At 41.0% G+C, this 121,896-nt stretch overlaps 3 protein-coding genes across 3 annotated transcripts; 2 read left to right on the top strand and 1 right to left on the bottom strand.

The window, feature by feature from the left end:
* The first annotated feature begins 2,131 nt into the window (after window positions 1-2,131).
* LOC149290622 (intraflagellar transport protein 54-like) lies at window positions 2,132-18,268 on the top strand. The gene is made up of 14 exons (XM_089488425.1): window positions 2,132-2,251; window positions 2,831-2,899; window positions 3,396-3,557; window positions 4,917-5,054; window positions 6,351-6,815; window positions 10,341-10,422; window positions 11,037-11,057; window positions 12,474-12,549; window positions 13,952-14,035; window positions 15,229-15,352; window positions 15,565-15,601; window positions 16,489-16,556; window positions 17,058-17,281; window positions 18,103-18,268. Exons 1-14 carry the CDS (start codon window positions 2,132-2,134, stop codon window positions 18,266-18,268), a joined length of 1,836 nt encoding a protein of 611 aa, XP_089344551.1.
* A 2,060-nt stretch (window positions 18,269-20,328) lies between these two features.
* Window positions 20,329-24,098, top strand: LOC149290621 (ankyrin repeat and SOCS box protein 1-like). Its single transcript, XM_089488424.1, has 5 exons — window positions 20,329-20,434; window positions 21,514-21,655; window positions 21,817-22,119; window positions 22,450-22,832; window positions 23,923-24,098. The coding sequence occupies exons 1-5, from the start codon at window positions 20,329-20,331 to the stop codon at window positions 24,096-24,098; spliced, it is 1,110 nt and encodes a 369-aa protein (XP_089344550.1).
* Window positions 24,099-37,630: 13,532 nt separating this feature from the next.
* Window positions 37,631-64,249, bottom strand: LOC149290620 (histone deacetylase 4-like). The gene is made up of 25 exons (XM_089488556.1): window positions 64,183-64,249; window positions 54,524-54,768; window positions 54,263-54,413; window positions 53,097-53,211; window positions 52,254-52,375; window positions 51,462-51,593; window positions 50,629-50,738; window positions 50,328-50,444; window positions 49,593-49,773; window positions 49,271-49,494; window positions 46,669-46,902; window positions 46,366-46,552; window positions 46,133-46,266; window positions 45,829-45,932; window positions 45,493-45,556; window positions 45,111-45,218; window positions 44,258-44,313; window positions 44,037-44,124; window positions 43,797-43,916; window positions 43,194-43,291; window positions 42,949-43,067; window positions 41,586-41,719; window positions 41,379-41,463; window positions 40,641-40,779; window positions 37,631-37,670 (listed from the first exon to the last, which is right to left on the bottom strand). Exons 1-25 carry the CDS (start codon window positions 64,193-64,195, stop codon window positions 37,631-37,633), a joined length of 3,120 nt encoding a protein of 1,039 aa, XP_089344682.1. The 5' UTR covers window positions 64,196-64,249.
* Between the last annotated feature and the right edge of the window lie 57,647 nt (window positions 64,250-121,896).

Below are 121,896 nucleotides of genomic sequence, written 5' to 3'. Positions count from 1 at the left end.
TATGATAAAGCAACACCACAAGAATATTTTTGTACAAAGCACATACTACAACACATCCGCAAAGCATACAAACATGTCTAGACTTTCTGGTATGTTAAAAATAAGGTCACATGCTTGGCACAAATTCACATCACAGTGGATTCTGAGGGGTTAAAATCCATTGGGCCACCCAGATAACAGCACCGATATAAAGGGTTCACCACCCTACACGAAACCTACATGTGTCCAGCCTGCTCAGAAAGGGTGCCCAATGTGCCACCCCTATGTAATCATGCATTTTAAATAACTGGGGATTTCAAGGGGTTAAAATCCATTGGGCCACCAAATCATAGCACGGATACGAAGGGTTCACCACCCTACATGAAATCTATATGTTTCCAGTCTGGCCAATAGTGTTTTTGCCCATAAAAAGGGTGCCCAATGCGGTTCACCGCCCTACATCAAACTGACATGCTTCTGGCCTGCCCCAAAAGTGGTTTTGACTATAAAATGGGTGCCCAACATGCCAACCCCATCGTATTAAACATTTTGAATAAGTAACTGAGGATTTTGAAGGGTAAAAGTCCACTGGGCCACCCCGATAACATTACCAATTTGAAGGGTCCACCTCCCTGTATGAAACCTTCATTTTTCCAGCGTGGCCCAAAAGTGTTTTTTTTGCCCATAAAAGGGTGTTCCAACCGTATGTAATTAAACACAAAGCCAACATGTTTCCAGCAGGACCCAAAAGTGTTTTGGATCGTATCACAGCAGAGATGGTGCACCTGTGTTCTGTTTGGGGCTGAAGGGTCTGGGTGGGGGGCAATCAAGTTGGCAATCTCGCAGGAAATTACAATTAATTATGTGATTATGAGGTGCAATGGTTTTATTCAAATCCATTGGTCTCCTTACATTACATTATAATACCTCTATATAAATCCCACGTTTCCTGCCAGCCTCCAAAGTGGGTTTCCCTACAAAATGGTGCCCATAAACAAGTGCTCCAGGTTGTAGGATCTCCAGGGGAGAAGGCCTAGTGGGCCATATGCACTCCAGCACCTATACTAAAGACCCAGTCCCCTATATAAAAACCGGCTCATTCCAGTCTGGTATGTACACATAAAGACACTTGTTTATTAATGGATATTATTATTATTTTATAGAGAGTTCTAGTTGATGCCAAAGTTCACTCAGCTTGGGAGGCTCAGGCATGAGGAGGCTGGTGTTTAATATCTATATCCCAGAAGTTACAATGTCACAATCGCTTATTTGGGAAAAAACTAAATAAACATTTCTATTTTGAAATAGCAATATGCTATATAACTTGCAAAAAAAAAAAATCATTTAAAAATTGGATGTTTTTAAACTCAGGACAAATATCAGAATTTAGTGGATCTTGTAAGTCTTTTGTAAAAGAGTGTTTCAAATAAAAGTCAGGACGTTCTTTTTTTTTTTTTTAATTTTTCACCATATTTTATTATTTTTGATATACAATATACAGAAAGGGGAGCACAACCTAGAAGAGCATAAAACGTATTCAGATTCCAGGGTTGCTGCTAAAATACTAACAGCGAATACCACATATTTATTTACATCACCACCGGTCGGCTCTACCCTAGATTGGCCCTAACGTGTTTATTATTTTGTCATCACTGTAATCTCTGTATAGTGTGTGTATATGTGTACATTATATATATATATATATATATATATATATATATATATATATATATATAATGAAATTGTCTCTGCCAGAACTATTCTCTAATTCTCGAACAACTACGGCACTGCGCTATATAACATAGAAGGGCTTTGGAAGGCTCAGACACGGCCTCTGGAGGCGGTAATCTCATTTACATATTACAGGAGGAGCTTATTGAACGGCCAGTAGCGTTACGGTAGCCTCAGCGACCCGCCCACTACAATGGAAGCATCGCCCCTCCCATGCTGTGGTACGGCTTGTTACTATGGCTACTAACAGTCGGTAACGGCGTAGAGGGTATTCTCAGAGAGCAAGGGACTTCGGGTAGGATTTGTCGGTGTTGTCAAAATCGGTCTCGAGTCTCTTAAGGGTTGTTATGGCGGGGAGAAGCGGCGCTCACTGAATAACTGATAACGTACTATTATTATTATTTTCAGGTCTTTTGCTGGGATGGAGTCAGTTATACGCCGCACTCAGGATACTCTGGGGAAGGTGATCAGAAAACCTCCACTCACCGACAAACTACTCGGAAAGCCTCCGTTTCGGTATTTGCACGATATTTTCACTGAGGTGAGGCCGACACGGGCATACCTTAACGGAACAGGAATGAGAGCTGAACTACAAATCCCATGATGCTTGACACCCACGGGTGCTGAGGTTCCACATTAGTCTTGATTGTTGTTGTACCTGGGAAGACGTCTATTACTCTGTTCCTGGGTGAAAGGAAAACTTTCTGTGTGTGTCTACACCTACTCTCTCTCTATTCTCTCTTTCAACACATAAGTAGGATCACCATTGATTGTCCTTTCTTCCCTTTGTACAGCGCTGCAGAATCTGATGGCGCTATAATGATCAATAAACAATAATAATATATATTAATTTACTATATTTTGTTTGGGTAGTGTGATTTTTGTGTGGTTTTTACAGTGTTTCCACCTGTTGCTGCTATGCTGTATTATGTATTTGTATCCTATTACAGCAGGTATATTATATATCAATATCGCTGCATGATTTTATTTCCTCTTAAAAACACACGCAGTATCTTGTGCGTATTCAGTGTGTTACTTTTGTTTATTTTTGTTGTAGCAGCCTGGTTGGTGACAAACTAACTGCTGACAAACACTTATTTCTTGTAAATGTAATTTGCAGGTGATCCGAACTACTGGGTTTTTGGAGGGTTTGTACCCAGAATCAGAACTGAAATCTGATAATGTAAAGGTAAGAATAATGCTGTTACATGTTCTATAACGAAGGGGGGAGGGGATACACTGTAAAAGTAGGCTGGATAAACGCCAATTGAATGAATCTGTTAAAACTTTGGGGTACATGTTGGGCATATTGTTTAGTCGTGTAAGCCATCTGACATCCACAGTAGTCATGCACTAACTTTTATGTGTCAAAGAAGAAAAATTGTAATGTGATAAGATTGTTTTTGATGTGTTTACACTCAGATAAGTGTATTTAAATTTGATGTCTGTACTATGCTTTCTTTGCTTGTAATCTACATATTTATCATTTCATGTTTGGAAGACAAAGTCGAAGGCACTTTTGAACATAAAATGTTACGTTTAATTTAATGTGAGTGAGTGTGTGTGTGTGTGTCCACATGCTGTCCTGTTTTCTATGTTGAGCCAGGGCTATCCAGATTGTAGTAGAGTTCTCTGCTTCCCTGAGGTCAGCTTCTTGCATAAATTCTGGTTGTGGTTCTCTTTAGGATAAGGATGCCAAGATCAGCTTCCTGCAGAAGGCCATCGATGTGGTTGTGCTGGTGACTGGGGAACCTCTAGCTGTGAAGCCTGCTAGAGTTGTAGCCGGACATGAACCTGAACGTACCAATGAGCTTCTGCAAGCAATCGGCAAATGCTGCTTGAACAAGGTAAGCCCGAGATTAACCTTTAATTAATACTTTTAATAACAACCTAGGCTATGTCACTAGGGTTATTCTACCAACCTTACCATCTCCCCACCAGCCTCTCCTTTTTAAACATCTTAAAGTGCAAATCTTTTAAATCAAGGTACAAATATAAACTTTGCTACCAGCCACCCGAAATGATAAAAATGTAAAAATAAAGAAGAAAAAAAAACTGTATGACCAAAAGTATGTTGACGCCCCTCCTCATTGAGTTTAGGTGTTTCAGCCTCACTCCGTGCTGGCAGGTGTATAAAATCAATCAAATAGACATGCCATCTCCATAGAGAAAAGACCCATTATCAGTAGAATGGGCTGTACTGAAAGCTCAGTGACTTTAAACGCTTTACTGACATAGGATGCCACTATTGTCAATTTGCGACATTTCTAGGAGTAAGAACAGCTCAGCCACGAAGTGGTAGACCACAAACAATCGCAGATCGGGGCTGCGGAGTGCCGAAGCGTGTAGCATGCAAAAATCATTACTCGCTACAGAGCTCCAAACTGCCTCTAGAAGCAACATCAGCAGAAACATTGAACATCAGGAACTTCACGAAACGTGTTTTCATGGCCGAGCATCTGCACACGTTTGGCATCCGCTAACTCTAGATAACATGCTGCTCCAGAGTCCAGTGGCGGTGTGCTTTACACCACTCCAGCCGATGCTTGGCGCTTCACATAGTGAAGTTCATCTTGAAGGAAGGGAGGACAGACTGCATTTAAGCATTAGGCCATTACATACTAATGAGGATGAACAACTGGGCACTGGGGTTATAGGTGACTGTCTTAATTGCATAACAACAAATACATTGAAGGGAAGTCTAAACAAAATTGACCCATTTACTGTTTTTGGATTTGCAGAATGTCTTGTATTGAATCAGATGTCCAGCATTTTAATAATAACAAATATTATATATTATAATAACAATATATAATAAATAATGATATTTTTCAGGCCACTCTGCAATTTTCAATGTGCCACAAAAATGGGTCAGTAGTCCTCCAGTTGATGGAAGTCCATTGTTAGGTCTTCTTGTCCCCAGTAGAGTAGCTCGTTTTCAAGATAAAACATTGTGGAGATGCATAGTAAAGTTTATACTTTGAAGTACATGTTTTTGTATGATATTCCCTGTCTTGAATTAACTGTGCCCATCACGGAACAAAAAAAAAAACCCAAAAAGTTTTCTTCCAAGACCAAGTGAAACAGAAGCTGCTGAACTACTAAGTACTAGCAAAAAATACTGATTCTTAGTGATGTATCTTATTTTTCCAAGATGGCATTGCTATAACCTGTCTGTTGTAATGACTTGGTAATTGTTTGTGCAGCTGTCCAGTGAAGATGCTGTCAGAAGAGTTCTGGCTGGTGAGAAACCAGAACTCAAAGGAAAGCCACCGTCAACGACCAAATCTCAGGACAAAAAACATGCCAAACCGGAAGAGCGGCGCACCCACAGGGAGACTGATGTGAGTTGGCCCTAATTGCAAAGACCTCACTACTAGGACTGTAAAGCAAAAAACATGTTTTCGGAGACGAGCCAATTTTGGCAATGAATTGGCCGTGTGCGACCTGTATGGTGCCCTGTGCATGAGACCTTACTTGATAGGGACAGCAAATCATAGAATAATAATTATATGGAGCACCCATTGTTCTGTATCACAATCAGTCTATGCAGAAGTCCCATGGAAAAATATTTTTCAACTTGAGCGTAAAATACAAGGCTATATACAGTAAGCTGGCATTGAGAATAGAACTAGGTTTGTCTCATTTCCTATAAACTTTCTTTGTCTGCAGACTAGTGGCTGCCAATATCAGCCATGTGATATTTTGGGTGAGTTCGCAACACAGACCCCACGCGGACTAATTTCTTTATGGCAATGCTAATGAAGTCCGTTCTCTATAGACTTTGATTACAGTGTCTGGCTGGGTGGTTTTGTATTGTTTACTGCAGGTAGTATGGCAAAAAAGTCAGAGTGTTTGTCTAGTAGACTGGACTCTCAAAACAGAACTAACTGTCTAAAAACAGTGTATTATACAAAAACTAAAGAAAAAGCTAAATATTATGAGATAACTGAGATAAACAGGTTTATTTTTTACTCAATGCTAACCTACATTACTGTATACAGCCAGGTATTTTAGACTTCAACTTTAGGTTTTTAATGCATCCTTTTGAATTACAAATCTTTAAAGAATATTGTCAATTTCAATACATAAATGAACCCTTTACCATAGATTGTTTATAATTACATTCTGCATAAAAGATCTTTCTCTACTAATCTCACCTTTTTCTGGTGTTTGTGGAAATTGTAAGGGCTACAGCTGTTCCACTTAATGTAACTTTCCCAGAAACTTCAAGTATGTTATGGCATTTGTCTCTAAGACCAGAATTAACCTCGAAGTGCAAATCCTTAAGTTGTTGAAACAAGGGAGATGGTGTAAGGATGATGGTGCACTGGATGCAGGGAGCATTGCTTTGGCAGTAGTGATTTCACAGTGCCCAATATGAAATTCAGTAACTCGGGATGATGATGTGTGGTCGGGTGCCCTTCTAACCCTCTATCTTCATAACACTGGGGTTGCTATGACAAATTCTAACTTGAGACCTTGCGTTTAATTATTATCTGTGATACTTCTGTTTCATTCATCCAGAAAAAGGAAAGCAATAATGTCTTTCTAATCAAACTACTGCCAGAAATGTTATTCTGCACAGGTAAATTAATTTGTAGATGTACCTGATTATACTACATTAATCCCTGTTTTAGGACAAAAGGGATCTTGATATTAGGGAGAGAAGCGGAAGTAGGGAGAGGAAAGAAAGACAGCGACAGCAAGAAGTGGAGCAGAAACATCCCGAAAGGGTCAAAGAACAAAGGAAGGAAAGAGATGGAGCAATGGAGAAAGATGGAATCCGGGAAAGGGAAAAAAATGACAAAGAAAAAAGAACAAGCGAGAGTCAACATGAAACCGAAAAAGACAGAACCAAAGAGAAATCTAGACGCGAGAAAGGCAAAGAGCGGAGAAGTGAAGGCAGCAGAGGAAAAGAGAGGGAGAAGGAGAAAAGCAAGGATCGAGAAAGAGGACGGGAAAGAGATAGAGACCATGAAAAGGAGAGGCACAGGGAGAAGGATCTTGAAAGGGAAAGGAGAAAAGAACGCACGAGAGATGAGGAAAGTCAAAGAGCAAGAGATGAAGAAACTCGTGATGACCCAGAGAGGCTGGAAAATAAGGTCAGTACCTGCTACGAGTTGCTTGCATTTGGTTCATATTATTTGTTCGCAATAGTTATAAAATATTACTTTTTTTTTTTTTTTTTTGATAAGTAACTTTTTAACATCCGGGTATAAATAAACACTGTAGAAAGATCTGTATTATACGAATGTAATAATCCATGGGAATCTCCAGATTTTATTGTATGCGTGTTTTTGCGTGTCTATGTTCCTTGGTCTTACCAATTTGACGAATCGCTAAGAGGATTTGGCCTATGCCTAATATTTATACCGCTGTGAAACAGGAAGTCAGGGTTGAACATCTTCCTGTTCCTAGTCACCCAGGTGTACTAACAATTGCAAAATACCAATGGGAATAAACTTCAAATATATTTTTGTTTTATATGAATTCATAGGGGTGCCAATAACTGAGCCACACAGATTTCACAATTCTTTTTTTAAAACATTTTTTTGGGGGGATACACCTGTATTGTGTTTGCAATTACTTGATATTATATATATATATATATATATATATATATATACACACACACACAGTATTTTTGTGTGTTTTTTTGTTTGTTTGTTTGTTTGTTTTTTGTTTGAAGAATGGACCAAAGTGTTAAACAATAAAGAAAACTTTCACAGCATTTTTCACTCATGTTTACCAAGGCTGCCAATATTAGCGGAGGTCACTGTGTGTGTGTGTGTGTATGCTAAAATCGATTAGTCGAATCGATTTTATCCTTATATAATCCAACCTCAAACAGAGATCGGATTATAACACTAGAATCCAGATCCCCCGCAACGCTGCAGGGGACCTGGATTCCCCTCACTATCGGCCGGTCTCTCACTTCCGTCTCTCTCCCCCCTCCTATGCACCGCTCTGACTCCCCCCCCCCCCCCCCCCCCCATACACTGCTCTGCCTCTCTCTCCCGACTCCCTGGTGTTTTGTGAACCTCCGTGGCTGACAGGCACTTTCACTGCAGCTTCATAGAAGCCTCAGCGTAAGTGAAGGTGAGTAACGGAGGCTGTCTGTGCGCAACGTGCAGACCCCCACCGGCTGACAGAGAATCGAGGTCTCCTGCAGAGGAACATCCTCTCTGTCAGCTGGTGGGGGTCTGCATCGCACAGACAGCCTCCGTTACTGCCCTTCACTTACGCTGAGGCTTCTATGTGAAACGCCACTCTGCCTCTCTACCCGGCTCCCTTGTGTCTTGTGAACCTCTGTTGCTGACAGGAGGCAGAGTGGAGTATGGGAGGGGGGAGGAGGCAGAGTGGAGTATGGGAGGGGGGAGGAGGCAAAGTGGAGTATGGGAGGGGGGAGGAGGCAGAGTGGAGTATGGGAGGGGGGGAGGAGGCAAAGTGGTGTATGGGAGGAGGCAAAGTGGTGTATGGGAGGAGGCAGAGTGGAGTATGGGAGGGGGGGAGGAGGCAGAGTGGTGTATGGGAGGGGGGGAGGAGGCAAAGTGGTGTATGGGAGGAGGCAGAGTGGTGTATGGGAGTGGGGGAGGAGGCAGAGTGGTGTATGGGAGGGGGGGAGGAGGCAGAGTGGCGTATGGGAGGGGGGAGGAGGCAAAGTGGTGGGGGGGAGGAGGCAGAGTGGAGTATGGGAGGGAGGGAGGAGGCAGAGTGGTGTATGGGAGGGGGGAGGAGGCAGAGTGGTGTATGGGAGGGGGGGAGGAGGCAGAGTGGAGTATGGGAGGGGGGGAGGAGGCAGAGTGGAGTATGGGAGGGGGGGAGGAGGCAGAGTGGTGTATGGGGGGTATAATGAATTTCAGGGAGGCAGAATGGCATATCTGGGGGAGTTAGAGGGGGGAGGAGGCAGAGTGGTGTATGGGAGGGGGGGAGGAGGCAGAGTGGAGTATGGGAGGGGGGAGGAGGCAGAGTGGAGTATGGGGGGGAGGCAGAGTGGTGTATGGGAGGGGGGGAGGAGGCAGAGTGGTGTATGGGAGGGGGGGAGGAGGCAGAGTGGTGTATGGGGGGTATAATTAATTTCAGAGTGGCGTATCTGGGGGAGGCAGAGTGGTGAATCAGGGAGAATTTCAGGGTGGTGCAGGGCATTTATGGGGACGGAGTGGCATATCAGGGTGCACAGTGGCATATAGGGATGTATAATGCATAAATGGGGGCGAGTGGCATATTGGAAGTTATAAGTCATATCAGGGGGGCATAAGACATATCTGGGGGTAAAAGGTATATCAGGGGGCTCAGTTGGATATCACTGGCATATAAGGAGTATAAGGCATATCGGGGGCACAGTGGAATCTCTGGCATATAAGAGGTATAAGGCATATATGGGGGCAGAGTGGCAAGCTGGGGGTCAGATGTGCATAACTGGGGGCAGTTTGGTAAATAAAAGAAAATATAAACAAGGCTTTTTTTCTCAGTTTTTATTAAATATGAAAAACAGTTAACATATGAATTAATATTTACCAATAACTTTATATTAAAACCTAGTTTGAGAAACACTGTGTTTGGGTTCTTGTAGCTTTTATTATGTCAGTAAAATAAGAAGGTGAATAGCGAGAGAGAGAGAGAGGCCATTACAATAAAGAGATGAAAGTGTAAATTGTACGTTTTTTTAATACATTGTTTTAAATAAAAAAAAATTGCATTTTTTTATCCGATTAATCGAAAAAACTAATCGATTATTAAAATAATCGTTAGTTGCAGCCCTAGTGTGTGTATATATGTGTGTGTGTGTGTGTGTGTGTGTGTGTGTATATATATATATATATATATATAACACTCGTTTTTCTGTTGATAGCATAAAAGACCAGAAGAACATACAAAGAAAGCTTCGGCTATCTCTGCGAAAGAGAGCAAGTCTGCAGCAGATAGAGAGGTAAGAGAATACTTGGATGTTGAGTGTAATTTCTGTATCGAAGCATTGGTGGGTCAACAGAACATTCTTCATACTTAATGAAATAACTTTATTTCAGTAAGCTTCTGTTTGATTAAACATAGCATTGTTTTGTTTAACATTACGGCAAAAGATATTTTGACTCCTACACCCCTTTGTGTAATGTAGGCCGTACAATGATTGTTAAGTCTTTAAAAAGTAAAAAAAATAACATCTAAACATACTTTGATAAGTTTTGACAGAACGTTTGAAAGCCAAGCTGGAGGTCAAGGAATAAAACCGCTGGTAACAGAACAGTTACAAAGCAAAAACCTCAATATATTCAAATTTTACCAGTTTTATAAAGATTGTAAATATTATTTAAAGTACTGTAATTGTCATCCATTTTTATTTTTTATCATTAATTGCAAAAAATCTCCATGCATTTGTGTCCAAATTACAATTTGTTTTCTTTTCACATTATTCTTAGGAGACTTTCTATTTAATGAAAAATAAAAAGTTTTATAATTCTGTTTATATAATACACCCCAAATCCACTTGGTATAATGTTAACCCCTTAATGACAAAGCCCGTACATGTACGGGCTCAAAATGCATTGTTTTCAATGGGTTTAGGGACCGCCCATTGTCCTTAAGGGGTTAAAAAGAGGACTCCAAGTTACATTATTTTTCTTACTAAGGTGCTTACCAGTTCCACAAAAATCACTCGGCCTTCTGCCTCAAAACTTCGAGAGAGACGACCAGCCAAAGGGGAAGGAGAAGGTAAGTTTCTTTTTCTTGGTAGAGAGTAAAAGTTTGAAGAAGACACAGCCTTTGGCTGTAAATAACCTCTACACCTTGCAATGTTTTGTGTCTAGGTGGAGAGAGAGAGGGTACATTCACGAGTTGAAATTTGGGTCCATGCGCAAGCTGTTATATCTCTAATTATCAGACAGTCGCTTTGCCTTAAGCTGCGTTTTGGAGGCAGTTTAAAATTCTGTCCTTTAAAAAGACAAATCTCTTTCCCCATTATATGGCTGTTCTGGTGTTGCTGGAGTGTTTAACCTCGTACTTCTGGTAAATGAGCAGAGACCCTAAAGTAACACTCCAGTTCCCAATGCCACCCCACCATTGCTTGTCAAGTACTTTAATATTCATTAGTTCAACTCCTCGGAAGTCGTGAGTGCAGGAGTTGGTTAGCTTCTAGTATGGTGTGCGTGTGCACTGGCAACCTAGAAGTGTGTCCAACTTAATGAAATGAATTAAAACACAGTTGCCTTTGCAGTGAATTTGATATAAAGGTTATAGACAGCGTGTGCTGGCAGTCTGCAGCAATCTCCTTCTAGTGTTGGTTTGTTACAAGATGCTGTCTGAAATGTCTTGTTTAATCTTTGCAGGGGACTCTGGCAGTGATCAAGGTAAGATTCTACAAATCCCATAGTCCCAATGTTTTTGGGCCTGGGTGCCCACATTTCTGTATGAAACCGAGTTGCAGACCTCAAAGTGCCAACACTACACAACAGACACACACTTGTACATCACACAGCTTTATTTTAGCAAGATGCTGAGGGCGCACTGAACAGAGGTCTTGTGCCCCCCACCACAGTAATTCAGTAAGGTTAGAATTGGGGAGCACGATATGGAGAGATAACAAGAAAGAAGAGGTAAAGTGCAAAGGAGGAGATAATGTGCAGGCAATCTCCACAAACGGCCCTGCTCCTCCAGCGGCCGGCAATACCGGCCACCTTTGGAAAGAGCAGACACGAGCAGTCGGCAGCCTGGCAGTGTGCCACAACAGAGGCCTTGGTGTGCTCATTGTGGCATGCGTGCCATGGGTTTGCCATCACTGCCTTAGTCGTACATCTTTTTAAATTTGTTTATGGAGCCTTAAGCTGAACTATGATCATTTGAGCATGAAAAACTTTATAGAATGCATCCATATTTTGTTTTTGTGACGGAGACCCGTACTCAGACCGAGTAGCTCCACCGTAGAGATCTTTCTTGCCGATGAAAGCTCAATTGCTCGAGGTATTAACCCTTCATATTTCCCCAAACATTATAGAATTAGGGGCATGGTCAGCTATTTTAGGGTGATCTCGAGGGAGCAACATAAATCCCGGGGCACCAATGGATAACTCGGGGTCTGAGGATGTTATAGTCTAATAAAGCAATGTGATCAGACAGTCCCTGGGAACAGTCCGCGCGGTAGCCAGGCCAGAGTTCCTTACCCGTGGGTGGGTAAACCTTGGTCGTAAAGATTGGTAATAAAGCCAGGGTTCTCATGGGAGTCTGGTTAGGGCAGACCAGATGGGGTTTTCCGTTCACCCTCCGCCCCACAATGAGCACAGGGTGACTTAGACATAAGAGGGGACTGGGCAGGCAGGTAAGGAGTCTCCCCAGGAATCCACAGTGCCCCCCCCCAAACTCAAACGTACCCTCGTGTCCTCAGCCTCAGGGTGTTTTTGTTTTTATGAATATTAAGTATATAATTAAATGCAAAAGGGTTTCTACCCATTTCAAAAGCATCCTTGTTTGTTTTTATACATCGATCAGCCATAACATTTTGACCACTGACAGGTGAAGTGAAGAACACTGAGAATGTTGTTATCATGGCACCTGTCTGTGGGTGGATACATTGGGCAAGTGAACCTTTTATCATCAAAGTCAATGTGTTAGAAGCAGGAAAAATGGGTAAGCGTAAGGATCTGAACGACTTCTATAAGGGCCAAATTGTGATGGCTAGACGACTGGGTCAGAGGTTGTAGTGTATATAATAATTTTAGTTGGTTTTTTTTTGGCATGTCATTTTAATCATGTGTGCATTCTGTTTGCAGAGGTCCCATCCACACAGACTCTCACTCCTGAAAATGCAGATGCTGTAGATGGTCAATCCAATATGATTGCACAAAGGTAATTCCAGTGTTTATAATCCCACCAGAAGTGATTACTTTTAGTATACATTTTTGGCAATTTCCTCCTGTGTGTTTGTTTTGGCACATCTAGTAATGTGCTCTCCCTAAGCTTAGCCTCTTTGAAAATAATAGAAATATATAAAACATAATTAATTATTAGTGATAATAGATAAAAAAAATTGTCTAAAAAGAAATAAAGCACATTTGTGCAATCTTTTTTTTTTTTTTTGCAAACCTTTTGTCTTCTATACTGTACGTACCACAGCTGTTAGCAATCACACTCCTATCATGCCAAGTCAGCCGGGACAGGATGGCTGTAAGTGATGTGCAGACCCCATACTGCTGGCAGCATCAATACACAAGGGGGACAGCTAGCTAGGTTTCAGCATGTACTGGCTGACTTGGCATGATAGGAGTGTGATTGCTAACAGCAATCACAGCCCCATCATGCCTAGGTTCCAGCACTTACACATCCATGCTATCACACACACACTCATTCATTCATTCACGGATAAATTCCCTCCGTCATGCATACTCATTCAAACACCCTCCCCACCCCCTTACCTGTACTGCAGCTCCTCGATGCCGCTCACAGACTTCAGCAGAGGGCGCGTGAACTCTGCTAGGTTCCGCTTCCTCTATGCAGTACAGGGCTCGAGGTGCGGTCCGCGTAAGATCGGTTGCCCTGGCTGGATGCCCCTGCCTTATCACTTTCTAACCCCTCTCCCTCCCTTATCACTTTTTAACCTTTCTCCCTACTCACTATCTACCCTCCCCCTTTGTAGTTCTCTCACCTTTAGGTCCAGCGACGGGAGCACGAGGCTTCTGTCTTCCTTCTCTGCTGCGGTGGCCGCTGCTTCACTGCTGAGCGCCGAAATATGACGTCATATTTCGGCGCTCAGCATAAAATGCCGGCACCGCGACGGAGGTAGAGGCCTCGTGGAGGAGAATGGGGGGGCGCCGAGCGGTTACTAGGCGCCCCTCTCTCTCCTCCGCATTAAAAAATAAAAAAATAATAAAAAAGACGGGATTTAAAGTCGCATTGCGACTTTATTCCAAATTCGGCAGGGGGGGGCAAGGATTAACCCCCTTGCCCCCCTGTAGCGACGCCACTGCCCAAGTGTAATAAACATCTAATATTTCATTTGGAATAAACTTCAAATATATTTTCCTCATATGAATTCATAGGGGTGCTAATAATTTGTTACACATATTAAACATTTTTGGGGGGTAAACCTGTGTTGAGTTTGCATTTTTTAGACTTAATCGTTTTGGGGGTAGTTTTTTATTTATATTGTAAGGGGCACTTTATTTCATCCACTATTGATGATAATGGACGAGCTGTTTTTGGAACATGCCACCTGTTTGACCTTTTATTAAAAGCATTTTCTTTGTTGCAGGCGTATCCCTCGTCCTGGAAGTGCACGGCCTGCTCCGCCAAGAATCAAACACCAGGGCAGCACAGACACTCCTGTTCCAGAAAGGTGAAATTATACTCTAACACCATGTATTTTATTTCTGTATTTTTTTTTTATTTTTTTTATTTTTAAGATGAGCTTGGTACTGAGAAGGTCCTTGAGTACCGTTTCATGATTTATATCTGTAGAACAAAACTGGGAGAATGTCTTGTATAGTGAATACACTACATAGTTATAACATACATACATGTATCAGACATAGAGTACATTAAATGGACAGTCTAGTGTCTTACACAGCCTCACCGGTGTAGAAGGCATGTTTAAGTACATAATATGCATACTTTAACTTCTCTTAACACATTTACTTACCTTTAGGAGTGGCTACAGCACATCATTAGTGTGACAATTAGCTTAAAGTAGCCAATAGGTGACTAAGGTGCTCTCATTGCGCATGTGCACATAGTGCTAGAGCTGGTCGGCTCTCGCACACATCTTCAGCAAACCAAAGAGCTTGAGGTGTGGGGTATGAGGCAAAAACATTGGGACGATTCTTTTGAGTTCCCCATGCATTTTTAGGGCCCAAACTTAAGCCACTTAGACCACTTTGGGGTACAAATTGCCCTGTAATGTTCATTTAGAAATCTATTTCTTTGTTCCTACCAAACTCTACCCTCTAAAATAAAACATTTTAGGCATTTATTATTTAAAAAATCTCCCCACCTAAGACTAAGCCTTATAAATTCCACCCACTAAACTGTATAGCCCCTAAGCCCACCAAACCTGAATTCCATTTCCGCCCGATCAGGCTATCCCTTCTGGTAGGCGTCAGTACTTACGTGATGACAGAGATGATTGCTCCCCCTGCTGGCTGATCGCATACATTGGGATCAGCAATGCAAGACTATGGAGTACTATGTGTGTGTATACATATATAGATAGATTATTTATATATATATATCTGTGTGTGTGTAAAGCATGGGTATGGCCCTCTTGAATGTTAAAATATATATGTGAGCTATTACTGTAATGAATTGATGTTGCAGAACATAAAACAAATATGCATTATGAGTGGCTTAAAACAGACCTGCATAGTTAGATTTGTGAGATCCGGTGCTTAAGCACTTTATTTCAAAGTCTACTGTTAAACGTTTTTCCTTGTATTTGTATTTTATAATAAATCTAGATGGAAGCTAATGATGTCCTTTAGGATCTAGATTTTGTTAGTGTTTTTTTAATTTGTGGTCTTTTGTCTGTGTCAGGGTCAGCAGTGGAAAGGCTGTTTCTGGTGTCATTGTAGACCAGCAAAAAAAGGAGGACGATGATGAGGAGTTTATAGTGGAAGAAGCTTCACCACAACCGCCAGATATGCCGGAAATGGAGCTGGTGAGTCTTGCTTAAGACTAGCTTATTTAGGCCTCGAGATTCTCCGAGCTGCTACAGATAACAATACTTTCACTACTACTGGTTCATAGGCACCACAGCTCACACTGTTACTGCTGCTCATCTTGGTGGTCTGTTATTTGCCAGAACTTTTATCCTGAGAAATCTGACCATTGGCGTTGACTCTTTTAGACAGTGTTTCTCTCTCTTTCCAGGACACGCAAATAAACCTGAATGGCGATGACAATCATGGTAAGATTCCACTGCCAGTCCTGTTAGTAAATGTGTAGTGTTTTGAGGGCTGACTCAGGTGGTCACAATGCCGGTACCTTTGGTTATACCAGAGATAATACAGACTAAAGGGATGCTCTAGCCATCATATGGACTTTAAAGTGTCATTCGCATGTGCACTAAGAACCGATTTCAGTGGGAGAGCTTTCCTGATGCTTGTTGATTGCTCCAAGCTGCTTAATCCCCCAAAAGAATCTCTGTTTACATGAAATTAGCCTAAGCCCTATTGTGTGTGTGTGTGTGTGTGTGTGTGTGTGTGTGTGTGTGTGTGTGTGTGTGTGTGTGTGTGTGTGTGTGTGTGTGTGTGTGTGAGACACACGTGGAAGACCAACTAAGACTGAGTTACAATCGTCAAGGCAGGAGATATTGAGGGCATGGACAAAAGCCTTAGTGGCATCTTGTGTTAGAAACGAATGTGGGCAATGTTTTTAAGATGGGGGGTTGAATGAGCGGTCTGAGTCGAGGGTAATACCAAGGCAGTGAGCATAAGGGGACAAGGAGATACACTATTGACATTGAGGGAGACTGATGAGGGCAAGTTAGCATTGGAGGGAAGATGAGCTCTCTGAAGCCACCAAAGTGCGTCCTGGGGTGGGTTTTCAGTGTCATTAACTGCTTAGGAGGACATCACAGGCAGCGTTTCCTCTTAAGTGTGTGTGGTTTTTATCCCTTTATATCACCTTTTCCCTTTCTAGAAATTTGAACCATAGATTTAAGGCAGAAGGACATTTAGATTTTGGAATAATGTTCTGGATTATTGATAGCCATTCAAAGCTTATTTCTACCAATAAAAATCCTTGAATGGCTAGTAATTATATACAATTCTTAACATGTTCTGACATTTACAGGCAGTCTCGTCAAGAAAATCTTAGAAACAAAGAAAGATTATGAAACGCAACCAGATGCCACAAATAAGGTAAGGGTTTTTTTTACCACTATATAAAAATTAAGTTCACACTTCATGCAAAAACAAAAATAAACCTAAACAGAAAAAAAGCTGGAGAGGTAGTAAGATAAACCTAGAACCTACCAGATTTGTTGTGATGGTAAAACCTCTCCACTTATAATGAAGGGGGGTAGAAGAGGAATTATTAAACGTTAGTCTACACCAACCAGACAAGCCAGAAGACAACTGCAGGGAATTCTGGGTATGCGTGTGCAAAAACGGTTAACAACGAACGCCTTTTGCCTCTATATCCACTTTATACATGAACCCCATGGAGCAAATGTATGCTGTATTAGACAGGACAGAGGTGCAGAAGCCAGATGATGAAAATGGATTTATAGTGTGCAGTGATGAACATTCAGTTCCAATCTTTGTACGCAGGTTTATTGGAGAATTTTTTTTTTTTTTATCTGTAAATCGCTGTAATTAAATGGTTTTATAGTGTGAAAAATAGAATTAATTTCTCTTCAGGATAAGATACTGCTGTCTGAAAATGGGAGGAAAAGGGAGAAGGATTTAGTGACGAGGGAAATTGAGAAGTTGCGGAGCTCCATCCAGATTTTATGCCGCAGTGCACTACCGCTAGGTAAAATCATGGACTACGTCCAGGAGGACGTGGACACCATGCAGAACGAGCTGCAGATGTGGAGACGAGAGAACCGCCAGCTTGCAGAAATGCTCCTGAGAGAGCAGAGGTAATGAAAAAACAGTGGGTGCATTTCAAATATTGTATAAATATCACACATTTAGCTGTACACACACACACCAACCAACCAAGCAAAGGGGACTATCACATTTTATGGAAGGGCACTGCACAGTGAATTAAGTCAACACAACAATAGAAATATGCTCTTTCTTTAAAGTTTTCAGCGGGTATACATATATTCATATGCCTCTTCTCTGTAAATGTTCTCTCTTTTCCATTGTCTTTTGTTTCTCCCCGTAGTGGTATACTTACCCTAGGTCACTAACCTTTGCACCGCCATCCTCTCTGCGCTCTGTGCTGTATATATTCACTATTACAAAGTTGTGTTTAAACTCGCATAAATAAATGTTGAACTCGTATACACCTCTTAAGAGTTGGGTTGACTTTGGTTGGGGGTTGATAAAGACCTGTGTTTTTTTTAATGTATTTATATTGATTCATACTTACCCTTCCATCACTTCGTATAAGTGTAACTATACTTTAATTCCTGATCTTTTTGGGCACAATATTGACTTTGTGCGTTCCATAGTTTGTTGTTTTTTTATTAAATATAATTTAATGTTATATGCGCTTTATACCCCCTCGTTGTTTTCTTCTTATCCTCCACACTCATCTACTAACAAGCAACTTGTATGAGTTGTATAGAAGGGCATGCAACCGCCATCAAATCAAACTCATCATCAACAGACAGTTTTATTTATTCTGCTGGAGATCAGGGCACATTTGGAATCAGTAATTTTTACATAATTATAGTTTCACTCGTGTATATAACTGTTTAAATGCAAGATGTCTTTCCGGTTCTTTATTTAGTAACACTGATGCAGCTCTGGAGCCTCTGAAGGCAGAACTCGTAGAACTTGACCAACAGATCAAAGAAAACCAGGACAAAATCTGCACAGTAAAAGGAAATATCCTGCGCAACGAAGAGAAAATCCAGAGAATGGTCCGGGGTATCAGCGTTTCATCCAAAGGGTGAATAGTACATATGCCTTTTCCCCCCACTTGTAGACTATATAATTTTGCTGGTGTGTAATATATCCTGTTTAAAAACTGAAACCTGAATTTGTATTCACACTTCTGTCACAAATATTTATACTGAGCTAAATCACACGTTAATAAAATATTTATAAATAAGAGGAATGGTCTCTCTGATGAATTCACTCCCCGCTGCGGCACGGTGGATTGTTTATGGTCTTTTTGTGCGTTGTGTGCCACGTGATCAGGATTGCATGTCTGAACAAGGAAGATAATTCCTCACTACACACTATTGTTCATATTGTTCAATCTTAAAACGGACCGGTAGTTTATTTCTTCAATAAGCCGATTGTGATCTGTTTTATTGGAACATTGCAACACCCAGCAGCCTGTTTGGTGTCTTAGCCTACTGTGGATGTATTTTGCAAATGCATTCCCACCATCCAGTCGAAGATCCTAGTTATTTTCATTGTAGTAGTAACTACACCTGCTGGTTGAGGACCCCAAAATTAGGGGACACTCTAAGGCATTTTTAAGGCTCGATATCCCCGCTGCCAGAACACCTTTATAAATGCGGCCAGACTTCCACAGCCAACACTGCACTCAACCCATTCTGTATTGGCCTTTTACGGGACTGGCGTCACTGATGAATAAAAAATCTTAATTACTGTATGTTCATTCGCATATTCAGAGCGCAGCAATCACTGACAGTTACAGGTTTCTAATGTTTTAAAGGGATTAAAAAATCTGCAGCTCTGCGTTCCTAATCACAGGAGGGGTCAGCATAGAAATCGGCAGTCTGTACAGACTTTGCAGGGACTCTATTAACAGGCGCACCGAAAAGTACATCAAGTAGATGGCCAATATACACCCCTGCTTAAACGACTGCCCCAAGCCTTATCCCACACAGGGCTCGAGTACCCCAGCAAACAATCCGAGATCCTAAGAAGAGAGCAATCAAAAGAAAAGGATATTAATTGGGAGTTGGCAGGACAGCGCATTTTAATCACACGATAGCGCCATGCATTATGAACAGCCAACCTGGACCAATTTCAGGAAGATCTGATTCTACGTAATGATTACTGTTGGGAGAGTTCTTTATATCTTACGCTTTTGACAATATTGTATGCGGGGCCACCTCAGCTCTTAATACATTGTGATATATCTTGGGGTTGACATGTTTAAGTCACTTGTAAACTCCTGTGTCACTAAAGTCATCAGCATACCTGGAACTCTTAGGGTTGGCCCTAATATCAGAGCGCAGGGGCAAATCCCCAGGGTCACCCAGTCTGAAGCTAACGCCTTCCATTTCTAGGCTAGTCTGACCATATCCAGCAGGTGCTTTTGTTACCGGTAAATTCTGGATGATACTTATGATTGAATGCAGGTGGCTCGATTAAGTGTGTCTTCAAATAATGAGAAGTCAAGGTTTCTATGAGGATCGCTGTTGGCTAGCTAGTATAGGGTTAATAATTCAAGCGTCTCGGGGGTCAGCTCTTTCAGAAAGTTCCCAGGATTCGCCAATCAGACCGCAGGCATTCTGGGCGGGGAATATTTACTGTTCTAGCCCTCCCCAGCGCCCTTACATCCGGCGTGCTGCTGAAATACGGAGGCGGCACGCGATATCTGTTGCCAGCTATGCCTTTGGTGACTAAATTGATCTGTGTGTATTTAAACGCCTTTACACTGTTAATTATTGAACTAGCCTAATGCAATACGTTTTAAGTGTCGGGAATAACGTAATCCACTGTTACAGCGTAAATAAATATTGATTTGTTTGGTAATCTCACATTCCTGAAACGCGGCCTGCGTTATTGATCCACAAATGTGAAGCAGGTGGGCGATTGACAAGCTAACTGTCCAATCGGGTGGTGTTATGGGGGCGGGTACATCGGCGAGGAAGCGCGTACTGTGATTATCCTGCAGCTCGTGGAAAAATCCTGATGGAAAAAAATCTCGCGGGAGCAACGGGGGGAGGCGCTGGTAGCTTTCCAAGGCCAGGTAATAGAGGGGGTCGAAGGTCCCTGGAAGTTATGCTGTGGTGCGGCCTTCCACCTGGAGATGTCTGTCACTGAGCAGCCACCCCGGGCTATTAGCGCCTTGGAATTCTTATGCCGGGGCCATTTAGGAGAGCTGCGCTTTCCGCCTCTAGTTACCCACCCTGTGGGTATAGGCGCCCGTCCTCGGTGTCCTTGAGAGCGGGATACTATAATAATAATAATAAGCGTCCCTCATGACACAGCTCGGGCCCAGGCAATGGCTTCATGTCACTGTATCCAAGCTACGCATTAGCTTCTCTGAGGGATGTTACGTGTCCTGTATCCGCCCCGCCTCCCTGACAGACTGGGTACCTGCATTACGCCCGTCATTGTAAATGCGTAGAATGTATTATATTATAAAGCAAAGGCAGCTGCTACACCATCACTTCAGGAAGAGACGCAGATTGAGGTAAAGTTAAATAAGGGAGGATTTTGAAGGGTTAAAGTCTATTGGGCCACGCATATTACGGTATTGAGAAAAAAGGGTCTACTCCTCTTTATGAGATCCCATAAGGGTTTTGCTCATAAAAAGTGTGTCCGGTGTAGCATGGGAGAGTCACGTAACAATAAAAGTGCATCTATCAAATGTACGAGCGAGTGGAGGGAGGGAGTGTATGCATGCTGGTGTCAGACCGCAGTGAGGGGCATACACTGGTGTGTATGTATGCTAGTGAGTGAGTGTGTGTATGTATGTATGTATGCTAGTGTGTGTATTGGCATGAGTGTGTTGATGTGAGTGTGTGTATTGGCATGAGTGTGTGTTGACGTGAGTGTGTGTGTATTGGCATGAGTGTGTGTTGACGTGAGTGTGTATGTATGCTGGTGAGTGTGTGTGTTGGTGTAAATATGTGTGCCAGTGCACATATTTACTAGAGGGAGTGTCAGTGGGACTACTTGGTATATAAAGGATTTAACCATTTGAAATATGTGAGGTTTGTAAGAGTCTCTCTTTTTACCATATTAGATACAAAAAATGATTTGCCCATAATCAAGTTGCCCGTTTTAACACCCTCAGTTTTAACCATTTTTGATAAGTAAAGATTTTAAGAGATTAGAACTGATTGGACCGCTTACTTCCCAATACGGATACGAAGGATCCATCTCCGCTCATAAAACCATGTTTCCATAATCTTTGTGTATTCAAGAGTCAAAGTACCTGCTTGATAAATCTTCTAATTCTCATTTGCTTGTAATTGTCTCTGTGCAGGACGTAATCTGAAGGCCTGGCTGCAGGACCAATACTGTGACGATCCTTCCGAGCAGTGCCAGGACACACAATTACACAACGCAGCCTGCGTCGGGGACATCGATACCCTGAAGACATTGTTACAAGACGAGAGGTTTCTGCGGTAATACCTAGAAAAGTAACGGCCAGACATACCTTCTTACATTTGATATCTTTTAACTTTTTACTCTTAATTCCTTCTTTTCTTTTGATTGTTTCATGTTTACCACTCCCGTAATGTCCCTTCCACCTGCCTCATAGTACAGCATATCATTTTATTTTTAGATGTATAGATAAGCGAGCAGTGTGGTGCAGTGGTTGGCTTCCATGCTCCCCTTTGCGGATAGCAGCTACAGCTGGCCATGCTGACTGCGTGGATCTTCTTATCCGCTTTGGGGCACAGCTGGAGCTCGTGGATGTGAAAGGACAAACACCTCTGTATGTGGCTACAGAAAACGGACATCTGGACTGTGTGGAAGTCCTACTGAAAGCCGGAGCTGATCCAAATGGCAGTCCGCATAATCGAAGCTCCCCGGTGTACCATGCTGCACGCGTAGGCCATGCCGATATACTACAGGAACTGATTCGGTAACTACTCCTATTCATCGTGTGTCAAAAGTGTCTTTGGGAAATTTGGCTCGATTGCCTTTGTGTCACATTTAGCATCTATTGTAAAAACGGTTGACATTACCAAATGTTAGCGGTATTCGCTTTGGCATTTGTGTATTTTAGAAATAAGCCAGTTTACCTTGATTTGAATAAGGATATCCTACCGTCTTTTTGTGTGTATGCAAGAGAGATAATGAAAGCTTGTTCTAAAGAGAGGATAAGCATGTTTTATAATTGTAACAATGTGGGGCATATTGAGGTTTATGTTGAAGAGACAGGTGTGCTTATCACTTTTTTTGTACTTTGCAGGCATGGTGCGGATGTTGACGTCGACCACCAACTTTCCTTCCGCAGCTCTGGGTGCTCCCCTCGACCTCTGACCTCGCTGGCCTCCAGTCCGTTGTACATTAGTGCGGCATATCACAATTTATCCTGCTTCCGCCTCCTCCTCCTAGCCGGTGCCAATCCCGATTATAACAGTTGGGGCGCAGTGTGTGAGGAGAGTTTCTCAAGGTCCTCTCCGTCTTGTCTGTTAGAGGCAGTCTTGCGTCATGGCTGTGACCAACAATTTGTGCAGCTTCTAATTGACTTTGGAGCAAATGTAAATTTGATGCGTGTTGACCCGGGGACAGAGGTGCCGACCAGAATGAATGTGAACCCCAGGGCTCTGCAACTCTACAGAGAAGCAAAACGTATGTGTGTTTATTGAGATGTGAGAATATAAGGGAGCTTCCCTAAGAGCATAAAATATATTGTAAGTTCAGGCTCTATCTAGATTTACAAACGTAATTCCAGTTTCCTCTTGAGGCCTGATTAGAAAAGTGACACCAGCCCCCGCTCCTAAATATATGTGCAGCAGACTCTGATTTGTACCCCTAAAACACAACCAAGAATTAAAATAAAGTAATATAAAGTGCTGCGCATAAATACATTTCTAAAGTAGTAGTTTTACAAGATTTATATCAAACGTTGCATTTATCTACATAAAGACAGATGAAACAAAAAACCGACATGCAAATGTAATCTATATGGAGTTAGAAAGCTCAACACCTCAGTCCTTCCCCTCCAGCAAGCAAAGGGGTCCTAACATGTAATTAACTATTTAAGGGCTAACCAGTAATTAATTACTTAAATATTAGAAGGGATTTCTACCCCATCAAGAGATGGGTTTTAAACCTTTAATTGCCGGCATCTACATATTAGTATCATTATTAGTAGAATTGTTTACATTTATTAAAAGATACTTTTCATATTTATCATTGATGTTCGGATTCCAATAGTTTTTTGTTGTTTTGATACTTATATGGGTTACCACCAGTTTGTCTCTGGTTGGACATTTTTTATATATTTAGTTTTCTTCCTTAAATAGACCCCAAGGGTCTGGTGCCATCATATACCATTTGGTACCAAGTGTTAGCATATACATACCACTCGTGGTGACAGCATCCAGTAAAGATTAAAGGAATGTTTTTAGCAGCCCGTCATCTGAAGGCTATTTATCATTATTATTATTTAATCAAATTCTGTAGCGCTGTAGTAAGGATTTGATTTCTCTTCTATATTTCTTCTCCAGGGCTGCACTGATGTTACAGAGATGTTCCCAACTGTTTGCCCCAACATATATTTTTGTAGATTCCCCCCCCCGATATATTTAACACCGTAGAAAGATATTTTATTTCTTGCTGCAACTACAATCAATACCATGGCTCTGCTTTTTTTGGTTGTTTTGTGCTTGTGTGATTCTATACATTTCTGATACGGTATGATATTCTCCTTTTGTAGGTAGTCCGCAGACACTATCCAGCCTATGCCGTATCACTGTGAGAAGAGCACTTGGAAAACACAGACTATCCATGGCGTGCCACCTACCACTTCCCCCCAGCGTCCTTCGCTTTCTCGCGTACGAAGAGTCCGGATTATTCCGTGCACGGCGTGAGAATCTCAAAAACATCTCGTGAGTGGGAATTTGCTTGTGGCGCACGTCGCGGGATGCATGCTTCCTTTGCTGCAGGAGGATTTCTCACTTTCTATAAGTGGGGTTTTTAAACTCATGGTAAGAAACATACAGAGTCACTTGGGCTATTAATGAATATAATGGAGTAGATGGAATGTCATCAGTTTAAGGCAAAAGGGCCCGATATTCATAAGTAACTTTATGCTCCAGTATAACTAGGCGCTCAGTGGGAAAAGGATCTAGCAATATATTGCTATATTTAGGAAAGACTGACCGGTGCCCACACTTCATAGATTTAGCTTTCAGATAGTCCACATGAAGATGCGACTCCTCTGTCATGCTCTATTACAAAATGTTAATGCCATGTTACTACTTATAGCTAAAAAGTGTTGCTGCTTTTTATTTAATGCAGTTATGTGAACCCCCTCTAGCCACAGTTTAAAGCTTTGTTCTGTCTGCAGATATGTTTAAATATCTTCTGATTACGACAATTCAGGCTATCCCAGCTAAGTCTAAGATCTTCACTCATACCATTTTGTCAGGTATTTTGCCGTTACCGTCTTTAATCACTATGCACTAAATAAAGATCATAAAAGCACTTATGATATACTATAGCTCAGACTTTTATCGTATTCCATTTAGGATATACTGTAGCTATGCATAACCTGGCACATTAGCCAACGTATTTGTGGCATCTTGAATGATTGAATGAGCATTAGATACGGGTTTATTGCATGCAAGAAAAGCCTGGACGAGATCCGCTTTAACTACAGTGGCTGTAGGCAGAGATCTATTCACAAAAGAGGGGTTTGTTGGAAAGATATAGTTTGAGCGCCCTCACTTCACTACTTTATGGCTTTATGGCTGGCATGCCAAAAAAGCCAAAATCTCACTGGATTGGAGTATTTGATCCCACGTATTACCAAAGTGGGAAATACATGTTAAAATATAAAAAGATAAAGACATCTGAAGTACAGTTCTGTATTAAAATCTATCCTGTTCCTGTGATGTGATGGCCCTTCACAGTGCATTAAGTATGTCAAAGGAAACCGCTCATTTTACAGACTATTTAGGGGAGGGGTGCAATTTAAATAAAATGTTGTAAACTGGCAATAAGCACTAAAGAAACATAATGTATTGCTGTTTTACTGAAATTCATATCTACATGACAAATGTCTCAGTCTGTATTAATAAAATAGTGCGTCTGTCGGTGACAGTTGTCTTCTGTTCCTTTGCTGAGGACTGTCAGCTGCTCCTGACATTGGGCAGCGGAGGCTTTTACCGGTTTGATTAATCTGTATTCAGGAATATTAATCCTTCGTTTCACTCTACACATGCAGTTCGGAAAAAAATAACTATAATAAGTATTAGAAACATTTGTAGCACTAATGATTGGTATTGCTGTTTCACCGTTTAGAACGTAATTTTATTGGAATGACTATTAAAAAGTCCTGGAAGGGGTTTATAACAATCATCGAGGGACTAGCTAGCATTACGACAGATAATGCAACAGTAGTTGAATGTCACTCCATTCCTAAAAAGATATAAAGTGTTGTCAGTTTGTTGTGCAAATAAAGCAAACAAGGTCTGGGGGAAATCGTGCACAATGTTTGTTACTCAGAGGCAAGCCTCATATGACTTAAAATTAGATATATAATATCGGGGTATAATATCAGGACCGGTGTAGTGTACAAAGGGTCTGCTATAGAAGACTAAAAATGTGGTTTGACACATTAGAAACAGACCTGGAGAACAGGATTAATCCTCTATCCTTTACACCAGCGATCCCCGAACTTTTTGGCGCCAGGGATCGGTTTTGTGGAAGACAATTTTTCCACGGACCGCTGGGGGGGTGTTTTGGGTTTGATTCTAGTGCATTACATTTATTGTGCATTTTACTTCTATTATTAATATATTTATGATTTATAATACTCAAACTTTCATTCTCTCACTCATTCTCACTCTTTATTTCAATATTCTTACTATCCCTTTCTCACTATCTACCCCCTCTCCCCCCTTTGAAGTTCACTTACCGTCCAGGAGTCCTACGTTGGGAGCGAGAGGCCTCTGTCTCCCTGCTCTGCCGCGGTGCGCACTGCTTCACTGCTGATCTCAGCATGAAATGCCGGCACCGTGACCGAGCAAGAGGCCTTGCGGAAGTGACTGAAGGGTGCCGAGTGGCTGCTGAAAACTTCATGAGTGACCACTCGGCGACCCTCTCCTCCAAGTAAAAAAAAAACAGCGTCTGAAGCCACTGATTCTGGGACATATGGTCACCCTATAGTCCAGACCAGTTTCTTACAGGTATTTGGGGACCCCTGCTCTGCACTATCCTTAAGGCCCTTAGCAAGCTGAGGATAAACAGCAGTCTTGGACTAAAACCAACGGTTTTTCCCAACTTTTTTAGATTCTTATATTTTTAAGTACTACATTTTTATGAATACACAGTAAATAAATATACATTTTTCCAAACCATTTTGCTGTATTTCCTTGTTGAAAATATTTTGGATGGGCCTGCTCAATCTGCTTTGCTATAGCTGCCATCACAGAAGGGACAGTAGGAAAAATCAAGACGTGGAATTTCCTGCAGAGTCTTTCATAAAAAAAATATTTGGTATGAAGCAAATACATAATTGCCAAATCCGCTGCAAAAAAATATAAAGCAATGCAATCTTTCTTTACTTGGCAAGGGAATTTCTACATGCTCATGATGGGCCAAAACTTAGAAAAGCCAATGTACGCAACAAGTAAAATGACGGACATGTCTAAGGCATTTGCCTGCTGCTTAGAGAAAGCATAGGGTCGGAACGTATTATGTTTCATCTACATAGAGCTGTTTCCTTCTCATTACTGATGTGAGGTTTCCTTCTTGCACGGATGTTATACGTGATAGGATATGATGTGATATCCTTTCATTGAAAAGAGCAGAGTCTGAAGTTTCTCTCTAGGATATCTCCAGAGGCAAAATATTAACACAATTATTGTCTGTGTCTTTAAATTGAAATTTTTTTAGGTCATACTTTTCAGTTTTTGAACAACGAATTCCGTTTCCTGCCAATACGTTTCTGATGAAAAATCGGGGACTATTTAAAATTCAGGAATTAAATTTGTTGTCCAACACCCACATTTACTCTCACTCTCTCCCTGACTCTCACTCACTCTTACACTCATTTGCGTTCAGTCTCTTCCTCATGCTTTCTGAATGTCTCGGGGGAAGGGGGGGTTGGTACGGACGGGGAGAGAGAACGTCACCAGAAGCTCCAGCATTGTATCATAGCACTAAATGGCAGAGTTCTAGGTGACGTCCTCTCCCTGATTCTCCAATCCCAGGAAAGAACGTCACCAGAGCCTCTGCCATTTTGGTGGAAGTTCTCACAGGGTTATCTGAGGGCAAAATGGTGGGGCTTCTGGTTACATACTCTACCCCCCTCCTCCATTTCGGCTGAAGTTTTCCCTTGGAAGATGAAGTACACAAAAACGCGAGACGTGGAAGTGGTCGGCAAAATATGCGTAAGTATGTATATGAGCGCGACAGTGTGTGTAACTGTGTGTGTCAGTGTGTTTTTAGTTACTGAAAGGAAAAGGCAAGAAGTTGATGAGGTCGCTTCTTTACTTAATTGGGTTAATGGAAGTTAAACACTTCATTTATAGGCAGGGTAATATGGGGTCAAGCTTTACAGCAGGCCCGTTATACAATGGGGATCTTCAGAAGGCTGCAGCACAAGTTGGGGCCCCTGTTGGTTTTTAACAGTGCGGTTGGCACCTGGAGGACAAGCTGGAACAAACCAAAGGAAGCCTGGAAAGGTATTTAGGGGAAGAATCCAGGCACACATATACTCATTTTGTTTCAATATATAAAGTCTGAATTACTTGAACCAGTTTAAAATTAGTGCCATGCTTCCCTGTTCCACCAAAATCCCTTTACATGCCCTCTCTTAGTATTTTTTTTCCTAAATACTCAAATGCATCAGAACTCATCTGACAATTACTGAAGCAACCACTAAAGAGGGCAGTACCCACTATAAAATGCATTTTATGCAAGCAGAGGTTGTGACCCTAATTACTGAGACACAGAACATCATATGTTTCTGACAGAGTCTACATGCTGGGAGCAATTAAACAAACACCCCCTCCTCGCTACCCAAAAACACTCCAGGTTATCACTTACATTCTGAGCACCCAGATCATTCTTTCAAAGCAGCCATAGAAAAGCAATGAATTAGCATTGAAGTGCCAGTTAAAAGAAGTTTCATCTTTTAATTAACTCAGATAGAATGACAAAGACCCCAAATGCCACAGTGAGAGGACGAAGGGTATTTAAAACCATCATTCGGGAGATTCTCTCAGACTGGTCTTGTCAGTTCTGGATTACGCAACCTGAACAAACAGATTACTTCAGATATAATGGATGAAATAGTGTGGGATGCCAATGCTTTCGATGAATGCCACCTTTGGGGTCAACTGGACACCACATTTCAGCCCCAGCCTGCGATGGACCATTGCCCATTGGACATTATCCCCTCTTCAGAATCATTGTCCGCATGGCCTCCTTTACCTCTGCTCAGCCCTAATATCCCCTTTGCCATGACCAACCTAGATGTTGAAGTAGACAGTACCCAACCGGGTCATAGCTGTCCAAATGTGCCAGGAAAGGTGCATAGACAGGCAGCAAACATCAGGGAGAGGCGGCGAATGTTAAGCATCAATTCTGCCTTTGAGGAGCTAAGATTCAGAGTCCCAACCTTTCCCTATGAAAAGCGCCTGTCTAAAATAGACACCCTACGTCTAGCAATTGCATACATCGCATTGTTAAGCGACATCCTCACCTCAGGTGTTGATCCCAAATCATATGTGGATGATTTTTTAAGAAATGGTTTCCAAAAGACTTACAGTACTGTCTGGAACACGAGTGGTAAGTTATTTGTTATTTGAGTAGTTTTTGTCACATCTCTTGATACCTGTGTCAGGTAAGTTCTGTATTGTGGACATTTTACAATGTAATTCCCAAAAAAAGCGCATAATGAAAACATGGATTTCTTCCTATCTTGGATTTCAGTTTTAGCATGGTTTTGCAATGTTACTGTCAAATAACCATAGATCAGCGCCGCACGGTGCGGTCCTACAGCCATCCATATCTCTTCACTTATTACATAGTGTGCGTCACTGCCAAGTACAGAATAGCTAACTGTAGCAGTGAATTTATTAACACGTGCAAACGCGTGAATGAAGAGTTTGGAAAAGGCTATAGAGGAAGTGCACGGATAAGCTTAAAAAAGGATTTCGCTTTAAAGGTGTTGCAAAAGTATTTTACACCTCATTTGGGGTGGCAAGCGAGGGCTTAATCAACAAAGCGGGGAGCTATATTTTCACATATTTTTTATATGTTTTAACATTTTTATAGGTTCTAACATCTCTTATTATTAGATGCTTAGCAAGTAGAATATGATGTAAATCGCAGTTTTGTGAAGATATCTTAAAGCCATAGGAAATATTTGAGGGGTTTTTTTCCTCCATTCTCAAGGCAAATGCTTGATGAAGACACGCAGTTGACTTGATATTCTATTTTCCTGCTTAATCCCAGCTATTATTTTTCATATTAGTTTATGAAGTGAAAACCACGCTGGAATAAAAGTCACTAGATAGCTTGTATTAAAACTATTTGGCTACCACAGCATTTATTTTTAACACACAAAATCATTGTGGTTGGCTACTGCAAGGTCTCAGAGATCCTCAATACATTGGATTGACCTGAACTCAATTGGTAGAATTAGATGTAGACAGAAATGACAGAGACCTTTTTTATCTAAATATTTTTTAACTGTTTAAATACAAAACTATCTTATTTTCAGTTATATTATGAAACAAGCATCCAATGAGCAAATGTTGCACAAAAAAAAAAAACGAACATGATCAACAAGTGGGCACACGCCTGGTAATAAACATTGCCAGCATGGGCAGCGCAGGGACCTGTGCCCCTGGCTTACTTATTGCTCAATGGACTCATTAGTTAAGTGATCGTACTAGGGATAAAGGCATGAGCAATTTGTACAGACCACATAGCCAGATAACATTTGAAAGTTGAGTTAGAGGGAGCAGAATTGTGAGTTTAGAGCAATCATAGAATTGTAACATATACTAGAATAAAAACTGCACAGCACTGAACCATTAAGTATTCAAATCTATTTCTACATGTATAGTAAACCATGGTAATAGAATAAATGCTTCACTTCTAATCATTGCAAACTAGATCCACCAAGAATGTGTGACTGATTGGCGTAAGCGCTAACACATGAAAACATGGACAGCTTATAATAAGAACAATGGATTTTTAATTGACTATTAAAAGTATACAATATCAAATCAATTTTTAACACCAAAATATGCACTGTTTTAAAATCAACATTGAAAAGAAAAAATGTCGGTGCGCTAAGCTAGTCTCAGGCTCAAATAATACAAATCAACATTCTCAGAATACAAACAAAACCTGGCGCGCTTTGCCAGTTAGGCTTCCTTGGAGGCAGATAAACGGTCCGGTTGGTACATTTCCAGCTAGAAGACTGGTGCCAGACATTGGACGATAGCAGTTGTCCCAGTTGTCCAGAGTGTCTCTAGTAAGCCCTGTCTTGGGGAGAATGTAATAATGTAGCGATAGACTCCCAGTATAGTGGGGCAAACAGAGACAGTGTCTGTCACTCTACAATGTATAAATAAAATCAAAGCAGAGGACATGTTTAGCTGAACACATCCCTGCATGCCAAGGAGCCGGGGGAATGGAAACACATAGGGGCATTTGGCTGAATATTGTCACTCATGTAGTAGTAAAGAAGTAGTAAAGAAGCTTGAAAATGAAATGTTCAGTTTGTTTATTAGTTCTTTTTTTTATTTAATGGTTCTCCTTGTCACTCATCACACATTTTTGTATGGTTTTAGGCACTGCAAGTCCCCTATAGTCAGCTCAATAACAGATTTTGGAAGGGATAGTAAGCATTCCAATAAAATATACACAGATCTTAGGAGCCCAGGAGTGAAAGGAGGGTTTTATCATCCCATTTAGGTCCATACTGTGAAAGGAAAACAAAAATAGTTGTTCCACTTAATCCTCATACATATGCGAGGTGAGGTATTGTGCCATTTCGCACAAAAGCTGTACTGTATATAAAATCGCCCACATCTCAAAAACAGAGGAACAGTGTTGCCTAATTATCTAATAATAAATGTTGTTTCTCCTAACGTTCGTGCTACATTTATCATCAGTTTTTTCCCCCAGAGAATACTGTATGTGAACCAAGTGTTTGTTTAGTTTTCACGCTTCTTGTATGATGTTTTATGTCCTACCCGCTCTGCTTGTACTTTTCTCAGGCTCAGATAATTTTACATGAGTGCCTCTTGAGTATCAAGAGTATAAATGAACCTAAGAGTTTTTAGGCTTTCAGTAGAATGTAGAAAGACTTCTTTCTAGCCCTTTATGCAAGGCTGTCTCACACCCTGCTTATTCTCCTTTTAGATCTCACCGCTCGCCTGTCTTGGATTAAGTGGGACTGAAGCAACAACACAAAAATAAGGACACTGAACCAGGTGCCAGATTCTCACCAATGACAGGCATGGGATAGCCTTCCTTTGCCTTTCCCAGGGGCCAGACCACTGTGGGAATTATACAGGACTTACATAAAAAACAAACAAAAACAAGTGTTTTCCACATGGATAGCATTTGCACTATATATAATTCACATAAAAAGGAACCTGCAAACTATTTATTCTGCATTCAGGTAGCATTTTCTTTTACCTAGAGATGTTACAAAGAAGTTATTTGTAAAGCTGTACATTATCTAGAGCCAGCAGACTGGCAAACAGGCTGATTAACCCCTGCCACATTTCAAGAAGCTAGACATAATCGTTACAGTGAACCTACTTATAACTGCAATCATCAAAGACTGGTAGCCATGACCAAGGTTCTTATCGCTGGCAAGTAACAATAACTAGTATTACCTCTTAGTATTTCAGACTGTATGGGTCATAAATTAGTAAATCACTCTGTTGGCATGTATTGTCTAAATGTCCACATTTTCCCTACAATGATACGTCTCCAAGTTACACACTTGAGATAACCAAGGGGCACTGATTCTCCCTCAATTGTTATATGGGATCTCCATTTTTATTTTGTATTACTTTTGTATGTATGTATATATACACACAGACGGTTCTGTGCAAAAGTAATATGTAGGTTGAATCCTTAACTGAAACAGCTGTGTAGGAAAAATAAACCTGGGTGTGAAATAACAAATCTCACTAAAAAGGTTGCTGAAGACCGTTTAATGTCAAAAGTCACACACCATGGCAGGACTGAGCACAGCAACAAGACACAAGGTAGTTATACTGCATGAGCAAGGTCTCCCCCAGGCAGACAGGGGTTTCCAGATGTTCTGTCCACACTCTTGAAGAAGCACAAAGAAACGGGCTTTGAGGTTGGCAGACACAGTGGTTGACCAAGGAAACTAAGTGCCACAGATGAAAGACACATCATCATGCATCCTACCCTTCGCATTTGTAAGATTTCTAAAAGTCTTTTAAAGTCTTCAAGGACGACATGCGCGCCAAAACCACACCTCTGTTTGCTACAACCCATCTGCTGAGTTCCTTAAAATTATGTACAAGTGGATAATTAAATATTGATTTGATTTAGAAATTTCTTCTGCACAGTACTGTATGTGTGTCTATATATATATTTAACACAATTTACATTTTTAAGGAGGACACATATCAAATTATTAAACATCACGGATGACTGGGGTGTCCTTTCAATAGATGAATCCTACACCCAAATCTTTATGTAATTCATCTCTTATGTGAATAGGTCTGTAATTTACAGTCACAAAGTATCTGTACATTCTTTCCATTGTGGAGGGACGGCGATGCCAGTGAGTTGCTCGGAAAAATGTGAAAACGTAAAAAATAAAATTGTGTAGGTTACATGCAAAGAAACTTTTAGAATATAATTGCAGATTTAAAACATTAGAAATAATGAATGTCTTCACCACGACAGTTTGAGACACAATTTATTGAACTCAAAACATTTTAAGGCATGCTCTGGATTATACCCATGTCCTTAAAAATGCTAAACATACTGAACCCGAAACAGTAAAAAAGTTCTACCTCAGAGAGCAATCATTTACAGAAACAGGCACAGGGTAGGTAACGTTTCAGTTTATTTACATCACAAGAGTAACACACTGCCATCATGTGGTACAAAATACTGCACTGCTAAGAAAGTTCAAATCAGTCGTTCTTGTCACAGAAAAAAAGGAACAAACAGTGAGTGGAAAAACACAGATTTAAAAAAACCTTGCAAATATGAAAATAAAACAAAAAATGCACCCACCTCCTGCAGAAGAACAGAAAAGAATACCATGCCACATTTTTGTAACAATGGGTAAAAAAAAAAAAAAAACTAAAAAAAAAAGTTCCCAACAAACAGCAGGTGAATGCAAAGTGTTCAGGATTCGTTGTTATAAAATAATCACCGCAAATCTTCAGTGAGATCAGGCGAAAATTGCATCAAATGCTTTACGTTTAAATTCTTAATTATATATATATATATATTTATAATGTATATATACATGTACATACACGTCTCATCTTCCGAATATGGAAAGCCACACCCCAGACAGATATGTGTAATCCCTTTTTCTAATCGTTATGAAAAAGTTGACCCTGTATTTTAGGGCCAAACACAAAATGCCTGTTGCTGGAGGGCCTTTTTTGCTGTTAAGTTCATATTTTTTATGTCTTTTTATTTAAACACAGTGCACTGGCAGCGTGGGTGAGAATGTCCACACTTATGGAAACAGGCAAAGACGCTCCCTGCCTGCGATGAGAGAATTCTCTCTTAAGTAAACATACAATCATAGATAGACACAGACAGCACCCCACTACCAATGAGCATCGGGAGATGATACAAGCAGGCAATGTGTACAGTGTCTTAAAGAGATCCAGTCCGGTCACAACGCCTGTGAGTTTATACACACTAGAATGACGGGAATGATTAAATGCATTATAACAAAAAGAAAAACAAACACTGTACCATTTCATTCATGCACACCTGCTGTGACAGCTATAGTAGGTGTCTCTCCCTGTTCATACTACAGGTACACAACACACATGGGTAACCTCAGCACCGGGCTCCCTTTGGTGTCAGAAACACTACTCCCAAAATATGTTTGCCCCACTTAGCAGGGTTTCAAAATAAACATCAAAAACTATACACGTTATTCTGCCTGAATGACCTATATCGAACATCTAAAATCTGAGAGTTAATGCATGATGTCTGACCCTTTAACGTGGGGGATCAGTACAGTCTGTGCTAGGCCAGTGAAATAGCAGAGAGGGCGAGATGAACAAAGGGGTGTAAAACACGTCTAACAGGCATTCATACATAAAGTACACAGTGTTTGCCGCAGGGCTGCAGCCCTAAAATATAGTGTTTGACAAATTAGGATTCAAAAATATAAATCTCAACACATTCAGACATATTCATTACTTTCTTTTGTGCACCTGGATACACCCCTTCTTCATCCTTGGCAGGCACATTTTTCTGCAAAAAATCAACTAATTAAAAAAACTTAATGAAATATATATATATATATATATATATATATATATATATATATATATTTTTTTTTTAACATACACACAGAGGGAATGCACCCCAGCACAGAATAATACTCAGTCTGGCCAACAAAAAGTGAACTGAGCCCCCTGGCCTGGCACAGAATCCTAACCAGGTACAAGATACAGGATCGATCTGTGCTTGAATCATGCAGCCTCCAATGTATATAGTAAAAACTAGAAAAATAAATTCATATATATATATTTCTATATATAGTTATCTTTATATATATATATATACTATATATATATATACTCTTATTTATAGGGAATTCAATGCCCGGAAATAGGAGTGTTGCCTCTTCCTTGCACACAAAATCATGTCTAAAACATGGAATGAGTAGAAAGGTAAAGCGTGCAGGAAATAAAGAACACACGGAATGGGGTTTGTAGTGAGGGAAGGGTAGTGTTTGGTGACAGGAGACATCCCACCTGAATGGAGGCCAACTGGAGGAAAAAGACAAATCAAAACACATACACCACAGATATGTAGCACGTCCAGCAACTCACAAGCCGTGCACTAGAAAACTACGCATCCTGCATATGATGGGCATCACACAAAACCCACAGAATTGTGTTTTCTAACTGATCATGCTCTGAAAGGTACATTTAGAATACATGTACAGGCAGATTTTTTTTAACTAATTTGTAAATATGTTGCTAAATTGTTTTGAAACCAAAACAAAGTAGACCAAAAAGATGAATGCCCGTGTAATTATATATCACAGTATAAACAAACATGATGTGAATGAACGGCATTTTATTGTTTTTGTTTTTTTGGGGGTGCAACAGGCATGTCAATTATGTTGCGTACTGAAAGTGTCGTACATTAATGTTTCTGTACACACCTAACAGAGCAGATACAGACTATGCACCACAAGAGTATCAAAAACATGCAGAGTTATGGAGGACTGAGCCACTGAATTAGTACCGAGAGACCAGACCTCGGCCAACCAAAGTCCAGGACCGAGAGCGTATGATAAATTGACCTGGGAAAGAAAACCGCTGTATGGCCCAGTGTGGTGCTGTGCGCAGTCTTAGGCTGTAGTGTAGATGCAAAAACGGTCAGAAAATATATAATAAATACACAGAGTAAGGGCACAATGTGAAGGTCCCAAAACACAGAGGGACTGTTAATGACCCCCTCTCCCAACCCTAACGTGGTTATAATTCCTCGGCATACCAATGTGCTGCCAGGACAAGAAACAGCCAATGTCAAGGTGCAGGCTGCAGAGCAGACTGGAAGGGAACACGTTAAACAGACTATTCTCAGTAACAGTGAGCAGGTTAGTCTCAGGAATCTGCTGTTAAGCAGTGGGTGTGAGTTACATGCTGCTGTCAATCAGCTACAACTCAGACCTCAGCATGGATAATAAGTGCTATATTGAGGTTATATCCAATACCGAGCGCACCATGCTCCCTCCATGCAATACCAGGAGCAAGGCTCACATACAGTACATGGTTGGTCTCATAAAAAAATCAAACTTTTTATCAATGCCTCTCTGATCTTGTGTCACATGAGGTGAGTTAAAGGGACCCGGCTTGAAACTGAAATCCAGATGAGCAAACTAATCAAAGTCCACTGTCCCCCTTTCAACAGGCCAGATGCATAAAGGAAATGTCCACTGCCGTTGTCCCAGTATCTTGGATACATACAGGGAATATGTAAGGGAAGATCAGAGAAGGAAAAATATGAACCTAAAAAATGAAAACATCCCCTGAAGGGAAACTCAATACAAAAAAAAAGTTTCGATACAAAAAAAACTGGAAAATCTGAAAGTTACCACAAGAACACTTTTCTTACAAAAAATATACATATAAAGCTTTGAATGAAAAATCATTAAAAAAATGAAATGGGAACTGGAAATGTTCTATTTGCCTGTGATGAGCTAGCTCATTAAAAACCTAAAAAAAAATAAATTTAAAAACAAAATAACAAGCCCCTTAAAATGAATTGCGCAGACCAGTATATGCTCCCTGCGCAGCGAGAGGCAGCAAACTTATCTCCACCCATGTAGAAAGGTATCCACAAATCACTGGTAGTAGGAACATATATTCTTAACACATACAGAAGATGAGTGGTGGAGATCATCGTAAGCATACGACTTGCAAACTAGTTTAGAGAAATAAAGGAAAACATTAAAGGAGATTGCCGCTTGTTACAAAAATGCCACGAAGAACTCTGTCTATAAGAGGACAAGATTTGTGCGTTGTGGCTTCCCACAACTCCTCTTGGCTGTGGTGTTTAGAATTTAAGGCAAGTCCTCCCAACCTTCACAAAAATAAAAGGAACAAACCATTAAAATGGAAAAAAAAAAACTTGTTCCAATCATGGACAAGGCACAATCCTTTATACTCCTCCTCTCCAGATTAGGACCTTCACTGTTTTCACCCAACAGGTTCTACTTGATAACTGCATCCACCGAGGAGAAATGTCCAAGATGTGGACTAAACTGAGTGGTTTAAACAGTGTCCGTACAGTGTGGTAACCCTGTGCTCTCTCCAGTGCGCACACAGTCTTTGTGAATCCGCAGAATGTTAAAGCACCAAGTTGTTGTGAGACCCCAGAGGTCATCATTTTTTACTTTGTTTTTCTTTGAATATTTGTTAAAAACATGAAAGCAAATAAAATTTTTGGCAAGAGCTGCCAGATGCTCCTGAAGGAGCAGAGCCCCCTTGAGAAGGGTGGCATGTTACAGCCGTTCGGCGCACAGTGCACCTTGGTTTGTGGTTCTGTGGATGTGATATACACAGGATTCTTTACATCCATATCGCTGCTCGTCTTCATGGGGACAGAGCACAGGCGGAGAAATCTGAGGGAGCTCCCCCAGCAATGATAAAGAATTACACATCTGATAGCCACCAGCCCTTTTGCTACAGAGGGGGTTCTTCATCCATTGGCTCATCTTCAGTCCTGAAAAAACAAGAGAGTTATTACAAAACTAAGGTTTCAACCAACCATACATGTATAATATAACAAATGGTTCTAGATTGGCCAACATGTCCCTCACCACACTTTATAGAACCTGGAAAAAATATTTGGGCAAAGGGCTGATAATATATGTATATACAGTTATGGACAAAAGTATTGACACCTGACCATTACACTAAAGGGAACTTATGACATTGCATACTAATTACATATACATTAATACGTAGTTGTTCCCCCTTGCAGCTATAACAGCATCTACTCTTCTTGGAAGGCTTTCAACGAGATTTTGAAGTGTTCCTGCGGGAACTTTTGCTCTTTCATCCAGTTAAGCATTTGTGAGGTCAGTCACTGATGTTGGATGAGAAGGCCTGGCTTGCAGTATCTGTTCCAGCTCATCCCAGAGGTGTTCGATAGGGTTGAGGCCAGTCAAGTTCTTCCTCACCAAACCCATCCAACCCAATGTCTTCATGTACCTTACCTGCATAAGTTGCACTGAGGAGCAGTCATGCTGTAATAGAAAAGGGCCTTCCTCAAACTATTCCTACAAAGTTGGGAGCATGGCATTGTCCAAATGTCTTGGTATGCTGAAGGGGACATTTTGGACAATCCTATGCTTTCATTAGGAGAAGGCCCTTTCCATTTTCTGAATGACTGTGCCCCAGTGCACAAAGCAAGGTCTTGATGAAGGACTCCAGATGATCAAACAAGACACTTGTCGACACTGAGGCATTACAGCAACAACATTTGGGTGAAGAAACACCTGTTTAAAGTAACGACGTGCCAGGCACGCCAATTGTCATGAAGGGGTTAATATTTTTATGCTGTTTTTCTGCCAGAGAACCTGGGCATTTTGTTAGAATCCATAATGCCATGTAGCCTATCAAATATCAACAGATGTTAGATTAATTCCTGACAGCCTCTGCCAGAAAGCTTAAAATGGGCCATGGTTGGATCTTCCAGCAGGACAGTGATGCAACACCTACATCAAATTCAACACAAAATCAAGGTCCTACCAAGGCCATCCTTGTACCCTGACATGAACCCCATAGAAAACCTGTGTGGTGAACTGAAGAGGTGAGTCCACCAGCATCAACCTTGAAATTAGAAGGATCTGGAGAGATTCTATATGGAGGAATGGTCTCAGATCCCTTGTCATGTATTCTCCAACCTTATCAGGCATTATAGGAGAAGACTCCTTGTCATCTTCACAAAGGGAGGTAAGCATAACATATTGACTATAAGGGTGCCAATCATATATTAAACAATTTGTTTTTGGTAAACGTGTTGTGTTTGTAATTGTTTGATATCCATGAGAACAGAGTATTTTTGTGTATTTTTTTAGAAATGATCAAAAGGTAAAACAAAGACATTTCACAGCCTTCTTTGCTCATATTTACCATGGGTGAAGGACAATATTAGTAAAGGACACTGTACACACACACACACACACACACACACACAAATTCAGTCCATATTTGGTGTGACCACCCTTTGCCTTCAAAATAGCATTATTATTTTTTTTAATACAATTTGCAAACAGTTTTTAAAGAAACACGGCAGGTAGGTTTTTCCAAACATCTTGGGAGAACTAACCATAGTTAGTACGTCTATTTAGGAAGCCCCAGTTGCTTCTCTCTCTTCATGTAATCCCAGACAGATGTCTTGATGTCGAAATCAGGGCTTTGCCAGGTGCATTCCATCACTTCCATTGCATTGGATAAGTATATCACCATTGAGGAGACCATCAACATTGACCAAATCACCAACTCAATTTGCAGAAATGCGGCCCCAGACTTGCAAGGAACTTCCACCAAGCTTCACTGTTGCCTGAAAAAATTCGTTCTTGTACCGCTCTCCAGCCCTTTGGCTAACAAACTGCCTTCTGCTACAGACAAATATTTCAAATTTTAACTCATCGGTCCAGAGCATCTGATGACATTTTTCTACACCCCAGTTTTTGCTAATAGTTGAGTTGCTCAGTCTTGTTTCCACGTTAGAGGTAAGGCCTTTTGGCCGCAACTCTTCCATGAAGACAGCTTCTGACTAGACTTCTCCAGACAGTATAGGGGTCTACTAGGATCTCGCTGTATCCTGCCAATGCCGAGCTGTCTTTCAGTGCCCTAAGTTTCCTTGGCAGACCACTTTTTGTACTTTTTCAAACAGGCTTGGGCAGAACATCTGGAAACCCCTGTCTGCCTTGAAATTCAGTATAACTACCTTGTGTTTTGTTGCTGTGCTCAGACTTGCCATGGTGTATGACTTTTGACATTAACCTATCTTCAGCAACCTTAAATTGTTAGTGAGTTTGGCTGTTCCTCATCAAGTTTTATTCCTCCTACACAGCTATTTCTGTTTCAGTTAATGATTGTGTTTCAACCTACATATTAAATTGATGATCATTAGCTCTTGTCTGGTATAATTGTTTAATCATACACCTAACTATATGTCTACAAAATCCAGGACTTTGTCAAGCGTACAAAGAAGAACCGATGCTGTCTTGAAGGCAAAGGGTGATCACACCAAATACTGATTTGATTTAGATTTTTCTTCTGTTCACTCATTTGCATTTTGTTTAATGCTAAAAATACACTATTAAGATGTCCATTTTTTAAATAATTCTTACCCTATAGTAGTTTTTCTCACCGGCAACCTTTTGCACAGTACTTTGTGCACACAATCTTTTAGACTAAATTCTATAAGACTCAATTCAATGCTTACAGTAACCATTCATCAAGAATTTTCCTCCAAATTGCAGAATTCGCACTACCCCCCCCCATAATATTAATGCATTTCCCCCCACAAGGATTAATGATGAAAACTGTTGGCCACCCTATGTCTATGGAAGGGTACGCAATGAAACACCTTTGACAACCAATTCATTAAAGTGACAAGCAAGAAACCAATTAAAATTAGAAAACAGAATAAATGCCAACAGTTACCGCTAGTTCTTACCTCCTCTCCTGACCGACTCCTACAGAAAGGGATGCCATTGCAGTCACTGTCTCTGCCTCTTCGCTCTCAGACTTCTGTGCCTCAAGAAGTGAATAGGATACGGACGAGGAAATGAGGGGGAAACAGGACCAGTACTCACCTGTGGAAAGAAACAGCATGTCGGCTATAGGAACATGTGATTGGATGTTCTCAAAAATGCAGTTATTATAGAATAAAAATGCAGTAAAAGGAACAAACAGAAGCTGTGGTGAAAAAGTGGAACATACACTGCGTGAAAACTGCAATGTTGGAAAATGCATGGGCCTGAGCATTCCAGTTCCAGACAGCTCGGAATCAAATCTCAGAACGGCATCTTGCTAATTGTTGATGCTTATGATGAGCAAAAAATTTACTAAAGTGATTCACGAGCAAAATTAAATACAACGCCTATATGGACTGTTCAAGACATGTCACTTTTTGATTCCTTACTCAGTTATTTTATTTTGCTTCCCTTGATAAAACGACAGTTGACAACAAAACTGTTGTCAACTCACAATGGCCTTGTGCTCCGTGGTCATGATATTGTATGCTTTAGTGTTCTATATAATCACCGTTTTAGTGGATTGTGTTGATAATTGAACAATGTGTTTTAGGATCGCCACGTGGTATCTTTTTTCTAGTTTGTACCGACACAGGATTAGAATCTAAACAATATTATTTATAAGCAGACATTCCATTAATCAGCTTTGTTCTACATACTGTGGATCTGGATGACCTTCTCCAGGGAGCTTACAGCATTGCTGTTGGGTCTTTGCTGCAGCACCGACTCGGGAAGCGGCTCCAACTGTTAGAAGGAAACACAAGTACGCTGTTGAGCAATCGAAGGTCCTCATAATTGATATACCATCTCTCCAAAGCTGATCTTGCCTCCGAAGTGCAAAAAAATCATGTCAGAACATGTTTTACCTCATTCCCCAGCAAAGCAGACACACAGGCTTCAGAAGCATCACATATGGCTGTAAGATCATGACCACCCTCCAGGGCCAAAATGACGCGGCCTCCTGCCAAACTCATGAGTTGCTTTGTTAGATACCCAAAACCTAATGAAAAACAAAGTGAGTAGGGAAAAGATCAGGAAGCACAAAATGGAGTCACAAAAACAGCCTAGAGTATGTGAACCAGTTAGCAAATGGGCAGATTGGATGCAATATTCCTCAACTCCAGTGCCCTCTGGTGCCTCTTCCATCAAAGTTTAAACCAGAAGAGGAAACATACATTTAATAAAACATGTAGTTTTGGCCTGGCATTCCAAAACGAAATAAAAAGTAATAAAATTTCATAAAATAATAAAAATGTCAAATATGCCTGGATGTTTAGATGATTTTAATTAAGCCATAAATCTCTGCCACTCTGCAATAATCATCTACATATTAAGTCACGTTAGTAACCGATACGTGATATGACCGAAGGGATATAGAGAGGGACTGATAATAGCATTAATGTTTTTTTAGGGTCAATTTATCTATTTAGTCAAATGTGTTTCAAATAAAAAACCCCCAATATTTTTTAAATTACTTAGAGCGCCTGTGTAAATCCATATGTACCCCCCCTCCTCGGCCTAGATGCAATTGCCTGGCTTCTTTACCTTTAATAATTAACAAAGAGGGCTGACTAACCCGAGCCAAAGTTCAAGGCTTATGTTATTAAATAACATGAGTGTTAAACTGGATGATGATTCATGAGCACTGTTAAATAGATCAAACAATCCAGCCTGCTTAAAGTATGTACTGTAGCTTAATTGCCAACAATTGGAGAAAATTATACAATTAAAAAAGTTTCTCGTATACAAAACAGGTTTTATGTTGTTAATGCTACAAAATGAATTTATATCCCTAAAGGATGCACAAAAATAAAAAATAAAACAAAAAGATAATCCAAGACAATATCCCAACCCACCACTCTGTTATTTGCACTCCTGAAGAAGTCGTGTTTGGTTCTATGATATACACTTTTTCATGTGTGTAGTAAGGAAACTTTTCAGCCTCCATTGTGTATACACGAGGGGAAAGTTTACTTTGCTATGTATGATGCTGATGTTATAGTAACCTAATGACATTTCTGTATACTGTATCTATTATGCAATTTAATCAGTTTGTACACTGAACTTGTTTTTGTGGATTCAGAAGTAGTTTGCCTTTTTGACACAATAAAGATACGTTGTGTTTTCACCGAGTCACTCACACAGGGATGCTCCTTCGAACCTCACTTTTAAGACAAACAATTTTATAAGGATAACAAAGGAATACTAGATTGGACTCTATAGACTTACACTTGGCTGATACTCTGTAACCTCCAAGTGGAGCTGGGTGTCCTTCCACTGCATCAAATCCAGCAGACACCAGAACTACCTCTGGGCAGAACTCCTGGGCTATGGGCATCACCACTGTCCTGTTATAAAAGACATAAAAACAGTGAGCAGCAGACCTTGTCACAGGTCAATGAAGAACTCCAAGTAGCATACAGCATCCAACCCAAAGCCAAAGGGCAGCTTCCACACCATTTTCATAATGTTACCTGAAAGCTGCCAAGTACTCAGCATCTCCCATCGGAGGGTCTAGGCCACCAGTAAAGGCAACGTTCACATTAAAACCCACACCAGCTCCGGTGCCAACCTACAACGACAGAATGACCACTGAAGTACACATGCAGAGCATTGTAAGTTTGAAAATAATCAAACTACACGTCTCCCTAATCCTTCATTATTATTATCGTCTTTTATTTATACAACGCCAATAGCTTATACAGTACACACAAAGGATGTGACAAAACTAGACTTTACAGACTAAGAAACAAATACATCAACTTTTTCCTTTATCTTATCTTTAAATGTTCGTTACGTTGCTATGAAGTGCACATTGGTATGTATACGACTGAGCATGTGTCACTACGATCATTTTAATACACAGAAATGAAACTAGATCTGTATACATTTTTTCTATGTTTTACTACTAAACTGTCTACTAAATCGACTTTCTGGCCTATTAAAGCAATACTCCAAGAGAACCACACTGAGGACAGTATCAGGACAAAAACAAAACTGTTCAAGAAACCCAGATAAAATTGAGACTGAAATCACCAACAAAGCTGTTCCTGGTCTCACCATGGTTGATTCCTCACCTCATCTGGAGCCCCACTGCCTGGAAAGAAATTGCCATCGTCGTAGCGGTGGACTGATATGTAGAGGACACTGGGATCAGAATAAAAGGCCTGCTGGGTACCGTTTCCGTGGTGCACATCCTGAAACAGAAGGGGAGCGGCTCATGGAATTCATCCCAAAAGTTCCTGCAGAGAGTGTTGCTTAGTGGCCAGAATAAGTCTACTTATGTTAGAAATTCACTAAGCTCTTCCCGTACTCACCCAGTCCAAAATCAGAGTTTTCTCCACCCGGAATCTCTGCTGAAGGATCTTGGCTGCTATTGCAACCGAGTTGAAGTAACAGAATCCCCTTGAGAAAGCATTAAGAATCACAAAACACAAGTAAAAAAAAAAAAAACACAAAACAAAAAGCCTCCATATGTCAAGATCCCTTTGGTGGTAATAAATAGTTACCCAAACCCAGCTAGAGTAAGCTTACTTACATAGGTGTACTCTCCTCTGCATGATGACCAGGAGGACGGACCACAGCAAAACCGTTCTACATTAAAACATAAAAAGGGAGGCAGAAGTGTGACTGACTGAAGGTTAAACGTTATCTAAAAGATTTTCTGCATCAAAAGTATCATCACCTCTCCAGTTCTGCACAGTGGGTCGTTCAATATATTGTCTACAATGGTCACTGCATTGCACAAAACTAAACTGTAAAACCACTAGTGTTCATGAAAATGGCCTTGTACAGGTTAGGACTTTACATAGAAGCTTTGATTAGTCCTTCACCTGGAACTAAGGCTTGATTTATCAAGCAGTAATGACATAGGGACAGTCCAATCACATGGACTTTAATGCATACGATTGCAGAAATGTCCTTTAAATTATAATTTTCTCCTCCTTGCAAATGCATGGGGGATTGTGCAGACCACCTCCTATGATGCATGTGGAAGATGTGTTTAGACCCAGCTTGGGTACTGGCTCGTGCAAAGGGGTCTAACAAGACCCAAGGCGCATGTGCAGAAAGAGCTCTCATTGATAGGCTGCCAAAAGTGGCCCAAAAGCAGGAGCACATTGGGCCGGGAATTGCAGATGCTCCAGAAGGCAAGAGACTTGAATTTTTCCTGCCAGGTTAACGTACGCACATTAAAAAAAAACGTACATAGTACTTTAATATGCATTCATCATTGCAGTGTACACTAAATGAACATTTCTTTACTAAAACAAAGGAAGTCTATAAACAACAAAGAAAAACAGTTTAATCCCCCCCCCCCCCCCCCAAAATGTAAAGCAGTTACTATTAGTTTATGCATTGATAATGCTTAAATTGGGTGCGTGTTTAAGTACCTTCAGTTCCCCAGATACCACTTTGGACGAAAGTTCTACAACACAGCCAACAGCCAGCCGCGCTGCCCCAGAGGAGTGGACTTCATTCCAGATAGTATCACTGTCAACCTGTAGAAAACAAACTATTTATGCCTTGACACAAAAATAAAGTTGATGAGTGGAAAACTGTCATTTAAATTGCATTTTCAATTTTAAGCATTGAGCTGCGCCACTTGAGGCCCATATGCAAAGTCACTCGAACCAAAGACCATGCATGTCTTGTGGGAGCTCTAACCACTTGTAACCAGCCCTGCAGATGGTTAAATCCCTGTCCCCTGAAATGCTATGGAGATTATAACAGAAAGAAAGATTGGAAGAGAGAAGCACGAGAAGAAACACTCACCCCAACACCACCACACGGGAGACGCACGAACATGGAGGTCAAAGAACCTAAATTGGAAGAGGGAAAGTGTTAGAGCGAAAACAGCTAGAAGTACGCGCACGCATTTTATTAGCAGTAACATTTCCATAAGGTTTCCATTGATGTTTCAGCTATAAAGGCCACACATAGTGAAAGCTGCTGTAATTATTCACAGGACGGATACAGTTCTGCAAACCATAGTGACGCACATAATATAAGTGTACTACAATAGCTTGATTGCCCAAAACGCAGACACGTTTGTCACAACAAAGAAATGAACGACTGCTCTTGTGCAGGCATACGGATGCAATCTCACCCTCTAGTTTCTGACGGTTCAGGGGGTTGGTACCATATAGCAGTGTGTGAGCCTCTGAGTGAACACTCTGCAATTCCTCAAGGGTAGCTTTCCTTCCTCTGATACACTACAGGGACAGACAACATGCAGATCATTGTCTAGCCAAACACGGTAATCGCAAAGAAAAACAAATCAGGTGGCCGAGTCCTGAAGATTGTAACCTTTTATATTCAATAAAGCTATGGATTTAATTCAACGTTCAGTGCATCTTTAATTCACTTTGAGACGAAAGAATAATCTAGTTGCATTGTAATAAAACATGCTCACCTCACACATACTACGTAGGCCAGTCTCTTGCAGCCTTGACCAAATGCTTTGAATTCTTCCGGCATGTTCAGGGTGACTGTTTGTGTTACCGCATATACACTGGTGCTTCTGCATCAATGTATCATACACAAGGCCTACAAAAAAAAATGAGAAAAACAAAAAAACATGTTTGTAAACCGGGAAACGAAGATCATATCCTCGCCATGAATCAATGACTCTGCACGGCACCTCACCTGTGGTAAATCTGGGCTTGCTGGGTGCCTCCTGAACAGACATAGGGAAGGAAGCAGAGGCCGGTGAAGACTGCGCCCTTGACAGAGGTCTATGCCCACTGAATTGGACCACTAAGCCAGCAGCCTCCATGGACGCCTGGTAGTTCCTCAGCTGATTAATCCGTTGCTGTTCCAGTAACAAAGTTTGCTGCAATATTAGGGAAACACTCTGAATTTGCCAACCAAGTAACAAGCTTCATATAATAATAGCACCGAAAGATTTGATGCGACCACAGAGTAGGAGTAGTATAAATGTCCTATTACCTGTCGGAAGAGCAGGTCTTGCTCAGCCTGCAGTTTGTTTTGCTCAAACTCCTGTGTGCTATCTTCATCCTCACTCTCCTCTCTCTCCTGCTTCACATGCACCACCCAGTCTGGATCAGCCAAACGCTCTGTGTACGGCTCTTCATGAAGCCCTTGGTGCTCACGAAGCTCCTCTTCAGTCTCCTCAGGGTGGCTCTCATGCTGCCGTGGAGCCTCATTTACTTTAGGAATCATCTGAAAGATAGAAACATAGGAAGTGATGGCAGATAAGAACCATCCAGTCTGCCCAACCTCTGAATATTTATATTGTATATACATGTGCACTTAAGGTTTTAAAAGATAGTTGATGGCAAAAGCGATAACAGGACTTGTGAATTAGTGGAAGCATAGCTATGAGCAGACAAATTGACAATTTGTAAAAGGAGAAGAGATGGAGGCAGCAAACACAGCCAAGGAACCGATGAACAACAATCATAGCTTTTTAGGTATTTTAATAAAAGCAAGAAAAGGCTTACTGGGATAAGGCAAACACGGAAAAAACAAGGAGTATTTTACAATAAGGTGTGAAGAATTGCTTACTAATAACAGATGAGATTTTTGTTGTCCATAATTACAAATAAAATGAAATAAATATTTTTTCAGAATACACAATATCCAAATACTATATAACAGTAAAGGAACTCAAATCATGCTGAACACCGAAATATTTCATGTCTTAAATCATTTGAGATACTAATGGGCGAGCTAATGCGGCTAATAGATTCTCGTTTTAAAAGCATGTTAAATAACTTACAAATCAGAAACATCAACCAGAAAATGTGTTTGTTATAGTCATTTAAATAAATGAACTGAAACAACAGATGATCATATTATTATATATAAACATGCATACAGAAAGCAGAGAACCCATCACGGAAAGCGCTGCCAGACCATATATTGTGTCCATGGGACAAATAAAGAACATGCCCTGCAAGAAGAAGGAGATACTCCTTGGCAGGTAGCCCTAACCTTTCATCCGACGCTACATCCGATGCTTATTTGTGAAAACAAGAACATAAAACACTTCTGTCCGGCCAGACAGCACACAGTCTTAGTCATTAAAAGTAAAGCCTTAACTTGGTATTATTATTATTTATTATTTTATATAGCGGCATCAAATTCCGTAGCGCTGATGTATCATATATGTCAGTTTTGAAAGAAATTTAAACACTCAGCAATCTGAAACTATATGATCTTTTGTACGGCGATGGAACTGCTAAACAGGTCATAGATTTTTAAAAACAAATACGTTTTATGGGATCTCTCACCAATCTTTTATTAACAGTATCCCATTAACATGGTTACAGTGTTTTAGGTTGAAAAAAGGACCCAAGTTTATAATATTGTATTGTTTTCAGTTTCTTAAATAATACTACTTTTCATTATGATTCTAGGGAGCTGTCTATATGTCATCAATATGTATCGTATAGTTATCATAGCCCAACCTATTAGACAGACAGACTGACTGCTTATCTCATGGCCTGCTGTAAAAGAAAAATTAACAGAATGTACCACTCTTAATCACTTCAGATGACAACCAAATTACAAAAAGAAAGAAACGGTGGACATTAACTCTGCAGAGGCTACAATACGCAACAGAACGGTGTTTATTCTGAGACTAGAGAAATTCCAGCAATGGAAAGCACTCTTTACTGAAAGGCGAACATATTGCATACTAAGTCCAGACATGTTGTGTGGACAGACGCCTCCAAGGTGTATTTATCCATTCTGTAGAGTTTGCTAAAAAAAAAAAAAAAAAATGACCCTTATCTCCAAGACAAGGATGAAATATAGCTGTGAGTAAATGGGTGCCTCCAAGAGTTATGATTTCTCAGAGACAAACAAAAGAAAGACTGCCTTCACCCTCCATTGCGTAGCTACATGAATTATTTTCAAATAGATATTGCGTATGCCTGTTACAATATTTTGTCTTTAGAGAAGATGAGATCTAAGGAAAAAAAACTTTTTTCTGCTCTGAATTCCTCTCCATTCGTCTTCTCAGACCATTCCAAAGTCTTCAAGAACCTAGGTGTTTCCACCATATTTAAGATGAAGGAGCCTCTGAATGCTAAGAGCATGAAGTTAAGAAGACTGCTCTGGGGCAAACACATAACTTAGGTTGCTAATATGCTAGATGTATGAGTAAAATAAGCAGAATTCATTGTGTACAGCGAGTTGTTAAAAAACAGACATGTGACAGCTCTGATTCCTTTTTTAGTAAAATACATTATGGGTGGGCGTTATCTACTAAAAGTTGATGTGATGAAGTGGTACACTGTGGTGTCGTTCAAGCAAGGCTGAGAAGACCCTATACACTGTATATTAAATGCAATAAGAAGGAATCATTCACAACAATTTATAGGAAATTTCCACTTCTCAGGAGCCATTGCATAGAAAGAAAAAAGGCAAGGCATGACAAACAGTTACTGTAAACGATGAAAGAGTGTACTTAGTGAAAATTGGATGGCTTTTCACAGGACCCCCTAAAAACGTACACGCTAAACAAACGCCTAGACTGATTTCTGGAACAAACAACCGCTGTGTAGCGAGCAGAGGGACATACTTTGTTGAGGTGCAGCTGTTGCTGCTGGAATTGTTGTTTGTGCTTCTCTAGGAATTGCTGGTGTTGCTGCTGAATGACCAGGTGCTGCAAAGCATGGGAGTTCTGCGGGAGCGGAGCCGACTGAGTCCGACCCAACGGGCGGTGCTGACGCAATTTGTGCATGGTGGGGGAGACACGATCAGGAGACACCAGCGACTGAGAGTGAAGCGGGAGACCCCCCAAGCCTAAAATCATAGAAATTCCATCAGAAGATCCATCAGTCACGTGCATTGTGTGAAGTATGAATTCTATCATATATCCAACTACAGGATATCATTCTAACCTGACACCAAAGGGCTCTGTGCATTGGGCTGTTCTAGTAAGACCATATGTTTAAGGAGAGGATTATGGGAACTTGCAGCTTCTGACCCAAGGTAAGTAGTGAGATGAGCAGCAGGAAACAGAGAAAGACGTTGCTGAAGTGCTGGCAAAGAGAGACGTTCATTATCCTGTGCCGATCCACCCTGAGAAGAAAGAATTCATACCTCACATGAAGGCAAATGTCTCATTTTGACTGCAGGATATACATCACACGCTTCAACGTGAAAAGGCATTGATGCAAAGCTGCTCTCTAATTGCCAAATTGAAGCTACAGTGCCCTCCACCAACCTTTGATGGGAATTACATTACATTGCAACCCATGGTCAACATGTGTCATGCATTCATTGAAACATGCTATGACTGTACTGTATGTGACTGTTAAGACACGGCACAAACATTTGGTACAAGTGGCACAGACTAGTAAAGCCTTGGGTGTGGGATGAAATGGAAGACAAACAATGAGCAGATTTTTAGCTTTAAAAAGTTTGATGTGAAGAGTAAAACTATAGTTAAGGGATATACTTCATGCAGCACAGCATCCATTGGTCACAGGGAGAAAAAAATAACATATACCCCTAGTTCTTCTGTGTTTTGTTATTCAAGGTGTAGCTTTCTACATCTGCCTCCATTATTAATTATATCTATTGTTAGTCTACAGAAAACCACACGCGATGACACATTTGCAATCAGGACGTACATTTGAAGTACCAGTGGCAGGTAGTCCCAACGTGATGTTAGGTAAAGAAGGCGAGGTGTACAGTGGGAGCTGGGTCACTGAGCCATCCCTGGTCACCAGTCTATGAGCCAGCGCAGCCTGAAACAAATGAATTGAAGAAAACTACATACTAGAAGCACACAAAAAAACCCAAAAAACATTCATCACTTTATGAAACTGGATTTATTTATAAACCAAACGCAATGTGCGTGGAATGTGTTGAGTCGTTTGCCGCTCTGCTGGGAGTGGGTAATGATACGTTTGTCTGTCCTGCTACACATACCTCCGTCTGGATGCCCAAAGACCCAGTGATGCCATTTTCAGTATTGATGTTGCTGGAGCTGTTGTTAGGAGAACTAGGTCCAGAGCCAGGAGCACTGTTACACGCAGAGTCTAAAGAATACAAACAGATGCATGTACGGTTATATGGAATCCCCTCCGCATACAGTAGTCTCAAACATAAGTGCTAGCACCTCTAAACGTACAACAGTAAGTTATTTTCCTTTATTAAAGATGCATCATACATGTACATAGCAGTGGCACACCAGTCACACACCGGCTTAATCACATGATGTGATACAAGAAATGCTTCCTTTAGTGAAACACTTCCCCAGGAAAGCAGTCATTGAGGAATGAAACACACAGGATTACCCCAAAAATAAGTATGCTTTTGTTCCCTAATACCATTTAGAATGGATCATCCAAGCAGGAATCGTGGTAACGTGTCACTCATCTGATATTTCATTCACAATGCAGTACACAGACTTTGTGATGTGCGTGAAACCTGTGTCGCGAGTTTCCATCTGACTTTTTATTTTTAAATTAACATATATATTTGCAATGCTTTTTGGCACTAGGATGCCAAGTCTTTTCTGCCTGCTTTAAGTAGCGACAGACACCATCTAATAAAATAAGCTGGTTACAGCCAAGGCTTCCTTTCTGGCACAGCTTACTATGCATGGGAATTAAGACTGGTGATGTTTCTTTAAAGAGCATAAGAACATCCCCCAAATAACAAATACATTTTTTAAAAAGAACACAGTCCCCGGGTATCAACAGGCAGGCAATTATAAGACAACCAAAACAGTTATTAATGGTCTAGAAGCACTTTCTCACCCGACACATCTAGGGGGCGCTTTTTCAGGCTTCCAACGCCTGGGCCGTCTTTCCTGCGCAGCAGAGGGCTGCTTCTCCGCTCTGCTACCTTCTGCTTCAGTCGAGAGCGCAGTTTAAGGTTTGGCTCAGATGCTAAATAACAAAGGGAAATAATAGAAGATCTTAAATACAGCCGGGGAACCAGTGAAATGTTTTATTCATTAGTGAAGTTTCGTGTATGAGAGAACTAAAAAACTACCAGAAAGAATTGCGTTGCGTTGTGTAGTACTTTGTAATCAAAACTGTATTATAGAGTTCTATAGTACTACAGCATTTGACTTATCATCCAGCTCCTGCTCTGACATCTCCATAAATGATCACCCGGTCTCACCAATGGTGAAAGCTTCCGCTGGTACCTGGCTTAACTCATGAAACTAGCTCAGGCTAGGCCTGTGAAAGACCACATTAAATAAATACACTACTTCTACATTAATAATTCACAAACATTCCTGTAACTATTTGTACAGCATGCATTGGGAAAGGACGTTTGGCCATTTGCAAAGCTTCAAGCCAACAAACGGGGAAAATGAATGAACGAGAGAGAGAGAGAGAGAGGAGTGGATCTGCAACAAAACCAATCATAGAAAAGAATGAGTACAAACGCTATTAACTTTTAAACTGCCAACTCATTTCACTTAACGTGTCTATTGTTTGCTTGTGAAGATTCAATCACGCACCCTGTGAGACTGTCCTCATCCAGAATATGTATAAAGAATACCCAATTTCCCAAGGCCCCATCCTCCATGAGCGCACCTGTTTTTCTTAGTGGGAAGTCATCTTTGGAGTCGTACATTCCCAAGACTGGATGGTGGTACGAGGCGGATACTCCTCCCTGAGGGGGTGGACTCTGATCCAGGGAGCTGTGTTGGGTCTTCCTGTAGGACAACACAGGGACGGAAAAACACAAATGAATGGTCAATTAAATTGCTATTCATTAAGCACTTTTTCATTCGCTTTGCTATGTACATACCACTACTATTGTAGGAAAAAACAAAAAAACTTTACCAGTACTTGCTGTACTTAAGGGCACACGACCTGTAGGTTTTCTACATATCGCGACAAGAGTGCCTAGAGTACGAAGGACTTCAGTTGCCATTTCAGAGATGAGTGTCCTTTTGTGGCACCTTTTATATTTTTCTGTGTGTTTTCTGAGTGTTGGACAGAACTAGACTGTGCACTTGATGCTTTCTGCGGGATTTGTTTTAGGCTGTTTTATTAATAGACTGCTTAGCTGGATTGATCCCCGGCTCTGAATGTTGCCAGCACTCCCCTGGGTGTTGTCCCTGGGGGACAGTAAAAATTCCTAAAGGATGCACAATGACTTAAAGTTGACTAGATGACTGTAACAGCCCACTGTATTGGCAGACTTCACATACTACTGACTCAATGATCTGCTTCTCTCTCACCATAACATGGTAAGGGACACTTCAAACTGGGACAGCCAGGTTGTCCTATCATTCTCCTATGTCCACAGGCCTTGCCCTATAACACATCCCCTTGCATGGGCATGGAGACGGCATAAACCTCTACTTCAAGAATCCGTAATGCAACTATTTAAGAAGCGTTTCACAATTATCATTAAATATGTTCACTCACCAGAAACGAGGGTCACTGGACATGCAGTGATTCAGACTCCGATGGGCAAGAGCTTTCTTTTTATTCAACACAAATTCTTGCAACTTCATTTTGACTTCAGTGCTCGCCACTGCGCCTGCAATATGACTTTTCATGACATCACTTACAAACAGGTACTACATTTTTGGTGCATAATGCCAGAGAAACAAATTGGCAGGAACATTTCTTTGGACGATATGGTAATAAGCTCTCTTTAAACCTTGCACCTGCATTTGTTTTCACATAGAAGCCCATTGTTGGCTGATCCTTTTTTTACCTGACCCAACATAACTATTAATGCAGAACATTGGAAGTACACCACCATCTCACAGCCTATAACATCAGGCTTCTAATCCATACAAAATAATACACTACATTAATGTGTTTCCAGCTGTTGGCCAACAGGATACTGTTTGGAACTCTGCACTGATAGGAAATGTCTGTGCAAGAAGGCACACATCCAAAGCTAAAACTGCAGGATGGATGCATATTAACACTGTACCTTTATGTGGTCGCAGAAGCAGGTCATGGGAATAGTACACAGGTACAGAATTTGTGCAATCTGTATACCACTGCTTATGTCAGCGGTCTACCTCCTGCATTATTGAGGATGTAAAAACCTTATTGAGTACTTTACTTTTATTCCCTTCTGTGAGCCTATACATCCCACATACTGCAGGGCACCATTGTGAGAGGCTCTCTGCAATACACATAAAATAGATTTTTCAAGTAACAAATATAGCTTTTATGGCAACCCTAAGGGCTCGTGATAATCTTGTGACAGGTGATCGAAGAGTTCAAAATTTCAATTCATTAACCTTCCTTGAGGGGGCAACATACTCATCTCCAAATTAGATGAATTTAGCATTTCTGGAAGCTCTTAAAAACAGCATTTTAATAACATGTAGTGAAGAGAGATGTGCTAAATGCTGAATACATATAATACAACCACCTAGCGCACCCCTAACACATTTCTCTGAATAGAAGGGTAGAACTGGGCAAGCTTTTTCCCTCCCTACCATTCATTTGCCTTTGCCACCCAAAACAGTCTCAACCCTCTTTAAGAAAACTATAAACACTAGTCAACATTTGTGTCCCTTGTCATGATTATTTTCATCTATTTCCAAAATATGTGAAAATCCTCTCACTTTCTTTTCCTTTTTCTTTGTTCTTCAACTGAATCAACTTCTGCTCTCGTTGCTGTTTCTCCATCTCCTGCTCTTGGCGATGCTGCTCCAGCTTCCTCTGATGTTCAAGAAGCTCTTGCTGATGCTTCATAGCCAGGAGCTCCTGTTGTTGCTGCAAACACCAAAGCCTAGTTCATGGTGGTTGCATGACCAAAGTGGTTTCAATGATGCATTGCTTTACGCTTTGCTTCCCTAGGCCCCTCCTGTGGTCTGTTTTCCTACCTTCACATGCTCATGAAGCTGGGCTTCGTGTTGTCTTGAGAGTTGTTCATGTTGCCTTTGAAACTCCGCTATAAGAAGCTGCCTCTGGATCTGTTGTTTCTGTTTCAAAGATATTAGCTCCTGCTGCAGCTGTTGCTCCCTAGCACTGGAGTCCTGCCCTGTGATCGAATACTGGGGGTCAAGCCTCAGGTCCATGGGGAGAGTGCTGGGAGCCACTTGAAGTGGCACGGCAGCACTCACATCAACTGTAAGAGAATGAAGAGGTGAGAAACATTATCCACGAGCTGATAGTCTACTGCTAACGCGACCACATGTACACCACAGAGATCCCCACAAGGCAGTCCATAAAACAATGCAAGCAATTCGATAGTCTAACACTAACTCCTGGAATACAGCTCATAAACCCACTACTGAACCCTGAATGCAGCAGCCGAGCAATTGAAATCAGAGTAACTAGACTGACCTCTTCCTAGAAAGCCCATACATGCATGTTAAACCACACCAAAACACGCCAAACACAATGAGTAAATATTGATCCCGTCAGTGCTCAAGATGTTTGACAAGTTCTGAGGACTATGAAGGGGCATGCTATGTTTTGAGGGGGTGCTCTGCACTGAGCAAGTCCCCCCCAAAGAGTCCTGCATGTGGGGGAGATCTTCATTCCTATAGTATATAGGCAATATGTAATGCTCCTAGGGGTTCTGTACAACATACATAGGTGAGCTGTGTTTTATAGCGTCTGATGTAAAATATAGGTGTTCCACGTACTGTATACTACCCAGATAGTTTGTGTAGTGTTTACATGTTCAAATGCTGTCCTTTAGAACACAAACTCCCTTAATTCATATTTACTTATAATTTCTCTTCTGTAAACCACTAGACTTTCCACCCGATTCCCTGTGTTATGTTTGAGCAAGTGCAATGCCTATGGCACAAGTAACATGTGCACCTAAGTTTCAGTGTGATGTATGTGAAGGATAAAGAAATCGAGAGTACACAAGGCTAAATTAACAAAGTCCCCCAAAAATAGAAACCAAGGTAAGGGTATCAGTTTGGACCGTGCAGAAATCTAATGCTGTATTAGACTAGTCTTAAAATTACTTATCAGGAGTATAGAATTTGCCTTTCATTCCATAACAAAATGCGCAGTTGATAATGATGGAACTGCTGCTTTGTTCCTATGCAGTGTCACTGCACTTTGTCATGTTTTTAAAGATCTAGTTTAATAAAACAAACTGCCCCTTTAACTGCGTGTCAGACACAGGCACAGGATGATCGCATAAAGAACAGTTGGGATAAAAGGCATTGAGCAGAAGCACACCGTGCAGAAACCTTCAAGGCTCACAAGCACACACTGCGTTGACTATTGAAGGGAGACACTGCTTTGACATGGATCATTAGTCAAGTTCATATAACCTGTGGAAGGAGTTCATACTCTAAGGACTTTGTTTATACATACAGTGTTAAAAAGGATTGCAGGGCAGCAGTAAAGCTCAAACACACATCTTACAGCCAACAGTGCCTAACAGTGCCGTAGACATGTGCATTCAGATTCATAAGAACTTCAAATTTACCAAATTCCAAAGCTCTGAATTTTCATCAGGAAAAACTTGGGCTTGCAGTCACTCACACTCTCACTCATTCTCCTTCACGCCCTCTAAATGTTTCCCCATCTTCTCTGCTGACCTCTTCTGCATCTTCATCATCTTCTATCTTTTATCGTCTCTTCAATCTGCTATCTTCTACCTTCGTCTGCAACTCCACGGACATAACTTCCGCCAAAATGACAGCGCTTGTGGTGACATCCTCTCCCTGATCCTCCAATTGCTGATTGGAGGGTCGGGGAGAGGACGTCATTGCAAGCATCATCGTTTTGCCAGAAGTTCCCGCCGAGTTCATGCCGTGGAGATGCGTACAAAGGTAGAAAAGAGAAGATCAAAGGTGATGAAGAAGCGGAAGTGGCCGGCAGAGAAGGGAGGGAGGCATTTAGAGAGCATACTAGAGAGAGAATGAACGAGAATAAGTGTGTGAGTGAATGTAGGCACCAAATATCTTTCCTGAATTAAAAACGCCTATGATTTTTTGGCGAGGCAAGGGAAGAAAATTGTTGTCTGAAAATAGTTGTGACCTACCCTCATTCTGTTTCTCTACAATAAACTGTTTTGCATAAGAACCAAATTCTGATGAGCGCATTGCACCTATTAAGACCATTACATCTTGATGGCATACAGAGATGCAGCAAGCCAAAATGCGCCCATGCAAAAACTTAAATGAAAGCACACAGCCCAGCAATGCCAAGCACACAATTCACATTCCTACTCGGAACTCAGCTCCAAGGATGTGACGCACAACCACTAACTATTGTGTTCATGGGCTGATGCGTCACTTATGACTCTTGACCATTGAGTACCATAAAAAGCAAACTTGTTAGCGAGAGTTGACAGGAAGGCGGGGGAGGGCTAGCAGTGTCAGTAAGTAGAGCCTGACACACTGTGCCCTCCTGAAAACAAAGCAACCTTCTCTCTTTCCCAGGGGGAGCTTCCGCAGCCCTTAGTTTCAGAGCCGCTACTTTGGATTTATCCCCAACAAGCTTACGAACGTAACTAGAACAGTGACGTTCACAGAGGCACAAAGGCTGCATTCAAGCCAGTGATGGAACTCCATAGCTTAGCACTATAATACTGTAACAACTCCATTCGGCCTCTGTAATAAGCATGAAACACAAAGTATACCATTATAAAATCAATAATGGTTACTTAAAAGTGTTAATATTAGATATTAATCTAACTTAATGGGCAACGCAGCATACTGTATATCCCTGAGTGTAAGTAGTGCGCAAACGTTCCCACACCATGCCTTCCTAAAAACTCAGAATAGATTTCTGCTTTGCGGTGGGAACGCACTTGTGTCCAACGCACAACAAAATTGTTAATTTATAAATTGAAAGTAACCATCTCCTGGATGGACTGTATAAACACAGTGTTGTGCATATCAGCATTACTTTATAGTAAAGATTTTGTCCATTTAAATAGCATGAAATGGATCAGAAATACAGTGTAGATGTTAATGTCTTAAATGGCTATTGTATCTTGAAATGGCGGATTCCTAACAGAATTTTTTCATAGGGTACAGAGGCCCTTTATCAGAAATCATCACATCTGTGTTTAAATGGCACGCTAGGTTTTCCAACTCAAATTTAAAAAGGCTAATTAATCATTAGAAAATCAATTTGTCATTATGCTAGCACAGCTAGTAATTCCCATGTTTTCCATGAAAACAGCTAAGTGACCCCTAACTTTTGAACAGTAGTGTGTGTATGCACATATATATACATATAAAATAAATTGCGCTTGTATGTATGTACCTTTAAGGCAGGCGCCTAGGTGTTTGTGAGCCAAACCAGTTGTCGAAGCACATCTTCGGCAAAATGCCGAAAAAAAGAAAAAGAAAAAAAGGGCCGAAAATAATCCCCACGGGGGCCACACTGCTTAACTGTGTGTCTTACTGTGCAAGCAGTGTCTCTTGTGCTGGCCACAGGAAGCAGGAAACCAGAGGAGTCACATGAATTCATCTCACATCACATGACTGCAGAGACACAGAGAGAGAATCAGCGGGGCCCCTATGGAAGTCTGCGTGTGAGAGATCTGCAGTGCAGGTAAGGGGGTGAAGGAGGGTGTATGAATGAGTATATGAATAAGTGTGTGTGATAGCATGGTTGTGTAAGTGGGGGGAGGAGCATGGCACAGGGGGCTTTAAGTGATGTGCAGCAAGCCAGGTTTCAGCATGTACTCTTATCATGCCATGTCAGCCAGTACATGCTGGAACCTGGCTTGCTCCCGGCAAGGGAGATTTTTGAAGCACATCTTGCAGACGTGCCGGCAGCGGAGGTTGTTTATGCTCGCATCGCCGCTGCCGGTGAACGTCTGCACGAACAATCTTCCTTGCCGGTACTTCCCACGGCGGAAGTGCCGGCACCGGAAGTTGAATACGCGTTATGCGTAGATGTCCCCTGCCGGCCCCGCGAGACCCCGTGGAGTCTGCACTGGTAAGTCTGGTGGGGGGGGGGGGGGGGGAACACATCTTGGGGACAGAGTGGCAGCATATCTCGGAGGGGGCATAGAGTGGCAGCATATCTCGGAGGGGGGATAGAGTGGCAGCATATCTCGGGGGGGATAGAGTGGCAGCATATCTCGGGGGGGGTAGAGTGGCAGCATATCTCGGGGGGGGATAGAGTGGCAGCATATCTCGGAGGGGGCATAGAGTGGCAGCATATCTCGGGGGGGGGGCTTTTTTTCTTTAAAAAAAATAAATAAAAACTTTTAGGGTGCGGCCTATATTCGGGTGCGGCCTATATCCGAGCCAATACGGTATATATTGGGACATTCCAGTCATTATATGTAAATGCATTTAATAGCTGTGTGGTCCCTATAAATGTTCATGGTGCCCTTCCCTTGCAAATGCATGGAGGATTCAGGCCCCAAGGTGCATACGTGGAAAACCATTCCATTGATTATCTGCTTCAGGAGGAGGCAGCTGCAGCTTCTACCTAAGGTTCTACCCTTCAGTTTTAAATTAAGCTTATTAAAGTACTTCTTTAACACAAAGGTTCAGAACACCACAGGTTCTTCCCAACTACCACTTTGCCCAAAAAAGGTGTACACTTTTCTTATCAAGGTTACATAACGGAGCAAGTGTGACAGTCTGTCTGAAGCTATGGTTACCAAAACGCAGAAAGACCCGTCACAAACACTGTGCGCATGGAGATCTTCGTGGATGTATCTGCAGAGCCAGACTACGGGGTTATTTCCGTCACAGACGCTGTGAACCAACCTGTTGCCACCATATTAGCGACAACCTTCGGAAGCTCATTCACGTCCCCAAAGCAGCCGCCCACTCCAGCCTGTCTTCTGCTTCCCTCATTAGACGGAGAACATGTTTGAAAGATGCTCCGTATGGCATAGTACGCCTCCATCAGCAGGAAAGTGACTCACCAGGGCTCAGCAGGTGAATCATATAAGCCTGGAGGCAGCTATAGAACGGGTTCAATGAAATAACATCTAAACTACGTAGTCTACACTTTCAAATATCAGAGATTCAACTTCACTTAGGGTCTTATAAAAATAGAAAATCATAATCAACTGCACTAACAGTTATTCAAAATGCTAAGGAGATATGATGTTGGGAAATCTACTGCAAGACACTCAAGCCCCTCTTGAACAGAACATGTTAAACTAAAAACTTGCTTAATTTTCATGTTCAACCCTCAAGATCAAATCAACCAATTAACAAAGAACACATCTAGAAAACCCCTGATTGCAATAATTGTAACATTACCCATCTAAAACATTCACTAGGCAGGCAATGAGAAGATCAACAAAAGTAAAAGTAATGCAGGGGTTGACAAATTTGTTTTGGTTCTCGGAGCTGATTCCCCTTGGACTATTTTTAACACGATTGTATAGTCAAATATTTGGTCATAACTCCCCTCCCTTCTAAGGTGATGCTCCACCATATGTTTCCTTAATATATTATATCATAATATATCATAATTAAGAAATATGTACCATTAAAAAGATAATAAAGATATCTCTAAAAATATATGTAACAGAAACATTTTTATAAATTATCGATCAATACTAACATACCCAGAGACTCACATTAATATGACCAAACACACACTCCATCGTATCCAGAGACTCACACTAACAGACACATCCAGACACACACGCTATCATATCCACTCACACTAAAATATACTTACACAACCACTCAATACTAACAGATCCAGGCAGACTAACATACCCAGACCAGGTGACCAGAATCACTACAACATACTCCGACACACAATAACATAACCAAAGACATACAAGCCGCTTACCCTGTGAAGACGGTGTTCAATGCAGCTCGCGGTGCCAGCAATGCAACCCAACATTACGGGACCCCACTGAGACCCGCTTTCCCCCTTGAAATCAGGGACATAGAGCGGTAAGCCCAGCAGTTACCCCTTTATCCCTATTCCTAGTGCATGCCGCAGTCTCTCGCCTCTCGAATATTTTAAAACTAAATTCACACGGCGATCATTATGTATTTGATGTGGCTCTTACCATCCAATCGCTAGAGGGATTCATTTCTAATGCTATGATATTTCCTAACTGAGAAACAGAGATGCCATGTTAAAATTGAGGGGTTGGGCAGACTGGACGGGCCGAATGGTTCTTATCTGCCGTCACTGTCTATGTTTCTAAATTGCTTCAGAAAAAGGCAAAAATAGTGGGAGAATATGTCAATACTCTTTAGGGAACAGAACACTTGGCTAGTGAAAACATTAAATATAATATGCAAACGCTCCAAAATTAAATCTTATATCTGGAGCTTAAATCCAGTCATGAAACCAATCATTCTTGTTTGATTGTCTCTGCAGAAGGCACATACAGAGTTGTAATACATTTTCAATACACTAGTAAAACTTGTTGCTGTGAATACAATATTACAATATTATCTTATTTATATAGCGCCAGCAATTTACCCAGCATTTCTTACGATACGTATGTATTTCAAAGGGTATCACAAGACTAGAATTGACAGACTAAGACAAACGGATTAGGTGGAGAGGGCTCTACTCGCAAGCTTACAATCTAGAGGGAATGGGGAAAAACAAAGTATGGATAATGGAGACAGGTGTGTGCGGTTGTATTAATGGCAGGTAAGTTGTAGCTACTGAGATGGTACTCTTCCCTGAAGAAGTGGGTTGTCTCTTTAATGTCGGGAGGGAGGGTGACAGCTGAAGGTTTGGCGGAAGTGAATTTAGAGGTGACAATTGAGGAAGAACGCCTTGGCCATACCTGGGAACTCTCCAGGTTTGACCCTGAGATCTCCGGGTGAAGCACTGCTTCTCCGGTTCAACACCGAATCCTCCGGGTCGCGGGAGTGGGGTCTGGACATGCCCTGCTACCCGCCCATTTCCCCTTTAAATGGGGGTGTTTACCATGATTTCAGAAGGAATGCCCACCAACGTAAGCGGGAGCGCCCATCAACGTCAGTCCTGGCTGCGTCTTGGAGCTAAGAAGTTCCCAGGTATGGCCTTAGCCCATGGGAAGAACGTACATGTAGAGTACGAGTAGGGAATAATTTTTTTTATGAGGGCAGAAATGAGGGCCTTATATGTTAGAGCAAGTATTTTAAATTTAATTCTTGAGGTAACAGGGAGCCAGTGGAGGATTTCAACGAGTGTGGAAGCAGAAGGAGCATAAGCAGCAATTTCGATAGATTGCAGAGGAAGGAGTTGAGACAGAGGACCAGAGAAAGACCAAAGGAGTGTTACAACAGTTAAGGTAGGAAAAAAGGGAATGAACCAGAGTTTTTGAGGCTTCTTGGGAGAGGAATGGGCGGACGCGAGAGAGATGTTTTTTTTAGGTGTAAGTGGCCAGATCTTGCTAGGGACTGAATGTGGGGGATGAAAGAGGTTTGAGCTTGGTAAGTGGGAAATATAGTTGTGTTGTTACTGGAGAATAATTCACACTTGTTATTAGTAGGTTTGACCAGGCTTGCCAATCCTAGAACATTTTAGACCACATTACATTATATTTATTAATAAAGCGCCGGCCGATTCCACTTTATTTATAAAGCGCCGGCAGAAACCTCCACACTAAGAGGAGATTACCAATAATGCAAATTGTCAAAACGGGGGAAATTCCCTCCCTACTTAAAACGGCAAGTTCTCATTGGATCAACCAGGCTATATTTAAACCCATTAATTCCATGCCTGCTTTTTTTTTTATGGCAAATAATACTTTTCATTTATTTAGGTGAAAACTCCTTTAAAAATATCAATTCTTAAGTGTTCTGATCTCTTTTCAAAACCATTATTATTACGGCTGGACTGCTTTACTGAATACTTTATTTTGTGTATAATATATATACATATATATGGTAACAAAGGTAAGTTTGTATAGGGATAGGTAAAGTGATAACATCACATGTGAGTCTCTGTCATCTGCATAATGACAGTAGTATTTCTAAATATATTTTTTTATGCAAAACATTCTGTTTTTGACAATGTCTAAGTATCAAGTTCAACATATCAAAAGTCTATTATAAAATATCCATTACAATCCATTAACTAAGCTAATTAAATACTCTTATTCTTTACTTATAACAGTAACATAAATAAATAAAGGTGATGGAGTAGAATGCCTCTCTGCCCTTTTCAGCCAAAGTGCTTGCATTTAAATTAACGGGAACGTTTTCTGAGCACACATACTTGGAACTCCTGGAAATCTCACGCAAGCGAGTGCTGGAACTGGCCGGTGATGGGTATTCGTGCTCATGGATCGCCAAGCAGGTGATGCCTTCATCAAACTGCATCACCTGCAAAGGATATAGCTCGGGGGCGCAGAAACAAAGCACTTGCTATTCTGGTAACGCTCCTCTCTGTATTTGCATGCAAAAAAAAACAACACACAAAACCAATAACTAAACAACACTCCGCTACCCTATGCAGTAAAGTACGCGAAAAGGATGAAGAGGATCTTTAAATTCAAGTCAGACTACCAAAAAGAGATAGGCGTGAAGTACAAAGATGGTGTGCAGTCCAGGAATTCAATAGACAACTGCAATGCAGTAAATTGCAAGCTCTAGGTACTGGGGTTGTCCCTAATGTCTATTCACATTTAACCCTAGTGTACAACATTACAGAGTCTATTGCCGCTAGATAAATAAACTGCTAAAAAGTTAGAGGTATACTGTCCCTAATTATATCACATATATCCATGTCCCACAGCAACAAGACATTAGGAGACTCACACTTCACGGGGGTGATTAGAGCAATGAGGGCAATTCTAAATAGTAAATTCAATCAGAAAAGAATTGGTTCAAATATATATATATATACACACACATATACATATATACATATATATATACTTAGAAAGTAAACTTGTGTTAAAGGGTAGTACGGCAGACACTAGGAATGTGTCATGAGTCCACAATGCATTCTTTCCTGGATTCAGCACTAATCCCAGAATTTACCATAACAGAATGAAAAATGTAGCCAATTACAGTTTTATTATGTTGAATGTGTGTTATTTTTAAACATTATTCTTAAGTAGAGATATACTGATTTTCTTAACTATGGATGTTAGATTATTAATGTAACATGAATGAATCTGCTATAGTATTGGGGAATATCCACTACATGATTTCCACAAGGTTCGGCCATTTTCCCCCCAAAATATGTTGACTATATGTACGGGATAAAACATCCATAACTGACAAATCTTATAGAAAGTACTAAACGATAGCTGTCAAGCAAGCATTCAGTGATGAGTAGGCAATATTATTCTGCAGGGAGTAACATCATACACAGCTTGATGTCTTGGAGAATGGTTACAGAGAGATGTGTAAGCCACACAATGCTCAGATGTTTGATAATTACTCAACTGGTCTTCTGCAATGCAAACAAGGAAGGCCTATGTATCTCCTGCATTATGATTGCTGTATCATAAAAATGAACCACGCTGACAAGAGGCTCATATAGGTACCCGAGTCACAGTAGCCCGCATGTTGACTGCATTGAACTCAACATTTCAGATATTAATTGAATGGCCAGCTAACATATGCAACATGATAGCATTCACCATCACACAGATGCGTGTACTCACCAGTGCTTGGCATATGTTTGGCACGACTCTGCGTCAGAAGTTCAACTGGTTGGTCCCGACCAGAAATTCCATCTGCAAAGACAGAAACGTGACAACGTCAAGGACCGCAATCTTAAGCCGGGATCCACTTACTAGACACTCAACTGAGGAAACATGAGATATCACAAACAAGTTCAGCAAAAATGGATGGCTGGTAAAAAGAACAACAAGGTGTAAGCAACCTGTCTGGTGTCTGAACGGACAGGGAGGGTGACCAGTGTGGTGTCTGGGAAAACTTTACATTTTAGAGTAAGTTGTGTTTTGATGAGCAAAGGGTTAGAGATGGACTAGGAAGAGCCCCGTGTCTGCCAGCAAAGGACTGCAACGGTGGTGGAAGCAGCCCCTTGCCTCATAGCATAGAGCAGAGCATGCTGTATTAACAGCCCACCCCAATCTGATGTCTGTGGATTCAGCGTATGTTGTGCATGCAGCTCTTGTCGAACACCTGCCTCACCCAGATGGGAATTAACAAAACGGCTTCTCAGGCTTAAAACCCGAAAGAGGAGCCTGTGATAGATGAGAGCCCTCACAAGAGGAGGGAGAAATAGAAGCAGAAATGGCTATTCATTCTGGGGCAGTTTGATGACAATACAGTGCAGCTGCCGACAGAAATATAAAGCCAGGAGGCGGAGGCTATAAATAGCTCAGAAAGAGACCGCGCAGGGAGCTGAAAGATTAAAATGCAGAAACACACAGAGCAAGGAGAGTGTGCAGTTCCCAAGACTTCACAGGCAGTAGAAGACAAGAAATCCTGTATAAAGGAAAGCAATAAACTGAGGAACAACGACGATCAGGTGGCAATGAGGAGGCATGCGCGAAGAAGAGAAAACACGTTTTTATTCAATGTTCGTCTAGTCAACACAAGCGAGTTATTCCAAGCAGTTACAAAAGGGTTAATATATTTGGGGTTTTCAGCACAGTACTAGTTAACCTTTATAGCCATGCCAAGCTGGGTAGTCGCGTTGGCTTACACTCCCATCACTACTATCAGACAAGCTGTGTGTGTTTCAGAAAAGCAACTGAAATGACGAGCAAGCATTAGCACCTATAAAATAAACCTACAAAGCAAGCAATTCATCTCCGTCTTGTAATTCCAGCTGCCACAAGCCAGGTCACAATTCTCATCCGCTGTCTTTGGAACACACTGACCGTTACCTGAGGAGTAATTAATGAGTCTGGGTTGGCAACCCAAGAAGACCCCTACCTAAATCATACATAAAGTAAACACAAAAAAGTGGTGAATGAGCAAATTAGCATTTTTAAGTTACAGATGAGATTTTAAATGAAGTAAGACAACTGGACGCATGTGTCTACTTCGAACACTTCACCAAAAGAGAAATCTGTAACACCGTGGCCTCTTTGTATAGCTCCAAAAGGTGAATTACAGAAGTAGTCCTCGGAGGTTGACTTATTCTAGATCAGTGGTAGTCGGTGGTTAACACACCGTCGATCCTCGGTACACAATTCTCCATATCTCATCAATAATAAATGTTCCAAGATAAGAGACATGGATTAATCCTGAATATCACACACTACCCTGAACAGCCACGAGTAAAGGTGGATCTCCCAGAGAACAAGGCGCCACCAACCTGGATGTCTGCTCCTATACACAGCGGCTCACAGTCCACTATTGTTCTTGCACAGCAGCCACTGGTACGGTTACTGGGGGCAGTAATCCCCACATCTCTCTGGCAGCAGCTCCTGCCTGCTCAGCCAGAGCTATTAATAGAGATCCCCACAGACTGGACATCACGTGCTCGGTTATGGCATTTTAATAAGCCTGCAGGCAGAGCAGTATCAAAATACAACCTGCTTTATGATGCAAGGAAAGCATTCTCACACAAAGGACTCGTATGAAACGTATCCGGTAAATGTGTCCGTTCAGGAATGCGACAAGCTTTAGCAAAATAATGAAACAGCTATGTCAATTCAAACTCAAAGCCGTGATTATTTTACATTTTCTTTTCAGATTCGGTCAGCGCTCCTGAATGAGAAGTCGTCAATTGTAAAATTACTTTTTTTGTGTGTCATGCTTTGAATAGAGACAGTATCTCACAAAAAACACCATGAAAGATGCCACGTCTGACAATTTATCAATCTTCTACTAAATCTCCATGAATGAAAAGGCTTCAAAACAAATAAAAATGTACACGGAAAAGACAAAGCAAAAAATATATATAAAGTTTAAAATGCTGCATTCTTAGCACCAAAAGAAATATTGGTTCTCTACATATAACATGACTGAAGCACCTACAAAGGATAATCGTGTTACATTGTGCATTTTAACTGAAGCACTGAAGACCACGAAAGAATGTATATATTTTTTTTAAATGTTTGTTTTGGGTTGATTTGGTGTTTTTGTTTTTTTAACTTGTATGAAACTATTAATGCATGAAATACATTTCCACAGAAGATGAAACTCAGCATATTCTTTTCAATTAACAAAAGAAGAAGGCAAAAGGGGGTATGGGCTGAAGGGCTGAGTTCCCCGCCCAAGAGATGGAGGTTCAATGAATTCTGATTAATCAGAGACGTTTCAGGATCCTTTCAGACAGAGGTTTCAATGATGCCATTCTCAAAATATCTGGCAACCGCCCCCCCAATGTTCATTATTGGTTATTCATGGTTTTCATTTAAGTTAAATAAAATACTATAATTGAGCAGCTGGGGATGTTATTCTAAGCACAAACCGTGAAGAGAATCCTGCAACAGTTTTGTGCAGCCGTCTGGTAAAGGAGAAGAGGCATGTCATACAAAGGATCTACATTCACGTGTGGCTGCAGACAAAGATGGCTGGATCTGAAAGCCTCTCTAGAAGAGGTAAAAAGTTACCGTTTGGAAAAATCCTGTTTATTAGTGTAAAAAAAAAAATAATTATAGGACATCCAGCCATTAAGACTGCTTTTATTTCCATGAAAAATGCTATTGATATTACACCTAGAAAATCTAAACAAAACCTTAAAACAGCATATTAAATATTATAACACGCAAATATTATAACACTGGTTTCCAGTGCTAAATCCAATTAGGATTATTTCTTAGATTTTACATTGCTCGTTATGTAAAATTAAAAGGGACCCCAGAATCCCACGAAACCTCCCGAACAATGAATGCATACGAAAGGACTCCATATACAGTACATGTCGCTCCATGGTCCAACGATTCTCGTCACTGATTAGTTGCTTGAAGAAGCCAATCAGTGGCGGGAAAGGACTCCCCACTGAAATCAGTGGAAGTGATTTCATGCATTGCGGGTCAACGGTCGGAAAGCAAGCACCGAAGGCATCTTAGTATATCATGTGCCAGGAAATGTATTTGACCAAACGCATCCCCTGCACAGCAAATACATGAAGGACAGGGAATAGGGCAAACGCATCCAGGATGAATCTACAGAATCACACCATGCATTTGCAAAGGGGACATCACAACAGTTTAAGTGCACTTTGGTGTCTGACAGCCTTCATAGCCCTTACTAAGATAAATAGAAGACCAATGTGCTTTGGACTTTTTGTGTCAAGGTTTAAGACCAAGTAGATGGTCTATACGGCTCTTGTGAAGACATTCTAAGCATACAGAGGCTTGGATGCGGGTATACAGTAAAATCATTCTCTACATGGTGCCATATTACTAGAAAAGAGTAAGGGTTTCCATATGCTTTGAGCTCTGGCAAGAAAACCGACTTCCTTCATCTTTATGACTCTCAGAGGACTTAGTGGCTGTATTCTGAAGCAGTGCAAGTAATGTGGGAAGCATTAAGTAAATATAACTGCATTCATTGTTAACATTGACTACAAGAAGGTATAGGTTTAAGACTGGGCAACCACCCATCCTCTGTGACATCAGCATGGTCACATATGTAAACTAATCTCAACATTGGAATGTAAATGTTACACATGCGGTATATTATCTAAAGGAAACTGGCAAAGCCACTTCCATAAAGTTTGCAATTCTGTTATTTATGAACTTTAAAAAAGTTTATGGGGCTTGCTGTAGTGCTTCTAGAATACCAGTAAGCAGTACCATTTAAACACAGAGATGCCATACTTCAAAACCAGATCATTCAGTTTATTTAGAAATGTCTCCTGACAAGACCTGATCAAATCTCAGCATTCAGGAGCAGAGCAGGCTGCACACAACAGACCTCAAATCAGATTCCAGAGCTACAGAATTTGATGGCACTACATAAAACAATAATAATAATGTAGACATGACATTACTAATGTAGACAAATACTACTACACTAACATACTACTACTAGAGGCAGGTCTGCGCGGAACTCTGCCCGTCATACATTACACAGACCTGATAAGAAAACAGGAATAAAGCAAGGACATGGCTCTTTGTGGGAGAGCTGCGTGAGAGCCTGTAATCCTAGGCGCAAACAGCAGAAACTCGCCCAACAAACATCATTCATCACAGAAAAGGCACAGAGTAAGGAGCATGGAACAGTGGACTAAATATCTTGCTCTTAGGAGCAATGATGACATCTTATAGACATTTATATAACGGTTTCGCGTGAAAACAAGCAAGCATCTGTGCGTCTTCCTTTACTGGGGTGATGGCATCACTTGCTGTTTGGTGATGAAAATGCCTCCAGCGCATCCAGTTTATCGTCTTTTATTGTACTCATATCCAGGGCCACGTTAGGACGACCAGATGGCTCCTTTAATCAGGGATGCTTAAAAGAAATGTTATGCTGGGTAGCGGTTTGAGTATAACAGTAAACAAGCCATCCTGTCACCACGTCACAACGGCCGGCGACTGGACTTTAAGAAAGTGAATTGGATGAGAACATAAGAAACAGGTGGTAGGCTGAATGGAGAAAACAAGGATGTACAGGAGAGTAGATAGGTTGGCCCTTGCAATGTAGGCGTTATGACACAAATAAGCAAGAGAAAGACTAAGCCAAAGGTACCAAGACAGATAACATGTCCATAAAATATATCTCCTAAACAAAACTGGCTCAAAAACTATTCCACAAAAAAGGTTACCTATATGCCATTATTCTGCATCAGCCATATTTAAACAACCATTCAACAGAATTAAACAAATGTTCTGCAATTAGACATATGTCACTGTGCAGCTTCATAACCCACTCAAGACTATGAATAATAGAAAGAAGGGCCAGGACCACAGGGAATGTGCATGCCAGCCTCCAGATGGTGCTTACTGGCTGCCATGGCAGATTAAAACTGCACAGAAAGAAAAAATGCCACACAGGCACCAGCTGAACGCAAGACAGAACTTTTACACCACAAACTTAAAGTACGTGCCCCCGATCAAACAGTCTGTGAACCAATACGGTAGTACAGCAAATGTGTGCCCCTGGTATTGGGTTCACAAATAATGAGAACATTTTGTCATTGAGCATAAAGCAACAGGACATAAACTATATCTATAAAAAAGGATTATATTCCTGATATTCCTAAGCATTCCTGATAAAGGTTCTTTACTAAGATGGCTAATAGGTTTCATCACTGCAGGGACGCTGCAACTTCGCTTACGTTGTTTTCTTACCCATTGTACATTTGTGCTACCAAAGCCATATATTCCCACCACCTTTAATGTTCTGTAAAGAAATAAAAATATCTATTTGCCAAAGAAAGGACAATAGGAAGCAATATGTTTAGTAAAATGCCAGGAAGGCTTGGTTTCCGCAAAGATGTGGTAAGAGTAGGTATGGCAGAGCTTGTGTGTCTCTGCACAGCTGCATCACATGCATAGAAGGTGATTTCATGGGGGCCTGAGAGAATTGCCGAGATGCGTCATCCCTTTCCCATGACAGTACGTTGGCCCCAGAGCTCCAGGAAAGATTTAGAGATTCTAAAACAGCTCTTCTTACAGAATAAAGTACAATACTTCAGATTCATGCTCCAAAAAGACCTCCACCTCAAGCTGGGATACATCCACCAGAAATGAACGGATTCTGGCAATTATCCCCTGTAACAACACATAAACCTGACAACAAGCAGACAACACCCTCAAACTAAGCGGCCCAGAATACAACTGGCCTCATCTTCAACTACAGGCTGTTTTGGAGCAAAGAGTATTACTATATACATAATTACAAGCCATAAAAGTATAATGTATAGATACATATTCCACAAATAAAGAAGCAGTACAAACAGAGGTTGATGGCACAAACAATATAATTCCTTCTTTTCTGCGTAAACTTTTGTAATAATCTATGAATACTACTTGTACTGTATAATCTCTCATATACACACACTATATGTGTGTGTGTATATACATATATATATATATATATATATATACATATACATACACATACATACATGTGATGTGTGACTATATACATTTTAAGAGGAAATGTGTCCAAACCAATCATAACATTTGCTCCAAAACTTCCAAATATTCACGCAGATCCATAACGTAAGATTTGAGGAGGAACTGTTCCCGTGCCGAACATCTTGAGCCACTATTTGCCAGGCAGACAATAAACAGTAATCAAAGGGAGAGCTCTGATTTGAACTGCCCTCGCTTCATTATTTCATTATAAAGGGCTAATTGTAGCAAATGTGAAGGGCCAAGATGGCCGTGTATAATGCATAAATTAATGTGAGAGACTGAAGAAACCTCACTGACTTAACTATTCATTATTCAGGGCAACAGACCCTCTTCATAATGTATAGCGAGAAAGGATCTGAAACGCAGCTCCCCTGAAAATCTCCTTTTGGTGAATTAACCGCAGAGAGACCTGAAAAGCAGAACGTGAACAATAGAGGGCGCCATGGAAAAGTTTGATCCTGTTTATTAACTGGGGGACATGGCCAAGTAAAGAAAGCTTTAACAAAAGGGAAGCGCCGTAAAAATAATCCATTTATCTTCTGCTTCATTTGTTACTGCAATCATACAATACAAACAGAAACATCCCTTGATGAAAACCGCCCCTTGCAACAAGCCCGTTTGGTACCATTACAGACTATTCTAGATGGCTTGAAATGAGAACCTGCAGCATGTTTTATTTTGGAAACTACCGGTATTCAAAGGGTGTGATGCGGCCCATATCAAAGAGATAAAACAGCTGTAGTCACTTGCAAGGTCCACTAAATTTTAATTTAAGCCTTCACAAAATCGCGCACCATCCGTTTCCCCCTGAGATGAAGCCGAAATATTGAAAAGCAATATTTTTTTGGCAGTGTACAAAAATTACCGATCAAGATGCAGACCTCATCCATATTAAATGTACTTTAGGGGTTATTACAATTAAGTATTTTGTCCATCTTCAGAAAGCATACACACATTTTGCCTTTTTTATATACTTGTTTTTAGTTATTGACATACTCACAGTTTTATGTGTATAAATGGCAGTACAGTTTAAGTACCCATGAATCACACTGTTCCTATACTATTTCCTATAGTTAGCGAAAGAATTGTCACCAAAAGGACAGATTTTTGTTCTATAACCAGCGTTATCTCCATGTTTGCGCACTAGGGCAGCCATGGTAACTTTTTGTAAACACAAAGCCAATCAGTGACATCAGGAATAGCTTCTGTTGCATACTTCAGAGCACTTAAGTCCTTCGAGGAGGGCTTGTTTCTTTATGTGGTGACATGAGTATTGTTGTCAATCTTTTTGCCAGTTGAAGTCTTCCGGTATCACATCTTTTGATATTTAACCCCTTCGTGACAAAGGCTGATTTTACTTTTTGTACCCTTCGTGACAATGGCCGTTTTAACATTCCTGCGCTGCTCGTGTTTAGCTGTAATTTTCTTCTTTCCCGTTTACTGAACCCACACACATTAGATATTGGTTTTTTCAGGACAGGACAGGGCTTTCTTTAGATGACATTGTTTTGATTGTATCATATTATTTACTATTAAAAAAGTATTCTAACTTTTAGTTGAAAAATCTTTTACTCATCTATAAAAGGTAATAAAAAAACCTGCTAAATAGATTCTACTATTTGTCCTGAGTTTAGAAATACCCAATGTTTTTATGCATTTGTTTTTTCACACACATTTTACTTCAGGTATGAATAAACAGGTTCTGGTATATGTCACTATCATAAAACACCCCAATATGTCTTCAGCAACATCTCCCGAGTACAGCGATACCTCACATGAATGATTTTGCCTGGCTGTTTGGGGGCAAAAGTGCCACATGTGGGGCATGCGCATTTTTCAACGTTGAACTTTGGCATTTGGGGATCCACTGCCCATGCCCTATTTGGTACATCTTTGAGCCGGGCCATTTCAGTGTGCCCAACAAAACCATATATTTTTGAAAACTAGACACCCCAGGGTATTTTAAATGCTGGTATTTTAACTCTTTGCATGCACACATTTTACCACCAGCATTTTTTCAAAGTTTGCAGTAGTATTCTTTTGTGTGTATTTTTCCCCCACACACCTATGTTATGTATGAATTTACAGCTCCTGGTATATGCCGCTGTCACACGACACCCCAATATGTGTTCAGCAACATCTCCTGAGTACAGTGATACCCCACATGCATGGGTTTGTAATTTTTGTTTTAAGCTAATGTGCTAATTTTAGGACTTGCTCACAAAAATATAATTTTTAATATATATATTTACATTTTTTTTTGCCTTTTAAAACATTTTTTACTTTTTTTTTTAACTTGACGGTTCCCCTGATAGTGACATCAGAGGGAAATTATTTTTACATTTTACTGTTTGTTTTTTTTTTACTATTTTTTTCTAATTATTATTAATTTTATTTTATTTTTTAATTTATTTTTACTAATCACACTGTGATCCTGGGGGGCAATCGGAGGTGTGCTGGGTTATGCTGGCCCTTTTGGTTGCAGGTTAGTTCTGGAAAGTCCTGGAAATTGTTGCATTGTATGTTGGGCTGTCACTCTACTGTAGGTTACTGTGTTTTTGTCTCTTAAATATCTGTTAAAGTAGACAAACCTTTGTGATATATTTTTATATTTGGTTTTACACCACACTTTAAAGCGATGACTTTAAGGCTCATGATAGCGGTGTTTTTGCAAATGCAAGGGCCATACTTCAGAATCCCCCCATATGCACTTGAGCACCCCCAGAAGCACCTTTCCCCATTCACCAGTTAAATGCCATGCAGTAAATGTTTGGCTGAACATCTCCGTGCCTGTGATATACTCGCCTCCAGTGCTGGCTCAGGGAGCTGTTCGGGCCCCCTGTGGGCATGTGTGGAAAGTGCTGTCATTGATTTACATAGGATCACTTTCCTGCCACTGCTTCAAGCAACCAAAGAGGAGGGCAGCCGCTGCAGGGGGGCTGCAACTTCGAGGTCAAGTATGTGCTTTGTTGTTATTTTATTTTGCAATAGAGTACTTTAATATACATTATTCTATAGGGGTGTCAGGGACACTAAACTGTCCCTTTAACAGACAGCCTTTTAAGGGCACATGTTAGAGAACAGAGAGCCAAAGCCATCAATTTATAATACTGCCCACCAAAAAAGCTGAGCAAGCACTTTGCAAAAACGCAAAGGAGCTTTTGTCACACAAACACACAATTTATTTTACACACAAAAGGGATGATAATGGGATACAATAGAAATATCTTATTGTAATAAAGAAAGTGAAGTTGGTAAAGATGATACCTTTATTGGCTTATCGACATATAAAAGATTGCAAGCTTTTGAGACTAGGTGTCTTCCTCAGTCATAGTCACAAAAACTTGCAACCCATTATACGTTAGTTAGCCAAAAAAGGTATTATCTTTACCAAATTTTCTCTCTCTCTTTCTAGAGGCAGTTGAGAAACCATTGCTTGTGATTAAAAATCACTGCAGATTGAGAAAGGAGAGGAAGTCGTTACATGGCAGTGATCCGTATCTCCCAGCCAGACCCTGGGCTTGAGTGAGCCAGGCAGACGAGAAGACAGGAAGGTTACGCTTTGCTGTGAAAACCACACACATTTCCTCCCGGCTATTTATCTGGGACCACCAGAAAATTCCACAAGAGATGTATTTTAAATGAGCACACTGAGCCACTTAATGGGGGGCCCAGCATTCCTGACCAGGAAAACCTTCTCTTGCATGTGGGCATGAGTGACGCGAGCAGAGAGCCTCAGAATTCATAGCTTTTACTGGAATATGGCGCAGGGAACTGACACTCAGAATTTATTACACATATATGTATTTATCACAGTTATACAGGTTACATATATTACACACACATATATATATATATATAAATACACATACACAAAAAAGGTTAAAACGACAGTTAACATTTTAGAATACAGGACTGCAAGATAATTTACTATTCCTTTTAGAGCTTGAGACGGTTGACCAACTAAGAAGTACTGACATAGAAGAATGGAAGTAGACTACAGATACAAACCATTCAGCCCATCTACTCTGCTAGTCTCCTTCTGCTGGAAAAACCCCAAGCCTTATTTGGTCCTTGGTCTCGTCTTTTGCACGTTATAATTCCTGAAATGTTATTAAGCTTTACCACTTCTGTTGGAAGGCTGTTCTACTTAACTGTCACCCTCTATGTGAAGCTTTTGACCCTGTTTGTTTTTTTCTGTCTCTGGCGTCTTGTCGTGACACTTCATGTCCTTTGAAATATACTTATCTCTTGTATTTTCTTTAACCATGTTAAGTCTTTACATTTTTATACCACATCCAAAGCTATACATGATGAGACACTATTATTTTCTGACAAAAATAGTTCACCATAGACTATGATATGGGGTCTCCAGGACTGTACACATTATGATGCAAGGTCTGGTGAGAGATCAGTAAAGTGGCATAACTACCTCCCTCTCCCTTGCCAGTAAACTATATAACTCAGTATCCTGCTTGCATTTTCTGCTACTTTGTTACATTTAGGTCCTTAGAATCAAATACGAAGAAATCCCTCGTCTCTGATTTTTACGCTCCGACGGCATTATTTAACATTCATTAACACACAAACCGCAGCTGTCATACTCTCAGATATTATTGTGATTTCCTTAAACCAGTGTAGTCCAACCTGCTAGCATGGTGGTTTGTATATTGTCAAATCAACAAGCTGAAGGTCCGGACCCACAAACACTAGTACAAATACACATACACACACTGACACCACACCATCCTTGCCATCACCAAAGCTCCACAGCCTTACTTTGTCCAGAGACTTTCCTTATGGCTGCTCACACACTTCAGAAAGAAAATATGGACTTGAAAAAGAGAGACTCGTTTTAATTTCAGTAGAGAAATCGGACTGAAATAAGGAAGATGTACAAAAGCACCCTATTCGTGCTTACCACGGACACGCATATTCCCAAGCATTGTGGTATAAAAAGCGCTGAACTGTGATTCTGAGCTCAGTCAATCAACTCACTTACAGACTGGGAAAAAAAACCTAGGAGATCAAGAATGACAATCGGGAACATGACCCACATCTCTGCTCACAACACTGATACTCCTCGCAAGTAACAAAGAAAACAACATTGTTCGTACGAAGGGCATTTCTAAATGTAGAGAATGAACAGGGACTTTCCATTGGTTGCTATAGTGACCATTCAAATGTAGTCACTATATGAGTTAAAGACTCAATGACATAAACACTAGTCACAAGGGACGCATTTAGAGAAAGCAAACAGGAATTCTAAATCAATATTCACCAGTCCTGAACACCCATGAGAGTCCATAAAATGCTATAGAATCTGCAGGCGCTTTATACATGTAATGATTCATAGTACGGAAAATGCATACTTCCAAAGCATGGTACGCCCCCGATATGTTCCGTGGCTCATAAACCTGACCCAGGTTACCTACATTAAACAAGAACATGGGCTAAATAAATGGTCCAGTGCAGTCATCTAAAGGGGCTTTTTATTTCTCTCTCAGACAAGGTAATAAAAGGTTACATGTAGGGTATGTATGTTGTGGTTCAACCACAGTCATATAACTAGCCTGGTAAATAAGAAATGAATGGACCCCAAAACCCATAATTGCAAACTTGGTTGATGTACCCTTATACTTCACCAGAAACCAATGTCCTGAGACAAAAGGAGCTGGTGTCACATCTCTGCTGCACAATGCTGGTAAACGGCAGCTTCAGCCTCAATGATTTACACATAAACCACAGACATGTTGTTGCTTGACCTGAAAAAACACTGTGGTTTCTCTCCAGTAGATGCTGTGGTTGTAAAAAAGTTTGAAAGCAACACAAAGGCCACAAGGTTACGGATAGGAAACAGGCGACACAGGTACGGGTCATATCGTAGTAGCATGGAATTAACAGTGTTCTTTGTGCTGCATGATAGGCTACCTTATTGTCCATCTGAGAACATCTGGGCACCAGTAGAATGCAGTGACATATCCAGTAATTCATTCACTTAAAAAAAGGTTCACCATCTCCCTGGTTATAAAAGGAGACAATAGATTACAAGCAGATTTCCAGTCTAAATTTTCCAAAATTCATGATATTAAAATGACACCTCAAACGCGGTTGTGAATTCTGTGAGAACTGACGACATTGTGATATTTGTGTCGTGACAAAACATGGCAGAATCCAATAGAAAGAGCTTCGTGACAGGATCTGATGGATTAAAATTCATACCAAAATCTTGGGCAAGATTAGGAGTGTTGGCAGCACAAGAAGTAAACAATGTATTGTCTAATTATATACAGCAGCTTCCAGTGCCACTACACAATTATTCAGACAAGATTGTACAAAACATTCACGTAGCAAACTGACTATTATCTATAGTGTTAGGTAATTTAACCCTGAGCTGCTAGAAGAATGAAGATTATATATTATATATACATACACAGCCCTCAAACCTTTAAAAAGCAGAGAAAGGCATGAAAATGGTGAATGAGTAACAGGAATAGTCACAACTCTTGTGCACACTTGGAGTATTTAGAAGTCGAAAGGACAATTCTTTATTATCTTCAATAAAGAATGTTTCAAGCTTATAAACCTCACAAAAGAAAACACCCTATGAATAAAAAGCACCGACACTGTACAACAGCAGCAAAGAGCAGGTAAATGGAGATTTGTCACATGAGCTCTGAGGGCTATTTGATGTCCAGCTAAAACAGAGCTGGGTCATCCAAATGTTTGACTATAAGCCTAAGTGAAGGTTCATTCAATAAACAGTCTGACACTGAACTGTAATGCCCATAAGCGTCTTCTGAAGGGCCACTTTTTCTTATAATAACCCATGGGTAAATCGGTGAGATTTGTTGCATGCCATCGTGTGTGCTTAACTATGCACAAAAGGAATAACAGAATCTCCGACAGGGAAGGTGTATTGGTTCATCCCTTCATAATACAAAGGGTTAAAACATGGGTTTTTTTAAATCTATTGAAAGTCGCCACAAACTAACCCTTTAGTAAATAAACACTACAGCCACCAGCAAACAGTGGGGAAAAGGTGCATGAAGCCAACAGCTGGTTATCTGAGGGTTCTGGAAGTCATAGTGAAACGGTGGGTTGCAGGCTGCACCTTTGTAACAGAGGAGACTTGTAAGCATTGTACGGAGCACAAGGAGCAAATGCTTGGTGGAATCGTACCAATTAATCAGCAACCAGGGAGGGAGGTGGAACTGGAACCAACACATCAAACCTACTAAAACATTTATATCCCCCATTAGCAAGAGAGCGGGGAGGGATGAGAGAAAGGTCCATGGCTTAGATTTCCTTCCATGGGAAAAATATAGCCCCATCAACCCCCCCGCCCCAAGCTGCCAGGAATTAAGCTTAACCCATCACGGTTTAAAACAAGCATGCACTGCTGCAGCACTCGGTTACGGGATATATGTGGAAACGAGATAGAAATCATTGCAAGACAAGCAGAAATCCAAATGAACACTTTCAAAGTATCCATACACGTGTACAAACACATACTATCAGTCATACGCTTACTAAGTGCATTACATAAGTGACCAGAGGCTCTTAAAGCAATTATCGCACTGTTTTGGTCAGGATCCCTGACAATGTATAGAGTGGGCAGAGAAACTACTTTAACCTCTTCACCGTCACACAGGGGGAGTAGGTAGAAACGCACCTCAACATTCAGCGAGGAATCTAGAGCGTGGTTTATTGACATGGCTGCTTTAGTGCTCTGCATATGCGATATCCAAAGCTCTGCTCCAGTGAAGATAACCAGTAATGATTCACTCATTGCCAGGGATATCTTCTCCACATATACAGAACTAGCACACACCTGATCCCGATACTGGATGCAATAAATCCATTCTACCCGTCCCACTCCCAACTCATGCCTCAGTCACAAAATAAACCACTCCGTACAGATGTAGAAAAATCCCTGAGGTTAGCGTTAGGTTTCACGTAATAAAACAAACGTGTTAACCATCTGAGTGACTCGAATTACAAAGTACTCTGTCCAGCCCAGGCCAACAAAGAGCCTTAAATACTGTACAGTGACCCCACAACAATGGAGAAATAAGGCATATACCTATGTGGATATACATAAACACATATCCACATTTCGTGCCAAACAATAGTGTCATTACCTTAAAATAAAGACAAAATAAACCCAACAATTTAAGACTACCAATTCTTCCCACTTATAAAGCTTATTCCCATTCTCTCAGCTGCAGTCATCCAAATGCCTTCTGGGGAAAGGCGTTTAGTAGCTGTGCCCTGATCATATCACTAATGTTCCCCAATATGGACACAACGGTTACTAGTCAGAAGGCGAAGTTATAGGACACTCAGTAATCGCATAACGATTATTCTATTTTTACAAGTGATGGGCTTACAGAGACAATTTACATTACATGCACAGATATGGAAGCTATAGACCACATCTTTCATTCACACACACGGCTTTCATCACTTCACGCTAGAGTTTCTTCATATTAAAGCATTCACTGCAAGTCTCATTCGGTGTACAGTGACAACACAGCAGGTTTCACTTACAAAAGTGTGTACTTGCACTATAGCCGTCTTCTCATAATTCAGCTCAAGGAATTGGAGAAAAAGCCGATATGTGAAGCCCTGAGCTCAGAGCATATCGCGCACCAAGGTTAGAATAAATCTGTGTATGCACAGCGCTGTCTCTTGCTGTCTGCTGTGCTGCAGAGTAGAGCTTTGTATGTTTCTGAACACAGCGCTGTGTGATTTGCTGGATGAATGAGGAGGGCTGGACAGAGCTGAGCGCACGGCTCTAACAACCGAGGTGTCAGCGGCAGAATGTGCTACAGTTACTGCATGAGGCAGCCTAAGGAAATGGAGAGCTTACTAAACCAGTGATACACACTACCCCAGAGACAGCCGCTCCATGCACACACACACACACAACCAATGATAGATACACTACCCCAGTGACAGCCGCTCCATGCGCACACACACACGCACAACCAATGATACACACTACCCCAGTGACAGACACTCCATACACACACACAACCAATGATGCACACTACCCCAGAGACAGACACTCCATACACACACACACAACCAATGATGCACACTACCTCAGTGACAGACACTCCATACACACACACACACACAACCAATGATGCACACTACCCCAGTAACAGACACTCCATACACACAACCTATGATGCACACTACCCCAGTGACAGCCGCTCCATATACACACAACCAATGATGCACACTACCCCAGTGACAGACACTCCATACACACACACAACCAATGATGCACACTACCCCAGTGACAGACACTCCATACACACACACACAACCAATGATGCACACTACCCCAGTGACAGCCACTCCATATACACACACAACCAATGATGCACACTACCCCAGTGACAGACACTCCATACACACACAACCAATGATACACACTACACCAGAGACAGCCGCTCCACACACACTTCCATTTAATCACAATGAAGCTTTGAAGACACAAGTGTCAAAGTATTTATTGAGAGCTAATAAAATATGCCCTCAGGTACCATGAGAGAATGACAGACCGGGGATGTTTGGTTAGTTTTCAAATTCTTGTGTACTATGTTTGTATTCATTAAAGTAAAGAAGCACAAAATATTCCAGCCAGACATAAATGGCCCCAGCGGTGGAGTAAATTAAACAGGTACTCTACAAAGATAATACATACAAAGCTAAAACATAGTTCGCCAGCGGAGTGATGAAGAGGGCGCTACCACAGTCAGCAGTGCGAGAGTTAAAGGCATGTGGGCACCCGAGCAGGTAGTTTACATTGCCCCTGCCGCTGTATAGAGGCAACAGAAGGCAGCTGCGGGGTCACTCCAGTTAGTTCTCCATGCACCGCTCGAGATTAACAGCTGCAAGGAGCATTTCCCTCCAATTCAACAGCAGCTGCTCTCCTCATAGTCCCATTTTTAGAAATGAGGAGGTGGATCTTGGTAACAACTGCTATCTAATCCCACTCTACACAGATCAATTACCTGCAAAATAGGCCCTCCATTGTCTGTGGCAACCAGCACTCTATAAATAACCTGAAAATAACACTCGCCAGTGTACACAGAAGCCGAAGATGAAAGGTATTACGTAAACGGAACCCATGCCGAGATTGCCATATCAAAGCACGTGATGTTGACATAATTGCAGCCGCATAATCTTTAATATAGTCATAAAAGAGGATTCATTTATATAAATCTTTATTTCATTTTATTTTGCATACAATAACGTAACATATATCATTACTCCCACCCTCCTAAATCCCTATTATACAAGATTTTATAAGAATATTCTTATATCATTTATTATACGATAACAAATCAACTCCGGGTCATATGAATAAATTCACTGTGCGGCACAACAATGATTTCCATGCAGTCCAGGACTGCATCATTTTAATTAACAGGCTGGCTATGTGGAAGAAACAGTCATACCGCAGCGACTAAAACTGAACGCTGTAGGTGAGTGAAACGATCGGAAGCTAAATCCCATCTCAATAATAATAATAATAATAATAATAATAATAATAATGCATTAGTGTGAGCATCTACGGCTGTGTACTATGAGCTTTTGTAACCATTAAAACAACCAGATGCCGAGCACAACAAGCAAATGGGCTTGGAGCTCATCACTCCCGACACAGGAAGGAGTTCCTGAACCTCATGAGGGTTATTAAGAACTATTATCTACACACGAGGGCAGACTGTAATCGTAAACACCCCCACAACCCTAGCACATAAAACCAGTATCTCCTTCAAAGACAAACAAAGCCTAATCCGTCACCATATTATCTATAAAGCCATCCAGAATTTAAGTGAACTTTAGAAACCAGCCTTTTTTGCTAATTTTAGATATGCCTTCTCCAGTACCTTATCCTACGGAACTTGCCGTCCAAGTTCACACACCTGGAGATCGAGTCTCACGGAGATGCTAAAACACGAGGTCCGTTGGAATGTCTCATTCCAAAGTCACATATACAAAGCCTTTCAGTATTGGATGATTTACGGATAAACTCACTAAAATCATATGGAAAATACGATGAAAAGGGAGTAACTTCCTTAAAAGCTGGTGAGAACAGACTTTTTCTCCTGTGATGAATTACTTTAATCTGATATGTAATGTGTGCTTTTGCAGGGTGATTTATGAATATCATTAACTTTGCAAAGGAATTATTTTTGGGGAAAAGACATTATGTATAGAATAATGTCAACTGTAATTACAGAAGCAAGTACATTTGTTTCAAGTTGAAAGAATAATGAACATTATTATTATAGCCAATTAGTGAAACTAGCCTTATTCAATGCGCTTCTGTGGACATCGATGAAACGGTTGCTTTGGGGTTATTAGAAAATACAATGCGTACAGTTAAATGATGGCCACATAATTCTGGAGACAGGTTCTTGTAGCAGGACATTTGTATTTGCTTCATTATAAATATATATATATATATATATATATATATTTTTTTTTTTACAGGTTTTAATTTTGACTCTCTCCTGTTGTAAAGGCTTACAAGTAAATGGGTGGATGCAATAGGGTCTTCAGATTTTCATACAAACTCTGCACGTGAAGGAAAAAAAATAATGGTGTGATTTTTTTTTCCCAAAACAAAAAAAAATAAATGTATTTTTGACCCTAAATCCAAGTCTTCTGGATTGACGTAAGCAAACATATATACTCTGTAGCACCGTGCGGTGGGTGAGCAGGACATAACAAGTAGAGCATCCCATGGCAATAGTTGTAATGTACAAGGTGTGCCCATTGCAGCTGAGGAAGTGCAAACGAAACGCGTCCTGCTTGGTTTTTTTTGGCGCAAGCCTGGCCAGGCACAGTCATTGCCAGTGGTAAGTGTTTTTCTTTTAGATATATATTAGTATATTTATCTCTTTTTTGGTTCTCTCTGTATATTCATTGGTTTAACCCCTAGTAGGGCAGGCTAAACATCACTCCACTGCTTATGTTTTATTTACATATTTGTCTTTTATATATTTCTGTCTCTATTTCTTTTATTTAATGTATTGTATATTTCTTTGTAGTAAACATATTGTTTCACATTTATCCAAGCGCTGTCTCTTGTTTTCAGTTTGTGTTTATAGTTGTAGGCTCTCTACCTGTTGGAGAACATGTCATGTATTGGTTATGATACCAGTTTATTGTTTATATGCACATTTTTTATTTTTTTTTTATTTAAACACAAAAGACTGGTAATTATTGATTTCGTTTTTTTCCCCACTTATTGGTTGTGTGGGTTTGGCTCTTGATCTTGTAAAACATACTACCAAATGGTTTTGGTTAGGTGCACAAAATACGTCAATACCACGGAAGGCAACTGAAACTTGGCCAGTTCTAAACTAAAAAGAGCGATGAATAGCGCTGGGTCATGCTCAGCAACAATTCAAATATTGTTTGGTTATACAGGACTTTCAGCATGAAACCATTGCATTCACAAAATTCATCCATCTGCAGTTCCAGAATGTCAGAGGGCACAGTCAGCAAAGGTTAGGATGTTGGGTACAAAGTAAAGAGTTCTTGGAAATTAGTTCCCACGCAATTGTTCCTTTATTTACCAAGAGCTTCAAGTATACTAGCATGATTCCGCTACTTCTATAGTTAAAGGTTTCTGTACCAAGACGTAATCATACAAGTCATTAACTACTTAAGTTAGCTTCATTGTGTTCGGATGTTCAAAGTTGCAGAGGAAAATAATGTTACGTTTAATATCTTCCACCACAGAAGCTTAACTTTGAAATGTACGATGCAATGTATTAAAATGATGGGGAATTAGATTTGTGTCTTGATGCGCAGATTCTACATTCCTCTTTTTCGCCAATCAGGGTTCATGAATACAGCACCCAACTTAACACACTATTCTATTGGTATTTTCATGAGTAATTCTGCTACTTTATAATGTAACAAGTGAGATATGAGTTTCCTGAATTTGTACAAATTGGTCCAAAACAAGAAGGGACTCCAATGAACCAAAACGAAAAAAACAGAGAGCACCGAATTTGCTTGCATTTTGTCCCCCCGCCCCCCACTCTCACACTCTCTCTACCTTCTCCACGAACCGCTTTCAAGCAGTTGTCTCCTTTCTCGCAGCTCTGCTTCTTGTTCTACTGTCAAGAAGAAAAAGAGGGAAGATATAGGTGGAGATGTTGAAAAGCAGACACTGAAACGGTTGAGGAAAATGTAGGAAGACAGAGAGAGATAATTAGAGTGTAAGAGAGAGTGATCGTGTCACGCCGACGCTCTGTCATAGAAGCCCCGGCAGCAGCAGAGATTGTCCACGTGCATGGTGCAGACGTTCACCGGCTGCTAGAGAGCAGGATCCAGCGATGCAGGGGATCTGGATCTTTGTCTTGTAGTGAGACCTCTAATTGAGCTCTGATTTTAAGATTACCTCAAATATAAGACGAGCATTTTGTCTTATATTCAAGCACATACGGTATTAAGGACACACATGGACTTTTTTTTTTTTTAAAGATTAAAAAGTTAATATTTCCATGACCAATGAAATCCATTTGAAAGGAGAAGCAGGATTGTCTACCTGTGAAAGGTGCATTTTAACAGATAGGGTGTCAGTTAACCAACTGAATCTTTAGGCTTAAGGCAACCTATACTTCAATAGGGATTTTGAACTACCAACTCTGTTAAAATCAAGCAGCACAATACCGTTAAACAATATTGTGCTGAATCACCGCCAGACTTCTGTGCCCGCTAATCAAGTAAGGCATTATTGGTTAGAAACAGGCTGAAAAGCTTTGCAAATGTAGCCAAAAACAAAAGGTAATTTGGAACACTCAAAGTAAAGAAAATATGCATGGGCGGTGCTGCTATCTCAGCAGTACTGATCCACCTCTGAACTTTGCTTCACCAAATAGTTACAAGAGTTGCAAATAGCCATTGAAAAGAAAATCTCATCCAAGGTATCTCCCCACCACATTATGCTACTTTTTTTTTTAAGCCTATTTTATTGTTTGATTATTGTCAGATGAGTGTTAACATAACAGTAAGAATTCATACCGGTTTTTAACACCACTCCTGGGAGTTAATGAAAATGCACTATAATACAATTACAATTTTAGAACAGCAGCAGGAAAAAAAGAACAAATATAATATAGAGCAGAAAAAAAAGTGTGCAGCAATTTATCTGGTACCACCTTGGCTCACTTGGTTGATGGGTACCACAGCTGTTAGCCAGCTGTTACACAGCAGAAGAAAGCAGTAGGAGGTTTCCTACTAAACAGTCCCATACAATCCTCCTAGCAAGATTCATAGGGTAACTATTTAAAGGCCAACACATTTTTAACACTGGGGCCAATAAAGTTGCTAGGGCATGGGGGGGGGGGGGTTCAGTATGCAGGAGAGCTAAATATCTTCTTAAAAAGAATTTTAGCTTTTCCAGGAGGAGATTTTACCCAGAAACAGAATTCCAGAAACCCCTGGTACATCAGCGAGGACACACAAGTTCAGAACTGTTACCATGGCTTAACAAGAAGAATACAACACAGAACACAACAATTACGAATAAATTACACATTCTAGATTTTAGGAAAAATGTATGGTGTGTATTACTTGGACTAAGGCACTAGCATCAAAAGCCGTCAAATCTCCCCATCTTCAAGGGACAACTCCCAACTGAGACTTCTGCCTCCTGTTTTCAAAATCAAATGGTAAATATTTAAATTTTTCTTTAAACATCGGGATCTCTATTAGCACAGGGGACCGGTTTGTGGTCCCCTGCATAGCAATCATGGGGTCCCCTTTATCGCAGGGGTTCTCTGGTGGCGTTCACCTCTACAGCAGTCAGGAGAACCCTACAGTAGCCAGCTATATTGTTGCAGCATACGCACAGGCAGACTGATCAATCACCGAGTTACTGTGGCAGCATCCATACATTTAGGCCCAAGCTGCCAGAGGGGAGATCACCCTGACCTAAATCTCCGCCTAAGACAGTTGCACTAATGCATGGTGTCACGGTCAGGACTACTTGCCAAGCCGTGACTGTGTGGAGGGCGTGGGCATGAAGGGGTTAATAGCACCAGGCCTCTGGATTTACTAACTTCACCCCTTAACAAGGCATCAGTTATACCAAATTAACCCCCAAATCCTGCCTGTATAGGTAGTCTGCCACCACTCACGATTTTGATACCAGATTCGTGAGAAATCCGAATTAGAACATTTATCTCATTATATATATATATATATATATATATATATATATATATATATAAATAATCAACCCACCCCGGGCAACCAACATATATATATATCCTGTAGAACTTAACAATATGGTAACGTGTTATCCTCTCTTAGGGTTTGTGGATATCAATACTAGAGCCCAAAGAGCGACTTGGATTATGAATATTTTAACAACAAAAAGACAAAGATTACACAGTGCCAGAATTACAAAAAAACAAGACATACAAAATAAAAATAAAACAGCAAACAGTTCTTAAAAACAAAAAGGGATTTAAACACAGGACCCTCACTCACGAGTTTCTCCAATAAGTAGGCCTGTGGGAACTCTAAGTCCAGATGGTTTCTTATGATGTTGTTCCGATCAGAGTATATCATGGAGTTCTGCCTTTCGGTCGCTGCATTGTCCCTAAATCAGACTCTGTTTCAAGAAAACACCCCTCTGACCACATGTCCAATTATATGATACCTTTTCCAAGAATTGGTTCCCATCTTTGATGTGCCAATAAGTTATGGTGGGGTAAAGGTGATGGAAACCCCTCCACTTAAGATAGGAATGGCATTCCTATAACTCAGGGTCCTTATCTGTTAGGCCATGAATCACCACAGGGGTCCTTTGGGAAGGTGACCCCTCTAGCCAGAACAGATACAGAGGGCATTCACAAAAACACATTTACATCAACCTCAGATTGACTTATTGAATGCTTAAACAAAGAAACTAAACCACCTCTGCTGGGTTACCCTTCCATGCATCCACTACATTATATGAGTTAATCATGACACATGGCATTAGGGTTAAGTCCTTGGTCCTATAGGGCATATCTTTGTTCAACCCCAATCTCACTGTCTAATTTATTCTAATTTTTATATTCTGGTGCACCAAATCATTCCAAAGACAAAAAGTCTTGTTTATATTGTTTTAGGTGTGTGTGTGTCCATGCAAGATGATTTTAAGATATGCATGGACACACCACATTTCTACCTGAGCAAAATACATGGAAGGAAGTGGATTCTTCCTAGTTACCGTATTTGCTTGATTATAAGACAAGGCTTTTTTTCCCCAGAGCAAATGCTCTGAAAAATAACCATAGTCTTATATTTGAGATTGTCTAGTTCTAATCAGACCTCAAGAGGTCTGACTACAAGACTAAGATCCAGATCCCCCGCAGCGCTGCAGGGGACCTGGGTCCTCCTCTCTGGCAGCCGGTGGACGTCTGTGCGGAGCGCCAGCATCACATGACCTTCCGATGCTCATTCATAGAAGCCCCGGCAGAAATACCGGCAACAGCAGCGGAGGTTGTCTGTGCGCATCCTGCAGACCTCCACCGGCTGCCCCACTAGACAACAAGGAATCTGAAGCACAGGGGGGGGGGGGGGGCAAGTCTAGGGAAGCACTGGTAAGTCGTGGGAGGGTAAGAGTGGCATATGGGGGGTATAAGGCCTTTCTGGAGGCAGAGTGGCATATAGGGGGTTAAAACGCCCATCAGGGAGGCAGAGTGGTATATAGGGGGTTAAAAGGCATATCAGGGAAGCAGAGTGACATATAAGGGGGTATACTGTGGGGCAGATTGCAAATAAAAGGAAATAAAAACAAAATTGATTTTTCTCAGTTTATTAACCCCTTAATGACAAAGCCCATACATGTACAGGCTCAAAATGCATTGTTTTCAATGGGTTTAGGGACCGCCCATTGTCCTTAAGGGGTTAAATATGAAAAAAGTTTACATGTCAATTAATATTTACTAGTAAAACTTTGTTCTTATGGGGTAGTCTTATATTCAGACTCCCCCCCCCTAAATTAATATTCAAATTTTTGGGGGTCGTCTTATAATCGAGTAAATATGGTAATTTCTTAAACGTAGCGCATCCTGGAGCAGCCCATTATAGCGACTCTGTCTTCCAAGGTATGGCTGATAAACATTTATGGTCCAAAAGCTTTGGAGAGGAGCCGCATAAGCTACAAACGCTTTGGAGAGGCGCCGCAGGTCCTGCCACCCGTCCCCAGGGATGCTTTGGAGTTGACACTCCTAACCGAGGGATTGCAAAAGTGAAGAGTGGTGGTGAGTAGTCCAGAAGATACACTTTTGGCTAATAGCGTCAGTCTCTGTGGATTACACGTAGTTAATTTTTGGGAACGTTTATGGATCTAGGTTAGATCATCAATGCTGCCAAATCATCTCATTATTCTATTCTTAATGTCTCCTCGAACCCTCTGTTCTAGGTATGCTAGGAGAGAAAAGAAATATAGTTGCTATTCAATCATGTTGCCTGTAGGTAAACTATATAATTAAACATGAATGGCACAAATAATAAATGCAATAATGGAAGGGGACACAACAGTCCTGTGTAAGGGTGCACTGGTAAAAAGCATTCCCAGGCAAGAAACCATGCGTTCCTAGACATCTGAGGCAGGACATAACAGGTTAAATAAAAACAACTGTACAAAACGTTACTACCAAAAGGTGCATCACTAAAAGGCAAAGGGGCTTATTACTAGTTGGAGAGTTGGGGGTTTATGAAAGGTCAAAACTGGCAAGTTTCTACAGTAAGAAAGACCTACAGGCAACATGATGAAGTACTATCCCTGTTTCTTTTCTTTACTGGCTTGACTACCTTTTTCTTGACAGAAGGTACGAGACATGATAATCTTACATTAAGAGTAAAAACGGTAAGATGATTTGGGTGTGTTGATGATCCAAGCTAGATCCCGAAACATTCCCAAAAATTAACTACACGTAATCCACAGAGACTGACACTATTAGCCCAAAAGCATATCTTCTGGGCTGCTCACTCCCAATCTTCACTCTTGCAATCCATCAGTTAGGATTGTAAACCCCAACACAACCCCGGGGACCTGCGGTGCCTCTCCAAAGCGTTTTGGATCTTATGAGTAAGCGTTAAACTGATGGTCCATCATGGTGCTTTACATTTGGAGTGCAGGACCTGTGTACTTTTGTGCTGCTGTTAGCCATCTGACGTAGGACATGACAGTAATCCCCAGCCTCTGAAAATATGCCATGATCACCACCAGTAGTTTAGTAAAGACCTGCTATCTTCAAGAATCTCTGATTATGACAAATGAGAATATTTGAGTAAGCATCCATAAGGTATCTCATGAACAATCAAGAAGACAGGATACCTCCAAGGTTGAATTAGCAGTGTCCATCCTAAAACTGAAGAAAAAAAAAAAGAAAACTGTTGATGTTGTGTATGTAGAACACACATTTCATCCCCCTGTTCTTGAGGGGGAATAGGTACCACAAGTTGCTGCTTAGGAATCAAGGAGAATGGAGAGGCAGAAACTCCACCCAATAGCCTGCCTGTATTACTTGTTGGTCCCAAGGGTTTGAGCTCCCCATTCTTAAAGAAAACAATGCATGTTTCCTATTATTGGCTGCAATGTGGTGTCAGAAACCGGATGTGTCGTCTCTACAGTATTCCTTCCCAGAAAACTAAGGCTTATTCTATCAGCATTTCTGGGAAGGTTCATCTTCCTTTAGCAAAAAGCCCCAAAAAGATCAGTTTTCTGTTAAAAGCATTGACATCCAGAAGATTAGAGAGCTCCTCCATTAGAACCATATCCTGCCCAAATCATTGCTGCCTGGGTGCCTAAAAATGTGGTCCCATAAGGAACTGCTGGAGCTTGACCTTAACTAAGGTAGGGGGGGGGGAAAAAAAAAAAAAAACACTTCAGGAGGTAACTATTTACAGGCTTATCTGTCCTTACTAATAAGCTCTGCCTCGCCTGTACGAGAAGTCATAACTGTGACATCGAGAAGAGCTGCCACAAACATTTGCAAGCCTTATGATACTTGGACACTGTAGGTAGCAGAGAACACATTTAGGGGGATTTATTTTGGGGCTTTTTTTTAAATATTCCGGTAAGACTATGGCATTTTTTTAAGCTGGTTAATACAAAGCTCATGGGGTTTAATCATTAAAGCAGATGTTTGCAGAGGGATTACAGTTTGAAATCCCTGACATAATAAACCATTACAAGGGCCAACCCCATTAAGGGTGTCCTAGAAGAATGATTATACTGGCCATGAACAATGCTTAGATATCTTGAAAATCACCTCACTGAGTTACGCATAACGCATGGCCATCGCAGCCATTTTTGTAAGAGATGCTCAATGAGGTTTGCTCTTCTTAACACATAGGGAAACCAGCAAGTATAAAATATATTTCTCCAGGAAACTCACCAGCAATGTACTGCTTTAGTGAATATACTTTACCAACTGCGCGGAATTAGGGGCTTACATTTTATTACAGTGGTTAAATTGCAGAAATACAATATTATATATTACTGTAATCGTAACCCTTGCATCCAGCTTGTCTACGGTTTTACATATTAAGACATAATTACCTGTTTCTTAGGTTTAGAAATTAGGTAAATACAAGCTCAAATGGACAACACCACATGACATATTACACTATGTTATGATTTATTCAAGAAAAACAAAGCCAAAATGGAGAAGCCATGTGTAAGAAAACAAAAGTACACCTTATGATTCAATAGCTTGTAGAACCCCCATTAGCAGCAATAACTTGAAGCAATCATTTTCTGTATTAATATCAGTCCATCACATGGTTGTGGAGGAATTTTGGCTCACTCTTCTTTACAACATTGCTTCGGTTCATTGAGGTTTGTGGACATTTGTTTACACACAGCTCTCTTAAGGTCCCGCCACAGCATTTCAATTGGGTTGCCGTTGTTCAGATGCAACTTTGCAAACCTAAGCTGTGCTGCCATGTTTTTTTTTTTTGTGAAGAAGTTTTCTCATGGCAAACCTTCCAAACAATACTTGTTCAGTCGTTCTTCTAATTTTACTGTCAGGAGCTTTAACACTTAACATGTTAATGCAATTTCCCTGAGCATTGCACGGTCCTCTGGATGAATTTGCCTTCTCCATTCTGGCTTTGTTTTTGTTTAATAAATAACGACAGTGTAATATGTCGTGTTATTTATCTGAGGTTGTATTTATCTTATTTTTAGACCTGATAAAGGAACAGATGATTGTCATTATGCCCTGATATGTAAAACCATAGAATTCGAGGGTGTACTTTTTCACACAACTGTACATGGGTCAGAGACATTCCTTACCTATACCGATGAGCAGTAACAAGATTGTAACGGTTTCACATAGAGGAGCTCCTTGATCCATAGAATTCCACGCTTTGCTGTATGAAAAGTACGTATAAAGGTAGTTGTCATATGCAAGTGAGGGGGCCTATGTAACAATGGGTTGGGGATCAAAGAAACATACTTTGCCTTACATGCATGTTGCATTCTGAGCAAGATTGTTCTCAGACGAAACCATATTGAATTATGCTGGAAATATATATAACCCTTAGACAAAGACCAGACTTGTACCTGCTAGAGTACAAAACCCAAAAGACAAAGAGATAAAATGGTTAGCGGGCAATGTGTTCCAAATCCAGGAAGCAAATTGGTTGTTCTGGAGTAGGCCAGAGAATACATCTTTGTAGACACACATTTTGCTGTGTTGTGTAAACATAGTGTCTGTCAACATTTACACAGCCTCTACCACACTCTGACGTCAATGACACAGCTACACACACGGCTCGCCGTTTCCTGGCTTATTTTCCAACAAGAGCAAATTTGAAAGACTCGTTTTTGGAGCGGTTGTGCCAGAGCTGGACATTCCAAAAGCAATGATGAAAGTACACAGCAGCAGAAAAACTGCTCAACCTCCCGGGCTGCTTCCAAATGTGAACAAGACGCCATTATTAACACGCTCCTGCAGGTTTCTCTCCGAGAGAATTCCCGTGTAAACATCTTTTTTTTGTTGACTCTGGAAATCTCTTATCACGAGCCTCATTTTAAAATAACCACAGCATTCTTCTTTCACTCCTGTAAAGCCCTTAACAAAAGCACTCACTGAATCTCCTGTTTTAAATCGGACATAATGTCATGACAGTTTTTCAGAGTAACTAAATAACGCTGCATTGATTATGCGATTCAACTAAAAAAAAGTGACTTTATATTGAATATAGCGATATGTTGAATATTCACACTTTTTTAGTTGCTTAAAGAGACAGTTTATTGTCCGTGACTCCCCTCTCGCCATCTTTACAGAAGGTGTTTTGTGCCCAAAATACCTTTTCAGTATTTTTACAATAGGTTTCTGTAACCATTTGTAAAATCTGGCAGCTTGTTCGCATATATATATTTTTTTTAAGCTTATTTAAAAAAAATAAAATAAAATTGTTTTACATTTCTACCGCTCCTGATAGGTCTCTGGCAGGGTTAATGGTGGTTCCCAAGTTGTTCGACAATCCAGCCTACAAATAGATAACTTTATTTGGTTTACTGAGCAAGGCATCCATGCATAACAAGTGCCACGTGAGACTTTTGGCATTACATGTCCTTTTAATTGTCTTCTCCAGAAAGGATAATCATAGGTATTACAAGTGATGATATGGGATCTTTGGGGATAGTGGGAAGATCTTGGATAAAGGAATTACAAAAGGAACCAATGCTCAGGATTGTTCTACGTTTAAATCTTTGATCTTTACGAATAAGTGAAAACATGTCCTCCGCTTAGCGTATTCTGCTGAAAGGGGCATTATTTCCAGAAAACTGCAGTCATTTTGCAACTATGATGGTCTAACCAACACTATAAAGCATAGAAGCTTCAGAGGATGCCCCACTTTAACACTACACCAGGAAAGCTCACGTGCTCTTTGTAGAATATCTAAGCACAAATATCAGATTGTTTTGTATTGTGTCAGCATATTACACATATCATAAGAAAATGAATAAGTCATACAGATTGCAACATGCTGATGTGGTAGCCAAGAGAAACAGCTTAAATTAAGTCGGGGGGGGGGGGGGGGGGAAACAAAAACACTTTCAGCCAGGTCAGAGGGGGTCACATTCTATACAGAAGGTCAGTACAAAAACACAATAGAGAAGAATGTGGTGCGAAACTCAATGCTAACTTTGGGAACCATTGTTTATTCAGATTTGGATTGTGACGCTTACTAAACACAGAATTTGATAAAATCACTGAGCTTGTTTGACAGCACAAGAGAGATAAATATCTGAGCCACACGCCTAATTTAAAGATTTAAGTTAGGACAATACTGTAAATCAAATCAATATTTGGTGTGACCACCATTTGCTTTGAAAACAGCATCAACTCTTCTAGGTACACTTGCAGAGTCAGGGATTTTGTAGGCATATAATTAGGTATTTGATTAAGCAGTTATACCTAACAGGTGCTAATGATCATCAATTTAATATGTCGGTTGAAACACAAACTGAAACAGCTGTGTAGGAGAAATAAAACTGGGTGAGGAACTCGCTAACAAAAGGTTGTTCTACTGCTTCAGCAAGCTCTCTTCTATGCAGACGGACAGGGGTTTTCAGATGTTCTGTCCAAACTCTTGAGGAAGCACAAACAGGCAATGTTGAGGACCGTAGAAGCAGTGGCCAGCCAAGAAAACTTAGGGCAGCAGATAAAAGACATCATGCTTCTTACCCTTCGCAATTGAATCGCTCAGCACCATCAGCTAAGCATTGGCATAAAACTGGGGGACCCTGATATAGCCACCTGCCCGGAGAAGTCTAGTCAGAAGTGGTCTTCATTAAAGACTTGTGGCCAAAAAGCTATACCTCTGATGCGGAAACAAGGCCAAGCAACTTGACTATTAACGAAGACACGGGAACTGGGGTGTAGAAAAACAGCAGCAGGTGCTCTGGACTGATGAATCAAATTTTTAAATATTTAGCTGTAGCAGAAGGCAGTTTGTTTGCTTGCAGGAAACCGTGAAGCATGGTGGAGGTTCCTTGCAGGTCTGGGGGTGCATTTCTGCAAGTAGTACAGTCAGACATGTATCCCTCATTCAATATTATCAGGGGGGCATCTGATCTACCCCAAATGTATTCTGCAGCAAGACAATGACCCCAAACATACAGCCAAGGCCACTGATTATCTTCAGGGTAAAGAACAAGGCGTCCTGGGAGTGATGGTATGACCCCCACAGAGCTCTAGACATTATTGAGTTTGGGTAACATGGAGAGAGAAGCTATAGAGGCTGCCTAAATACACTGGTTAGTTCTCCAAGATGTTTGCCTGCATAGTTCCTTAAACTATGTTCAAGTGTACCAGAAGAATTAATGTTGTTTTGAAAGCAAGGGTGGTCACACCAAATATTGATTTGGTTTAGATTTTTCTTCAGTTGACTCATTTTTTATTTTGTTAAATGATAAAAAATAAGCTATTTAAAAGTCTTTTTGAAAACATCTCACTTTACAACATTTTTCCACACTTGCCTAAAACCCTTGCACAGTACTAATATATAAACAGTCACCCATTTGTGTTATTGTTTCTTCTTTCTTCTGAAAACTCAAAATAAAGAAATAACGTAACACCAGTGTCTAAATCATCCGTAAGTACAAGCTGCTACCGAACAACTATGGCAAGAGTGCTCCTGTGTTTTGTCTTTAATAAAATATATATGTCGTGGACCAGTCATACATTAACTATCACTATGTGAAATCACAAACAATTCAATAATAAAAGACATACACAACTGGTTAATACTGACACTTTTTTTTTTTATTGCAAAAATTTTATGCAAGCTTTAACAAAGCATGAGTATCACCTATACAAATATACGTAAAGCTAAATCCAACAAATACATACATATGCGTATGATTTTTTAAATACATTCTTACTAAAGAAAATAAAATAAAAACCTTATTTTAGTTCTGCACTAAATTATATTTCATAGTCAAGTTGCTCCAATAGAGATTCTCATTTAAACTAATAAGCGGGGATGCCAAAGCCGCACCCTTCAAACTTACATTTATGACATATTTACACTGGAAACATTATAGCCAGCATAGGTGAAATCATCCCTCCCCCTTCCTGGTTAACAATGTCATCACAGCTACTCTATACATCCCATTCATTAAGAATATGCTCACTCAACATCTGCCTTCCATTCCCAAATATAAAACTAGAGAACATGATTCATAGTTCATAAAAGACAAGCTCCCCTGTGACCAGGATCACGGAGACCTGTGGGGCAGCATAAATGTAAAGCAGATTGAGAAAGGAAATTTGAACCAAAGCATGATGAAACTGTTATGAGACAGGAGGTTAAAACATTTGTAAAGGCCACTACAACAAATAAATATTATTATTATTATTAATTATTAACACGCAATTCTTAGAAAAGCAAATAGCAGAATAGTCTTCACAACAGAAATTGGTGTCCGCAAGAGTGAAGGCATACTGATTATGGATGAACCACTAATTGCGTCTTCTGTCTCCCATAAGAGAACCCATGGCAAACCAAACAAAGGCCACTCACTTTACCCCTACCAGTCACAACTAGGTGTTAACAAATTTCAACACCAAGTGCTATGTACCACAATGCAAAATACCATAAAGCCAAGCTCTGTCACTCAAAGAGTTAGTCTTGCATGGCTTTATATCTGCACAGACTCTTGTCATTTCCGTGCAGCACAGAGCTGGACAAATGTACTTAGAATCTAGCAGCCAGTTAAAGAATTGTGGGAGCCTGTAATATAAAATAGCAGGAAGTTCGAAGCCAGCATCAAAAACCATTAGAATTCAGCTAGAGAAACACTATCTGACCAAAAGCATGTAGACAAGCCCTCTAATTGCATCAACAGGTGTATGACATCAAGCTTTTATTATGAAGGGTAAGTGTGTAGTGTAAAGAACAGCTCAGCCATGACGTGGTAGACCACGCACACTCATAGAGGGGTCACCAAGTACTGAAGCACATGTCCTTTACAGCAGCACTCATTCCAGAATTCCAAACTGCCTCTAGAAGCAACATCAGCACACGAAGATCAAGATGTACAATGTTAAGCGTGAGCAGGAGGAGTGTAAAGCACACGGCCGCGGGACTCTGGAGCATTGGAAATGTGTTCTCTGGCGTGATGAATCCCACTTCACTATCTGGAAGTCTGATGGACGAAGCTGGATTCGGCTTATGCCAGGAGAGCGCAAACAATCAGAATGCATAGTGCTTACTATTAAGATTGGTAGTGGAGGGATAACGGTCTGGGGGTGTTTTTCAGGAGAGAGCGAGAGTGTGTGCATCTAGCACTGTGGCCACTACACAAACCTGAGTGCCAGAAAACAACCATTGTAGGCTTTATCATACCTAAATTCATTTGTTAAGCTAACTATTGATTGTGCTTATTAGAAACCTTTTGAGGCATTTTATATTCATCTGGTCTCTTCAAGCATCAATGTTACTAATATATTCCATGCAGTAAGACCACCTCCTGATTTAACTATTAGGTCTCGTGCTACGTGTATTTGGTGCTCAAAATAGTATTACAAACCTCTAATGCCCATTACCCTCTGTCACCAAATGTGTTTTCATAGATGGTTCTAGATGCACCCCCCCCCATGAAACGCCTATGTTTTGTCTTGCTCTTAGATTCTGTCCACACCAGTTACAAATGTGTGCATATCCCTTCAAAAACATCAAAAGATAGATCTCTGAGCCAAGCCATCTCTCTAGGTTTCCATTCTGCTTCCACTCTCTCCTACAAACCGTGCATTTAAGGGAATCCCATATCCAAGCGCGTTATCACTGGTGTGCATGTACTTCCTTTTTGTGTCACATATCACCAACATTTGGCCTAAAGCACTGAAAAACACTTTGTCGGAACTCCGTAACTGCAAAAATAACAAAAACACGGCAGCACTGAGGATTATACCTCTCATGATGCTCGGCAAGCATTTAAGCATCATAGAACGCAAGGCCGAGAAACATGGGAGCCGTGTTGGAAAGCTGCCCACAGGGCACCGGTTAGGTAACAGGGCAATTACAGTAAAATGGCACCATTAGGACAATTACTCTTTTGGGCTCTGCAAACAAAAACATAGCAAACGTCAGGCAGCGTATCGCTGGCACACTGGTGGAACTTGCACGGAAAGGCTAAGTACACAAACGGATCCGGGCACTGAAGGCCTTTTTGGCAGCTAAGGGGGTTGAGGCGTACACGACGAACAATAAGCCACAACTGAACAATACTGACACATTATATTGCTGTGCATACAGTGAAAGATGGATTTGTTTTTCAAAGATTCAGCTGAACTGGTAGATGAAATGAAGACTAATTGCATGCTGCTCATTTTCACAGCCTGCACAGTTGTAATCTTCACACTTCCGGCTCACTGCTGCCCACGTATATTTTAACACCAAAGGATTCTCTAGCCGCACAAGCCTGAGAATACATAACAATTAAGTCATTTTATACGGGGGAATAAAGAAGCAGAGACTGGATGGGTTTTATAACATTTTATATAGACCCACATACGCGCAGGAACATTTCATCTTTAAATCAAACCAATAGTAACTGCACCTTTGTCATGTATATGGCTGGGTTCCTGAGCCTACTGCAACCCCCCCCCCCCCCAAAGTAATGTCCCTGCACTCACACCATGCTAAAGAATATATATGCCTACAAGACACACTATCCATGACTAAAGCCATGCAAATGGTCAGCCCATGAGCTAGCATCGACCAAGTTACTGTACCAGAGTTTCCATCCCCAAAAAACACAAACAAAAAAAAGTGTTATTTTTTACCATGAAGATAAAACTGGTGTCAACTGGTGATAATGTAGGCAGGTAAAGGAAGCGAGGGGAGATTGGTTTGGTCTCAGATCACACTCCCTTTGGACAACTGTTTCTGAACAAAATAGATTTATAGACTATAACCGTGAAAAACCTGATAAGAGGGCCATTACTTACAGGCCTGTAAAGTATATTGAATTTCAGACCACAGCTTCCTTTCCTCCTGATCTTCAGTCTGCCCTCTTGCCTACCATGCAATCATTGTACCAGGGCCAAGGAGGTGCACTGTCCGGTGGGAAATACATTTCAAAAAGATGACGATATGAAGTAATGGTTCCAATACAGCCAACAAGTCTCTCTCACCCTCATCCCTGCTCTCCTGATAAATAAGCATTAGAAAGGTGTTGCGCCCCATTGAGCGAAGTTGCAGGGTGTCTTCGAGACACAGTGAAGGAAAACATTTCTGTGGAACCTAGTGAAGGGTACTGCGTGTGTAAAGGGTGATTACGGGTAATGCATTTAGTTTACTTTCTTGATTTTAAAATTTGTATACCAGCGTTGAAAGATGTGCATGTATGTTATGACCTGAATAAGTATTTGAATGCGACAGAGTATGCGGCACAGTACTGCTTGGCCTGGCTAGATTCAAACCATATTTGTCAACACAAGTCATACAAAACATTTGTTTTGTTAGAAATATATATATATATTTCTAAGTGTGACATGTTTTTTTTATTTTATAAATAAGTGGTACTGTGCCTTGTACTTCTATGTTGGACCTCCAACAGAGACAACTAGCTTCAAAATAGAACAGATGTAACCGCCTAGTTTTATTTACTCTACACGGGGGCCAAATGGCATGACCACAAATCTGCTAAACACCAAGATTATCTTCCACCAAAGGCAGTATTTGTTCACATTTCCTTTCTTAGAAAGCCTCTTTCGCGGGTCTGTCCCATAGCCCCTCGGACGTTTTTTAATTAAACCTGGAAGTGATGAAATGTTTCAACTAAAAGGTAATTAGGAAGGGCCAACAGTGTCAAGCTTCTTAGCATTCTATTTTCAAAGTAAGGGTTGCCACGATTGGTATTCTGTAATGATTTTAAGAATATTTAAGTACCTAGGAGGAAAAAAAAAAAAAAAAAAAAAAAGTCTAAATCTCATATACGTCAAATACAACTCGAAGCCTGGACTGTTCTGCACACACCCACCGAGCGGCCTCCGAGCTTCTAATAAACACAGCCACACTCCAAGAACTCCCTGGGACTCAGCCAGAAATGATCCAGGGACACATCTGGTGATTGGACAAAACAAAATGGAATGATAACAACTTCCACATGGAGTTAAATACACAATTACTGCCTGCTGTAAACCAGTTACTGATTTAAGTTATCTAGCAGATTTCCTCTGTTCATTTCCTACACAACACAAGTTCCAGTGAGAGCTGTTGCCATGGGAAAGATATTATATATATATATATATATATATATATATATATATATAAAAAATATAAAAAAAAAAGATTTTGTCATTTGTCTCATGAAGCAAAGTTCCAAGTGTAGTAACAGCAGGGTGGGAAGGAGGAAACAAGTAAAAGAAAGTTTAAGTGATTGATGCCAAGGCTGGCTTGTTCCTAGGGAAGCGGACACAAAAACTTGGGTGTAAGGAGCCCGAGACAGGAACCCCCCCCCCCCCAAAAAAAAACCACTGGAGTACAAAAGTACTGGTACACGTTATTACAAAAAACATGTAATTGGCAGAGGTAGCTACGGGATCCATGCAAGTTAACATGGGAAGTGTAAATATAAAACGTGATCACCATCTACACATACAATTATAAGTATATATGAGCTCAGTGAAGTGTAAAGAAACCGGTTCAGTAGCTAGTTTGTGGAACAAGTCCGCAGGGGACACCATCGAATATCAGAGGAATTCCGGTGCATATTATACATCACACACATACTATATATTATCCCATGTGTGATTTGTCTGTCTGGACATTGAAATGTTTAATAGGTACAGCCATATGCTTTAACTTCACAGTAAAAAAATAAAAATATATATATATATCAATGTAACCAAAGCAGAGGGTATTTCTGATGGATTTATAGGAAGTGACTGGAACTATAATGTGCATCTGTACCTTTAAGACTCTAACAACCTCTGGCCTACATTCATCTGGGCTGAAGCCTGGCTCTGTGTTTATGTTTCATCCAGACAGCCAGCGGTTGATGACGATCTATTGACGCAAGAGCTACTCCACACTGCATGCCTGAAATTAATCAGGAGGGAGGAATTCTTTTTCAGGCAGCTACTGGAGGCCTGCAAACCAAGCAGGGGTTTAGCTGTAAAACAAAGCAGCAAAACAGACACAGCTCCGGATCAACCCCATGAAGATGGTTATTTCAACAAAATAGAAGAAGACCTAATCGGTGGGGTTATGTATATTCAATTTGTTGCAAAGGGAGCAGGGGCGCAGTTAACAGAACAAAAGACATGCGCCCTCCTCTTATATATCTTTGCAGAGGAAGTACACTTCGGACACACCCTGCATGTTTTCTTTTTCGGTAAAACACACCAACTCTCTCGTTGATAGGGGGCTGCAGTCATCCCTCTGGCACTAGAAAAAAAAGTTAGGCAACTTGCACAAATTAAATTCTTGGCAGCTATTTTAGGAAGTAGGAGGGAAAACACAGTTTACAGTGCTCTACGGTGCACAGCTCCGTTTCAGAACTTATTTTTTTTAAATGTAAAAAAGTGAAAAGTTGGAAAAAAAAAAACAAAAAAAAGAAAACACACCAAACACCTATATCATCTAAAAATAAAAAATAGCCCTATAAAAAAAAAATAAAAAAATAAAAAAAAAATACTGCAAGTTCTAGCTTCTCCAAGACATGCCATTGTACTCTGGGAACGTTGCTGAACACAAATTAGTGTTGGTTACTGCAGCTGCACATATCCCGGACAAAAACATTTGGACAGCTAACTTTGAAAGACACTGGTGAAGGTCCAAATGACCACAGTGGAATACTCTGGGTTGTCTACTTTTCAGAAATATATAATTTTATGTAGTGTTATTGAGGCCCCAAAATACCAAATTAAAAAATATTACAATTTTGGGGGGAAATGTGCACAACTTAACTTTTGCACAATAACTGTCAAAATAAAATTCTAGGTATACGAGGTATAATCAAACTCCGCACAAGTATACAATTTGTATATAATCTGTGTACAATTTATAATAGATAAAACAATGTTTCCCCCGTAAATGTTTCATTTATTAAATAGTTCTTTCATACTAAATGATAGATTAGATATCATTTCAAATGAAGAAAATTATTTTTCTAGAAAAGAAAACCAATATAAATTGTGTGGGTATGCTAAATGGGAGAGGGGTGAACAGTTGACCATAGCAGAAACGGGTTAAACAGAGAAGTGTATTTTTATTCTCGTTTTTAGTTAACTCATTGAGAGGTTTATAACACTGGCCAAAAGCAGTATCTCACGTTTCTCGAAATAAAGGACATTTCAAGATTATGGAAAACCTTAACCTACATGGACTGGAACCCAACAAAACAATGGGTGTACGGCAAAGAAACAAACAATATTAGAAGCCCTGTGGTCTTTATTGTTACTTGACTAAAGGGAATAACTGAATGACAGTCTCTCTGTTCAGACTTGCTGTTTTTGCATCCATGAAGTCTCCTTGTCTCGCGCCAGGTGTATGAGGCTACCTCATGGGTACACATTTCCAAGCAAGTGTTCTGGATGTCCTCTGGTTTTGTTTTTAAGTTTGCCATATTGAAAAAATCAATGTCCCTTCCCATCTAAGCTATGTCAGGAATCCCTTATTTCTACAGTTTGGCAATAAAATATACATTTTTCTCCTTGAATACTTATCCATTTTTATGTACACCTACCTATTCGGTTCTTACCGCTAAAGCTCGAGACCATCTTTTAATTTCAATAGAAGACTTATTATAGAAGCTGCTCCCCTTCAGACAAAAATAAATGCCCATATTTAATAAAGCCTTACGCAACTAGAACACTGTTGAGAGCTAGCCCAAGGGACATCAGGACCTGAAGCACAAAGGGAAGAAGAAACACAAGGTGCTAGAAGACACCAGCAGGAACGGTCAGAAAAACTGGAGCAAGAAATAGTGAAACCATAACCAAAAAACAACATCACTTCCTTTTAACTTGAGGCAAAGAAAAACAAAGACCCCTACATAGGGGTCAACGGTTACCACTCAGCTCCAAGACCTACGCCTTGCTGTCTAGTGCCCTGAACATCCCCTGGTTAGATTAATGTCCCGTACAAAAATGACATACGTAATAAAATAAAAACAAAAAAAAAAAAAAAAAACTTAAACCTTGGGTTTTTCAAGTCTTGCAAAAAGCCTGAACAATATCCCTACCGATCCTTGCTGGGTCTTGCGTAATTTGAAACGGTCCATCTCACTAGTTTCTCCATCATCAGTTTACCGTTTAAGTGACACGTCCTAAATGTCCAGCAGGAGCCAAGCGTAGTAAGCAACAGCCCAACATGGGGTTTCTGCAGCACGGCTATAAGGTCTTCTACTGAAGCACCATCATGGCCAGTAGCAAGCATTTGCTTTAGATGTCTGTCACTATGAATTATACTATTTTACCGTTTTCATATAGAGTAACCTTCAATTAGCCAGTTGCGTGTACCTCTCCAAAATGTCACTGCCGAGCAATATTTTATCTTTTTTTTTTTTTCTTTATAGTTCATGCCACACAAAAGGAACACCTGGTGCGATTTCAGAAACATTAAGCTGTTTTTATAAGGTATTGTGCTAGTGAGGAATAAAATACCTGCTGACACTTGAGAGGAAATGGGAAGGAGGTGTCTGACGCAAATGAGTTATGCGAGTGAGATAGGGGGAGGGACACCTATTAATATAAATGCTGGGTATTAGCTCATCCCACGCTGCTCGTGAGTCTGTGACATCATAATGACATCTTATTGCGCCAAGAACCTACAGTACTGGGGGGAAAATAAAAACATTATCGGGAAGAAGGTTTAACACATTAGAAAAACAAAACACTATTCTTCTGCCCATAATTCTAATGCGAAGAGCATCTCGGCATTAAGCCTGAACAGAAACTATAGAGACAGAAATGCATCCATAATATAGCAGAATGAATTAAAAATCCATCAAAAGCCATTCAGTTATTCCTATTTTTATAAACATTCTGCAATTGTGTGTTTCAAGATAGTATTAGCTACTATATTCTATATATAGAATATTTATCCACTAGTGCTTCTGTACCGAAAGTGACAGCAAGGGGTTAAAAAGGCTTAGGATCAGCCGCATAGAAACTCGTGGAACATTCAAGCATTTTGCCAGAGACAAATCTAGGTGTGTCGCGGTGACAACATTACCTCATATGCTTGTCATCCAAAAATCACACTTACACATTCCACAGTAAAAACGGTGCCGGCATCACACAGACCGGCATTGTTAAAACACCAAAACCATGTACACGGAGCGCATTAGACAACATGGTCATCCGACATCTGACTAGCAGTAGATAGTATGCAACAAAATCGACTAAACAGAGTGACAATAGCCAAAAGCTAACCCCTAACCTGACATGTATACAGGAACAATACCCAAGACAAACACACAAGCCACACACACTTACGTACAAGGTTTACACACTCTGGTTAGGGCTCCAAAGATCTAGGTAGAAACTCAAATAAGGTAACTTTGTGATGTTTTATATTGATCTCGTTTGCGCTCTTTCTGGCTCCTAAAAAACGTCAAGCTGGCTCCCAGATTTGTCAAGCTGTGAGCGAGGGGTATGTATAGCTTCACCGGAGAGCTGCTTTATGGTTACGTAGTACTTAGAAACCCAAGAAAAATATGTTTTGATGTTGAAGACAAACCCTTACACAACTTGTGGGGAAAACCCCAGCTGTAACTTTAACTGTGAAACTTCCCACAGAGTCTGGAACACAAACCAAGGCTCCAAAAATACCCAGCTGGAGCCACTGTCTGCTTATCCTATCAATTCTGGGAATCCACTTACACTCTGCTAGACTCATCGCCAAGGTCTGTGCACCTGCTTCCACTTCCAGGTCAGCACTGGAGACATACCACGGGGTGACATTTCTTGTTGTAGTTGGACTATGGAATTTACAACTTAAATAACACCATTTAAAAAAAATAAAATCACGATTAAAACAAAAACTTAGTTAATTCTTTAGCAAGAAGGGTAGGTGCAGTAAGTCTTGGTGTTTGAGAGTTCTAGATTAGTGTATGAAGGCATTCCTGTAATAAAAAGGAATTCAATTCTTAAATCTGTTTAAGAAAGTTGCTCATTCCCTTTGCCACACCTAGCAGAACATATCTTGTTGCTACAAATCCTGAAGAAACACTCAGCCCAACCAACCTACTCGCCAAGCATTACAGGAGGAGTACCCAGCCCAAGGCATGGGGCATCATTACCAGCTTTAGGAAGGTGATTAAGCACGGTGATGCCATAACCCCGAGATGTATAAGAGAATAGGGAGAAAAGGAAACAAAAAACAAAACAAAAAAAAAAGCCGTTAACATTTAGTGAAGAACTAGAATAGTAAGGCGAACATGCATAGCGTTACATTAATAAGCTACATGCTCTGTTTAAATAATGTCTTTCCTAGAGCGCAGCATTACTTGGAATGTACATATTAATAAATTGCTGTTATGATACCGTGTTTCCCCGATAGTAAGACACCCCCGATAGTAAGACGTATCGGGAGTTTCAGAGGGGTCAGCTAATATAAGCCGTACCCCGAAAGTAAGACATATGTCTTACTTTCGGGGAAACACGGGGGATTTGCCTACGGCCTACGGCCGCATTAACGCAGGGCATAAGGGGCGCCTGCCCCTTAGGCCCGCCGCACCTGCGACCGGGTCCGCCACTCTAAGGGGCCGGGAAGTCCCCACCAAGGCCGGCCTTACGTGTCTGCGGCCGCACAGGATTTAAATTAAAACATCGGGGTTTTTTTTTTAACTTTATTTAACATCCTCCATGTTAAATAAAGTTAAAAAAAACTTTATTTAACATGGAGGATGTTAAATAAAGTTTTTTTAACTTTATTTAACATGGAGGATGTTAAATAAAGTTGAAAAAAACCCCCGATGTTTTTATTTAAACCCTGTGCGGCCGCAGACCCCTAAGGCCGGCCCCTTAGAGCAGGGCCGACCTTTGGGGTGTGCGACCGCACAGGGCGCCACACTCCAGGGGGTGCCAACCTGCGGCACCCGGCACCCCTCCAGAGACGGACAGTAATGTCCGCCGCTGGAGGAGCAGGCTCGCAAGGGAGCGGTATCGGAGGTCTTTAACAGACCTCCGGCTCCCTTGAGTGATTTTAAGCCGGGTTCAACCCGGCTTAAAATCACTCAAGGGAGCCGGAGGTCTGTTAATGACCTCCGATACCGCTCCCTTGTGATCTGCGCGGCAACAGCTGTTGTGCGCCGGGGTTTCTTGTCAGATCCCGGCGCACAACACTGAAGCCGCGCCCACCGCTGTCCGTGCCCTCTGACCCGGAAGGAGACAAGAACTGGCGAAGAGGAGGAAAAGAAGCTGAAAGAAGAAAGGAAAGGTAGGAAAGCATTAAATTCGAAAATTTTTTCCCAATATAAGACATACCCCGAAAGTAAGACATAGTGGGGCTTTTAGGGATAAAAAGAAAGTAAGACGCTGTCTTACTTTCGGGGAAACACGGTATATAAACGTTAAGAGGCCTGCTCACAAGCCACAGGATTACTACAGCACAGAAGAAAATAGACCACAGGCAGCAGGTGTTTTTGAATGGAAAATAAATTGCTGCAAGGCTAGAAAAAAGGAAGATTGTTTTTTTTCTCATACTCTGTGTAGTACAACTAACACATAAGCATTTGCATGACATGAGTAGTTTTTATGTATATCGGAAAACCCTTCCCTTAGGGCAGATCCTGTCATAAATCATCATAAAATATTAAGTTAGTGAAACAAGGAGAGCATCCAAGCAGAGTATGGCCAAAAGATGCCAGATACCCTGTCGTGGCGGCCATAGAGTCCTACCAGGACCAAGCACTGGGATCAGGCAGGTGATGAATAATGTCTTATGATAAGAGACATTGCAGGAGAGGTGTTAAGAAAGGCCTAAGCAACCTAGCTGAAAAGGTTGATAGTGGATCTTTGATTCCTACATGTTTGTAATCACATGGGGGACGTGATGAACCCCGAGTTATTAACGCACAGGGTAACAACTAAAACCTGGCATCTTAATATATCAGGCAAGAGTCTGCTGCTGGGTTTTAAGGCGTAACTCGTTAGGAGTGTTGTAAAGAGCCTGGGCTGCACGCTCCCCTACCACATGATGCCGAGGGGGCGGTGCCCTGGACACCAAAAATGGGAACCCGAGGGAAACTTTGGAATTCCTGAATTTCTTTTGACAAGAGATTAAACATCTGGAGATTCCACAGATTCTTTCACTTTGGTATAGCATGGTTTTTCTGTGTTTAATCCGGTTTTCTATGTGCTTTAATTATATCCTTTTTTTTTAGCATTATTTTTGTATTAAGCACTGTGAACATTTTGTCAGGATTAAATATAAACTTGTCTTGTGCACTCATCAACCTATAATTCAATTAGTTACCCCAGTGATGAAGTGCCACATAGAATAGTATAGAGAAGAAATAGGCACTCTGTGAATAAACCACTGGATGAGAATTTTCAAAGATTCCATGAGTGCTCATTTATTTTCTATGCATGTATACGCATATACACACAATACATATACACAGGGCTAGGGCTATTGGAATATCAGTATCAGGTGAGAAATGCTACTGGTCGTATAATTACCTGGACAGTGGCTGGGGGTGCATCTTCTGTACAGTTTCATTCAGCGGCAGCTTATGTTTGATGACATGAGAGCCATGTATAATTTATCTACACAAAGCACCATGCTTTGTATGAACCCCCCCTCCCCATGTACTGTTGCCTAGTGTATCCTGAAGGCCATGGAGCCAATCGCAGATAGGGCAGCAATGTACTCACTGCTGAAGCCCACTGCCTTTTTGGTAGGATCCATAAGTAAGCGTGCATTCCTGTACTTGTAATAGAAATTTATTTCACACCTGTGTTTAAAAACACTTAATTTGAAAATGTTACATTTTCAAATTATCACTTACGTTTCTTTTCGCAGATCTGTTGCCTCCACATACTAATCCCACATTAATTATCCAACCTCAAATGTAATGCTATTAAACATGACAAACGTCACTTGGTATCAAATAACAAAACTGCACCAGATAAAGCATGACCACAAATACAAATTTCGTACATTTACATCAAGAATAACAGACAACACTGTAGAATGTACTTATTAATTAAAATACATAAAAACCAGAATGGTCTACCCTACTCGAGTGAAGGGGGGTAAATAAGCCAGTAAGAAGACAGAAGACATCATTGCAGGAAGTCATTCAAATGGACAGCTTAAGAAGAGCAAGCATATAAGAAGCACCAGACAGAACGTAGAACAACCAGTCCGCGGTGTTCTATAAATAGAGCTTGTTTCATCGTTCTCTGGATCAAAAGGCACCAAGCAGCAGTGAACAGAAGCTTGAAAACACATTATCTCAATTCGGCCATTAACTGCTGCATGGAGTCCTCTCCCCATTGTAAAACAAGTAAACTGCTGTAAAAAGGCATTCCTGTTCACGGATAATGTCACATTATTTATTATTAATCATTTTTAACAATATCTTGGTGGAGATTCGGGAAGAGGTGGGTCTGAGCAAATTAGCTTTTTGCAGGAAAATCTTAAGAAAAAAAACCTCTAAGTTACAGAAAGTGTTTTGGCGTTTGATAAGCAGCCATCATGTTTGTGATCGAGTGGGCCTGCACCTTCACACACTGTAGATTAGCCTACAAAACACATGTATGCTTTTCCAGCTAAAAAGCCAAATATCTAGGTTTTCATGTTGAACAAGCCATTTTAGAAGGAGCCAACAAAACTTACCTGGATGAGACTGGGAGCTCATGTCAGGCCCAAGATGATTCCTCTAGAAGCGGAAACCAGGTTGAATAGTCCAGAACACTTGGTCTAGGCAAAGAACATGAAACGCTTCCAGGAGGATAAAGTCCAAAAAAACAAACATGAAGTTACTGGAAGGGTTTCCCAAATGTGCAGATCTGCAGGAAGAGAAAATATATTCGTTAAGTTAAAAACTGAAATACTTGCTTATATGATCTACTCCTCTCATCACACCAACCCTCAGTATACTCTATGTTCCAGATTTTTAAGCAAGCACACCAACGGCTGAGCTAGAAAACGTACAACGTCCTACCTTCACTGCCCCCCAGAGAGCTTCCATTTGGTAGATGGATGAATGAATGTTAACACTAGAGTAAGGGCCAACGACTGCTAACATTCGCTGCAGAGAATGATGTTATTTCGCAACACGTTTAAACAGCAAGAGCTAGTAACCAAAGCAAGTGGCTGTAGAAGCTGCATGTTCCTCCATCGGATAAGTATGAACGGAATCCAGATCACGCTACACGGGTTGGAAATTGGGTAAATAGATGTGAAACTGGAACGCAGTCAGATTGCAATATGCCAAAAAAATGAGATGTCTGCTGCTTTAGTTAGATCTGTGCCGTGTACACAAACGCTAGCCTCACGTCCCACAACGAAGAACCTACATAACAACTGCTCTTAATGGATAGTCACACATTGGGCGTTAGAGAAAAGAAAAAACTGCATGCTTACAGCTTGATGGATCTATCAGCTTTATAATCACAGGTTACAAATAATTAATGTAGCATTCTTGACAAGGCGTCAGCTCTGCTGAATGGAGGAAAATGGATGCAACTAAGTAAGGCCCCCACACTCACGCTTTACTAGTAAATATACAGAGCATTCTGATACCAAGCGAGCCACTTGTGAACAATTGGCAATAATCCCCTTTTACAGTTATAATTTGAGCGATCGTACACCTGGAACATGCCAAAACGCGACTGGGACATAAAAAAAAATAAATATGCTGGGTAAATGACTTCGAGGAGATGGAACAATTTGCAGATATAGCACTCGCTGTGTTCCTCCTTTGAAAGTATTTATCTGATGGCACAGACAATGTCACAAACTCATTACAGCTCTTTCACAATTGCCGGATGATCTGTAAACCAGCCCAGCTCTGCCCACTCACCAAGAGAAATGTGTACCTCGTCTGTACAGAAACTTCACATGGTGCCAAATAATTATTTTGAAGGTTTAAATTGCAGGCTGTCTGGGGGAAAAAAAACTGGATTGAAGCAAATACTTTTTGGTCACCCTGGCAACCAGTTTCAAGTGTGGCACATAACTCAGTGTGAACCCATCGCTTGCTGAACACGAATCTCCAACTGCAGAAGGTCCTCCATGGCAAGATAAAGAGGCAGATAGCATTCATGGACCCCGCGAGTGCAAATTCATAGGGGTGCTGGGCAGCAAGATCAGATACCATGCACTCCAGTATATAACCCTAACACTGGGGGCATCTTATGAACGTCCAGTAACACAAAAGAACCAAAAGAGAGAGGTTCTAATGGACTCCACAAAAGAACCTGCATTATTCAGTAATCTAGTGCATTTGCTTTAGACGCTGAACGTAAGTTACAGCCACTGGATTACTCCACTTTCAGGTTTATTCACCAAAACAGAAGTTGCAGGAGAACAAGTCAGGGATGGTCCTTCATCAGGCATAAAGTTTAGCGAGCTAAAAGCCACAACTCCTCTGCCAACTTTAGCTTTAGTGAATAAACCCTTGTGCCACCTTCCCTGTGGTGCAAACACACAGTATTGGGAAGACATGAATTTGGGTACAGAAATATTTGGTGAAGCAGGATTTCCCCTCACAAAGCTCATGTCTGCAGTGGAGGAAGAGTCCCGAACGTTTACAACAACTCTTATAAACATTTCAGAGACTGAAAAACACACATAGGAATTAGGCACTTCATCCGGCTACAATAAATGGGCCGCCATATGCAGTTTAAATATTCACGGTGTCCTCCTGCATGCATTTTGCCCCCCTTTCTCCAGTATCTGCTGTGCAGGAGAATCTCCTTTCAGCCGCCAGCTCCAGCAAGGTCTCTGAGAACCTCACTGTGCACTCCAGCCACCATATGTGCTTTATCCATGTGATAGCCGTGTGATCCCCTGCGCGCAAGGAGCCCATCATTCATTACATCAGTGGGTTTAATGGAGCTGGTGGGGTGCTGGGAAGGGATTGCTGGTCAACAAGGTGACCTGGGGTTTGCTATAAGGTAATAAGGTTTTGGTAGCAGTATAAATTGCTTTGTGTGCCCACTATGTAGGAGGTGAAAGTAGGTTCTCACCCTATTGAGAGTGTGCCTTGACGTGGCAGGTGAGCTTTTTTTATGCTTTGGCCAATTCATATAACCAAAACCTCTCATTTATATTATGTTTATATATTTGTTGCCAACTTTATTAAGGTGAGAAGCGCAGACAGTTTTTGTTTTTTGTATAGGGTAACATGTAAGGGATGTGGACCTCCAGAACACAAACGTGTGTATGGGGGTATTCCTGGGATCAGGAAACGTTCCCGAACATTAATTGGGTTACAGTTCAGCAGTGGCATCTGCTGTGTAGAAGAAAGCCTAAGCAAGATTGCAAGAATGTGTTTTAATTTTAGTACAGATTTTTATACACATTATCACTAATTATTCGGTTTTGGTATTTCTATGGTTTCCAAACGAACGAAAGAATAAAAAAAATAAAAATACAAATTTTTTTTTTTATTTTTTTTTTATGGGTACATCAAACCCGGAAAAGGGAAGTCTTGATTAAACTAACGTATGGTTAAAAAGTCAAAAAGGACTTATATCCCTTTAAGCTTTGCTTCCCGATTATTGTTTAGCAAACCCCTGCAGAGCCACAATCACCGCATACTCAAAACAAACTTGTGTATTACACACATCGCAGAAGTGTTGTTGGAAATGCCAATTACTTCATATTGTGCTGTAGAGAAAGTGGTGTAAATGGCTTCATAATTACTGCTGCTAAACACACACAAACGAGTGTCCCCAATTACCACGTATGGGTACGTATAGAAAACGTGCTCGTGCATGCCGCAAAAACTGTTGTAACTACTATGTTAATTTTTTGTAATGTGCTGCGCAGAAAGCATAATGCAAATCATTTTATGATGAAAAACCAACCAAGACCATCGCATCATTACATGGTGTCCCAACTTTAAAAAAGGTGCTTCTAGTTAATATCTGCTACAGTGAAACACAGCGGACCACCAGAAAGCATTTCACCAATGTATAAATCGGCACATTTTCAGAATCCAACCATCAGCAAAAATGAGGTCTAGCAACATCACACACATAATACGGACACAGCAGGAATGACAGCCGTACGCACAGGTTGTTAACTCTGCTATATATACAAACTAAAAATATGGAAAGCTCCAGGAAACAGGTTAGGAGCGGGGCTTTCCATGGCGTTTTCAATAAACTATGTACGGATCCGTAAAATTAACTGTAAACTAACCAATTGTTTCCTTTTCCCTTAAAATTATGGATTTACTGCGTCACCTAAATGAATGGCTTGACCAACACTTCACTTTAAAATGCAGCCAAATGCGGTTCAAGCAATTGTTACAGCAAAACCTGTCACGTTAATAGGATGCTGGAAAGCAGGAGGACGACGTTAATGGAAAATGCCTACTAGCGTAGAGCTCGTAGACGTTGATTCTAGTTAGGATATTTCGCATTTCTGGCACTCCCGCGTAGAAGCACCACAATTTGCTCTTCTAATCCCCACCTTATTTCATTCTGCATGTCTCTTAAACCCTGTAAATCTACACTACAACGTATGTATATCTTTTCCCGGGCTTGTTTTTTTCCTTTAACCAATTGCCAAATAGCCGAACCTACAGTCATGCAGACAGGTGGAGTGACCTCGCTTATTAGCTGGATGTCATTAGTAAAGGAGCATGCTACAATTCGAGGCAATATCATAGCATCCTCATTGACAATCATAGAAAACCAGGTTAATGAGCAGATCCGTACGACTGGATCTTATGTCTGCAGGAAGTTATTTATCAACCAGCAGCAGCACTGCAACTCTGCACATGCGCCATTATGTGCATGCAATTCCTTACCACCAGCAGCACTACTGGGTCTCTGCACATGGGCGCATGTTTTCACCCCCCCCCTTCAGCTGCTGGGTTCAGGATTGACCAATCGGTGCCATTGGCTGGGTTTAGCTCCCTTGCGGTTCTTAACACAAAAGAGGCTGCAGTGCAGACACCTGGAGAATCTGGGATCAGCCATAAAAAAAATAAAAAACTGGTTTTATGGAGTCAACAGAACATTTTTTATATATTTAAGTTTGCATAATGCACATTTACAAGACATTTCTTTGATATATATATATCTAATAAAAAGAAAAGATGCACAAAGAACTAACATTGGCGCAGGTTCACCTGAGGCAGCGAGTGTGGAAACAGAGTGTCTCAGCAGAGAAACTAATTCCATTAAATCAGGACAACAAGGAGTAAAGAGGCATTAATTGTTGTGTGGTCTGTGAGCTTGGCACTGTGCAGTGATACCTGCTATTAAGAGCACGGTTAGCCACACGGTGATTGCTCCCTGTGAACACAGTGCTGTTAACATCTGGCACTTTGGCCACAGCTTTCATTATGCATTCATTAAGACATGGGAACTTCACAACATGGCAAGCGAGATATCCTGGGGCAGAGAGAATAACATTACTTTGTTAAATCAGATTTCTGATCAGGGCTTCAGCAGGGCCACAGCACATATAAAGGAGCAGGCGCAATAAAACCTTCCGCCGCATTTGGTTTGAGACACGAACACTTATGTCTTGTATTAATGTGTGTTTTATATTCCAAACTAGAAGATGACATTTTTGAAATGAGCAGTCATGTCAAATATTCTTGTTTTGCATTGTCTAAAGTAACTATATGAAAGCTTTTCACAGCCAGTTAACCCCTTCACTTCTATCCAAACAATCTCGCCTGGGAATTGGCTAGCAGTTAACACAGATCACGGCAAGCAGGGATAGCACCGGCGCACGTTCACACATGCTCCCGATGCCTATGAATGCACACGCAGCATCCCACACCGAGACCTGGCCGAGGAGCCTGAACTCATTCCTTCAGCGGCCCGGGAAGCATTCAGTTTGCTTTACTGCTGAGAGAGAAAAAAAAAAATGAAATCTCCCACTTTAAATACTGGAACAATTAAAACCGAAGTATACCGTGTACTTATGTTACAGAAATGGGATCTGGGCACGCTTCCCATGAAGAGGATGCAGGAGGCTAATCCCATGCTCCGTGTACCTCCACGTATACTGATATATTTACTAAGGGGGCCAAGTCTTAAGAATAATCCTTCTGTGTTATACGTGGGAGAATAAATGTGAAAATGCCTGTTCTTCCCATTTCTACCTAGCCTAACTAAAGCAGAACTACCAAAAAAGGTCTCAATATCCTGCATTCAGATGGTTACAGAAAATCTGATGAAGATTCACATCCACAAAGTCCTTCAATGATTTACCAGTTGATTACAGCTTAACAATAAGAGCCAAAGCAGGCAAAAAAGTTGATCTTTTCTTTCATAACAAATTTTGGGGGGTGAATATGACCCATTTTTGTTCCAAGCTGCGATCACTGCACCTAAAGAATCAGACACAAAAGGCCAAACCTAGGGAGTGCCATCTGAGGCAGAAGTAATTTATGGAAGAAAAACTACTAAAAATGCAGAGAGAAATAGAAAATGCAGAGAGAAAAAAAAAAAAAAAAAAAAAAGGCGACAAATCTTAATTTTGGGATGATGATCAGGACTGTGAGCTAACTCCTTTTCCGTTATGTCCTCGGGAAGATCATATGTATAACGGGGGCAGAATTATCACAATCCAGCGCTAGCAGCAGTATGAGGGCGTATGAAGTGAACCGAGATGTGTACAATACGGCCACGTGAATAGCACGCCGGTAAAAGCAATTAGATAGAGATAATATATATATATATATATATATATATATATATATATATATATATATATATATATATATATATATAAAAACAACTTGGCCTACAGTCATCATTATGGTTAGTTACACACACTAAGTTCAATAAAAACCGGAGATTATCATAGTTCAGCTACTTAATGTTTGGCGTGTCACCCAATAACTCACTGCCTCAGCTCTGCAAGGTCTATCATAAGGCCCAACTAACTAAATCCCACCAATATTTATTAGTAGCAGTATCTGATAAAAACAACCTTTTAAAGAAGATTGTATCTCAGAAAAGGGCACAATACTTTCACAGAGCAGTAAAGAACAGTTTTAACAGTTGTATAATGTACCGGTATATTTTTCCACACAGACATAAACACCACTGATAGCTCCATTATCTTCTCCGAATCTTCTAGACCACCACCATGATTCCTTATCACAGTACCTTCAGATGATTGCCGATAGAGGAGATATTTAAGCAGATTCGCATTAACATTGCCATAAAGAATCAGCTCAATGCAGTGTTTTAGCAGGAAAGTCACCCAAAATATCACAAGCCCATGGGAGGTTGCAACTTTATTATGGAGGACCATCTCCAGTGAGCTTCTCCTACAAGAATGGCTGACCTTGTATAACACAGATATCTCACTGAATAAAAGTAAACAGACTAATTCAATGATAATTCTTGCAGGGCCAGCTGAACAGGAAGGAAAGCGTCACTGGAGATGACCATACATCATACACAGAGAAACCAGCGAGCTGAAATACTCCGATCACCTCCGTGTTTAGTGAATATATCCCAAACCATTCATAGAGGTAAAAGAGCTGGGCACACAAAGATTAGTCCAGGCTATATGAATTAGAATGGCTTTTCCCATATAGAGGAACACAAGCATTATTGTTTGAATACTATCGTTGACCGGGATGTGGTATCACTTTCACGTAGACACATTGTAGCGGGCAAAACGAGTAAGTGCCACCGTTGGAATCAGGTATGGATGTCTTCAGAGAGGATTAGTGTTAGGCGACAGCAAAAGACCCTGCGCCAGTAAACTCTGGGTCCAAAATAATGTCGCTGGTGCAAATAATAAAAAGTCAGAAACCTCAGCAAACCCCACGATGTTTGCAAGATTTCATGGCTTTAACAGTAGACATCAGTTCAAATTAATTTGCCAAATTCTGTGCTCTTCCCAACTCTAGGTAATTGGAGTTCTATGAAAGCGATGAAGATAAACGACAGTATATGTAAGCCAAGTCTGCACATTTAGTGTACAGATGCATTCATTTTGCACAAGAGCAACTAGAAGCCAAGAGGCAAACGGGATGAAAATACAATGCATACAAAAATGATCTGCAAGGACTACAATATTTGTCTTTCTGTATTCCCTTTAAATTACCTATCCCTGGCAAATGCACATAGGGATTCAGTGGATTACCCCCCACATATATATTATATATTTTAATAATAATCATATCCCTGACATTGCGCACGCCCTGTATACCCCCACCAGCCACCTCCCAGGAGGTCTAATGGGACTCAGGTTTCAAGCAGCCAGGACTGGCACAAAAAAAAAAAAAACTAGGGCCAGTTGAGCTGGTTCTGCATGAATTAACACCAAATTAGTTGAGTTTGATTGATTGATTCAGTGAGATATCCGAGTTTCAAAAGGCCAGCTTCTCCTTAGTGTAAAGAATGCATACTAAAGTACTAAGGACTTGAATACACCTTGTTCACAGACGCCAGATACCGTGGCTAGTCCGCCATTTAATCAGCGCAGTAGTTCAGAGGAAAGCGGTACTCACGTGGCTCGAAGCCCATAACCATTTACACGCAGCGTGCCCAATTTTGGAGCATCCTCTCTCTCATATGTAGGAGGTTTGATATAAAAGTGATTCTTGCCCAGTTTGAAAAGTGCTTGCTTATTACCTTAGCAACTAATGGAATGGTCCAACTGTTGCCACAGTGATAAGATCACTTTTAAAACTTCACCGCCGTCACGTTTGATACATAATTAACATGTTTTTTAGCCAACAGACTGAAGCGGTTTTTATGAGGAACGGTCTGCTGCCCCAAACAGTCACATCAATTTTACCACCCAAAAGTTTGGGGTCACTTAGCCGTTTTCACGAAAAAACTGAAAAACAAACATCTAGCCGTAACAAATTACAAGAGGGTTTCTAACGATCAATCGGCCTTTTAAACTTAAACTTGGATTAGTAAACATAATGTGCCATTGGGACACAGGAGTGATGGGAGTGATAGAGGGCCTCTGTATGGCTAGTTTTACGACATTGTCTGCACTGTATTCCTGATCAATTGCATGTTATTTTAATGGACAAAATTAGCCTCTTTCAAAATAAAAAAAAAAAAAGTTAAGTTGTAAGTGACCCCAAACTTTTAAACTATAGTGTACATTATGAAGCACGCTTACTCGGATGATGTTTGCAGGGTACGAGTAGATCGGATTTTTGTGGGCTGACTGGGTGGCACGTAGGTACACGTAGGAAAGGAACAAAACTTTGTTTGAAAGATGAAAGCGCTACTTCTAGAGCTCTAATGCTGAAACACAAAGTGCAGACACATTATTCTCATACGCAACGCAAGAAGGAAACGTGGACTGACGGCCGTGAACGAGTATCGCACTTGAAGACTCACGAGAACAACCGTATCTACACACGGAGGACCTGTGCCATTACAACCATCATGGTGTCTCCTGCAGCGGGGATTAGTAGTTTGCTGGACAATTAGCGGGTGGTTAGTCCCATTCTACATAAACGCAGAAAGCCGTGTGAATGTTGGGAGTCCGAAATTCATCGGAGATAAAACTACATTCAGATTTAAAAGCCCAAAAGAACGCTTTGAAGGCTACCTACAACTGAATATCTGACTGTGTTCCCAGCCAAGGAACTGCCATCCCTCAATCACGAAAAGACAAGCAAGCGGCTTCTTTCTAACATGAATTAAGGAGACATCCGTACGTCTCTCCTGGTGGATCCAAGATAATGCTTCAGACTCATAATCTGCGCTAACTTTGCACAGAACCCAAACACACGTCCTTAAGCAACAGAGAAAGAAATCCCGAGCGGCAGTCAGACAAGCGACTCGTCAAGCATGTCGCTACATCCTCACACCCTAATCCCAAACATGTCCCACAGCACGCTCCGCAAACGTTCCTGCGCTCTATGTATACAACGTGTGAAACGGGGAGGCGATAACAGTGACTGCCGGCAGCAAACAAGCAAGAACCACCAGGGAACAACCTCGCTTACAAGATCTCAGACAACAACGCTTCACTTTGCTGGGAGGGCGGTAGATAAACGGGACAGTTGCCCAGCAGAAATGGTAGAGACTAATCCTGCGGGGGAATTAAAAACATGCATGGGACGGGCATACGGTTACCTACACTTCATCTTTAAAACCAACATAACAATGTATAATTAATAAGGCTGTGAGCACAAAGTACCGAAATGCCATCTTTCGTCTCATCTCTACGACAACCAAGAGTAACAACGTCACTCGCTAACAGTTTAGAACACAAGGAAAACAAATCAAGCGCCAACATGTTCTGCGGCGCTGTACAGCTTACACATACAGGTAACAGGAGCCAAGGACCCCGACGGTCAGCTCACCCCCCCTGGCCTTATGGGCCTTTCATACAATCGCCCATGGAGCTTACAGTCTATAATGATTGATAAGGGTATATTATTTCACCCCTTCCTCCAGAGACTGATTGGTTGGATAACAAAAAACAGTAATCATTTAAAGGGTAAATAACCAAAGACTACAACAGACGCTAAATTTACAGGGAAATAATCGGGAAGCGATACACCGTATTCTCGCAAAAACAGCAAACAGAACGATGATCCGCAATGACGGTTTCATACGGATGTTATTGGTTGTACAGCATCAATCATACCAAACAAACATATGCAACATATAAAGCAATCATATGCAACATATAAAGCAATCATATCAGACATATAAAGCAATCATATCAGACATATGCTTTGCAGACATGGAGGGAGGGGGCAATCGCTCCACCAATCAGTAACATAAGATCCCCATCTCCGGAGCTGCTGGTTCGCACCGTGTACAGCTGTGCACATCCCTGCAGCCACACACCGGCACACGCATCAGCAGCTGGCAGCAGACATGGGCACAGACACACCCAGCCCGAGGCCACAGCGGCCCGACACGCAGCGGCCCAGCACAGAGCACCCCGGCACGCAGGAGGCATCTGATGCCTCCCCGCAGCACATGTGCGTCCTCCGCACAAACACACGGCAGCCGCGCAAACACGTGAACCCGCCGCACACCGCACGCCCGATGCTAGCAGAATCATGCAGCCAGCAGCTTCCAGCCTGCAAAGAAGTGAAGCATCTAGAAATGAGGCCATGCACGGGAGGATGCACAACTTCCAGCCGCACGGTACACACAGTGCTATCCACACACAAACACCGGGAACTTTCACTGAACACGTGCGCAGACACACAGGACGCGCACGGTATATAAACATATACATATAAACACACATGCATATATATATATATATATATATATATATACACACACACGTGAAACACCCCTTCTACATACTTTATATGAAGACAGGCTGGTAATCGATTCCTATCGCCCGCTGTCCCTGTCTCAGCCGCTCAGTAGCCCCAGCGGCCTGTTACGAACACCCGGGGCTCGCTCGCTCGCTCTCCTTCCTGATCTCTCCTACTCTCTCCTGATCAACCCGAGCCTCCGAACGGCCGACATCCCGCGCCTCCTCACACAGCGCCCTACACGGCTCATTCATTGGACACCAAGGATGTCACTCCGGCAACAAAGCCTTCCTTTAAATGCCTCACACACCAATAAGACAGCCGGGTTGAAGAATGGAACGAAATCACTGGACAATAGGCCCGTCAGTCAGGTAAAAATGGCAGGTTGCCGTAACTCAGTGACCCCCCGCGGCCCCGCCTCAATCCCTACCCTGACCAATCAATCAATAATGACTGGGCCAAGAGCTCAATGAGAAATCATTGGTCGCGGGAGCTGCCGGTTTCCCATCACTTCTCTTTCTGTGGCCCCCGGGGACATGAAATAATGGGATTGGCTGTTCGTGGCCCTGTTTCAATCTCCATACGATTTAGCCAATGAGAGCGTGAGTTATTTTTAGACGGAATTTGCATTGTAATGGCAGCTTGACATTAACCTCCAATCACAATTAAAGCCTGTGTAGCGGGCGGGGACTGTAACCCACTGCTTGCGACAGTATTGCTAAATAGCGAACTCTATGAAACAGCTCGGGCTTGCGGTTTCCATGCTATAATTGACCCTGTATTGCTATCCGTATGGAAGCAGATGTAGCATATCTCAGGCCGCTGCAGCAGGGGACCAGAGGCAGTCGTGCAGCGCAGACACTGAGAACTGTCATGTCAATTTCCACCAGCACTTTCCATACAGGGCCTTGCGAATTTCACATTTTTGCTCGAATCGAATATGGACCAAAAATTTGAATTGAATCACCGAATCATAACTATCAATAAAAAATGCTTACAATATTAGAAAATAAAGAACCTAGGACAATAATTAAGATGTTTACATGTTTTTGAATGAAAAATATAGCTGATATAATGCCCTGATCTACTGGAGCTTTAGCAACAACTATTTTGGAAAATAAAAAGTCAGATTCTAAATACAATAACTACAGAATTATAAAGGAGGTAATCAATGATTGATTACAATAAATTGCCCTTATTATTATTATTGTTTTATATAGCACCATCAAATTCCATAGCGCAGTACAGTGGGTAGACAGGACCTAACAAGTAGTATGTAACATAAATTGACTTACAGAGACAACAGGTGAGGAGGGCCCTGCTCAAACAAGCTTACAGTTATTGTTTGGGTTTTCATACATATATATATATATAGCAATTAATGGATAAGGATCCATTAATATATGTAATACCATCAAATTCCATAGCGCTGTACAATGGGTAGACGTGACATAAGTAGTATACAGCATACTTTGACTTACAGAAACAACATGTCATAGTGATTGTATTGAATCTGGCTGGATGTTTTTAAAAATAATTGTTGATACAGCTCCACAGACATAGACAGACAGACAGTCACACCTTTTCCAGGAAAATCTCACGCAGCTCCCTCGTCTGCTGCTCACGGTCCTCACTCACCTCCATGGTCTGAGCCCCTTCTAACGACGTCACATCCAGCACCCACACCAAGCGTACCGGGCCAGAGTGCGGCCTGACAGGGCCATGTTTGTTTCGGTTAATGTATGGAGGGGCAGGTCAATGGCGTGAAATGTTAAAATCTTGTTTTTCCAGTTGATTGGAGTGATTTGATTTGAAAAAATCCAACCTTCGCAGGGCCCTAGTTCATAGTTTTCTCTACTTTTTATAACATTCAGTTAAAGCTGTATTCATACATCTAGATCAGTGCTCCTCGGCCCTCTTGACACACCTGAGTAATACCTAAATCCTGGATGGTTAGGTGTGCCCTGAGGAGAGGGTTGAGTACTGATCTAGAAAATTTATAGAAACAATAACAACTTTCAAATTAAGAAAAATTAGATCATCAGTCCCATCTTAATTTTATAGACCTACACAATATGTATATATATATCTGAAAGTTTTTCACTTATTCCTTGGATTTACGATGGTTATACCAGAGGACAATTTGTGGCATGTTGTCACAACAGGTAAATCAGCTGATACGTGCCAAATACATACCTGTGAACGTTATGGCTCCGGGGGCAGGGAGCCCTCCCTTGCGGGATGGGGGCAGGGAGCCCTCCCTTGCGCGATGGGGGCAGGGAGCCCTCCCTTGCGGGATGGGGGCAGGGAGCCCTCCCTTGCGCGATGGGGGCAGGGAGCCCTCCCTTGCGCGATGGGGGCAGGGAGCCCTCCCTGATGTTGGTGGGCGTTCCTACTGACATCAAGGGACTCACAGTTGTTTAAGTGGGAAATGGACGGGGAGCGGATTGCAACTCTCACAAGCCAGTTTTTTTTTCGGTGCGACCTAGAGAAGCATCAGTTCTCCCAGAATCCCTGGCCGAAGCCTGGAGAGTTCCCAGGTATGGTCAAACCCTTCACCCAATAGCTGAAATTAGATATCAAACTTTATGCTAAGCTTTTAGCTACTAGCTTGCCATCTCTTGCACACCCAGACCCAGCTTCAGTTAACACTCAGATTTCTTTATATCCTTCAAGATTCCAGAATGGCTTCCAGGCGCTGCTTGTTGGTTTCTTTTGATGCAGAAAAGGCCTTTGATATGCTGCATTGGCCTTATATATATATATATATCACTAATGGTACCAACTCAAAGCTGTCCATTATGCCTATGTTCTGGCCCTTGAACCTCAGGTTGACTATTTGTAACCAATATAGCCATAGCCTGGCCCTGTTGGATGAGATGCAAACCATTGACATAAAACTTCTAGCTATCAAGTGTCTCTCACACTACACTTTCTGCATCTACATATAAGGGTGGGCTTAGTGTCCCAAACTTAGAACTAAACTACTTAGCAACTCATTTATCACAGATTTTGGCTTGACTTTGAAAATCACTACATTCAACCCCTATTATCTTTAGATGTTTGGTTGAAAGAATTCTCTAAGATTCAGTTGAACTTGCTAACACTTACAATCCAATCCCAGCTCTGACGTTCAACCCATCCACAAAAACATTTTTTTGCTATGACATTTTTCCTTTAAGTTCCTTTGTCACATAAGCCTTTGATATAAGGTACTAAAATTGGGGGAGTTGCGGTCACTACAGTTACCCCTGCATACAACACCAAAAAACCATGGATAGAGGGCTAATTTGGCACCACCAGCTTTTGTACTCTATTAAACTGGTATTTCTAAAGCTCTTTTCGTTGGAATTGTCAGCAAGTGTAATCTTGGTTTTTAGAAGATTTCTGTCACAATTGGGTTGGTGTGGGATATCGATGAGAAACTCGTTCATAAAAGTCAGTCACTGATTACTATCACCATAGCAACTAATGGCATCATCCAGTCAGCATTCCACCGGTTGATATTGTGACTGCTTTACGCTTTCCAGACTTTGCACCAGAATCACTTTTTATATGTAACTGACGTTTTATGTGTAACCGTTTACCAGCTACCTCCAGAAATCTTATCGCATACCTGCATATACCGGGGTGTGAATCAGTAAATACACATTCTTCTCTTTTATTGGACTTGGAACACAACACCCATTGTCTTCAATGATCCATCTTCCTACCTGTGTCATGGGTAAGTAGTGTGAAGTACAGGTATATTTAACTACAGTTCCCCTGTGTAGGGCAGTCGCTATGCAGAGGACATTAATGTCTTGGACAGAGTTTAAGTACACATATAACAGTAAAACTTTACTGGCTGATAAAGTAATAAAGCCATACCTCACGAAAAAGTAAGCTTCTGTTTCAGACATATCTGTTTACCAAGTACC

This window comes from Sceloporus occidentalis, unplaced genomic scaffold (genome assembly GCF_023333645.1).
Source record: "Sceloporus occidentalis isolate IW3139 unplaced genomic scaffold, rSceOcc1.0.p SCAF_38, whole genome shotgun sequence".
In the NCBI taxonomy this organism is placed as follows: domain Eukaryota; kingdom Metazoa; phylum Chordata; class Lepidosauria; order Squamata; family Phrynosomatidae; genus Sceloporus; species Sceloporus occidentalis.
This window is presented reverse-complemented; position numbering and strand designations above follow the sequence as displayed.

Excerpts from the sequence above, each read along its gene's own strand:
- LOC149290622 (XM_089488425.1), top strand. The coding sequence starts at position 2,132 with ATGGAGTCAGTTATACGCCGCACTCAGGATACTCTGGGGAAGGTGATC. Across the intron at positions 10,423-11,036 it reads AGCCAAAGGGGAAGGAGAAG|GGGACTCTGGCAGTGATCAA; the intron begins GTAAGTTTCTTT and ends TAATCTTTGCAG. Across the intron at positions 12,550-13,951 it reads TCCAATATGATTGCACAAAG|GCGTATCCCTCGTCCTGGAA; the intron begins GTAATTCCAGTG and ends TCTTTGTTGCAG.
- LOC149290621 (XM_089488424.1), top strand. The coding sequence starts at position 20,329 with ATGTCTGTCACTGAGCAGCCACCCCGGGCTATTAGCGCCTTGGAATTC. Across the intron at positions 20,435-21,513 it reads TCTAGTTACCCACCCTGTGG|GACGTAATCTGAAGGCCTGG; the intron begins GTATAGGCGCCC and ends GTCTCTGTGCAG. Across the intron at positions 21,656-21,816 it reads CAAGACGAGAGGTTTCTGCG|ATGTATAGATAAGCGAGCAG; the intron begins GTAATACCTAGA and ends TTTTATTTTTAG.
- LOC149290620 (XM_089488556.1), bottom strand. Across the intron at positions 52,376-53,096 it reads TCCAGTGACCCTCGTTTCTG|GAAGACCCAACACAGCTCCC; the intron begins GTGAGTGAACAT and ends GTTGTCCTACAG. Across the intron at positions 44,125-44,257 it reads GCAGAGGAGAGTACACCTAT|GGGATTCTGTTACTTCAACT; the intron begins GTAAGTAAGCTT and ends TGCTTTCTCAAG.